The sequence below is a fragment of the Argopecten irradians genome, chromosome 14 (genome assembly GCF_041381155.1).
Source record: "Argopecten irradians isolate NY chromosome 14, Ai_NY, whole genome shotgun sequence".
NCBI classification, from domain to species: domain Eukaryota; kingdom Metazoa; phylum Mollusca; class Bivalvia; order Pectinida; family Pectinidae; genus Argopecten; species Argopecten irradians.
In genome coordinates this window covers 22,588,454-22,712,555 of record NC_091147.1, presented here as the reverse complement: position 1 = coordinate 22,712,555, position 124,102 = coordinate 22,588,454, and the positions used below count along the sequence as shown (strand labels likewise).

The 124,102-nt window shown below is 35.1% G+C and overlaps 5 protein-coding genes, 1 long non-coding RNA gene and 1 pseudogene across 12 annotated transcripts; 4 read left to right on the top strand and 3 right to left on the bottom strand.

Moving 5' to 3' along the window:
* Positions 1-27,737: 27,737 nt before the first annotated feature.
* Positions 27,738-41,000, bottom strand: LOC138306946 (uncharacterized). 5 transcript variants are annotated; one of them, XM_069247535.1, is made up of 10 exons: positions 40,817-41,000; positions 32,510-32,556; positions 31,415-31,486; positions 31,213-31,257; positions 30,508-30,537; positions 30,162-30,194; positions 29,542-29,565; positions 29,157-29,238; positions 28,676-28,970; positions 27,738-28,065 (listed from the first exon to the last, which is right to left on the bottom strand). In XM_069247535.1, exons 2-9 carry the CDS (start codon positions 32,525-32,527, stop codon positions 28,870-28,872), a joined length of 405 nt encoding a protein of 134 aa, XP_069103636.1. In that variant the 5' UTR covers positions 32,528-32,556; positions 40,817-41,000; the 3' UTR covers positions 27,738-28,065; positions 28,676-28,869. The 5 variants fall into 5 exon arrangements, with proteins under 5 accessions (XP_069103636.1, XP_069103632.1, XP_069103631.1 ...); XM_069247531.1 differs by lacking the exon at positions 40,817-41,000 and adding an exon at positions 37,508-37,685 and having other exon boundaries at positions 28,676-28,943; XM_069247530.1 differs by lacking the exon at positions 40,817-41,000 and adding an exon at positions 37,508-37,672.
* Positions 41,001-52,269: 11,269 nt separating this feature from the next.
* On the top strand, positions 52,270-65,260 carry LOC138307334 (uncharacterized). Of its 2 annotated transcripts, XM_069248022.1 has the most exons (9): positions 52,270-52,470; positions 55,967-56,096; positions 57,202-57,374; positions 60,084-60,344; positions 61,029-61,230; positions 61,668-61,804; positions 62,471-62,629; positions 62,994-63,119; positions 63,972-65,260. In XM_069248022.1, the coding sequence occupies exons 3-9, from the start codon at positions 57,224-57,226 to the stop codon at positions 64,649-64,651; spliced, it is 1,716 nt and encodes a 571-aa protein (XP_069104123.1). In that variant the 5' UTR covers positions 52,270-52,470; positions 55,967-56,096; positions 57,202-57,223; the 3' UTR covers positions 64,652-65,260. The 2 variants fall into 2 exon arrangements, with proteins under 2 accessions (XP_069104123.1, XP_069104122.1); XM_069248021.1 differs by lacking the exon at positions 55,967-56,096.
* Positions 65,261-72,694: 7,434 nt separating this feature from the next.
* On the top strand, positions 72,695-83,823 carry LOC138307520 (uncharacterized). Its single transcript, XM_069248311.1, has 4 exons — positions 72,695-73,494; positions 79,716-79,863; positions 81,412-81,632; positions 83,201-83,823. Exons 1-4 carry the CDS (start codon positions 73,176-73,178, stop codon positions 83,224-83,226), a joined length of 714 nt encoding a protein of 237 aa, XP_069104412.1. The 5' UTR covers positions 72,695-73,175; the 3' UTR covers positions 83,227-83,823.
* Positions 83,824-86,842: 3,019 nt separating this feature from the next.
* LOC138308028 (toll-like receptor 4) lies at positions 86,843-90,606 on the top strand (annotated as a pseudogene).
* Positions 90,607-91,450: 844 nt separating this feature from the next.
* On the bottom strand, positions 91,451-92,747 carry LOC138307607 (myosin-4-like). Its single transcript, XM_069248412.1, has one exon. It carries the CDS (start codon positions 92,648-92,650, stop codon positions 91,541-91,543), a length of 1,110 nt encoding a protein of 369 aa, XP_069104513.1. The 5' UTR covers positions 92,651-92,747; the 3' UTR covers positions 91,451-91,540.
* Positions 92,748-96,703: 3,956 nt separating this feature from the next.
* Positions 96,704-112,853, bottom strand: LOC138308262 (neuronal acetylcholine receptor subunit alpha-10-like). Its single transcript, XM_069249258.1, has 8 exons — positions 112,655-112,853; positions 108,751-108,899; positions 103,403-103,447; positions 103,117-103,226; positions 102,203-102,672; positions 100,572-100,658; positions 100,016-100,134; positions 96,704-98,722 (listed from the first exon to the last, which is right to left on the bottom strand). Exons 1-8 carry the CDS (start codon positions 112,725-112,727, stop codon positions 98,384-98,386), a joined length of 1,392 nt encoding a protein of 463 aa, XP_069105359.1. The 5' UTR covers positions 112,728-112,853; the 3' UTR covers positions 96,704-98,383.
* Positions 103,634-105,146, top strand: LOC138308263 (uncharacterized). 2 transcript variants are annotated; one of them, XR_011206096.1, is made up of 2 exons: positions 103,634-104,046; positions 104,902-105,146. It is a non-coding gene; the product is annotated as an uncharacterized lncRNA (long non-coding RNA). The 2 variants fall into 2 exon arrangements; XR_011206097.1 differs by having other exon boundaries at positions 103,634-104,050.
* Positions 112,854-124,102: the final 11,249 nt, after the last annotated feature.

Here is a 124,102-nt window from a genome sequence, read left to right as displayed (position 1 = left end):
TGGTTAATACACAGGTAAAATCACACATATCGTTTGCAATATCAGTTTTACATCTTATTGTTCGTACACATAACCATTTACAGACAGGCTTTGCATACATGTGCATATAAAGTAGAATCAATACAAAACTGTTGACCTGTGACCTAACTTGTAAATAGCGCGAATGCATTCATGCGTGTAAATAGCGCTACTTCATTTCATGATAAAAACGGCGATCGCAACACGCCTCAGGTTGACCGGCAAAAATCTTTCACTCGGGTTGAGATATCCCTGTCCACTTCACAGACCCTATGTAAGATTCTATTAATCTCCGTGAATAATTTTTGTGTCAATTGGATGGACAAAAAATTATAAAAATAATCGGTAAACCTGTATAGACACTGCACAATTACGCCGTTATCAACAGCCATATACTGTATGCGTCATTATAACTTATTAGAGTTTTATCTTATTCACAATCGAACTGCATGGATACATTGTGCTTAAATTTAGGCACCCTCATGTATTGTGAAAAAAAATATCAATCAATGTAATCTAAAACGGGGATATTTTTGTTTTCAGTATGGGAAATACTGAGATATATATATACATGTACCGGTGTAAGAAGTTACTGTTGTATTTAATAGTATGGAGTCTAGATATTTAAGCATTAAAGTCACTATTTTTTTAATTTCATCGGGGTATGAGAGAAATTTTGTTTGCAAACTGTGTGAATCTGCGTAGCGGATTCTCACAAAAGTTTGAAAACAAAATTTATTTTCATGACCCGATGAAATTAAAAAATAGTGACTTCAATGCTTTATAATTAATTTTCCAGGCTACTTTATCAAATGAAATACGTTTACACGTACGATTCCATTGATTTTTTCCAAGGGATTTATTTTTTCCAAATCAATACGCAACGTCGATGTTTCTATTGTGACGTCACGATAACGTCGGGTTTCCGCGCCATTCTCGGATTTGTTTTTTTCATCGTGGAATGAAAAAAATGAATAGGCCAATTAGAAAGCCAGCAACAACGAGAAAATTAATTTATATACATATGGACAGAAGTATACTACAAGGGAGTGCGCTCTCCGCGAAAATGTATCTGGTATTTATTAATCAATTATTGAGAGATGTTAATATTGTGGGAAAGGATCGATATTAAGTGATTTTTTTTTACCAAAGTTATTTGTTTGTTTGTTTGTTTATTTTTTACGTCCTATTAACAGCCAGGGTCATGTAAGGACGTGCCAGGTTTGTTGGTGGAGGAAAGCCGGAGTACCCGGAGAAAAACCACCGGCCAACGGTCAGTACCTGGCAACTGCCCCACATGGGCATTCGAACCCGCTTCCCAGAGGTGGAGGGCTTGTGGTAATATGTCGGGACATCTTAACCACTCGGCCACCGCGGCCCAACCAAAGTTAATATGCCTACCCAAGACGAGGATATATGTCTCATTAGTAATAAACGTAATGATGTACCGTATATGAGTATTATGTGTAACATTATACAGGAATAAATAGAGAATTTTGTTCTCATCTCATAGTGTTTCAGTAAGCACAGTAAAAGTAAATCTCAGACAATGTTTTAACCTATACAATATAGCAATACCGGAAATTGAACATTGTAGTAGATGCAGGTGTTTTGTTAAACTATAAATTTAACTCATACGAGCGCTCTAAGTGGTACAGTGTGTTTCATTTGGGAGCGGTGCACATTCTAGCGCATTAAATCCAGTGTGAAATCTGGATTCTTTGTTAAATCATAAAATTTAAGGTTAGAAAGATCACACAGATTCACTGCTAAAGTTATATACTCAAGATTTCAATAACAGAACTCCTACCGATCTATGTTTAGGTTTAATGAATGGGGCCTTCATAGAGGGAGCTATAAATATAAAGACATTATTGTTCTATGGTAGACTATGTCGCTTAGAAAAAAGATAAGTTAATCATTTAGAATATTTTAAATATAAGTTTTATGCGTATATTTTTAAGTGCAACTGTTGGAAGTAATTGTGGCATTGTAGATGACATTATGGGAGTTACAAATAAATATGAGCTGACTAATGTAATTAGAACATTCATTGTTACAAGTAATTTTCCGTCTAAGTCACAATGGAAAAAAATTACTTCAGAATTCAGTTATGCGGAAAGAACAAAAAGAGTGGAGAAAGAGAATACAGAGCGACGGCCTATTAGAGATTTAAAGTTATTCATGAGCAATTAGAACAACATACACATATGCATACTTCAATGAAATACCAACATAGCAGAAAATTTGTTTTATATGTAATGAATATTATTGTCTCGAATTTGTCCAGTGATTGTACAAAATAATGTCACAAATACGGCAAGTTTTACACCGATATTCTAATTCATATTTTGTTAGATTGTAGCTATAACAGTAATATACGTAATAGATTAAGGGAGTTCCATTCTATGTATAAATGCTGTTGGTATTATGTGAAATTTGTATTTACACTCTCTTCGGAAAAAAAAAAAGATCAATTGAATATTTTAGTTGTTGGTCCGGTTGAATACGATTTAAATGTTAAAGATATGGACAAACTCAGAGATTAAAACATTACTATTGTTTGAAAAAAAATGGTCAAAATCTTAATTCACATATCCAGTGACATGTCTTATATTAAAGGATATGTAATATCCAAAAGAAGAAGTATTTCGATATTTTTTTTGTAAAAATATAGATATATACTAAATGTAAATCTTAATTATCGCTTTTTACATGTAATATATTCAACCGCTATTTGCACGAATATAGCATGCATGTTTAATTTGATTATTTGTGTAATTTATTCTCTTTATGAAATCTTCACAGTTTTCAAATAATCAGTAACCTTAAATATCGCACATTGCACAATACGCTGTTATCAACAACCATATATTGTATGCGTCATTATAACTTATTAGAGTTTATCTTTTGTACAATAGAATTGCATGGATGCATTGTGCTTAAATTTAGACACCACATATATTGTGAAAAAAATTCTCAATCGATGTTATCTTTTTTGTTTCATTGTAAAACAATATTTGGCGTGACTTGAAATTTATGCCATTAAATTCATTTATGTAACTTATATATATTCACATCACTGAAAACTTTTACATATGAAAACAATAATTATAAAAAATGTGTGAAATACAAAACATATATATTATTAATTGCGATATTTGCGATATGACAATAAATACATCGATTAGATAAATAGATTTTTTATCAAACTATTTTTTTTCGAATTTTGTATCAATTTATAAGTGCTGACAAAAAAAAAAAAACCATTAAAATATTTTGAACGATATTATACATAAGGTCTAACTATGAAGCCAAGTTGTAGTCCACACTTTCATTTCACATTTGTGTTATTGTAATGTATAATTATAATTGCAAAATGATTTTTAGCGGATTTTTCCATCATAACTTACATTAAGGCATACAAACAAGAATGTTTAAGTGCATACATTCTGTTTTGTCACCGATGTCCATTATGCATAATACAACTCTTGTCTGTTCATCTGAATGATTTTCAGAGTTTAATTTATCACACTATTTAATGTTTTAAATAGATTATTGAGGAAAAATAACAAGCTTTATTTAATGTATTGGCAATCCACTGACTCAACGTTATGAACTCTTGTAGTTATATGTTGATCTGAAAGAGACATAATGTCACTTTGTTACTCACCATTAACGGACAACACACAGGGACGTCTACTACAGTTCTTGCTCACGGTATTACCACCAGCTAATTAACAATTCTTATTATATTCTACTTACTGGGTAGATCCTGCCAATAATATGATTTTTTTAGATAGTAGATAATTTGGGAATATAATTATGTATTTACACTTGTACCTTGCCCCTGACGACTATTTAGCGTTAGATACCAACCCGGAAGATAGCAGTGGGGTATTGTACATGATTTGCCCTATTGCTATTGTTCGAGGACCGTTTCAATACGCACACTACTGTACATGAGTGTCTATTGTATCACTATATACATCAGAATTCGATATAAACTGATTATCTTTTTTCTTTTCTTTTTCTTTTTTTGGGGGGTTAGGGCATTTCATTCATAATTTTGTTTAATACTGTAGTGAAGTATATTTTCTTTGGTAAAATTGACGACCTATATATATCCATGGCAATTTAAGGAGTTACAAGTTTAAAATGGTAAAGGAAAGGTTTAGTTCTCGGAGAAAAAACCTCTAAACTAGCGGTCAATACCCAGCATCTGCCGCACATGAGATTCGAACTCGCGACTTAGAGATGGAGGGCAATATATCTTGACATTGAAGTCACTCTGCCACCGCGGTCACTAACCATACGTTTTATATTATAATACCTAGCCGGAATAAACAATAAGATCAGCTACATTCTAAATCATACAACACATCCAAATTGTAATGTTACAATTTAAACGTATTGATATTTTTCGAGTTACACTCTTTGCCTAGAGTAAGAAACAACAGGTATTTTATTAAAATGTGGCCTCGGTTCATTCATAAATAAAGCATAAAATTATGACATTTCACGATGTGAAAATGTTGTAATGTAACTTATGTATAAAAGCATTATAGAAGTCATAATATGTGCCTTTGAATGATTTTTTTATTAACTAATTGTCAAACCCGAGATTAACTTTCGCGGATGTAATCACTTGAAATACCTCATTATAATTAAGGTAGATATAATTTTTCCGGAAATAACGTTTCGCAAATTTATTTTGACGGCGACGCTCTCGAAAGCAGATCGCGTTGAAAAGAAATTTGGTTTACAGTGGAGACATTTAGCAATATAACTTGTATACTTACTATATACATGTCTATTTTTTTTACAATTTTCGACAGAAAACCGATGTGAAGCCATAAAACCATACACAAGCCATAAAAACAAGAATGTTACAGCGGATAAATTCTGTGTTGTAATGTTTTTAAGGCATGATATTTAAGTTTGCTTGTCTATCCATTTGCATGATTTTCACAGCTTAATCATGGAACCTTATGGTCTATAATAGATTACTAAAGAAAAAAACAACATGGCTGTCAAATCTTCGGCCAGATTATGGTTATGACGATTGCATATTTTCAAATTACAAAAATCAACCATCATTGTTTTACTTTGTGTTGTTCACGAATAGCGGAATCCATTTTTTCTACTCTACTGCTGTTGGTGCATTTTTTTTCTAATCTTCCGCTATTGGCGCTATTTGCCATAATCAAATTGGAAATATGTGTTAGTTCATAATATTGTTAATCGACTGACTCAGGGCGTTTTAATTTCAATTTCCAAATATTTGATTGACAAAAGAGGTTTTTTTTAATGTTAATATGATCAGATATCAGGAATAGCCTGTCTTAGTCTCTCCCTCAAATTACTCAGAGTTATGAACTCTTGTAGTAATATTATATAGGAGAGAGACATACTGTTATTCAGCGTTAGCGAGACGACAACACTCGTCTATCATTAACCAAGCTTATACACGATATTACCGTCAAAATATTTCAACTTTTGGTTTAAGACTTTATTTCTGTTAAATTACCATATTAACATTCCAATTAATGTTAATTTTTAATTAATAGAAACATTAATTATTAAAACATAAATAAATTGTGGACAGGTGATATAAAATGTATTTAGAACTTATCCCTGGAGACCTGTTGGCGTAAGTAACTACCAACCGGAAGATAACACAATTTGTAATTCATTCGCTATAATTAGAGGGCTGTTTATATGTGCATAATTATTGTACGTATGGATGTGTCTATTGTATCACTGTATATGTCGATGCGATATAACCTTATATTCTGTGTGGTTAGAACCATACATTTTATGCTTGAAGTTTGATATTGTGGTACAGAATTTTTTTTATTATTGTCCTATTAATAACTATAGTGATTTAAAGGCCCATTACCTTTCCGGAGCAAAATATAAAGGTTTCTTAAAAACATTAATAATACCAGAAAATGCATACCAATGATATAAAATGAGGTTACGACACCAAACATATGCAAGATTGCCTGCGTAATATATGAAAAACAGTGGAGAGTCAATTCACTGTTTTGCCGTCTGGCGCAGTGATAGTCAACTACCGCGCGGTATTTAGGACGACGGCGGAAAACATAATACGACCCGCGTTATGAAAAATAAACATTTTATTTATTTTAATCAAATCGTTCAGAAGGTGATGATAAATGTAGTATTAACGGTAAGTTAATAATTTTAAGGACTCTACAAAATTATCGATCTTTTTTTACATTCCCATTTTAAAAATTAAAAGCCGTTTCGGAAAGGTAGTGGGCCTTTAAGGAAGTGACATATTTTTATATACAGGATAGCCGAAATATGTAGAGCAAACATTTGGTTTGATTGGTTTATATTAATCACAAAAAACCCTCATTTAAGAAATACCAGGTTAAGATGGTTAGGAAAGCAGGAAGTCGGAGAGAAAAACCTCCAACCAATGCTGTAATCGTGGCAACTGCCTTACATGGGATTCAACCTGCGACTCAGAGATGGAAGGCATGTGATAATATTTCGGCACATCATAGCCACTTGGCCACCACAGTAACTAACAATACGTTTTATTTTATAAAAACTTATCCGAGATAAAGAAATATTATTATACCACATGCTTATAACAGTGTCTGTGATTAGTTAAAATATATCCCATGGCAGGGAAATAAAAAGTCGTATTTCCCTCGGGGGAAATAAAATACCATATATCCCTTGGGCGTATCCATGTTGACCGTCGATTTCTAAAACGAAGTCATCCTCTTTCCCAAATGTACAACAATGACGGATGAAACGTAAAACGACAATTTTTACTCACCCGCGATTTTAAGTAATTTTCACTCCAGAGTAGCCAATCACAAGTTTTTGGTATAAGAAACAAATTTTGTCCCCGGTGACAGTGTGATATGAAGATGTATTGACTCTCAGATGTAATATTTTCCTCTGGTATACCGTTGGAAAATATCACACCTTCGGGTAAATAAACCTTCATATCACACTGTCACCAGAGCCATAAATGCATGCGATCTGATCTAACTTCCGACCCAATCAAATCATCCAAAATAACCTTGTTTATATTTTTTTTAGTTACACCCTTTGTCTTGACACAAAAACAACAATCATTACCTTGAAATTTAAGATCGGCCCATTCATCAATGGACCTTAATTCACTGATTCACTCGCTGCAAACCGACATCTTTTCGCAGTGAGGTAATTTCGCACTTCACAACATAAACACTTCATTGTACTAGGAATTGTTTTCGCGGCAATTTGATTTTCGCAAATTTTAATAGCTGTAGAAATATTGAAAACAAAGTATATAATTTACACGCAAAAAATGCATTACAGTCTACATGATCATAAAGATGAAATACAAATACAGAAGCAAATATAAGTTACGATTGAAACAAACCGCGCAAAAATAATTTTGCAATTACTTGCATTGTATAACACTGTACAGTACAAATGTGAAATTTTAGAAACGTTGCGTTGAATAGAATGTCCCTTGCATGGGTTTATTAAGCTTATTTAGCTTATCAGGTGACATAATATATTCTTGCCTCTGATTGGCTACTCACATTGGTACTATTTGAAATTATGCGGAAGAGTGGGCACTATTGAGTGAACACACGTGGATCTACTGTGACGTCACCATTACATAATGACAATATAAAGACGTCAAAATAGTATTATACAGGAAAGAAAAAGAATGTTGCGTTTTTACAGAAAACATTTCACTAATTCTGTATTGATTTATCAACAATTTTCATTGAACTGCATCTCGTTAAAAGAAACAAAGATTTCGGTGACGATTCTTATACTTTATTTGTTGTACTTATACAACATAATACATTGTAATTCTTAAATGACTTTTTACGACATTCGAAATATGAAATAAAATCCTATAATGATTCGCTTTGGTATTCATGATAGTAATGTTATGTTTCTAATCAGACATATAATGGAAACGACATGATAGATGGTGGTTGACAATCGAAAAAAATGTCGAACTATGCAATTGCTACTAAAATCAATAAGGTAGATTTCTGTTTATTTCTAACAGTGTGCAAATTGGTTCCAAAGCATTATCAACACCAATATGTATAAATAAGGCCTATAAAACACCAAAGAAGTTCAAAGCAGTTGACAAAAAATACGGAAACAAATTAAATTCCAGAAAACACTTATCACGGAAAGTACAATACAGATCACCAAAAATATCATTTTAATAGATAAATATATGCATATCTTGTATAATTTCAAGATCAATTGTTATACAATATATTTATCACAGTTGAATAGAATCACATTTTATATATACATATAAGCACAAACAGAATATTGGCCCTATTAAGTGTTTAAGTGGATATCAATTTTACAAAAATTTTAAACATATAAATATATATAAATCATTGATTTAACTTATAATGTTTTTATAACTTTACTTCGTTTTTTCCTAAACCCTATCGCACTGATAGCTATGTAGAAACCGCTATCGTTTGACACTGTTTGTCTTTAGTTGTTGTGGGTTGTATGTATTATTTACTTTTTTATGTTCATTACCTTAAAATCTTTATTCATATCTTGCTATTATATGTCTGTATTACATCTGGTAATGGTTGTTAACATACATTACATGTATACAATTATGAGTTGAAAGCTAAATATGTATTATCACACAGAAACATATAGATATACACTATATTTCTCTTTGGTTCGACTGCAGAAAAGTTCTTCTTTGTCGTCAAACCATAGTCGGCATATAAAACAATATGAAAACTGCAACTTTTTGAAAATGAGAAGTTCACCACTCCTGGTCAAGTTACAATGAATATTTGTGTTATAATGTTCCTTTTATTGTCGAATATTTAGATAATTTTGTAAACAAAATGAAAGTACAAAAAAATAATATCCAACGGCACGAACATCATGTTTATTCCAGGTAGACACTGTCGTTATCACCGGTAAATTCACACATATCGTTTTCAATATCAGTTTACACCTTTTACGTTCGTACATATATCCATTTACTGACAGGCTTTCATACGTGTGCATACAAAGTAGAAACATTACAAAACCGTTGCCCTGTGATAACTTTGTATATATAGTGCGAATGCATTCATGCGTATAAATACTGGTTCTTCATCCATGATAAAACGGAGACCGTAACACTCTACTTAAAATAACAATAAATTGAAATATTTTTTAATTACAATTCGGGTAAATATAAATTCACAGAAATAAAGTTTGGCATGAACGTTCTCGAAAGCAAGGTACTCGCGAAAGAAAATCTACGGTAACACGATATCACAAAGTCATCGTATTTTTATAGTGTGAATAAATAGTTTCTGCGATGATCAACAGAATACCATTGTGAAGGTATAAGTCAATGAAAAATCTAAAATCGGTAATAAATTGTTATAATGAACTAAAACACTCTAAATGTGATATTTTACTAGTGCTGTACTACAAGCATGAATTAAGTACTTTTTCTGTGCGGTTCAATTTATAAATCAATACACTAAAAAAGCGATACATACATATGTATTTAGTATTCATGAAGTATTTTTTTACGTTGTACTTACAAAATTAGGAGTATATATATTCTGAAAATCCCGATTTTAACATGTACTAATAACTAGAATGTCACTGGTGCAGCTAATATCTAAAGCTCTTTGATATGACTTTTAATATAACAGAATGGCATGTAACTGCAGATAATAGGTTTCTAATAATGCAATTATGCGCCTTTGTGTGATGTTTTTATATTTGCAATTCTCTAGTCTCAATAGCATGGCATTAAATCGTTCTGCATTGACGAAATATAAAAGAAAGGAATTTCTGGCACAACGAGTATACCGAAAAAAAGGATAGATAGGAAACAAAAAGCCAATTGACGTAATACCAGACCAGGTATCAAATATCCATGATTATAAAAACACTCATAAAAATATAAAACTTTTTTTGGTCGCACTACATTTATATTTGTGTATATGAATACTGTGCACAAACTTATTGTCGCATGAAATAAAACTTCAATTTTCGCGGGTGATCCGAAAACGTGAAATTGAACTGCAGCGAAGAAAATGTTATAGATGTATCGTGTGTGTATAAAATAATATGAGAGTATATATATTTTGCAGGCATAAAAACGTGAAAATGATTCGCCGCGGAAATAATTTCAGTTACAATGTAATCCCCGAAAAATATTTCTGTGTAGTTATTGTTAATTTAATCAGAAACTTTTTTTATCGACGCTGATATCAACACCCAATTTAGGCACTACACGTATCGTGAAAGAAATACCAATCAATGTTATCTGATACAGCGATATCTTGTTTCATTGTAACACAATTATATATGCCATTATACCAATCTATTAATTTAGATGTTGACTTATTTTATTAATATTTCTTAATAAATTGTATGCCATTAAATGTAACATCCGTTTTCAAGCTTTCTGTTTCAAAATATATGTCCATAATTGTGACTTATTCATATTCATATCACAAAAAAGTGAGCATATGAAAAACGTAATCATCATAATGTATAAAATAAAGAAAATTATTATTATGTCAATGATGTTTTGTTGTATAAACCATCTGACATTAATATATTAAATCAATCTATTTTTATAAAGTAATATGTGCCGTAATTTTCATACTTATAAATTAAAAAGGGCTTTCAATATGTTTTTCACCAGCAAAAGTTACCAGCATTTAGAGAATGACAAGACTTATAATATATAGGTTTCAATTTAAAAACTTGGTTGAGTACAAACACTGCCAAAATAAATATATTAACTTCAACGGTGCAGATGAAATAAGAATATATGATGTGATCAATGAGCCAAATTGTGGTCCGCAATTTCATTTCACATTTGTACAGTGTTATACAATGTAAATAATCGCAGAGTGACTTTCGCAGGTATAATTCAATCGTAAATTACATAAGGCTTACTAAACACGAATGTTACACTGAATTTATTCTGAATTGTTCATTAGGCACATTACACTCTGGTCTGTCAATTTGGATGATCTTTACAGTTTAATTTATCACAAATTGCGGTGTTTGTCAAAATTTCGGCCAGTTCAGGCTCATATGTAATTATAGTACTTTTGTTTCAATTCATAAGAAATATGACCTTTTCTTGTTTTACTTAGTGTTGTTTACAAAAATGAAAATGTTTCTACTTAAACACAACCTGTATATAAAGATACTGTAATCCACTGACTCAGCGTTAGGGACCCTTGTTTTGATCTGAAAGAGACATACTGTCAGTTTGCTTCTCACCATTAACGACAACACACAAGGACGCCTACGACGAATAGAGCTTGCAATCGGTATTTCAATTAGCTAATTAAAAAGATTTAATTATATGCTCATTCTGAGTAAATCCGACCCATAATATGAATGTAATTAGATATATAGATAATTTGGTAATATGATTATGTATTTACACCTGTACCTTGCCCCTGACGACCATTTGACGTTAGATACCAACCCGGAAGACAAAAGCGGGGAAATGTAATTGATCTGATGTACTGCTATAGTTAGAGAACTGTTTGAATATGCACACTATTGTGCATATGTGTCTATTGTATACTATATATGTCAATATTCGATATAATCTGATATTCTTTTTCGGTTTTTTGGTACCATATATTTTATAATGTTGCTTGTTAAAGTAGTGTACATGTAGTATATTTGCTTTGGTTAATTTGACGGCCTTTAAACATCGGGGTAATTTAAGGAGGTGCCAGGTGTTCAGATGGTACAACATAGTTGAAGTTCTCGGAGAAAACAACTTCCAAATCGCGGTCAATACCCAGCATCTGCCGCAAATGGAATTCGAACTCTCGAACTAGAAGTTGAGGGCAATATATCGTGATGTGTAGTCACTCGGCTATCGCGGTCACTAAGTGCCATACATGAGATTCGAACACGCAACGTAGAGATGGAGGGACATACATCGTGGCATTGTAGTCATTCGGCTACCGTAAACTGTAACAAAAAATATTTTGCGCCAAGACAAGATCGCATTTTCATGCTAAATGATGTAAAACACCATATAGAACTAGAAGTTTGATCGTTTTCGCTGTGATTTGATTTTCGCGGATTTCAAATGCTGGAGAAGTATCAAAAACTAAATTGCATCCAAAAATGAAATTACTTTATAGTACATGTCCATAAAGATGAAACACAAATACAGAAGCAAATATAAAGAAATATTGCGTTGACTATATTGTCATTTGCATAACGATATCAAGCTTCTTTAGCATATTCTGTACCAGAATACTGGATTCTGATTAGCTACTCACATTGGTACTTTTTTACAATTGTGATCGGAAAAGTGGAAATAAAGTTCATCTAGCGTACGGGAAAGAAAACAAATGTTGCGTTTCAACAGAAGACAGTTCACTTGTTCTATATTGATCTATCAACAAACTTCATGAAACTGAATCTCGTTTTAAAAACATAGATTTATGTGACAATTCATAACTTTTATATGTTGTATTTATGCAAAATGAAAATTTTCAAATAACTAAGAAGACATTCGAAATGTGAAGTTAAATCCCTACCATTCTCATGAATATTCATGATAGTTATGTTGTGTTTTAAATTCAAATATATCATGAAAGCAACTTGATAGGTGATGGATGACAATTGAAAATGAAACTTTTCCAAATTATGGAATAACTACTAAATCATTTAAGTAAGTTGTGTTGTTTATTTCTTTTTACAGTGTGCAAAATGGTTCCGAAGCAATATCAAAAGCAAATATAAAGAAATATTGTATATAAACAAGGCCAATAAAACTACAAAGAAGTTCAAAGCAATTGATAAACAATACCAAACAAATTAAACTGCAGCAAACACGTATATAAGGTCTATCATGGTACAGTACATATATAAAAATATCATTTTGTTTTATAAATGTATGCCTATCTTGCATGATTTCTAGATTAACCATTATACGGTATATCTCATACAGTTAAATAGAAGCATATTTGACATAAAAATGTATTATGAAATACTATTGAAACATAAGCACAAACAGAATATTTAATTTAATTAGTCTTTTAGTGGATATCACCTTTTACAAAAGGTTAAACAAATTCATTTGACTTGTTCTGTTTTTATATAAATATTTTCACAGAAAATTATTTCAATGTTGCATACACCCTATCACATATCTAGCTAGGTGTCGCTATCAGTTGATAACGTTACAACTTTAGTTTAGGTTTTCTGTGGGATGAAGGTATTCTTCAATTTTATTTATGTTGCTACTATACTACTGATATATTTCATCTGATGATTGTTTAAGGATTTACTTGAATAGATTTTTTATGTTACTGAGATATAACACAAAAATCTGAGTGTACTCATAATAAACCGCGAAGCGGTTTACGATGAAATAACTCTCAGATTTTTGTGTTATATCAATAACATAAAAAACCTTCAAATTAATCCTCATAATTCAATTTACTAAAGATAATCTCTTCAATATTCAAAATTCATTTTGGGACTCTTTTGTCTATGAAATCATTACGTCGTCATCGCAGTCAATCAGAAGCAACGTTACAAACGACTACGCCATTTGTTCCTTTATGGGCTGATAAAGTATTTTTTAGCCAATGACAATGCTTGTAAAAACAAAATTGAATCATATTGATATACATCACATGTACACAATTATGAACTGAAAGTTAAATATGTATTACAGTACAGAAACACATGAATTAATATCATTATATGAATATTTAGTCTGACAGCAGATATTTGTTCTTCTTTGTCGACACATCAAACTTTTCAGTTGTCATAGAGATTTATATTATCATGTTTCTTTTATTGGCGAATCCTTTACGTCATTTGTTAACAATATGAAAGTACGAAAAATAATATAATTGTACGAACATCATAATTATTACTGTAATACGAGTAGATACTGGTCACCGGTAAATGCGAAGGTGAATCAAACAAATCGTTTGCACTATGAGTAAACACCTTTTACTGTTCGTATGTGTATCCATTTACCGGGAGGCTTTGCATACGTTGTTAAACAAAAATTTAAAAAGTGCAAACAATAAAAAACCAATGACCTATGACGTTATTTGAAGATGGCGAGGCGCGAATGCATTCATGCATGTAAATACTGCTTCTTCATTCATGATTAAACGGCGACCGTAACACGCCACTTAAAATAACAATAAATTGAAATATCTGTTATTATCATTCGGGTTAATGTAAAGTCACAGGAATATAGATTGGGATAGTTCGCGAAAGCAAAGTACATGCAAAAGAAAAAAAATGGTTAATATACGGTAATGCGATGTTACAAGGTCATTGTAAATACCAATATGAAGGTTAAAAATATTTATATTATTTACAAGTTGTCGATTATGTATTACAAATTGTTATAATGAATACAAGTACAAACACTCAGGGTTGCCACCCTCCAGAGATGTCAAAGTGGGAGATCTCCCACCAAAGCATTGTCCAAAGTGGGAGATTTTGCGCGGCGTCATTTTATCGACATTTACATGTTTGCACAACAATTAAAATGTAACAAAACAACACTTGTTGTCTTCTGCTTATGCTTATTTATCTTCCAAGTTGGTTTTGTAAGTATTTCAGTGCATTGAACAAATTCTTAAAAAAAAAAATAGTATTATGATTTAATTAATTAAACATGTTTCACAATTATGGATAATGAAGCAATGTACTTAATTTTCATAACAACATAAGTACTTATTTCAAAAAAATAGTTTCAGACCTGTTACAGTAATAATAATCAAAATGTAACTTTAAAATCTAATCTGAGAGAAAAAAAGGGTAAAATTTCATTGAAATTTCATTTATTTAAATTTAAAATTTACTATTATTTATTTCATTATTTGATCAATATTTTGTCCAAAATTTAACCAAATTTCTGGTATAATAATCCCCTTCTTATTTTTTATAAACGTGATAATAAGCGAAATCCTGAAAATTTGTACTATTCCGGATCTAGCTATTACAATTACCCAAAATGGCGGCCATTACGATTGCAAAGTTGTTTGCATTGGATAGTAAGCCTAGGCCTATTAAACATTCAAAACGTGAGTAAATCATTCACAGTTATCAGCAGTGTTTGTTTTTGAAGTAATACTCATTATCTATAATACACAACATTCCTTGATAGGCTATATATGCTAGATGATTGTTTTCCAAGCGGCTGGTCGACCTCCTACGTAACACAAGTGAATGTGACACCAAGCCAAGCAGGCTGCTAATTAGGGTCGCTGGGGTGTTAGCCAGGGAGTGTTCACACCTCTTTTGTTTACTTATCTATCAAGCCAGTGCCCCACTGCCTGGTGGTTTGTAGTTATGCCTAGGACTGACGAATTTAAGATTTAATCGTATGAAGAAAAATCAGGACTTGCTGATAGTTTTGGTTGGTGGGAGGAATTATCGTAGGACGTGAGTTGGTGGGAGGAATTATCGTAAAACGTGAGTTTTCGTCTCACGTCGCGTGGGATAAGTCTTCGTGGGAGAAATTGTTCAATATCGTGAGTCTCCCACCGAAAACGTGAGAGGTGGCAACCCTGAACACTGTAAAAACATTTTGTGCTAGTATTGTACGACAAGATCCCTTTCTGAGCGTTTTATTTACAAATCGATCAACTAAAATAATCGATAAATATTTAATATTCATGAACCATTTTGTTTTTCTCAAAAATAGCGGTGTATATATTCTGGATATCCCGAGTATAATACGTACGATAACTAGTATGTGCAGCTATTGAAACGTGTATCTATTATTCATTTGCACGTATACCTTATTAAGCTCTTGAAACAAGAAAATCAATAGCATTTCATAATGTAGTAGTTTACTGCAGATAATAGTTCTCTGGTAATACAATTATTGCAGCGTGTGTTATGTCTATGTATTTGTCACTCACTATTCTCAGTAGGTGCATTGGTGAAACATAAAAGAAATTGATATCTGGCAGAACTAGTATACTTTTTACAATGACAAAAGGACAATTGACGTTATGCCAGACAATTGTCGAACTTCCTCTTTCTTGGAGATAAATAAATCTAATTACGAAACTATTTGGCACAATATACTCATATGCATATCAAAAAAGAAAGAAAAAAACAAGACTTCGTGCAAATGCCGTTCTGTCTTTACAAGCGTCTTCAGGTGAAACCTGTCTAGAGTTTTTTTTTCTTTTTTGATATGTATACCTGTTATCAACACCCATATACTGTATGCGACATTATAACTTATTGGCGTTGATATTATACATTTGTATGAATACATTGTGCTTCAACTTAGATACCACACACATATTGTTAAACAAATATCAATCAATGTAATATAAACAGTGAAATTTTGTTCCATTGTAGCACAACCATATTTACCAATACCAATCTATTTATTTAGATGTACACTGTATTTGAATTTTATGCCATTAAATGCTACGTCTGTTTTTTAATATTTCTCTTTCAAAAATATATCTATTATAATTGTAACACATTTTCTTTCAAATCACTGATAAAATGGTACATTGGAAATCTCTCTCTTTTCTTGTCTTTATTTACTTTTTAAAGATGTTCCACCACTGACAAATGGTATTTTTATCTATCAAAATATTGAGTAGGCGAATTTTAATCAGTGACAAAGATTACATACTTTACAATATTACCATCATTGAAAAGTCTCAGCTCTTTTACTTCAAGATAAAAAAAATAATTGCGTTTTGAAAAAAAACCACGTGGCAATGTGTCCTATATGGAATGAAGTACTGATTGTGTCTGCTTCAAAAGCAAAATATATTATTTCATATAGATTTATATGCTAATTAGACACATAATACACTAGTAAACAACAGTTATTGTTCAAATGATGGGTATTGCTTATGCTGTCGGCGGTGAAGCACCTAAGTATATGTGTTGTTATCATTCAATATGAAAGATTATATTAACTATTTTAAATATACGTGAGCAATTAGAATTTGAATAAATGTTAAATCTGTATGAATGTATGTGTGAATTTTGATGCTATGTCTAAATATCATGAAAGTTTTGAAATTGTTTGAAAGATAAAAAAATAAAAAAAAGTTGTGGTCCACAATTTGAAATCACATTGGTATAGAGCATTGTTAAAAGTAATTGCTAAGTGATTTTTGTGAGTATTTTTCCATCTAAATGTACAAAAAAAGAAAAATGTTACATTGCATAATTCTGTGTTGTGACTAATGTTAATAAGGCATGATACTCTTGTCTGTCCATTTGAATAATTTTCACATTTTGATTCAAAATTTCAAAATGTTCTATCGGTAATGGCACATGATATTAATATGACTAATGTATTTTCATAAAATTGAACGATACTTGTTTCCCTTTGTGGTTTTCACTAAAAATTGAAAATAAAAATAAAAATGTTTCTACACAAACGCTAATTAGAGTTGGTGTTATATGTCATAAGTAAATTGAAAATTAATATTTTTTCAATGACACGGAACACAATATGTAGTTAAAGATACTGTAGTAATGTTTTGATCTGAAAGAGACAAACTGTCAGTTTGTTACACAACATTGACGACAACACAATACACGTCTATCCTACACACAATATTACCGTAAAATAAATAAGAAACCCAAAGATATTCACACAATTTGTACCTAATGGGTAAAATGGCTTATAACATCATTTATAATAAAGATGTATGAAATATATACTGTATGGAGAACTTACCTCCAGAGAGTATTTGTCGTAAACAACTACCAACCCGGAAGATTAGAGAGGCGTATTTAATCGATTCGCTGTACTGCTATAATTAGATGACTTTGAATATGCATACCTATTGTACGGATGTGTCTGTTGTAGCTCTTTATACATCCTAAATGTAATATTTTCTGGGCTTTTTTATGGTTGATACCATACATTTTTACTTTAGGTTTGATATTACAGAGCAGTGATGCTTTGTTTGATAAGATAAGGATCCTGTTAACAACCATGGTTGTTTAAGGATGTGCAAGTTTTTTATGATACAGGAAAGCCGAGATATGAAGAGAGAAATTGGTTTATATTATTGTATCTACTATAAACAAACTAGATTCATTTAAAAAGTGCCAAGTGAAAACGGTTAGCAGTTCCCGGAGAAAAACCTTCAACCAACCTGCCCACATAGCATAAGCACTCGCGACCTAGAGACGGAGGGCTTGTGGTCACTCGGCCACTGCGGTTACTATAACAATACGCTTTATATTATAATAATACTTAGCTGGAATAGAATTCGGCATCAGCCTATTGATGTCAATGGACCAAATATTCAACTACCGTAAACAAACGTATTTTCGCGACGAGGTTATTTCGCATTTTCATGCTCAGTGACATAAAGCACTCTAATGTAATAAAATGTTTTCGAGGCGATTTTTATTTCGCGAATTTTTAATCATCGGTGAAATATTAAAAAATAATGCGGAGGCGAAAAAACAGTCAATATCTACATAAATATGACATACAAATATAGTAAATATTAAAAATCACCTATTATTGGATCATGAATATCAACTTCCACTTTAACGGGATTAAGTACATTAAATGCTAAGTAATTCCAATGGGTTTAAATAAATAATGAAAAAACCGAAATCGCCTGGTTAAGGGGCACTATAGGCTCACAATATTGTCTCAAAACATACAACTTCGCATAATATTTACATTAGCAACAATTGAAACACGAGACGCGATCTGATAATGTTAAAAACAATAGGAATGTAGAATATACCTTCCGGATTTTACGAAGTTGTATTTGAACTGGGGCTTTGACTTCATTTCTTTTTGACTATCTAATTCTTGTTAATAATTAAAAATATCATCTTTGATAGCAAAGCGATGTAATTGTTGATGCAATGATACATGTATGTAAAACACACAATATTGTTACCGATGTTATATGGGAGGGGGAATTGCAAATTAAAAAAAACAAGTAACCGTGACATGGTAACCAAATCAACATTATTGTTGTTAAAATAAGCGTAATGTTACTATTTTATATATAATTACAAATAATGTATGAGTAAAGATGAATAAATACTAATGAATCAGGCATTAAATATTTTGTCAAAACAGTGTTTTAGGCAACCTTCGTATCAAACCTAAGTAACCAGACTTTGTTACGGATGTATGACATATAGCGGCGCTATTTAGTTTTATATGTATTTCATACTAATAAATCGTTATAACTAACCAAAAGATAACATTTATATATACTCGGGTATTTAGTGACATATGATATCACAATAATTTGAACAAAGACATCTGATTCGCTATAGACATGTGCACCGTTTGTGGCCATGGTGGAACCTTGGAAACGATATTAGTTATTCTTCGAACCCCAAAACCTTCAGGTCATGGGTTCAAGTCCCAAGGGAGGCGATGCCAGATAGTGATCACAGATAAATTGTTCCATTCAGGATGATATACCTACAACATCTGACACGCCAACTAGAGACAATGCGTTCTATTGTGGTCAATGCAACCATGAAGATATTTGACGATTTATTTAGACTATAGGACCAAATCGTCGAATTGTGTTCGTAAAATAGCGATTTATATATTAGTACAGATAACATAGAATTCCTACAATTGATATATTAGATAAAAAAAGTCTCTGTTTTACTATTTTAAAATTTTGTAGTACAATGTAATGAACTTTTCCATAGCAGAATAAGCATATTAAACATGGTTTATCAACTAACATCCTATAATTAATCATACGAGGTTCATATCGAAAATCCACCCGAATTAACCATGATAAACCATTGCTTTTGATTCAAATCCAAAATTGCGGCAATTACTGGCTATTTGATACCGATGTAGACTTCAAACTTTTTGACATAAAATATGTTTGTGGTGTCAATCTCAAACACGGTGAAATAGCATGCAGTTTTGTTTACGAAATCATCTTCGAGTGTATAAGACTGTCAACAAGCTATTTCGCTTGCGATTTACTTTCACAAATTTAGCTATCACAGTAATTTCCATATGAACCTCGCTTATATTGACATATTTTTGTATTTAATTTTCAATTTCGCAAGTTAGTGTAACATTTTGAATTTAATGTAATGCTTAATTAAAAAAGATAAATTTAAAGAAATAATTAAAGTATGTAGATTCTGCTTGTTGGCCTACTATTGCTTTATATGATATAATAGAAGCCGATGTTTTAGTTGATGGGAATGCGCAAAAGATCCCGACACCGACATTCGAAGTACAACAGCATTATAATGGCGTCAAAAAAAGTAGTTCGGGTCAAATCAAAAGACTGGAAGAGACCAAAATCCACGAGTGGAATATCATTTAATATGACTGAAGACAAGGCCTTAAAGGGCGCAGCCAGATGTTTCAGTAACCTTTAATTATGCAATGTGAAAAAGTTCAATTTATGGAAATAATGGAGCCGATTTTTCTGTTTATTTTGTTATTCATATATTCTCACTCTATTCTTGTCCCAAAATCCCAATTTGAGAAGAAAATCCACATCAGAGAAAGAAGAAATTTTTATTTCCGTAACAAATATTCCGTTTTGGGTCAGCTGATTATATTTCAAGGTGGTCTATCACTTGAACGCTTGCAAATAAAGAGCAATTGCACTGAGCTTCTGCCGGGTGAAGATTACGTTCGTCGGACCATACAAGCCTTTGAACCGCTTGATTATATATATATTGAGTTGACTTCAAAGCATCGCATTCACGCACATGGAATTGTTACATTGGTACCTTTGCAGTGCTTCGCCCTTCCTATTCCAACACCCATTACATTGATTGATACAATGGTCAGATAGTACTATTTTGTAGATGTAAATTAACATTAACGTTCTGTGGTAGAAAACTAATAATTTTTTCTTCAAAAAATATTTATAACATGTAAATAACAAAATAACAAAATATTCCTTTCGCATAAGGAATGTCACACCATTTCCAAATTTCATTTTTTCATTTAACATTTAAGCTTACATCATTTTCTCTTCATGACAAATCATTAATCCACATCCGTTCAATACTAATAAATCCAATAAATAATCATATAACTAAGTTAATTAAATTGATCTTCAGCATTTTTAAAAGAAAAAAAATAAGAACCAGGTGAGACATTTCTAATCGCCTTCTAGCACACTCATCTGATGAAATGTCACATCGTACACTCACACACTCAATACATAGGTCTCACCGTTCTAAAGATGCTTTTTTAAATGAAATGTATGATGATTAAATGATGTGAGTTCAAATAAAACAACATGTCTCTTTTTATTGTAAACGCCTGTCAAACTTTGATAATCTCCGACGCGCAGACGACGACTTCCTCCCTATTTCACGGTGTGTATCGTGACCCTAGGGAATATTTGGTTTTCGTTCTATTAGTTCAACACTCTATTTAACACCCAAGGTCATTTGAGGACGTATCAGGTTTTTTATTGGAGGTAAGTTGGAGTACCAGAAAAATTAAAACCGTCTACCAGCTAGCACTTTTCAATTGCCCCATATATAAACCGAATGCAAACCAGAGGTCTAGGGCTTGTGGTCATATGTGGGGCATCTTAACCACACAGTCATCACACACCACATATTATATAAGCTCTGAAGATAATATAACATGTAGAAATTATGTTTCGATATTTCAGTTCTTATTAATAATACGTATCGTCGGCTGGTACAGCGGCACTTGGACGTCTGCGGTTTGATTTGCTTCATCAAGTTCATAGGTCACCTTCTTGACTACGTTTGTTTGTTTGAAAATCCCAAGCCCGCTACTGCGCAGGTTAGCAAATAACTTATTTTTACATTTAGATCACCAGCTACTGGACGGACTATGGTCGTTGACAGTTATCTGTAAAACCTTCTGGACAGCACTGACCAACACAGCTTGAAGACTTAACGAATATGAGATTATCTTGGCAGCTTCTAAAAGTTGCAATAACTTTATCACCACAAGCAATCATCTTGTTTGCGTTGTAAGGGTGCTGGTAGTTGCAGCCTTGATTCTTATCCTCGCAAAATGTTTCTGTGACAGGAAATCATATCATGGATTTAGTAAACCGATATCTCTTTATGATTGCTTTTTATAATTATTTATAATATAACGTATATACGTATATAGAGTATATTACATTGCTTCCTTTTGATGTTCTAATTTCAATCAATTACTTCAAATATAATTTTAAAGGTAAAACTCGTTGATTAATAATGTTAAAAAGAATTTTATCACAATTACATTTCATAACGATTATAGCGACCAATTCTGTATAAAGACTACCTGCTTATCAATATCGAGTTCGTGCGGTCTCAAATGCATGTATATAGCAAGCAAATACGACTCACCGAGTACAATACGAATCTTTTGTTTTGCATAGACAGTTCTCCTAATACCTTCGTCATCAATAAAGCTGCTACCAAGTAACAAAGTTGTATCGTGGTCAGCCATGGAAATCTGGGGATAGGAAAACGTTTGGCTGAACATTTTCTCTCCAGTATATACATCCTCTATCAACTTAGCAGGTGATATTTCATGCGTTCCGTTGGTATAGATTGTGTAGTTTTGTGGCCTGCAGCCCAAGTGGATCCGAAGATTGACAACAGCTTCCTTGTTTTCTATGAAATCGCCTCCCGTAGAAGAATTGCAGTATCGACCTTAATAAATTTTGAAAATTAGTATGCCTGTTATTTAGGATTATCATGCAGCAATTTACGATAAATATTTAATTTTATACCTTGCGATTTTGACAGTGAAAATGGAATATCAAAAGAAGTTACCTTTAGGCAAGTTTATGTTTCAAATAGTGTCTTACATATTTTTGAAAAAACGTAATATTTTATTATTTTAATTATTTCTGTAACGATGATACAGAACTGCGCCAATTTATTTTCTACATATATTTTATATTACTTACAAGTGTAGTTAGTAGATTTTATCATGACTGCGTGAATTCATCACTGCTTTAAACTGTTAAAGACCGCGATCGCCTTTGCGTTAAATAAAATTCAATTGTGCAAAAAAAAACCACGAGGACAATGTGCACGTATCGTAGCTTTTACATACCTACTATGCTTGCGATTGACGTAAAATGTTGCAGAGCGGTTCCGGTTTTCGATCCCAAGATCATATTGAATTTCTTCTCGTGGTCATCACACGTGAGTTTTCCCATTGTTAAAGTGACCGACAGTTCGTTAAGATCAGTGGATGCCTGAAAATTAATACCCTTTTGGTCAGGAATGTCAATGACGGCGTCCGTCCGAAGTAAGCCTCTTTTATTGATCCTTCCATAAATATCTACAGAGTAGGTCTCAACTGCATCAGGTATACAACTGATGAACTGCAGTTCCAGTTTCCCATTCTCGTTGTCTTTTAATGGCACTGTTAACTGCTCTGGACAGGCTGTGAAATTTGGTATCCCTAAAACAAGCAAAAGAGAATTGTACTTGTAAAACCAATACATTTTTGGTCCTCGTAAATTTGTTATTTGCTTTTAAGGTATTATTCTTGCGTTAAATAATCAAAATCGAAATACTATATTGCCCTAAAATCCCAAGACAAGCGATGACAGATATTTTGTGCTCGTTTTTTTTTCTTCATTACTTACCATCGACCTGGAATTGTTTATTTAAAGTGTCACCATTTTGAAAATGTAACATCCATTTCCCGTTGTCCACACAACTGGTTGGAGTTAATCTTACTTCACATGTAGCAATATTTTCCACAACACTGACATCAAAGTGGAATCTTCCGTTCGAAGAAGACGGATTTGGACGGAAAATCCCGTTAAGTTCTGTTTGTAGCTGATGTACGTCTAATGGGTCCTTCACATGCACGTTCCATTTTATCGTCTCATTTTTTCCTTTTACCAGACTGAATTTCGATAAGGTTGAATCTGTAAAAAAGGAGATAGAAAGATTAAATGAAAGTAATAAATGTATCCGCATAACGATAACAATTGTTATTTTGCGAGTTCAGGCATTACGTTGTGTTGGTTGTTTTTATAACCAGAATACTTCCGCGTAGGCCGAGTAGTTAAGATGTCTCGACATATCACCACAAGCCCTCCACCTCTGGGTCGCGAGTCCGACTTCCATGTGGGGCAGTTGTAAAATACTGACCACTAGTCGGTTGGTTTCCTCCGGGTACTCCTCCAACAACAAACCTGGTACGTCCTTAAATGACCCTGACTGTTGATAGGGCGATAAACTAATAAAACAAAAACCTTTAGAAAGTCCTCCTTTGAATGATATTTGATTAAATATAGTCATTCTTGTTTTGAAATCTACATAAGTTCAAACATAAATGTATTAATTGATTAATATATGCTGCATGCGATAATGAATTTCTCAGGATAATTCTTGTATCTGTAATCATTTCCAATAGTGGTAAACATTTTTTTAATGAATTGATTTTGTATTTGCCCTGATTATTTAGAATCTGCTAATATATATCCCTGTTGATATACATTAATATATTTTCAATATATAATTTGAATAACCTAGCCGTTGATTTTTTTCTAAAAACTCATAAACAAGGGAAACAACAAACATGTCAACTTAAAATGTTAGCGTCAAATTCGTCACAAAATAAACAAGAGGCCCAGAGGGCCTGTATCGCTCACCTGGTTTGTAATGCCAAGTAATGTTCTGAATACAGGTTCATTGTTTCTTTTCTGAAGGAATTTTAATATTAACATCTAAATACCCTATTGGGCCCCAGCCCTACTGCCCCCAGGGGGTCAGAGCCAAAATTTATACAAGTTCTGTTCCCCTTCCCCCAAGGATGTTTATGGCCAAATTTGGTTACAATCCAAGCAAAACTCTAGGACAAGTAGCGATTTATAGGATTTACCTCTATTTCCCCTATTGGGCCCCACCACTCCTGCCACCGGGGGGCCAGAGCCAAAATTTACACAAGATCTGTTCCCCTTTCAAAAAGGATGTTTCTGGCCAAATTTGGTTACATTCCATGCAGAACTCTATGACTTGTAGTACTTTAAAGGATGTACCTCTATTGGGCCTCATCTCTCCTGCCCCCGGGGTATCAGAGTCAAAAATTTATACAAGTTATGTTTCCCTTCCCCCAAGGATGTTCATGGCCAAATTTGGTTACAATCCATGCAGAACTCTAGGACAAGTAACGATTTATAGGATTTACCTATAATTCCCCTATTAGGCCCCATCCCTCCCACCCCGGGGGGATCAGAGCCAAAAAATTATACAAGTTCTGTTCCCCTTCCCCTCCCGGATGTTTGTGGCCAAATTTTTGTTACAAATTCATGTAGAACTCTATGAGTAGGAGCGATTTAAAGGATTTACCTCTATTTCCCCTATTGGGCCCCGCCCCTTCTGCCCCTTGAGGACCAGAGCCAAAATTTATACAAGTTATGTTCCTCTTTCCCCAAAGATTTTTGTGGCCAAATTTGGTTACATTCCATTCAGAACTCTATGACAAGTAGCAATTTAAAGGATTTACCTCTATTTCCTCTATTGGGCCCCGTCCCTCGTGCCCCCGGGGGACCGAAGCCAAAATTTATACAAGTTCTGTTCCCCTTCCCCCAAGGATGTTTGTGGCCAAATTTGGTTACAATTCATGTAGAACTCAAGGACAAGTAGCGATTTACAGAATTTACCTTTTTTTCCCTATTGGGCCCTGCCCCTCTTGACCCCGGGGGGTCAGAGCCAAAATTTATACAAATTATGTTTCCCTTCCCCCAAGGATGTTTGTGGCCAAATTTGGTTACAATCCATGCAGAACTCTAAGACAAGTAGCGATTTATAGGATTTACCTCTATTTCCCCTATTGGGCCCCGCCCCTCCTGCCCCCGGGGGGTCAGAGCCAAAATTTATACAAGTTATGTTTCCCTTCCCCCAAGGATGTTTGTGGCCAAATTTGGTTACAATCCATGCAGAACTCTATGATAAGTACCGATTTATAGGATTTACCTCTATTTCCCCTATTGGGCCCCACCACTCCTGCCACCGGGGGGCCAGAGCCAAAATTTACACAAGATCTGTTCCCCTTTCAAAAAGGATGTTTCTGGCCAAATTTGGTTACATTCCATGCAGAACTCTATGACTTGTAGTACTTTAAAGGATGTACCTCTATTGGGCCTCATCTCTCCTGCCCCCGGGGTATCAGAGCCAAAATTTATACAAGTTATGTTTCCCTTCCCCCAAGGATGTTCATGGCCAAATTTGGTTACAATCCATGCAGAACTCTAGGACAAGTAACGATTTATAGGATTTACCTATAATTCCCCTATTAGGCCCCATCCCTCCTGCCCCCCGGGGGACCAGAGCCAAAATTTATACAAACTCAGTTCTTATTCTCCCAAAGATGTTTGTGGCCAAATTTGGTTACATTCCATGCAGAACTCTATGACTAGTAGCGATTTAAAGGATTTACCTCTAATTCTCTATTGGGCCCCGCCCCTCCCACCCCGGGGGGTCAGAGCCAAAAATTATACAAGTTCTGTTCCCCTTCCCCCAAGGATGTTTGTGGCCAAATTTGGTTACAATTCATGTAGAACTCTATGAGTAGGAGCGATTTAAAGGATTTACCTCTATTTCCCCTATTGGGCCCCGCCCCTTCTGCCCCTTGAGGACCAGAGCCAAAATTTATACAAGTTATGTTCCTCTTTCCCCAAAGATTTTTGTGGCCAAATTTGGTTACATTCCATTCAGAACTCTATGACAAGTAGCAATTTAAAGGATTTACCTCTATTTCCTCTATTGGGCCCCGTCCCTCGTGCCCCCGGGGGACCGAAGCCAAAATTTATACAAGTTCTGTTCCCCTTCCCCCAAGGATGTTTGTGGCCAAATTTGGTTACAATTCATGTAGAACTCAAGGACAAGTAGCGATTTACAGAATTTACCTTTTTTTCCCTATTGGGCCCTGCCCCTCTTGACCCCGGGGGGTCAGAGCCAAAATTTATACAAATTATGTTTCCCTTCCCCCAAGGATGTTTGTGGCCAAATTTGGTTACAATCCATGCAGAACTCTAAGACAAGTAGCGATTTATAGGATTTACCTCTATTTCCCCTATTGGGCCCCGCCCCTCCTGCCCCCGGGGGGTCAGAGCCAAAATTTATACAAGTTATGTTTCCCTTCCCCCAAGGATGTTTGTGGCCAAATTTGGTTACAATCCATGCAGAACTCTATGATAAGTACCGATTTATAGGATTTACCTATAATTCCCCTATTGGGCCCCGCCCCTCGTGCCCCCGGGAAACAAGAGCCAAAATTTATACAAGTTCTGTTCCCCTTTCCCAAAGGATGTTTGTGGCTAATTTTGGTTATAATCCATGCAGAACTCTAGGACAAGTAGCGATTTAAAGGATTTACCTCTATTTCCCCTATTGGGCCCCGCCCCTCCTACCCCGGGGGTCAGAGCCAAAATTTATACAAGTTCTGTTCCCCCTTCCCTAAGGATGTTTGTGGCCAAATTTGGTTACAATCCATGCAGAACTCTATGACTAGTAGCGATTTAAAGGAAATGTTGACGGACAGACGGACGACGGACGTCGACGGACGGACGACGGACGACGGACGCCGCGCCATGACATAAGCTCACCGGCCCCTTCGGGTCAGGTAAGCTAAAAAGGCAAAACTACTATTTATTATCAAAAATCACCAAAACACACATTGTCTTATACTTAAGATGAAAACTATCTTACTTCTGACATTCACGGACTGTGTCTGAACGGAGTGTGGTGTGGTAGACTTAAGCGAGTCTGCCGTAGGCTTGCATCCTAGTTTGTCTGTTCGTTGAAAAATTTCTACAGTCATGGAATAAGTACAGACGTATCCATAATTGCTCAGTAGCATGCCTTCAGAGTTTGTCCTGGTACAGTTCAGTTGTATATAATAGGTGCCGAAATTTGCTTTGGTTAGTTCCAACTCAATAAGGGCTGTTCCACAACGATGATATCCACTACAGGTAACTTGTACATAGTCTTCCTTGTCTGTGCCGTTGGTATATGGTGTAACTTCGATATTTATTTCGTCGCTATAATCTGTATATAATGTTTAGGGCACACATATTACATAATTAATTGAAGTCAATTGGTCATTTCGTATGCGATTTTATAAAACCAATGTTAAGAAGTTTTCATTTTGGCTCATAGAATATCTCATTAAATTGAAAAATCTGTTTTGTATTTGCAAATTTTCATTATTCACTTACTAACTTGATATTTCACAGAATTATGGAACAAGTTTGTTTTAAGTGTTTTTTTATTATTCAATTATGTTTGTAAAGATCATTTTATTTGTTCCCTTTAACAACCATCTTATTAAAGATGATATTGTCGTTTGTAACGTCGCTTCGGATATATAGACTGACATAGAAAAGAGTGCTTAAATGAATTTTGAATTTGAAGATATTATCTTTTGTAGATTAGATTGTACGGAATAGTTTTAATTATTTTAATCTTTTTTTTTCTGTAAAGACAAAACATATTACTGTACTCTCATTACAGATTGTAAAAGATATTATGTGTTATGTCATATAGCATGTATTGAGCGTTTCTTTTCATAGAAGAAACATTACCTCGTTTTTCGTAATGAAGAGAAAAAAATATTCATGTATACAAAAATCTACTTATTTATTTCTGGTAATTTTACCTTTCACTTTAAGCGACAACCATGTTTCATCCACCTTAGTGTTGTTCTCTTTTGTAAACGTAATTGGTTGATCTTCTTCATCAACACAATCTGAGGGTTCCTTACGGATGATGATGAGGTCGTTCTTCACTTGGATATTGTATCCATCGACTATGGTGTCAGTATCGTGCTTTAAATTAAAGGTAACTGGTCCATCACCGTTTTCGAATTTTTTTTCGCGGACTCCAAATATGAACCCTGGAGTATTCTTCCGTGTAAGGACATACGACTGTGTTGGGAGAAGGCCGGCATATATCTGTCAAGAAAGCAAAGAAATAATCGAAGTGCAAAGTGCATTGTCTTAATTGGAATAATGTCATATCGCTATTAACATCCTTAAACAAATTTTGTGTTAATCCATTACTTTAGTAAACAAATAGACATGAAAGCGCTTATTACAGATATTAAAGTTATATATATGTTGTTATTATGGTTCGATTACCTTCCTCCGTCGATGACGTCACATGGTAGATAACCCCAGCAGCGATGGCTAACACCAGCAGGAAACCAACGACTATCGATATCTAAAAAAAGAAGTTTAGGATAACAGAATTATATGTTGATTTATCTATATATAGCTACCCAAATAAGGCATATCTTTAAGGATGCTTAACCGCCGCCAGAACATAAATAATTTTTGTATAGTAATTTGTGTTTAATCGTGTGTGTATATGTTTCCATTTAAAACAAAAATGCATATAAAATTATGTGTTTTCACTTCTGGTCTGCGCAATCAATATCTAATTCCATATAAGTCATGGTTTTCTTTCCGGGGTGAATTTAATTAGTTTAAATATCTTATCAGGTAACAGTTCCTTTATACTTACCACAATTCTTCTTTTACAGCCGCACTGTTGAATATGAAAACATTAACCCAATTAACCCGCAAGTCATTATATTGACATGACAACAGTGTTAACGGGAAAGCATTGTTATAGATAATTAATCGCTTTGTTTATCAATTATAAAATTTTGTTATTATAATCAGTAATGTACTTTTTTTTTTCTTATTTTCAGGTGACTTAAAAGAAATATACAGTATTGTAACAGAGAATTGTTTATAAATAAAAATTGGCTTTGATTTTGGTTTAATTAGTCCTATTAACTTTTAATTTCGTGGCAGGTATGTTGGTGGAGGAATGTCGAAGAAAAGCCACCGATAAGTAGTGTTAAAACCATTGTAAGTCCGTATTGTTTTCAAAGTGGGTTGTAACAGACCGGTCAGTAACCGGCAACTACCCGACATGGGATTCGAACAAGCAAAGGGGAAATGGAAGGCATGTGGTAATATGATATCTTTTTTTAATCTTTATTACGTAATTTTTCGTCGGGACATATGAATGACTCGGCCCCATTTTACTATGTTTTAGGTTTAGCATTAGATGTTGAATATTAAAAATCACTTGAATAGATTGATAAACATCTATAGATAGTGGGTGATACTTACCGCATATTGCCGTTGCCTAGTGGTCTCTTCCCTCTTAAAATAAATAAATAAAAAAAATGAACAGACAATTTATACAGTTACAAATAGTTTCTGCTCTTTTCTTGTTTTGTAATGTCTGTTGTCAAAGCTAAGCTGGTGTACTTAAGTGATTTGAACCGGATATGGTATATTAACATATTGATTTCTATAAGTATTTATATTATCTGTTACTGTTTTATTACATGTTGTATAAATTGACAAGAAATATGCACTTATGTATGAAATACTATTCATTAATCTTTTAAAAATAATTCACACAAAGAAACAGTGATATCATATACTCATTTAAAACCACATTGAAACTTACTTCACCTAAAGTTTGACCGTCAAAGTGAGCCTAAAATGAATTAATTACTGATCACTTTAATATCAATTACTTATCAAAACATATCAATTACTTATTAAAACATATCAATTACTAATCATTTAATATTATTTAATAATCAATTTATATCAATTAATATCAATTCATAATCAATAAGTGTTCCTTAAAAGTAATTTTAATAATAAATTCATTTCATTAAATAATCAATTACTATCAATTAATAATCAATTTATATAAATTACAAATCGATTAATATCATTTAATATCAATTAATAATCAATTAATATCAATTAATAATCAATTAACATCGATGCATAATCAATTAATAATATAATATACCAATTTACTATCATTCAACACAGTCTATTTTGTAACGTTGTCTGGCTTTTTATAAATCATTATATTTCACTTTTTACAATATATTGTAATACCAGCCGCCTGTAGCAAATTGCAGTTTTAGATAAATTCAAAAATAAATTTAAAAAACACCCCATTGATACACAGTGATACAGTGACTGGTTGAAAACAGGAATTTCCGATTTTATTGCTAAAAATGTCCCTACTGAAATTTAATGTAACGCGTAATTCTGTCAAATGGGATACATTTGTTTTGACAAAAGTTCCTAAACGTTATGTGGGTTAGGTGAATTATGTGCATTTTGAAAAGACTGAAGCAGAAATACATACATATCCCGCGGAGTCATGATCAGTAGTAGGAGAAGGTGGTAATTCCTGCAAAACCAAAATACAAAATAGGATAAAAGCTACCTCAAAATTAGTTAATTACTTAATTAAACACAAAGAAAGAAGCAACAGAAGGAATCGCTACGCATATAACATAATCCCACACTAGGATAGATAAACATATTAATAATGCATCGATACTTACATATGGACCACTTCCATTACTACCATCACTTCCGCCACTACCACCACTTCCGTTAATCGTATTCGACATGGCCTGGCAGAGGAATATTATAAAAACATGTTATTGTTCTTAAAATAAACCGAAACATGTTGATATTTGGAATATGAGCTTTTATTGTTCATTCATTTCAAAATTTATAACTTTATGACTTGCTGTTTTTCAATGCTTGTTTACATGTATGAAGAATTTAAATCACAGTATAAAGGAAAGTCAGAAACTGAGATGTGCAGGATAAAAACTGCTGAAAAGAAAAAAAATAATGATAATCCAAAATAATTGCTAAACAAACTTTCACTCCACATGAGTTTAAAACTTTATGTTGAGTATAAACATATCATATGTGCACACCCTAGAACAAACAGATCTCATTTACATGCAAACACATAAAAATGAGATCGGTAGTGCATTAAGGTGCTTGATTAACATTAACAAGTATCCTTAAATGATCACAATAATACTGAAATTGTCTTGCTAGTTATTTCCAATTTGCAAATATTTAAGAATATTCGTCTTGCTTTTTAATACACTGAATATCTCTAACAATTATTTTCAAGTTCTAAGTTGCCTGTGGATAGTTATCTTTACCAAATTGACACATGTAGTTGATATAATTACAGTAAAACATGTTTATAACGGAGACGTTTACAATGAATTTACATTTAGTTATGTTAATAATGTTCGCTCTCCGTCAAGTATCTTATAACATTACTTCAATTTGTGTATATCGAGCAATGCTTATAACGAAACGCTTACGTTGGTCCCGTGTTTTACTTTATATGGCAACATAATTCAATACAGTGATTATAACACACATTTTCATTTTTAGGTGCTTTTTGGTTTGTTTAGGTTTACGTCTTGGTAAAAACCAGGAGCATGCAAGGACGTGCCATATTTGATTGTGAAGGAAAAACGTATCGACCGGCTGTCAATCAACAGAGACAAAACAGTCTTTATAGCCAAGTTGGTCAAACTGTGGTATATTTTACTGGAACCCCATATAAGGTGATGGTATTGAGGAGGTCTTTATATAGACTACTGCTTTAAAAATCTACTTACGGAGGGACCCAGCTCCATCTCGCAAGTGGATGGAAATGTTGATCGATCTGCAAAAAACAAAACAATACTATTGTATCAAATATAAGCTAGCACATCAACCTGATATTATCTTTTGGTGCTTGATTTGAGACCACAGACACAAGTACTTAGGTTTAAACATATAGTATACATGTATATAACACTAAAGCCTATATAAAAGTAGCGTGTCGATATGGTTTGTACACGGTCTAGATCTCTGTCACTCTACTGACAGCATGCTCCGAATTCTTTGTCTCAGTTACGAGAGCTGTGGACTTTTCATGCTGGAGACCCGGGTTCGATTCCTGGTCGGGGCACTCGACAAGAATGTGTGTTTCCTTTTCTTCTACACTGGTCTGTGTTTCCAAGGCTAGTATATATAGGTGACATGGTAATTGAGAGATAGATGGCTGACTTATGTTCGTGTATAGTTTGTGACTTGGTGCTTAACAAGAAGTGAAGTTTCATGGTTTTGGATTCATTTTTATCATTCACACGTTTGTCTTATTGGAGCTACATAAAATGTTTAAGCATAGATTTAACAATTAATTTTATAACCCTATTAAATATGCATGCTTTTTATGTTTGTTGTTGTGTTTTTTTTTTTATTAATTTTTATTAATCATATAATCATTCTGTTTTTGCAAATTTAGAGGAGTTATCTGCCCTCGTGGAGAGACAAAACATGTTTATTTGGACGGGCGTGACATCATACTTTTAATTTCGCCCAAAACGTATAGGCGTTGCAATGGATAGCCATCCGTATCAAAATAAGCAAATTGGGACAAGATGTGATAGTATTGCTAACAGTATAACAACATTGTCCCTTGGTATATACATTGTATATACACCTGACTAATGAGGGCTGCGTGACTCCTTAAGCTGTTTTGTTAACAGAGTCCTCAATAGATTTACAAAACATATGTATGATAATATCTGGCTTACAAAAAAGGGCTTGTCCTGTCGGACGAGTCGTTTGAAGGTTCTAATACAACACTACTTCCTCATTCCTCCTATCACTATTACAATGCATGTGTATGACTCCGTGCAATAAGTGTCAACAAGCGTTGTCGACTGTATGTATTACGTGGAATCTATTAACAGGCTGTATAGTACTTCATATATGTATACGTTGTTTAGAAGTAATAGAAAAACGTTTTCGTTTGTTTGGATAATACAAGCTGTTTGACTCATAATGAAAATGCATGATTCGTAAATAACTTTCAAGTATCTATATACAGATATGTAATAGAACAAAACGCCACTTTCTCTCAATGAATTCAAACCATTAATAATTAAAATCCTAGATATTTTCTTTGGGAATCGACAAAATTCATTTTCGTACTGTTTACCGTCAAACTTGACATCAGAGGACCCAGAAACATTTTTTTCTTTTGAAATCAAATGGCCTTTTTACACGAGAGGCAGGGTACGGTAAAAAAACAAAACAAAAAAGGTTTACCAGGAAAGAGTGATATACCGTATTCAGAGTGGCTCAGGATATTAAAACTCCCTTCAGTAGCATACAGACGGATTCGCAGAGATATGATTGAACTTTACAAGTGGCATACAAGTGATAAAGACTCCTGCAGTTATATATGTTATATCAGCACTTTAAAAACGGATTTGATGAAACATGGAAAAACTTAGACATTTTGTACAATTATAAGGCAACCATAACTGGAAATAAACTTAAAATTCAATATAGATTATTAAAACGAGTCCCGTGTAGAGGAACTTTTTCTATGCACGTCCTGGAAAACAATTATAACATAGTGAAAATGTGGTCTTTACAGGTGGTCGATATATAGGGATGGCTATTAAAGCAGGTTTGAATGTAAATAGAAATGTTCAAACAATGTCTGGCGGAGAAAAAACGACACCACATTTGAATGAGGTAAACTGTACAATAAAATAAATAATGGTTCTAATATACAGCAAGTACAAACTCTGGATCAGTTGGTGCAGTTGCAAGTCCTTTATTTGAATTATACTATCAATACGAGTGACTTATTGTATGGTTTTGAATTTTTATGATATTTGATACAGAATATGATATACAAATACGAAACGTTTGGGTTGAAAAGAGACTGAAGTAAATATTTGTAACCATATATATGTGTTATTATCATAAAATTATATTTTATCAATAATGAATCAATAATCACGACAAAAACACGAGGCAAAAATCAATATTTAAATCGGTATTATCTAAAATATCCCTAATGATAGTATTACGGGAAATATTGTTTTACATTACCCTGGAAAGATGTAAATTACTTAAAGTGAATAGCGGGCAAAGAAAACCATTGGCCTTCAAAATGTCCATACATACAAAAACGAATTGCATGTGTGTTGTCCAGTTTTGACTACTGAAATTATGGGAAAGCCCGTGTTAATTTAACACATTTCTAAAAATTAATTCGTTAAAATCTTTGAAAGCGAGGCTGCGTGGAAATGTCAACATGAACACAGCCAGCCGGGAGGACGTTTTAGGATTCCTATAAAAGTCAAATTTTTGAGCTCCCAAAATGTTATAGATGAGCTTTACTGTTATCAAAGAGCACATGTTGATTTATAAAACATTTCTTTTTAATGGTTTACTTAATGAAAATTTCATTTTCAAGAAAATGCCCAAGAAATTACTAAGATCACCGACGATCTATGTCTAATATACAATGAGAAAATTATAAATACACTTAGGACCTCAAAAGTTTTTAAACACATTCTGTATAGCAATAGCTAAAATGAACATAACTAAACAAATGAACAAATGGGAACACTACTTTAATAACGAGGATATGAATTGGGAACTAATTTGGCAAACAATCAAATATTCAATAGCAGATAAAAAATGTAAGGATTTTCAATGGAAACTTATACAAAGAATAGTAAGCACAGAACATAAACTTAAACTAATGAAGAAATCAAACGGCCTATGTACATTCTGTAAAATTAATGAAGAAACCTTAACTCATTTATTTTATTCATGCCTAAAAAATGAATTACTATGGCAAAAAATTTAAAATGTCATTATAAGGCTATTTAACTTACCCCCAAATTATATTATGGAAGAAAAACACATTATGTTAGGACTGAATACTTATTTCAACAAGGAACAGCAAATCATTACCAGTTTTATCATAATGACAATAAAATGGTGGATTTGGAAAACAAAAACATATTATTAAATATCAAAAACACTGATCATGACGAAAATTTTATATTCAGACACACTAAAAATAATTTTATCAGAACAGCAAACATTTTTGGATTGGATGGGACATTGGAAAAATTGACTACGATACTAGAAAATGAAGTGTGATTGTAATAGAATGAGAGAACGTAGAATGAGTCAATGAGAGGGATGTAAAAAAAATATACAACCTAACAAGCATTAAGGAAATATTAGATATTATATTGAATGAAATAGGAGTAAGTAAGAGAACGATAGTATTAGAGAGAATGAGATATATTTGTACAACGAAAGGAAATAATAGTGCGATAATATGCTGAAGTTAAGATAATCATATAACAAAATGCTTCAAAAATGAGAGATGAGAAAGTTAGTGAATGATGACTATGTACAAGTTGTTTATATGTAAAATGTTTTTATGCAATAAAATATAAAAAAATGAAAATTTCATAAAGAATAAAAATAGAATAAATATGTATGCTGCAATACGGTATATGAACATTTTTTTATAATGTTGAGCAAGTTTTATTCATGATATTGTTGCCTTATTATATGTGCCGTATTTGTCATACTCACGAATCATGATCAGCTTTTAATATAGTCATCGCCAAAATTTACCATTATTTTGAGATTTGCAGTACTTTAAATGCATTGGTTTTAATTTTACAAGTGCAAATAAGAGCTGAAAATGATTTTTGGCAGTACCGCCAGATATCATTATACTTAAATTTATCGTGAAGTGAAATGGGTACCTATGGTCAAACTATGAAGCCAAACTGTATGCTACAATTTCATTTCACATTTTGACAGTGTTATTAGCAATCATAAAGTGATTTCGACAGGAATGTTTCTATCTAAACATACATAAGGCATAAAACATTTAGTACATAATTAATGTGTTGGAACTAACCTTTATAAGACATATGAAACCATGTGAATGATCAAAACCTTATGGTTTTCGATAGATTAAATGAGAAAACATAGCATGTCGAAATTTTAGCCCAGTTACTGCACATGTAACTTTAATGAATACAAAGAGAAAGAAGGCAATATATAGTTTTGAACGGGCAACTACTTGAACATTTACAGATCCATCTTATCTCCTGCCAGTAGAGGCAAGTATATGTACATATGTGGTGTCGAACATAAGCTTAAACCCAATATTAGTCAAGAAGTAATGAAACATACGTTACAAAAATCAATATATAAAGGTATCCCATGTTTTCTCATTTACAGTATTGCAGTAGGTTTTTTTTACAATATTGCAGTAGCCTATTGTATTCTTCCAACTGTATTTGCTGTAAAGCAGCAGGTGAGAAAAGGGAAGATGAATCTCTCATTGAAAAGCTTTTTATCTTTCTTGATGGTTTTATATAATCAAATAATTACATAGATTGTATTTCGGTTTAATATTCATATTTTGCAGTGAACCTAGTGTAAAATTAAATTATATTAAAAAAGTGAATAAATCATTCATATAAAAGTTAAAATTGCTTTAGTTGACATAATCACATGCAATGATATCAATGAGTCGTTAAAAAAATAACAGTATTGATTTGACACACTGTAGTGCATAAGCGGCTTTGTTACGATCACCATTGGTTACCGGGCAATGCATAGGAATCTCTCTCGTAATCAGATATATATCACATGGTAAATATGTTGAATCTATTGCTCAAGATGAAGTTTTGTTTGACCTCAAAACCTTAAATACATTGTACCTAAGATGTTACAAATTATCTAGAAAACAAAAGAAAATTGATTCATTCAAGTTCCAAACTTACCCGTGTGTCTAGACTCCAAAAGGATTTCACAACCAGGAAGTTCCCAGCATAACAATGGATTTGCGATATCGACGAACTTATGTATGATTATACGAATTTGTTCATGCACACACTGCATACATTAGGTAATTATATCTATTACGTATGAATAATTAATAATGTCCATGGGGTACTTCTAAAGACTATACTTAACTTTTTGAATGGTGTGTTTTGTTGTATTTGTTCTTGTTGTTACTGCTGCAATAGCTACCACTGGAATAAGAAAATAAAAATATAGATAGGATCCTGCCACATTTATCAATTAAACGGATATATACAGAGAGAGAGGGGGTGTTAATAGAATATTTCCTTACCTTTAGGATAAGACAGAAAAAATCTGTAACCGAGGAGGATCACGATTATCTAACTCGAGGCTTGCCGATGGTTAGACTGCCGTGAATCTCCTCCAAGGATACAGTCTCCTCTGCCCTACAGTCTAGGTAGGGAATAATCTACTTTTTCTGTCCCAAGTCATTTTCAAGAGTTCAAAACTGCCTTAAACAAAGTTTAACAATTTTCTTTTAGAATTAAAAAAACCTCCAATTTGATACAGTATATTATCCACATATATGATTTCGCTTTGTCTGGAATCGCGTACTTGCTCCTTCTCTGGTAGAGATTGTTCTGTCGTAACCTCAAGGTAGTGAAAGAGCATATTAATGTAATGTTCCCGTGACTTTTAGGTTTAAGACCCTGCTTTAATAACTATTTAACAGGGCCTTAACCTTAATTGGTGATTTTGGAACACATATGATTTAATGTACACAATGAGCTGCATACAGAATATAGGGTTTACAATTATTGAACAAATAGAAAACACATCGCTTTAAAAAGATTATTCGCTGAAGATCAATTATACTTTTAATATTTTCATCTGTATTCAGTTAACAGCAAAATTGTTATTTCAAAATTAGTCCTATCTAGTAATAGATTTGATAATCTTGCATATTTAAGTTGATAAGGCCTAGTTCTTGAGTAACATGCCACAATTTTTGTATATAATGGATTGCCTCAATAAATAAAATCCCTATAATACCGCAAAAATACCGCCAAACCCTGCATTCTGTCATCCGCTAACTTCTTTTAAGTACAAAGTTCCTAGTCCCCCGAACCTAACACCACATGGATCACATTTATTGACTGGGGTATTATTAATATTTATATCACTCTGCTAGGCCTTCAGACATGCGTGAATAAACACTAGACAATATACTATAATTACCTATATGCAATGTATACACTATTCGTCCGTCGAAGTGTCATTTGTTTTTCAGTAGTGTGTGGGTTTGCGACTTTGATATTAAGTTCAATACACATGGCGTCTGTTTGCGAAGACAGAGAACGTCTCTCCCTGCATATTGCGTAGGTAAATGTAGAACTATATTGTGTTCTATTTTAAGGCATACAGAAAATTCCACTTGGGAATTACCCGATTGTCTTTCATACGAGAAAAAAAAATCTATATTTATGTAACAGGGCGAGAGTAGTATGCCACCAGCCAGACTCGAACCCGCGACCCTGGTCTTAATGGTCCCCCGATTTACCAAGAGACATTCCATCTAGCGCGAAGCTAGAAGGTGACCGTATCACTATTACGGTTTAAATTTAAATTAAAATTGAATTAAAACCCACTACACTTATGGCATAGATAATAGCTGTTGACATGTTTGTTATTACAAATCTAAGAGGATATGATAACTATTTCAGTTGCATTTTTTAAAATATAGGACATTTATGCGCATGTATCTATATTGTAAATTGTTAAGCTACTAAATTGATACAAGCGCATGTATCATATGTCAGTCACGTTCTAGTCCTATATTATATTATTAGTTGTTTATCTATAGTATTAGTTGTTTTTTTTTTTCTTTCATTTTGTCTAATATATAATTTTAGGCAAAAATTAACAATAGAAATGAAATAAAAAGCCTCATAGTATAGGTAGGTTTAGCAGACCAGTTGCGTTCGATCGTGATGAGGATCTGCGTAATGTAAACGCCGCTGTGCCGCCACTCCCGTTATAACGCCAAAATCGGCACTGGACAAAGATGGCGGCATAAGGGGGAACTACTGTATAGGCATAAAGAGTAGAACAATATCTATATGACCACTACTTCTGGCATTCCCTATCGGACTAACATATATTAAAACTCAATCACTTTGAAAAACAAATGATACAATCTCAACGACTTTGAATTTACGTTTTTATTCAAAGTCGGCTGAAAGATGTACCTTGAAAAAACCTTAAGTTTTGCACCATATTTAGTAATTAAATTTTTTTTTTTTGCTTTCTTTATTTTCAAAGTGTGTTATTTTGTCGATTTTAACTAGGTATTGTAAAAGCTAGAATGCATGTACACAAAAGCAACAAATACAACATGAAATATAGACAAATCCCACGTCATTAAGTATTTTAAAGATGATCCACCGCTGACAAATGGTATTTTTTCACTATCAAAAACAGGAGTAGACGATTTAGCATTTTTCTTCAGTTACAAAAATTAACTTACTTTACACCATTACCGCCGTTGAAAAGGTTGAGCTTCTAATTTTACTTCAAGTTAAAAAATATGAAAAATAATTAATTGCATCCGAAAAAAATCCGTGGTTATATATCCTATATGGAATGATTGCGCCAAAGGAAAATAAATCCTTTTTTTTTATTATTTTTGTGTTAATTAGACATATATATATACGCTAAAACACCACTTATTGTTCAAAATGATGAATATCATTTATACTCTGTCGGCGGTGGAGCATATTTAAATGATAGCGTTGAAATTCGAAATAGTAAAAAGCATTACGGTTAAGAATGTATAATATATACGCCGGTACCAGTAACCGAAGCCAATGTCACGTACGTTAAACAAATGAAACACAGAACCACTGCGGATTTTGTGAAATTATTTTTTGGCAGGACAATTTACCTTATAATGTAAAAACACTACTGTAAGAGCGATTTGAGTAGTTCTTGACAGAAGCAATTCCACGAGCAACGGCCAGGGTTTGGCATACAAGATGACCGACTACAATGTGTAAACGGCGGACAGCGAGCGAGTTTGAACATTTCTCACACAATTCACCATAATTGGCTTTCCTGGCATAATACAGTAAAAGTGTTCATGTAATTCGCAATAGAGTTTGTCACCGATATTGAATGGTCCCTTTAAAATATATCAATGACATAAATTATGGATTGCAAATAAAGACAAATAAAAATGAGACACATATTATGTATAAATCATGAAATCTGAATATTCAACCACTAACCTTTGTTTTTGGTAAATGTATCCGTTTGTAGCTTAGGGACAATGTAGTTTAATTATCCTACACATGACTACCAAGATTCCTCTAGCACTAGGGTAGGCGGTTTGGGGCCCAATATGAACCTTATATTCTATATCCTATGTTGTTGCCGTGTGGTTGAGTTCAACCAGGAAGGCTTTCCTTAGGCACAGATAATTGGAATACAAAAGATATCCGCAGTATTCATATATTTGAAAATAGTTACTTGCATAATATAGGTAACACAATACACGGTTCATTTAAAAGCCTACTACCCATCCAAAACGAATTTTAATTTTTTAAAGGGGAGTATTAAGCGAGATTGGTGATTTTTGTAAAGCCGCAAAAGTTATCAACTTACCGCTAATACTACACTTATCACCTTGTAAACTATTTGCTTAAAGTAAATAAAATATTAGTTTTCATAATACGGGTCGTCCTCACTACATGAGTTAGCTGACCATCGCTGCGCTATTGACATAACAGTGAAATGAATCTTCTGTGAACATAAGTTGCGCAAAAAGTTTTACATTTATTTGGTGCCAAAACCTCATTTTTGGGCTTGAATATCAATTTCATTGTTATTTTTGTTATTGTTCAGAGACTTTTCATTTTTTTATTTGGAAATGTATTGGGCCTTTAAAGAACGGAATCCAGTAATAGTTAATCATGTCTGATGCAATTTTCATCTCAGTATTTGCATTTATAAATAATCATTATAGTTGGCTTAACATTTTATGACACTATACAAAATAACTCCAGAATAGTTTTACGGTGAAAACATTTGGTCGCTTAACGTTCCAAATGTATGAAGAAATATTTAAAGCGATTAAGATTTTGATGCCAATCTATCCCGTGGATTATCAACACCCTTTAGATTTGCAATGGCCTGTTAGTCAGGTATACTTGTTAAGGGAAAAAGACTTGACTATTTTATTAGTCCCCAATATAGGTGTGGATAGTTTGATATTTGATTTTCCGAGTACAAGAGGCCCAGCGGCCTGGTATTCACCTGAATGCCTAGTAATGTTCTGAATACAGGTTCATTGATTTTTTCTGAAGGAATTGAGAATATATCCCTCTAATTCCCCTATTGGGTCCCCGACACTGTTCTCCAGGGGTCCAAAGCCAAAATTTAACACAAATTCAAGGATTTTTTCTGGGCCAAATTGGTTAAAATCCAAGCAGAAACTATATGACTAGTAGCGATTTTAGGATTTACCCGCTATTTCCCATATTGGGCCTTGCCCTCCTCTCCCCCGGTGTCAGAGCCAAAATTTATACAAGGTTTTATCTGTTCCCCATTCCTCCAAGGATGTTTTCTGGCCAAATTTGGTTACAATCCATGCAGAACTCTGGACAAGTAGCGATTTAGGATTTAACCGCTATTTCCCATATTGGGCCCAGCTCCTCCTGCCCCCGGGGGGTCAGAGCCAAAATTTATACCAAGTTCTGTTTCCCTTCCCCCCACGATGTTTGTGGCCAAAATTGGTTACAATCCATGCAGAACTCTAGGACAAGTAGCGAATTTATAGGATTTACCTCTATTTCCCTTATTGGGGGCCCTGCCCCTCCTGCCCCCGGGGGGTCAGAGCCAAAATTTATACAAGTTCTTTCCCCCTTCCCCCAAGGGTGTTTGTGGCCAAATTTGGTTACAATCCATGCAGAAACTCTGGGACAAGTAGCGATTTATAGGATTTACCTCTAATTTCCCCTATTGGGCCCCGCACCTCCTGCCCCCGGGGGGTCAGAGCCAAAATTTATACAAGTTCTGTTCCCCTTCCCCCAAGGCTGTTTGTGCCAAATTTGTTTACAATCCATGCAGAACTCTAGGACAAGTAGCGATTTATAGGATTTACCTCTATTTCCACCTATTGGGCCCCCGCCCCTCCTGCCCCCGGGGGGGTGTCAGAGCTAAAATTTTATACAAGTTCTGTTCCCCATTTCCCCGAGGATTGTTTGTGCCAAATTTGGTTACAATCCATGCAGAACTCTAGGGACAAGTAGCGATTATAGGATTTACCTCTATTTCCCCTATTGGGCCCCGCCCTCCCTGCCCCCGGGGGGTCAGAGCCAAAATTTATACAAGTTCTTTCCCCCTTCCCCCAAGGATGTTATGTGGCCAAATATGGTTACAATCCATGCAGAACTCTAGGACAAGTAGCGTTTTATAGGATTTACCTCTATTTCCCCTATTGGGCCCCGCCCCTCCTGCCCCCAGGGGGTCAGAGCCAAAATTTGTACAAGTTCTTTCCCCTTTCCCCAAGGATGTTTGTGTGGCCAAATTTGTTACAAATCCATGCAGAACTCTGGGACAAGTAGCGATTTATAGGATTTACCTCTATTTCCCCTATTGGGCCCTGCCCCCTCCTGCCCCCGGGGGGGTCAGAGCCAAAATTTATACAAGTTCTGTTCCCTCTTCCCCCAATGATGTTTGTGGCCAAATTTGGTTACAATCCCCATGCAGAAACTCTATGACTGAAGTAGCGATTTAAATGAAATGTTGACGACGGACGACGGACGGACGCCGCGCCCATGACATAAGCTCACCGGCCCTTCGGGCCAGGTGAGCTAAAAACCTTGTTTTGCACCATATTTACAATTAAATTATTTTTTTGCTTTCTGTATTTTCAAAGTGATGTTTTATTTTGTCGATTTTGGGTTGTAACTAGAATGCTTTATATCAAAAGCAATCGAACTAGGCAGTGCAGTCGCTATTGATATGACATAACCTTATGTTAGTTCTAAAAGGGACAGTTCAGTCAGGCGTATTCTGATACAAAAAAAGGAAAAATATTACATATTATATGTATTGTTTTTCAATCCTGATGAAACAAATAAACATGAAATATTGACAAATTCCACGTCAATGTTAAGCATTTTAAATGATAAGCGTTGAAATTTCGAAATAGTACAGCATTACGATTAAAAATGTATAATATACACGCGGTACCAAGTACCCGAGCCAATGTCACGTACGTTTAAACAAATGAAACATAGTAAAGACACTACTGTAAGAGCGATTTGAGTAGTTTTTTGACAGAAGCAATTCCAACGACCAACGGTCAGGATTTGGCATACAAGATGTTCGACTACAATGAGTAACTGGCGGACAGCGAGCGAGTATGACCATTTCTCACACAATTCACCATAATTGGCTTTCCTGGCATAATACAGTAAAAGTGTTAATGTAATTTGTGCAATAGAGTTTTGTCACCGATATTGAATTGTCCCTTTAAAAATATATCACGGACATAAATTACGGATTGCAAATAAAAGACAAATAAAAATGAGATACCTATATGTGTAAATCATGAATTCTGAATATGCACAACCCGCCACTAACCTATAATATTGGTGAATGTATCCGTTTTGCGGCTTAGGGACAATGTAGTTTAATTATCCTACACATGACTACCAAGATTCCTCTAGCACTGGGGTAGGCGGTTTTGGGGCCCAATATGAACCTTATATTCTATATCATATGTTGTTGCCGTGTGGTTGAGTTCAACCAGGAAGGCTTTCCTTAGGCACATGATAACTGGAATACAAAAGATATCCGCAGTATTATATATTGAAAATAGTTACTTGCATAATATAGGGGTAACACAATACATGGCTCATTTAAAAGCCTACTACCTATCCAAAACGAATTTTAATTTTTTCAAAGGGGAGTATAAAGGGAGATTGGTGATATTTGTTAATGCCGCAAATGTTATCAACTTACCGCTAATACTACACTTATCACATCGTAAACTATTTGCTTAAAGTAAATAAAATATTAATTTTCATAATGCGGGTCGTCCTCACTACTTTGAGTTAGCTGACTATCACATGCGCTATTCACATAAACAGTGAATGAATCTTCTGTGAACATAAGTTGCGCAAAAAGTTTTTACATTTATTTGGTGCAAAAACCTCATTTTAGGGACTTATATATCAATTTCATTATGTTCTTTTATTATTGTTATAAGAGACTTTCAAATTTTTATTTGGCAAGGTGTTTGGCCTTTAAAAGAACGGAATCCATTAATAGTTGATCATGTCTGATGCAATATATCATCTCAGATAATTTGCATTTAAAAATAATCATTATTAATTCTAGTTTAACATTGTTATGACACTATACAAAATAACTCCATAATAGGTTGTAACGGTGAAAACCATATTGGTCCCGCTTAAACGTTTGCCAAATGTAGTGAAGAAATAATTTAAAGCGATTAAGACGATTTGATGCCCAATCTATCCCGTGGATCGACACCCTTAGATTTTTGCAATGACCTGTTAGTCAGGTATACTTTGTTAGGGAAAAAGACTTGACTATTTTTATTAGTCACCCAATATTAAGGTGTTGGGATAGTTTTGATATATTTGACAACATTCCGAGTAGAACAAGGAGGCCCAGAGGGCCTTGTATCGCTCACACCTGGTTTGTAATGCCTTAGTAATGTTTCTGAATACCAGGTTCATTGATTCTTTTCTGAAGGGAATTTTTAATATAATACCTCTAATTCATCCCCTATTGGGCCCCACTCTGCTCCAGGGGGTCAAAGCCAAAATTTACACAAATTTCAAGGATGTTTCTGGGCCAAATTTGGTTAAAAATCCAATGCAGAACTATATGACTAGTAGCGATTTAGGATTTACCGCTATTTCCCATATTGGGCCTTGCCCCTCCTCCCCCCCGGTGTCAGGAGCCAAAATTTAAACAAGTTCTGTTCCCCTTCCTACCCAAGGATGTTTCTTCTTCTTCCTCTGGCCAAATTTGGTTACAATCCATGCAGAACTCTTGGACAAGTGTAGCGATTTAGGATTTACCGCTATTTCCCATATTGGGCCCAGCTCCTCCTGCCCCCGGGGGGTCAGAGAGCCAAAATTTATACAAGTTCTGTTCCCCTTCCCCCAACGATGTTTGTGGCCAAATTTGGTTACAATCCATGCAGAACTCTAGGACAAGTAATTATTTAGCGATTTATAGGATTTACCTCTATTTCCTTATTATTGGGCCCTGCCCCCTCCTGCCCCCGGGGGGGTCATAGAGCCAAAATTTATACAAGTTCTTTCCCCCCCTTCCCCCAAGGGTGTTTTTTTGTGGCCAAATTTGGGTTACAATCCATGCAGAACTCTGGGACAAGTAGCGATTTATAGGATTTACCTCTATTTCCCCTAATTGGGCCCCGCCCCTCCTGCCCCCGGGGGGTCAGAGCCAAAAATTTATACAAGTTCTGTTTTACCCTTCCCCCCCAAGGCTGTTTGTGGCCAAATTTGGTTACAATCCATGCAGAACTCTAGGACAAGTAGCGATTTATAGGATTTACCTCTATTTCCCCTATTGGGCCCCGCCCCTCCCTGCCCCCGGGGGGGTCAGAGCTAAAATTTATACAAGTTCTGTTCCCCTTTCCCCGAGGATGTTTGTGGCCCCCCCAAATTTGGTTATCAATCCATGCAGAACTCTAGGACAAGTAGCGATTTATAGGATTTACCTCTATTTCCCCTATTGGGCCCCGCCCCTCCTGCCCCGGGGGTCAGAGCCAAAATTTATACAAAGTTCTTTCTTCCCCCTGTCCCCCAAGGATGTTTGTGGCCAAATATGGTTACAATCCATGCAGAACTCTAAGGACAAGTAGCGTTTTTATAGGATTTACCTCTATTTCCCCCTATTGGGCCCCGCCCCTCCTGCCCCCAGGGGGTCAGAGCCAAAATTTGTACAAGTTCTTTCCCCCTTCCCCAAGGATGTTTGTGGCCAAATTTGGTTACAATCCATGCAGAACTCTGGGACAAGTAGCGATTTATAGGATTTACCTCTATTTCCCCTATTGGGCCCTCCCCCGCCCCTCCTGCCCCCGGGGGGTCAGAGCCAAAATTTATACAAGTTCTGTTCCCCTTCCCCCAATGATGTTTGTGGCCAAATTTGGTTACAATCCATGCAGAACTCTATGACTAGTAGCGATTTAAATGAAATGTTGACGGACGGAACGACGTACGGCACGCCGCGCGCCCTTACATACGCACACCGGCCCGCTTCGGGCCAAGGTGAGCTAACAACCTTAGTTTTGCAGCACCAAATTAAGTCAAATTTAAAATTATATTTTATTAGCTTGTCCTGTATTTTCCAGAAAGTGTGTTATATTTGGTCCGATTTGTGTTTTGTCTAACTATTATGCATTTATCAAAAAAGCAATCGAACTAGGCCGTGGCAGATCGCTATTTGATACGACATAGAAAAAAAACCTTATGTTAGTTCTTAAAAGGGACAGTTCAGTCCAGGCGTATTCTGATACAAAAAAAGGAAAATATTACCATATTATATGTATTGTTTTTTACATTCCTGTATGAAACAAATAACCCCATGAAATATTGGACAAATTTCACGACCCGCCCCTCAATGTTAAAAGCATTTTAAAATGATAGCGTTGAAATCTCGAAATAGTACAAGCATTACGATTAAAAATGTATAATATACACGCGGTACCAGTACCCGAGCCAATGTCACGTACGTTAAACAAATGAAACATAGTAAAACACTACTGTAAGAGCGATTTGAGTAGTTTTTGACAGAAGCAATTCCACGACCAACGGTCAGGATTTGGCATACAAGATGTCCGACTACAATGAGTAATGGCGGACAGCGAGCGAGTATGAACATTTCTCACACAATTCACCATAATTGGCTTTCCTGGCATAATACAGTAAAAGTGTTAATGTAATTTGCAATAGAGTTTGTCACCGATATTGAATTGTCCCTTTAAAAATATATCACGGACATAAATTACGGATTGCAAATAAAGACAAATAAAAATGAGATACCTATATGTGTAAATCATGAATTCTGAATATGCACACACTAACCTATGTTATTGGTGAATGTATCCGTTTGCGGCTTAGGGACAATGTAGTTTAATTATCCTACACATGACTACCAAGATTCCTCTAGCACTGGGTAGGTGGTTTGGGGCCCAATATGAACCTTATATTCTATATCATATGTTGTTGCCGTGTGGTTGTGTTCAACCAGGAAGGCTTTCCTTAGGCACAGATAATTGGAATACAAAAGATACCCGCAGTATTATATATTTAAAAATAGTTACTTGCATAATATAGGTAACACAATACATGGCTCATTTAAAAGCCTACTACCTATCCGAAACGAATTTTAATTTTTTCAAAGGGGAGTATAAAGCGAGATTGGTGATATTTGTAATGCCGCAAATGTTATCAACTTACCGCTAATACTACACTTATCACATCGTAAACTATTTGCTTAAAGTAAATAAAATATTAATTTTCATAATGCGGGTCGTCCTCACTACTTTGAGTTAGCTGACTATCACTGCGCTATTCACATAACAGTGAAATGAATCTTCTGTGAACATAAGTTGCGCAAAAAGTTTTACATTTATTTGGTGCAAAAACCTCATTTTAGGACTTATATATCAATTTCATTATGTTCTTTTATTATTGTTAAGAGACTTTTCAATTTTTATTTGGCAAGGTGTTGGGCCTTTAAAGAACGGAATCCATTAATAGTTGATCATGTCTGATGCAATTTTCATCTCAGTAATTGCATTTAAAAATAATCATTATAATTAGTTTAACATTTTATGACACTATACAAAATAACTCCATAATAGTTGTAACGTGAAAACATTTGGTCGCTTAACGTTCCAAATGTATGAAGAAATATTTAAAGCGATTAAGATTTTGATGCCAATCTATCCCGTGGATCGACACCCTTAGATTTGCAATGACCTGTTAGTCAGGTATACTTGTTAAGGGAAAAGACTTGACTATTTTATTAGTCCCCAATATAAGGTGTGGATAGTTTGATATATTTGACAACATTCCGAGTAGAAAAAGAGGCCCAGAGGGCCTGTATCGCTCACCTGGTTTGTAATGTCCTAGTAATGTTCTGAATACAGGTTCATTTGATTCTTTTCTGAAGGAATTTGAATATATACCTCTAATTCCCCTATTGGGCCCCACTCTGCTCCAGGGGGTCAAAGCCAAAATTTACACAAATTTCAAGGATGTTTCTGGGCCAAATTTGGTTAAAATCCAAGCAGAACTATATGACTAGTAGCGATTTAGGATTTACCGCTAATTTCCCCATATTGGGCCTTGCCCCTCCTCCCCCCGGGTGTCAGAGCCAAAATTTATACAAGTTCTGTTCCCCTTCCTCCAAGGATGTTTCTGGCCAAATTTGGTTACAATCCATGCAGAACTCTTGGACAAGTAGCGATTTAGGATTTACCGCTATTTCCCATATTGGGCCCAGCTCCTCCTGCCCCCGGGGGGTCAGAGCCAAAATTTATACAAGTTCTGTTCCCCTTCCCCCAACGATGTTTGTGGCCAAATTTGGTTACAATTCCATGCAGAACTCTAGGACAAAGTAGCGATTTATAGGATTTACCTCTATTTTCCCCTATTGGGCCCAGCCCCTCCTGCCCCCGGGGGGTCAGAGCCAAAATTTATACAAGTTCTTTCCCCCTTCCCCCAAGGATGTTTCTGGCCTAATTGGTTACAAATCCATGCAGAACTCTAGGACAAGTTAGCGATTTATAGGATAAACCTCTATTTCCCCTATTGGGCCCCGCCCCTCCTGCCCCCGGGGGGTCAGAGCCAAAATTATATAAAGAGGTTCTGTTCCCCTCCCCCAAGGATGTTTGTGGCCAAATTTGGTTACAATTCCATGCAGAACTCTAGGACAAGTAGCGATTTATAGGATAAACCTCTATTTCCCCTATTGGGGCCCCCAACCCCTCCTGCCCCCGGGGGTCAGAGCCAAAATTAAACACAGTTCTCTTTCCCATTCCCAACAAGATGTTATTGTGGCCAAATTTGGTTACCAATCTCATGCAGAACTCCTATGACTATTAGCGATTTTAAAGGATATATTGAACGGACGGACGAAACGGACCGCCGCGCCATGTGCAATATGCTAAAAAATTGCAGGTACTCTAATTTCGTCATGAACCGCGGAAATTACTAAATTAAATCCTTCGTCTGTGTTTTTCTGGGCCACGCTTTCTGACTGAATACATTTGCGTGTCATCTATCTACCTCCCATACTTTATTTTAAGCATTAGTTAAAAATGAAAAGAAAAAAAGTTCTGCTACTTATCGTCGCAGCACCGCGGCTGGTCCACACTATACTTCGCATACAATTATACGTGTTAGTGTAGTGCGAATCGGTCGTGGGTCCCTGACGATCTAGCTACAATTGTATGAATGATTCTAAAAAAAGTAGCAAAAAACAAAAAAAATAATTTTTAAAATCATGAAACATAAGATATGTTTTTTTTGTGTACAAATACTTTGTGTTTTTATGGTTATTTTTTTCAAAGTAATATGCTACATCAGTGTACTATTGTTGAACTGATGATAATTGATATTTATTTACAAGATATATATTTGATAATTCCCCTGTGTAAACTATTGATAACTGCATAACTATTTAACGCGCTTTATCAACTGTGCTGTTTTTTTTGTTTGTTCAACACTATTCCTGGTTTAATTGTGACCAGTCATATCCTTGTCGTGTCACCCTCTCTGCCACAGTATTTTGTTCTAAGCTTAAGCATCTAGAAGTATAATTTTCAAAATATCATTCGCCTTAAAGTTGTATGTGCTATAACTGGCCGACCATTTTTAAGATCTTTGTTCTTCAGTGATCTATTGAATGTGATTAAGCTGTGAAATCATTCAAATGAACAGAACATAAATGATTCCTTATATATAACGTTAATTACAATTAAGAATTTATGCATTGTAAAATTCGTGTTTTAATGGTTTGTTTGTTTAGATGGGAGCAAACCTGCAGCAATCACTTTACAATCATTAACAACGAAACAACGAAATGGTATACCACACTTTGGCTTCGTGGTCATGCCTAATGTGCTCATTTCACCGCACTATATATGAAAGTATAATGTTTGTTTGTTTAACAAAGCTTTACAGCACATATTTGAACGGGTAACATTAAAACTTATGGATTGCACGTAGTGTAATACTAAAAATGTTTGGAAATTTTTGGCGTTCAATATCATATTCAAAGCTTTCCTTGATTCGTGCGTATAAAAAAACACTTTACAGCAGTCATATTTGAAACGGGTAAAATTAAAACTTATGGATTGCACGTATTGTAATACTAAAACTGTCCTGTGTGGAAAAACTTTTGGTGTTGAATATCATATTCAAATCTTTCCTTGATTCGTTGCGTATAAAAAAACCACTTTACACAGCACATATTTTGAACGGGTAAAATTAAAACTTATGGATTGCCACGTATTTTAATAACTAAAAATTGATGGTGGAAACTTTTGGTGTTCAATATCATATTCAAAGCTTTCCTTGATTCGTGCGTATAAAAAATAAGGCACATATAACTTTAAACAAACTTACTTGTTCGTGCAATGAACACAGAGAAAAGGGTTTCAAACGATAGTGAATGCAAAGAATCCTGTAAGCATTTAGTTAATCTAAATCTTGGCTATGAATAGCCGCATAAAAGCATAAAAAAATAATTTCAGCATTTTTTTTTCATTTCGTCTGAAATCGTTTGTACACATCTAGGACAAACTGTTTCTTCTCAGTGTTGGATCATACTGGTACAACAGTACATAAAGCAGTGGCAATAAATATTCATAAACAAATTAATTGTGAAATCATCAAGACAGACAAGCGGAGGAACGAAAAGAAACGAGAAAGGAACAGAACTATGTCTGACGGTGATTTACCATTCAGTGTACAGGTTATTTAAGGATTTTCAAACAGTTTTATTTTTATTGAACTCAAAATATTGTTATTTTTCGACTCAGATTAACTACTTCTGAGCTGTTATTTGTTTAACTCGGATCTAAAATTCGATCAGAAATTAAAGAGCAGTATTTATACTTTTAACTTATAATATAAAGCTATAAATTTTCTTATAATTCGATCAGTTCATGTTCAACTTCTGAAGTATTTCTTTTTTATAAATCGGTGGTAACACTAATCTATATTTTAAATTTGATAATTTTTCTTTCTGACTTAATCAGTTAATCACTTAATCAGTTGGTTTTTAACCTTTGCCGAGAGTTGTTAATTTTGCTTTATAAATCGATTACTTGTTGTAATTGTAATCTACAAATTTTTGTGTTTTTTTTACATTGTGACTCGATTTATAATTAAGTGTTGTTTTACCTTCTAGAGTAACGTGGTTGGTATTTCTTTATAACTTGATCAGTCGTTGTGTAACCACTGAAATTATTTACTTACAATACGATCACTTATTGTTTATTGTTTATCCTCTGAAATACAGCTTGTTTTTTTTTGTTTGTTTGTTTTTTTTTTTTTTATTTTGGGGGGGGGGGGGGTGTTCCTAAGTAATGTTAATTTTCTTATAAATCGATCAGTTCATCATTGTTTATCCTCTGAAATACAGTTGTTATTATTTATTTTCTTGTATCTCGCTCAGTTCATATATCTCGATTAACATCTTCGTTAGCTAAGGCTTCAGATTCGACATGCTTAATGTTTCAGTTGGATAGTACATATATAACGCCAACTTGGGTCTAAGGGAGACAACTCCTTTTTATCAACAGGAAGTTAACAATACAGGACATGAAAGGCGTATGTAAACTTTTACACAGAGAAAAGAGGTAAGACGTTTTTATTATTGCTGTCACATCAGCTTGGGATTTAGGCTACTTAGAACAATATTACATGTACTGGCGTTTACTGTGGCTGTATTATATGTGTAAAGTACATTATGAAGGAATCGTATTCGTAGGAAACGATCGACGTCATATACAACCACTCCTTAAGAGTGAATTAATAACAGTGATATTAAAGGGGAAGTCAAGTTGAATGAAAGTGTAACTTAGTACAAAGTGCCTTATATCCTTCAAATACTTAATATCACTCTTGTTATAAATTATTATTGATATCCAAAGGGTTACCATCACTCTCGTTATAAATTATCATTGATATCCAAAGGGTTACCATCACTCTCGTTATAAATTATCATTGATATCCAAAGGGTTACCATCACTCTCGTTATAAATTATCATTGATATCCAAAGGGTTACCATCACTCTCGTTATAAATTATCATTGGTTCCAAGGGTATCACAAAGGGTTACATACTCTCGTATAAAATACTACTTCGTTATAAATTATCATTGATATCCAAAGGGTTTCCATCACTCTCGTTATAAATTATCATTGATATCCAAAGGGGTTTATCACTCTCGTTATAAATTATCATTAATATCCAAAGGGCTACCATCAATCACGTTATGAATTATCATTGATATCCAAAGGGTTACCGTCACTCTCGTTATACATTATCATTGATATCCAAGGGTTTACCATCACGTTATAATTATCATTAATATCCAAAGGGTTTCCATCACTCTCGTTATAAATTATCATTGATATCCAAAGGGGTTCTATCACTCTCGTTATAAATTATCATTAATATCCAAAGGGCTACCATCAATCACGTAATGAATTTCATTGATATCCAAAGGTTACCGTCATTCGTTATAAATATCAATGATATCCAAAGGGTTACCATCACTCTCGTTATAAATTATCATTGATATCCAAAGGGTTACCATCACTCTCGTTATAAATTATCATTGATATCCAAAGGGTTACCATCACTCTCGTTATAAATTATCATTGATATCCAAAGGGTTACCATCACTCTCGTTATAAATTATCATTGATATCCAAAGGGTTACCGTCACTCATCGTTATAAATTATCTTTGATACATGTATGTAAAGGGTTACCATCACTCTCTTTATAAAAATATCATTGATATCCGAAGGGTTACCGTCACTCTCGTTATCATTGATATCCAAAGGGTTACCGTCAATCTCGTTATAAATCATCAATGATATCCAAAGGGTTACCATCACTTCGTTATACATTATCATTTATATCAAAAGGGTTACCGTCACTCTCGTTATAAATTATCATTGATATCCAAAACGTAACCATCACTTCGTTATAAATTATCATTTATATCCAAAGGGTTACCATCACTCGTTATAAATTATCATTGATAGCCAAAGGGTTACCATCACTCACGTTATAAATTATCAATGATAGCCAAAGGGTTACCATCACTCTCGTTATAAATTATCATTGATATTCAACGGGTAAATCACTCTCGTTATCGTTGATATACAAGGGGTTAATATATACTATCACTCTCGTTATAAATCATCATTGATATTCAAGAATTAATATATATCACTCTCGTTATAAACATAATTGATATTCAAGGAATTAATATATACTATCACTCTCGTTATAAATCATCATTGATATTCAAGGAATTAATATATATCACTCTCGTTATAAACATCATTGATATTCAAGGAATTAATATATACTATCACTCTCGTTATAAATCAGCATTGATTTCAAGGAATTAATATACATGTATATCACTCTCGTTATAAACATCATTGATATTCAAGGAATAAATATATACTGTCACTCTCATTATAAATCATCATTGATATTCAAGAAATTTATATATATCACTCTCGTTATAAACATCATTGATATTCAAGAAATTAATATATATCACTCGCGTTTTAAATCATTATTGATATTCAAGGAATAAATATATACTGTCACTCTCGTTATAAATCATCATTAATATTCAAGGAATTAATATATACTGTCACTCTCGTTATAAATCATCATTGATATTCAAGGAATTAATATATATCACTCTCGTTATAAATCATCATTGATATTCAAGGAATTAATATATACTATCACTCTCGTTATAAATCATCATTGATATTCAAGGAATTAATATATACTATCACTCTCGTTATAAATCATCATTGATATTCAAGGAATTAATATATACTCACTCTCGTTATAAATCATCATTGATATTCAAGGAATTAATATATACTATCATAACTCATCATTGATATTCAAAAAAAATATATACTATCACTCTCGTTATAAATCATCATTGATATTCAAGGAATTAATATATATCACTCTCGTTATAAATCATCATTGATATTCAAGGAATTAATATATACATCACTCTCGTTATAAATCATCATTGATATTCAAGGAATTAATATATATCACTCTCGTTATAAATCATCATTGATATTCAAGAAATTAATATATATCACTCTCGTTATAAATCATCATTGATATTCAAGGAATTAATATATATATCACTCTCGTTATAAACATCATTGATATTCAAGGAATTAATATATACTATCACTCTCGTTATAAATCATCATTGATATTCAAGGAATTAATATATATCACTCTCGTTATAAACATCATTGATATTCAAGGAATAAATATATACTGTCACTCTCGTTATAAATCATCATTGATATTCAAGGAATTAATATATACTGTCACTCTCGTTATAAATCATCATTGATATTCAAGGAATTAATATATACTATCACTCTCGTTATAAATCATCATTGATATTCAAGGAATTAATATATATCACTCTCGTTATAAATCATCATTGATATTCAAGGAATTAATATATATATCACTCTCGTTATAAATCATCATTGATATTCAAGGAATTAATAATATATATCACTCTCGTTATAAATCATCATTGATATTCAAAAAAATAATATATATCACTCTCGTTATAAATCATCATTGATATTCAAGGAATTAATATATACATCACTCTCGTTATAAATCACCATTGTTATTCAAGGAATTAACATATATCACTCTCGTTATGTCAATGATACTTTGTATCATGCAAACCCTAGTGGTCGAAAAACTTAGGGGGGCTTAATCGAATTAAATGAAGATAAGCCGTTCATACAATTTTTGCACAAAGTAAGCCAGTAATCAATTTGAAAAAAAACCATAAAATAAAAATACCTTCACTGTTTATACATTTTTAATCTACATTTAATTCGAGGTAATGGATTTTAAGCCTCAAACAGGGAGAGAGGTACTTATCGGGGCGAATACGGTCCATGGCATAGATATGTATCCATTACATTTAAAAAAGGATACTATTATTAGATGGTTTGCTAGCTGACTACCGTATCAGAAACAGAAGTGGTTTAACATCCAACAATCATTTATACAACAACTGATTTTATGTTAACTAGGTCATTGCTACACTTGTAATGATAATAATCACGGTAGATTTCTGGGGATATTCTGTTCTCGCCAATAGAGGCAGAGGAGGTTCGAAAAAGACCGTCGTGGGATGATTAATCGTTTGGAATGACGTTTTTGGTGAGTAGTTTCCACAGTTGCTGGCCTAAAACTTTATTTTAGTTAGTCTAGTGTTCTGATCTATGATGTTCAGGGGATTATAGACTACAGAGAGTTATCAAAATACTTGATTTCAAGCAATGAATCTATTTCATCATTAAATAAAATTTCATTAAAGTAATAGTTTCATCAAAGGTAAGGTATACCAAGCTAATTATGACCTACATTCACACTACAGATAAAGATGAATATGTAATTACATAAAATAAGTGTGGATTGAAATGTCCATTCTAAACGTTTATAAGGTTACACTGTCCCAAGGTAAGAAAATGATTGATTTTAAAAGATTGTCATAAAAAGGGATTTTAAAAGGCCCACAAGTATCCCTCGACGTGCAACATCATAGAAAACGTCGCTGAATAAGTCATTCCAATACTATAGCTAGTAATGCCAAATCTATGTTTTGTTATTCATAGGGCGTATACATGTACTTCATGTATATGAAAGATATTAGACAAATGATGCATACTTTTGGATACTTTTAGGAGCAATATGCATGTTAAATTTAATATACGTTTACGTTAAATGTGCCGTAATTCTCATGCTCACAGATAAAGAAAAACTTTTAATTTAACTCAACACCAACAATTACCAACATTTTGAGAATTGCAATACTTACAGTGCATAAGTACAAATAAGGGCTGAAAATTATTTTGGCAGACTTGTGGACATAAATTTTATTTGACATGTTCACCGTCTAATTAGTAATTGTAGAGTGATTTCTACAAGTATGTTCCCATCTAAACATACACAAGATATTAAAACAAAAAATGAAAAAAAATTATAGTGCATAAATTTTGGGTTGAAACTAATGTCTATAAGGTATCATATATATACATATATATGATTTCACGTCTTAATTCATCAAACTTGAAAGTTTGTAAATAGATAACTGAAGAAAAAAAAGTAACATGTGAAATTTAAAGAAAATGGGGAATGCTAAACATTATTTTAAAGGGCCACTACCTTTAAAAATAAAAAATAAAAAAAAATAAAGAACAACACAAGTCCACACATGGGAAACAAATTGGTCAAATTTTGTCAAATTGTTTTATACTTATTCTAGGGAAATGGATGGACTCCTTTAAATGCCGTGTATGATGAGTTCCTGGTTGGCTAGAATTATGTGCAGTGGCATTGCACTATGTTGTATCATACCTTCAACTCAGCCAATGTGCGCTCCGGACGACAGCTGTGTAAGCTTTCCAGGGAGGGAGTACTGTGAAGCAGGTATTGACGGTAAGTTGGTTTACTGCTTAGTATATAAGCATAATTATGTATATTTGCAGGATAGGGATTTCTCTCATATCACTCCGTGTTTGATAGAGTTTGCCAATGTAAGATAGCTATGCAAGATAAATCTATCTTACATAGGATTTTATGCGCGCGGAGTAATTTGTGATACAAGGGGGACAACCCCTATATAACCATCTGCTCCTGTTAATCTGTCATCATGTCAACAAATAACAATCAGAAGACCAGATTTATGAAAATGGATGTGAGCTCGTTCATAGAAGAACAAGAAAACGAAAACACTGCTAGGAAAACGGTATCACATCTGAAACCTTTTTAAGGGATTTCTCGGTGAAAGGTATCCCGATGAAAGTCGTACGATAAACTGTATTGTCCCGTCAGAACTTGATATGAGTTTATAGTTTGTGTTCGCAAACCTGACGGTGAGGAGTACGAACCATCGTCAGTTCGGGGGATGATTGCAAGCTTTAATAGACATTTACGGAAAAGAAATTACGGAACAAGCATCATTGGGGGTTCCGAATTTAGTAAAACTAAGGATGCGCTTAAAGCCAAACAACGCGACAATGTCCCGTAGCATTGTACTGTTTTTATGAAGCAAAAAGTCCAAGTGACTTTTGGTGCACTAATGATCCGTTTTATTTAGCAACAGTTACCAATACCAAAACGCCCGATGTAAAAAAAAAGTGGTTTTTACGTGCCCCTGTTGGAAAATGTAAAGTAGACAACATTATGAGAACCATGGCTAAACAAACAAACCTACCTGGATGTGAACGCCTTACTAAGACCACGTTCCCGACAGTCTCCAAGTCTACGTTACAAGTCATAAAAACACTCAATCGCTCAACAACTACATAACTTTAAATGACAGGTACAAATTGATGATTTCAAATATGTTATCCAACACAAAAAGCACAGATTTGGTCCATTTCTCTGTTTCAAGATAAGCACCTCTCCCCTCTGGCCAGGCCCCCGAAACCATTTCTTCATCTCACTCTCAGCAAGAAAACACAGTTAATACTGTATCACAGAAAAGATCTGACACCCGTATAGAATCCTTATTCGCGGGATCACATATGAATAACTGCCAAATCACTGAGAAAATTACAACACATGCTCCTCAACAAAAACGTCGTCGTATTATGATGATCGACAGCGACTCTGAATAGTCTTGACCGATTTCGTGAATGGGATTCTGATGACACCCGTGACGTCACGTAGTGTTTTGAGTGTAGTGACTTGTAGATAAGCGATATTTACTTCGTTTTCTTCAAAATGTCACAAATATTAAATTTTAAATACAAATGCGTGTAGCATAATAAATATTAATAATTAATTTGCTAAATGAATATGATTTTGTTTATTTTCTATCTTCCCCAGTGGTACTTTATATAGCGGATGCACGCTTATCTCTCGCTGTGCGATCAGGTCTACGTCAAAAGTCGGTCATGCCATAGATTATTTTTATTCAAATTTATGTATTCGCCAAGCAAAAAGCATACCCTATGTTTTATTTTTACTGCGAACTTCGTTTGCCAAAAACGGGTATGCTCTTTCCGTATATCTAATTATTAAAGTAAAAACTTGAAATAAAAGATTTAAATATATAAGAAAATGGAGGCCCTCGGGGGCATTTTTGACATAAATTTGTTAATTATATGAGAGAAAAAGACTCTTTCATAATGTATGCATGTAGGATAGGGGTATTCCTCGGGGTTTACCACATTTTCTGACCCCTCGGGTGGAATACCCCTATTCTACATGGATATATATGAAACAGTCTTATGATCCTACATGAGGGTCACAAAATATTGTACAACCCGAGGCTTGCCGAGGTTTAACAACTTCTTGTTATTCCGAGGTTAGAAAATTCATATCATCCATATCCAGATATGAGAGAGTATTTTTCTTTCATAACTGGATGTTTTAAATACCATTTTACAATTACGGCATCCTGCTAATTTGAAATCAGTTCGAAGAAAACCTTGACTGTAAGTCAATCCCGTTATTGGCATTCTTTATGTTTGTTTGTTTGTTTGTTTGATTAATTAACGTCCTTTTAAACAGCTATTCTTTAAATTATGTACAATGCAACACCGGTCTGATTTGTGAAAATACTGTAGTAATTTTGTTGACGCCGTGACGTCAGGAGGTTATAAGGCAGGCATGGATAACTATTCATGTAATACATCCTCATGAATGCGACGTAAGATTTTACTCATATGAACAGAGTGTCCCAAAAACATGTCCCGAGTTTTTCTTCATAATAACTGTTTCAATAGACGGACAAATTTGATGTTGATACCATCAGAAATGTACTGATGTGCTGTGGCAAACTATCTTTTTCTTAATAATTGTATTGAAATTCACGAGAAAGTCACATTTCGCTAATTTTGCGATTTGATCAGAAAATGACCATTCAAAGAATGTGTTTGAGGTATCCATTCCTCTTTTCAATGTCATTCTCAATTCTATCCCTGAAATTCCAATTTTGATACTATTCTTTAAATTTGCTTCCTGTGGATGGAAAGATGCATACTGGGTGCATTTTTATAAGATTATATTCACTAAAGTATTGCTAAAGTCAAAGATCACCCTTTATCAGAGAATGGTTTATATTAGCTAAATGTATAAAACGCTTCCAGAACAATCACTTTTTGTATGATATGGAACTGATTTATGAACTCCTTTCAGCTGGTTCGTACAAGCCTCCCTGCCCTGTGATGGAAGTAGAGATTGGTGAACCTAGGTTTATATGGGTCTATATACCTTGCTGTAACAGTCATTACAATGTTACAAGTCGGAGGTGGTATTTCTCCCAGAACGCCAGGACATGGGAACAGCTCTCGCTCGTCAATGAGACGTTGTTATTTTATAAAATACGAAAATATCAGTTAGGCTACTACCGATGTGTTACATCCAACGGCAATCAAACCACACAACTAATAGAAAAAGGTTTGTATGTTACTTTTTATATCCCAAAATATTTTTGAGAGTTTTACTGTAAAATGCTTTTAATAATTCGCTATATCCGTTTTTAATTTGTTTCAAAGCGTGAATTCAAACCCCCAGATAACAATTATACTGTATAGTGAGCGAAATAAACAATGGTATAGTGGACTAATTTTAGATCCCGCTAATTTGTTTCCGAAACGGAATTACGAAATGTAGACGACGCGCAAATGAAGCATTTGAAAGTTGAATCTTAATGGTACATGTGATTGTTGATATTGGAAACATTTTGACTCAAATTAGTCAATGTTTTGAGTTGTATTGATATTTCACTATTTATTTTCGTCATCACTGAAACAATTTCACCGCTAAAATATGAACACGTGCTGTATTCGTTAAGGTTTTATATGACTGTGGTACAGTGGTATACAATGCAGCGTAGTATTTGGTGTATATCATTTGTTTTGACAGCATTACAAGGTAAATATTCAGATAAGCGCTAATATAAGTTTTGGTTTTCGGAGTTTTTACATAGAAGGCGATATATACACATTCAAGAGTGGACAATTTGAAAATATTTTCTTAAAGGATTGGTCGCTCAAGATTAATCAAGATTTATAATTGTAATGTGTCAAGTTGTCAGTGTGCCGTTTTTTTGTAACCCCTGGTTCTGACCTATTGTTTCAGAGTGCATTGATAACTGTGACAGGCCTGAGGTGAAGGTTTCTGAGGATACACGTTACGTGACGCCTCGTCAACATACTGTCATGTTTATGTATCACATCAACTTTGGATGTCAAGCTATATCCAGACACATAAGCATAACGTATCGCAGCCTACACCGTGGAACTACTATAGTTCCACATGTAGTCGAACAGGGGTGTGAAAGGTAATGTGTAATTCAAGAGGGAATAACTGTCGATACGTTAGACAGGTTAATAGTCGTGAATTAAAATACCTGCGAACAAAATCGAATGAAAGGTTACAAGAATAAACTTACTGTCTTATTACTGCTACAAATTGATAATGTGCTAATAACATAATAATTATCCTATTAAAATAGTGTATAAGAGAGAAATCCTCGAAAAGTTGAACAACTATATGAATACCTTTTTTACAAGAAACAATTTCTCATACATCAAATTCTTGTTTACAAATACAATGCTTTTTACAATTTACCACATATCAAAACTTTATCGATACCCTTAGGAGCCATGTAGATTTCTTCCTTGCGAAAATAACCGCTAGACAATGTGTTAACTTTAAACATAATTTTGCCATACAAGGGAGAAACCTCTGACTAGCTTATACTATTCTTACTCGCAGGCCTCTCATGTGGAGCTGTGGAGGAAATATTACCCTCTCTGTGAACTCGTCGACCGAACTTGAGATCACCATCACAGCAACAGCATGCTATGGCGGGAAGGAGCAGACGGTCTCCAGATCTGTAAAAATTCTAAATGGTATGTATATAAACTCTGATCTATACCATTAATATTCAGAGGTGTTCATCTTTTTACTAACAGTAATTTAATATACATTTACCGATACAGTGTACATATATATTATATAATTATAGCATTTTGATGAGGTCGATGCATGTTTTATTGAGAAAAAAAAATCATTAAAAACATGCATCGACCGAATTCAAAATGCTACAATTGTTTTATCATTTGAATTGGATTTTCTTTACAAGCAATAAATAAGAATTAGACATACAACAATCCAGTGTATAGATCTGCATTTGTATTTCGAGTTATATTACCAGAAATTGAACGAGTAAATATCAAAATGATTATTCCAATGATACGAGGATTAAGATACAGTTTTTCTATGAATCCTGCTTTTCAGATAACGTTAAATGTACAGTAGAAGATGGAGAATGCATCATCATACTGCATTTTTCATAGTTATCTTTGTTCGATAATTTTGTTTGTTTGTTTATTTGTTTGATTATTTTAACGTACTATTAACACCAGGGTCATATAGTCTATCTAGAAAAATCACGGATGTCCCTTTCTTAGTAAACATAAACATTTCTTCCCAAATCATAATGTGATTATCAGTACCCACATAAAAACCTTGCTGTTTTGCATTAATTACTTCCTTAATTCTTTTTTATCGCATAGGTGTGCAGTACATCAAAAACTGTGACAACCTTTTGGTGACAGTAGTCCCACCTCTGATAGCCGTGGTCGCTATAATTTTGTTGGCGACGTCGATTATAGTATATTGGAAACTACACGTGGTACTTTGGTCGCGGATGACATGTTTGCTGTCGAAAACTGGTAACTGTTGTTAATAAACGTTTTGACATTGGTGGAATGAACTCTCACTATACCGAAACACACATCTGAATCCCTTATACTTTTCAAGAATTGCACTACATAAATATATTTTTTTCTTATATATGTTCGAATATTGTGTTTATAATTTGGATTGATTTAAAGTACTTTCTAACGCAGATATGTTTTTCATGTGTCACCAAATGCAACCCTTTCTTACAAAATAAAATCAAATAGTTATGACATGTCAACCATACGTTTTGTTGCCAATATGCCTTAAAATTTAGGGGAAGGACTTAAAAATGAACATAAGAAAATAATAAATATAATATAAATAAAAATATATTGCTTCATAATCTTTTTTCAGACACTAGAACAGTTTTCATATGTCACTGTGATGAAGATGAACCGACAGCCAGAAGTTTAAAAAGGTGGATGACAGACACATACGGGTCACTTCGTGTTGTCTGTTCATACAAATTAACAGGAAAAGGTAAACAATTATCTAACTGACCTTAATTAGCATATGTTAGAGATGTTAGGCATCTTTTTTAAACGCCATCAGATTCAAATACAAGCGACGTCACAATTGATTGAAGGCGTTATAGGAAATATGTCATCTTTTAATATGCGTACTTGATAAAATACTTATGTATAAGCAATTACGCCTGGTTATTTTATTGATAACAAGTTAGAGATATAAACAAAGTTTAGGATCGTGTAAATGTTTCTATTAAAAAAAAGGAATATCAAAGTGATATGCGCCATGCATCAATGATAAAAAAGCAAAAATAAAGAAAGATTTTGCTATCTTAAAACAACAAAACTATTGAAATGTGATCAAAATTCAATCTGATTAAAATACAGATCCTTATAACCACTCCATTCAATATAAGATCTGACAATATCCCATATGGGGTCACGTTCGGATGACCTTTTACCACGTGTACTCCAGATCAAATACATTTTCTACACATTTCTACGTCAATTGATAACGCTATTTCGTCCCAGTAAGTATATACATTTAGCATTGTTATGCACTTTTGGCGAGATGACTACGTGCACGAAAATAATTCGGACGGCTTTTTTTAACTAGTTCGTCCCCAGTCAAGATTCTGGCAGTGCCAATTTGATTGGCCATTTCCAAGGGTCATCCTGACGTGACCCCTAATGGGATGTTGTCAGATCCTCATATCAAACGTAGTGATAATAAGGATCTGTATTTTAATCAGATTGATCAAAATTATATATCACTATAATAGGTGAGTATTTTCAATTCATATCGTTATTTTAATAGATGTTTGATGGAGGAGCAACTAGGATTACCATCTCTGGTTATTTTCAGGTATTCTCACCGGTGAAATTGACAACATCAAGGAAAGTGACATTGTGATTTTCATTCCAAATTATTTAACACCAGAAAAGGTGAACGACAATTTATTTAATAGTATTGTAGAACACAAACAATACTACAGAATTACTATTCTGGACACAGGTGTAACTCATAATACGCCATGTTCACTGACGAAAAACAAACTTTTCAGGAGACTAAAACATATCGACATGAGCCGAGAAAACTTCCGGTGTGAGTTACAAAGGAGACTACCCCCGTGCATTCAAATGTGTGATAATGATGACAGTTCCTTGGGATCATATTTCGAACCTCACGGGACAGTCTATAAACACGATGACTATCAGTCGGGGTATCACACACATTGTAAAAATACATTTGGATTTTTATATCGGCATTTTCAAACGTGTAATAGATATCAAAGCGAAGGGGAATTACATTGTGAAGATCGTTATAATATTAAATCGAAAACAAGTTGGAAAAGAGGAAGTGACGTTGAGACTGAGACGAATCTTCAGCAATCAAACAATCATCTCCTAAATAATCTGAAACTTATTGTACCTATCAGAACGCAAAGTTCAGTGGAAACGAAGGCACCGAGTTCTGAGAGCCCCGATACAGCCATGACTTGTGTTAGTCCAGATGTTCAAGAAATTCCAAATTTCAGCTTATAATACAAAGCAAGCAAACGTCATTCATACATTCGTAGGTATAATGGTCTGGCCATAGACACTTCTCATTTTAATTCTTATAATCAGAACTTATCGTGTTGAATATGTTGATCAGGACCTGTTCCAAGTCGTGTTCAATATGGTAATCTGAACTTCTCTTAAATCGCGTTGAATTAATTAATCAAAACCTCTCGTGAATCCTGTGAAATATGGTGATCAATAGCTCTTGCGAATCACATTAAATACACTGATGGAGAACTCTGCTTAACTGCGTCGATTATAATAAAGATATCTAGCGGATTTTGTTCCATACATTGGCGATAACAGTAAATACATTCAGTGTCATTCGCTAGTAGTATATAAAGCCGACGAGCACAAGTAACATAAAAAAAAAATTTGTTTGCAAACTTGTGTGAGAATCCGCTACGCGGATAGCGGATTCACACAGTTTGCAAACAAAATTTCTTTACTACCCCGATAAAATAAAAAAAAAAAATAGTGACTTCAATGCTTAAATGAAAACTATGACAATGCTGATTAGTGTTACAATACCTTAATAATCTTATTAAACTGATTAAGGTGAATCACTTCAATAAATATCATGATGCAATATCATCGTTGTTCCTCTTTTAAATCTGATAGAGAGTATATAAAGGTACATCTGTTGTTTCGTTTAGTTGGTACACCTATGGAAGAGCTACACAGGAGTTTTATAGTGTTCTTAAAGATGACAGCGATGAATAAATGACATGCAAGCATAAAGAACAGATCATTATTGTGAAAAAACCAAGACATACTCTCAGGAGCACACACAATAAACATAAGCATGGACGAATACAGATGGTCCACCTTTCAAGCAAAATATAACATAGGCAAACGGTCTAAAATATCATAAGTGCGTCGGGAGCTGTCTTTGAATACTTGCCCTACAAATTCAAAGTTTAACAAAAACTATAGTTAACATTTGGCCAGCAAATTATTCAACAGGTGATTCGGCTCATCTACATATCAAAACAATTTCAATATCGCAGTTCATTATATGTAAATGTCAAGTAACTTCATACACGCAACACACCGCATGCATGAGAGGCCGCCCTTTCATTATCCTAGCTGTTAATAGGACGTGAATTTAATCAATCAAACACGTGTTAAAAGTATGAACGGTTTCATTGGCTATATATTGGAATAAGAATATATTGAATATTGAATGATGGATATTTGGAACACTTTTTTAATTCTTTAAATGTACACTGTATGTTGTTGTGTTATAGTGTTCAGTTATCAAGAAATAAGGAAATATTGTAACCTTTCGCACTGTGTAGCATTTACCTGTAGGTAAAATGGATGGCGACATATCATATGCTAGCTGTATAGTAATCAACCCTATAGGACGTGAACTTGAACTCGGACATTATTACCAAATATACCCATGTTTACATTTCCGCTGAATTGTGCGTCATTATTGCAAACATTTAAATAATCGGAGTGTGGGTGTAGGAAAAAATCTCTCAGCATTTCATCAACACGTCGCATAGTGAAACCAACGAACGCAGTACGTTTTACTGTTATACGACAAAATAAGTGATATAACCACTGAATGGTTATGCTGTCATATATATTATACAATGACAGAACATTTTTAGGCAATTGGAATGTCCGAAAATCCATATTTGTCAATATCTATGAATGTTTTTGTAAATGGTGGCTATATATACGAAAACTCATATAGTTATAAGCTAAATGTATATATATGTAATGATTTAGATAGCATGCAATTTATTTAGCCACCGGATATTTACGTGATAATTAATTGTGCAGATGTATCTCTCTGAGAGTGACCGATTATAGCAGGATGATGCAACTACGCGTCACACTCTATGCACTCCATGGTTCATTTATACACCAATTGTGTGCAAAATGTATATTTTTCGGATGCATGTATACGTGTGTGACTGTCTTCTATACGCAAGGTATTATGGACAAGATGCTGCCAGTGTGAGACCTCATGGGTTCTGTCCCCAGGCCACGACACACCCAAAGTCTATAATAGTGGTAGTTTCTGTTCCTGCTTAGCGCTCAGCAGCAGACAGTGCACATATCACTGAAGCATGCCGCCGCAGATTCAAGCAACACACCGTTCAACAGTTCCACTTTACAACAAGACACAACCATGGTATAATACTGCAGTCTCCAAAAAACACGCACACCTCGCACTTCACACATCACATACAAAGGGGGAGGAGCCCGTTCCTTACATGACCATAGCTGTTAATAGGACGTTAAAAAATCAACAAACAAAGAATACTGAAGATGACAACATTCTGTAGCATTGAACGTCCTTGCTGTTGATATGATGCTAAAACACTATTTAGGCATTTTGTTCTATTGAGACGTTTCTATTGGCTTGTCAAATTTGTCGGTGTATGGAGTAAGTTTCATAATGATGCAATCCAAATCAACTTGTGTACGATATAAACTTAAAATATATATGTCTGCTCAGACACATGATAAAATTATCGAAAACAGGTTTCCATTCAATAATTCACATCGTTGGAAGTGAATATTATTACATGTAAAGATGAAATGATGATTTCCATAATTAATATTGTAGATAAGCGCGTACTATGGGGACTGGTTTCCTGTTGCTCTGAATAATTATGTACATATGTACACGAGAAACATTGTAAATGTTCATCAAGCATAAAGATAAAGTTAGTAATTTTACATAATTAATACACACGTACATTTTTACTGATTTCCCTCTGAACGCATTGTAACCTATTTTATTGAATATCCGTATCACTAATATATCTGTGATGACAGTTGCGAATTCATGTTTGAATTTCACTGGAAAGTGACGCCATGCTTTGTTCAGATTTAATTTAATCACAATTCTTTTAATGAAAAAGTGACCAGTTTTTTGTAATCTATGTTTAAAAAAACCCAGTTTTCTTGAGTGCCCTCTTGTTGTCCTTCAACCGATCTCCTGGAAGAGTTTATCAAATTCCAATACATCCAGCGCGTTCAGTACTTTACGTATTTATGTATAAATGGTGTATCTACAGTGAACCTTCGATAATCCAGATACCTTCGTTCCAAGCCAACACCCCTAGTATTATTACGAATTTTCTTGTCTTCCGAATTCCGTGATCTCCCTAATTTCATTTTATCTATACGAGTTTCTCCCTTTGTCTTTGTAAGCGTTCAAATACAGGAACACACAACACGAATATACTTCAATCTCCCAAAAACAGTCATACAGGCAACACACTTCATTAACATTGGAGGCCGTCCTTTCATAACCCTGGCTGTTTATAGGACGCAAACAACCATTAATATATATTTTGTGGCATGTCACTAGTCTGCTCGGGCACATTGAACAATATATCGTTTATTTTTAGTTGTCTATCCTCCAATTTTTGTAACTAGAAGCAACAAAGCTACCTGCGTTCCAGGTACAAAGATAGAAAGCAATGGCTTGCATGACGCTAAAAGGCATTGCGTTAGAATTGTACCTGCTGCCCCTACTGCAAAAAGGCGACAGAATTTCTGATGTTATACAAAGGCGACTAAATTTAGGAAGTTATGCAAATTGCAAGGATGAGAGGTTAGGAAAAGGGTGGAGAGTGCACTTTCCTAAATCAGTATGGAAAATCCACCAACCTCCAATAACAACCATCCTGGCAGACACCAAATGCTTCCAATGTGGACGCACATTCTAACAGATCAGAAGTGTTTATCGCTACATAAGGATTTGTTTGTTTGTTTGTTTGATTTATTAACATCCTATTAACAGCTATGATCATGTAAGGACGGCCTCCCATGTATGCGGTGTGTTGCGTGTATGTTGGGCGAGGTGAGGTGTTATGTTGGTGCGAGGTGAGTGTTTGTTTGTTTGTTTGATTTATTAACGTCCTATTAACAGCTATGGTCATGTAAGGACGGCCTCCCATGTATGCGGTGTGTTGCGTGTATGTTGGGCGAGGTGAGTGTACTGGGAGACTGCGGTATGTTCGTGTTGTGTCTTCTTGTATAGTGGAACTGTTGCCCTTTTTATAGCGCTATATCACTGAAGCATGCCGCCGAAGACACCAAGCAACACGCCCCACCCGGTCACATTATACTGACAACGGGCGAACCAGTCGTCCCACTCCCTGTGTGCTGAACGCTAAGCAGGAGCAGAAACTACCACTTTTATAGACTTTGGTGTGTCTCGGCTACATAAGAACCTAACGCAGGATGTAATGCCGTCGGGCCTACAAATGCCACTAACTGCATGCCCAACAGCAGTCCAACTAATCATATTTGCCATGCAGGAAGGGAATTAGAAGTGTATCTGCAAAGATATCAAACAACACGCCCCACCCGGTTACATTTTACTGACAACGGGCAAACCAGTCGTCCCACTCTCTGTTTCCTGAATGCTAAACAGGAGCAGAAACTACCACTTTTATAGACTAGGTGTGTCTCGCCCAGGGGACAGAACCCAGAGCCTTCCTCACAGGGGCGAGCACTCAACATAAGGCCAAAAATGAAGCGATGTCAAGGGAGACGCTAGCAACACACTGCATACATGGGAGGCCGTCCTTACATGACCATAGCTGTTGATAGGACGTTAATTAATCAAACAATCAAGGAAGAATAAAGTCGGTTAGGAAGAAGAGACAAGATAAGATGCTAAATTAAGTCGCCTTTTACGATCATGCAATAGGGGCAGCAGGTACAATTCTAGCGTTCTACCTGCAGGGCGCGACCATATTACTAAGTACAATTAAAAACTGCAACATTACTATGTTTTATTATTTTCCGTTTGAATTTTATTATTATATCCGTTGAATTGTATTATTATTTCCTCCCTATATAATGTTCTGATCCCCTTTTCACACATCATGTCAGCCTATCCATTTCATTTCTAAAGTTGTTTGTTTGTTGTTAACGTCCTATGAACAGCTATGGTCATGCAAAGGAGTTTGACATTCTGTCAATAATAAATAGTATATATGGACTCGGGGGGAAAAAACCAAAGTGGTCGCGAAATCTGCAAACTTTCAAAATGACATGGGATTAAACTTATTATGATTGGTGTTGTGAACAGGTTAGTGTTGATATATGTGAAGAATAACATCTTATTGTATTATCGGCGCAGTGACACATGCAGACATTGCCCAGAACAAATTTTACACAACTTTTACCGAAGGTGGTGGAAATTTTTGCCAGTGATGCATTTCATTCCTGGTTTTTTATATAGTATATAGGGGTATATTTTATATATGTATACTATACTATGTATATTGACAGAACGTCAAGCTCCTGATGGTCATGTAAGGACGGCCTCCCATGTATGCAGTGTTTTGCGTGTATTTATAGTATATTGTGCGAGGTGCGTGTTTTGGGAAGCTGCGGTATACTCAAAAGTTGACTATCTCTCCATTCACATCTGATTTCAGATGGTCATTTTTTAAGTGTGTTACGTTGTCTATTTTACCATGTAACGTTTTGTTTTTTACCCACATCGTTTTTTTTATTTCGTTCAAGACTCCATACGCTCATTAGTGAAAGATAATGCATGTTAGTCATACTATCTGTGAGACAGATCATCTTTGTACTATGAGAAATGTCTGCCGAGTAACTTTACGCGGACTGTTTACATTTCCACTTTGATTTTAGTTTTTTTTCCGTACATCTATTATAAACACTTTGGTTTATTTATTTTTCCGTCCTATTAACAGCCAGGGTCATGTAAGGACGGGCCAGGTTTGTTGGTGGAGGAAAGCCGGAGTACCCGGAGAAAAACCACCGACCAGCGGTCAGTACCTGGCAACTGCCCCACATGGGATTCGAACCCGCATCCCAGAGGTGGAGGGCTTGTGGTAATATGTCGGGACATCATTATAAACACAGATAGATACGACAAAGTAATTATGGTCAGTGTGAATAACAAGTCGTAACAAGTGAGAACAGTGTCGGTGCCAAATTGAGGATGGATGTAATCTTTGTCAAACGGGGACGGTGTGATAGCAAATTATACCCCTTCACATATATATATAAGTATAATATATAATCGGATCAAATATGAATTTAGACACAGTAAAACATGGAATGTTCCTTGTGTAGAAACTCGTTGTTTTCATAGTGTCAGTATAATGTGACCGGGTTGGGTGTGTTGCTTGGTGTCTTCGGCGGCAGTCTCCAATGATATAGCACTATAAAAAGGGCAACAGTTCCACTATACAAGAAGACACAACAACACGAACATACCGCAGTCTGCCAAAACACGCACCTCACACTTCATATATGCTACATCGCACACATGAGACACGCACATAATCGAATTTTGTTTATTATTTTACCTATTGTTCTATCAATATCCAAGAATATTTCTATCCACGAAATTCCACGTGCATTCTTAGGGAGACGGAATATTCATATCTAAACCTCGAAAGAACACGAATATTTCATGTTATACAGTAGATAACCGTAAATGACAATTAATTCATTGAATTGTATATACAATTTTTTTTTTTATCAAACGGAGAATGGCTTTTATTTTATCCAAAATGAACAATGAATAATCCTAAATACTTCGGTGCAACCTTTACCATGGTTGCATGACCTTTATAACTAATTAACGTATAAATTATTCACTCCGTATCACATAAAATGGTTTATATATAATTGTTCATTTATCTATTTTGTACTAGCTACACTTTAGTTAACATTCCTCAGGGTATTTCCAGTTTTATCAGTGACTGCTATCATAACTGCTCATTACCAATTCCATATGATGATACCCTTACACAATTCTGTTCTTATTATCCGAGTTACATTAACCATTCAAGCATGATTGGTATAATTGTAGTCAACCGATGAAATTTTTATACGTAAGATAAATACCAGAAATCTTAATTGGTACCTATCTTATGTATACATATTGTATTTGGTATTTACAACATCAATGAAAACACAAACAAACATCAATGAACGAAGTCCCTGGCAGAATTATGCGTGGCCGTCGACTTAAGGACTCATAAAAAATACCACAAATTGGGTTAATTTGACGTTTCTCTGTGCTATATATTTTTAGCCCACCATCATCAGATGGTGGGCTATTCAAATTGCCCTGCGTCCGTGGTCCGTCCTTAAACAATGCTTGTTATCACTATTTCTTAAAAACTACTGCAGGGATTTTGTTCAAACTTCACATGGAGGGTTCCCTTGGTCCATGTTTGTGCCCAGATTTTTAGGCTGATCGGAAAAACAAGATGGCCGCCAGGCAGCCATCTTTGATTTTGGCAGTTGAAGTTTGTTATCGATATTTCTTGAGAACTACTGAAGGGATTTTGTTCAAACTTCATATGGTGGTTACCCTTGGTCCCTAGTTGTGTCATACAGATTTTGAGGCTGATCGGAAAAACAAGATGGCCGCCAGGCGGCCATCTTGGATTTTGATAGTTAAGGTTTAATATCCCTATTTCTCAAAAAGTGCTGAAGGGATCTTTCTCAAAATTAATATGCAGGTTCCCCTCGGGCCCTAGTTGTGCATATTGCATTTTGGGACCGATCGGTTAACAAGATGGCTGCCAGGCAGCCATCTTGGATTTTGTGATACAAAGTTTGTTATCGCTATTTCTCAGAAAGTACTGAGGGGATCTGTCTCAAAATTCATATGTAGGTTCCCCTAGGGCCCTAGTTGTGCATATTGTGATTTGGGACCGATCGGTCAACAAGATTGCTGCCAGGTAGCCATCTTTGATTTTAATATTCAAAGTTTGTTATCGCTATTTCTCAGAAAGTATCGAATTGATCTTTCTCAAATTTCACATGTAGGTTCCCCTAGGGCCCTGGTTGTGCATATTGTGATTTGGGACGAATTGATCAACAAGATGGCAGCATAGGAGTCATCTTGGATTTCGATAGTTTGTTACCGCTATTTCTCAAAAGGTACTGAAGCGATCTGTCTCAAAATTTATATGTAGTTTGTTTAAAAAAGTTTTAAAAGTAGAGAAAATATCCATCTTTCCTTTATCAGATATAGATCATTCTTTGGTGGGCGCCAAGATCCCTCTGGGATCTCTTGTTTAATTATGAAGATGTGCTTGCATTTCGTAAATACCTCAATTATGAAAAATACTTACATGATGGGATTTAAGGCCATGTCGATACTAAGACATAGTTTTGCATTATTGTCTTCCATAGAAGAAAATTGTTTTTATTTCTTATTTTTGTGTAGTATTATTTACTAGTGAATGGAAAGACTTCAGGCTATCCGGGTCGATACTTGACATGCCAAAAGCTAATATTGTTTCGCCTCAATGTATTACACAGAGATCACAGCAATAGATTTTTGGATAGACATTGAAGGGCAACAGACTCGTTCGCGCAGACATACCATACACGCAGATTGTGTAGAATTAACTGGAATGTTCAATTGCCATTAAGACATGTATAACTGATCAGTGGTTATGATTTAAAGTGTTACTGGATTTCAAATTATTTGCCGTGATCTATACTTCAAAACGTGAATACAATGTTTGAAATTACTGTGATCTCGGTTTTGATGATGTGCCTTGGAACTACAGCTTATGCAACAATAACTTCATCATCTTTCAAAGTTGTGTCTGATGTTCGCCTCTCTGATTACACAAACAATGTTTTAAATGTTGTTAAGAACGTATACAGCCATATTACGTGTTCATCTCAATGTGAAACGGATTGCTATTCATTTTCGTACAACAAAAAGACGAAGGAATGCAAGACATATAACAGAGAACTATGTACCGGCGACAGTGATCAACAGTCCTCAAACACTCTAGTGTTCGTCAAGACGCGCTCAAACGATGTCAGTGGTACGTATGACAATATCATATACTTGTCCAGAAATACAAAGATAACTTCTGTGATGGTATACTACAATTTCTCTCATAATACCCTGCAGGTAGGGCGTTAGATTTATACCTGCTGTCCCTATTGCATGTTCGTAAAATGCGACTAAATTTTAAGGATACTGTCTTCTCTCTTCGTCCATACTGACTTTATCTTTCCTTCATTCTAAGTGCGAATATGAGATGTAATCTGAAAGCTGTGGAAAATGTATATGTAACTTCTCGATATATACTTTTGTAATAGCTACCCATATTGCACTTAGTATCAACTGCTGAGGCGTGTTCAGGCGCTCGTTTCTGAACGGAAAATGAACGGTAGCATGTTTAGGGGATTTGTTAAATACATATTTTTTTTTCCTGATAGTACATCTAGTTCCCAAAAATTATGTTGCGAGATCACCATATCGAGAGGAGTGCGACCCGTACAACCCACTTCCGTTTAGGGAAAATTTTGTCGCGCGAGCGCTCGCCGTCCTGAAACATGCCACTCAGATAAAAACTTAATTTGCTATCAGTTTTGTTTGGTTGATTATTTTAAATGTCATTTTAACAACCAGGCGTCATGTAAGGAAGGCCCTCCCCTGTATGCAGTGTGGAGTGCGAGGTGCGTGCTTTGGGAGACTTAAGACGCTGTCATTTTTTAAAATGTACACTACTTCATGTCTCAAAAGTCTTGTGTCAAAACGTAAACATTTACATTCGCCTTGACATTGTATGCTTCAGTGCCTTTTTACCGTTTTGAATCCTGCTGTTCAACCCTTTCATCACATCACTGCACTTGAAAAATGATTCATGTATGGTAAACTTTTTAAAGTAAGTACTTTGCCTCGGTGGCCGAGTGGTTAAGATGTACCGACATATTACCACATGCCCTCCGCACCTCTGGGTCGCGAGTTTGAATCCCATGTGGGGCAGTTGCCAGGTACTGACCGGTGGTCGGTGTTTTTCTCCGTTAACCCGGCTTTTCCTCCAACCAACAAACCTTGCACGTCCTTAAATGACCCTAGGCTGTTTAATAGGACGTTAGAACTAATCAAAAACCAATGTCCTTTGTTTGTAAAAGCTCAAAAAATAGGACAGTCCCTAACGCCTTACAGTGTTCATATGATGACTGTCTCACAAAGGCTAGCAGATGACTTAATCCCTTTTGGGGGTTAAAATCAGGCCTTCTTCAAAGACACCATAGCATTCCTGAAAATATCACATAGGTGATTTTATGCAAATGCTAACCTCATTTAAATACCTTGCAGGTTAGCATATCGTATTCAATGTATTCAGCAATACATACATATATATATACCAATCTGATTAAAATACAGATCCTTATTATCACTACGTTTGATATGAGGATCTGACAACATCCCATTAGGGGTCACGTCAGGATGACCTTGACTGGAACTAGTTTGAAAAAGCTGTCCGAATTATTTTCGTGCACGTAGTCATCTCGCCCAAAGTGCATAACAATGCTAAATGTAAATGCTTACTAGGACGAAATAGCGTTGACGTAGAAATGCGTAAAAAATGTGTTTGATCTGGAGTACACGTGGTAAAAGGTCATCCGAACGTGACCCCATATGGGATATTGTCAGATCATATATTGAACGGAGTGGTTATAAGGGTCAGTATTTTAATCGGATTGTATGTTTGCAATCCACTCCTTGTTATTAGTATGATTTTGTTCACTATCTGAATGGTTAAAAAATGTATGAAGAAACAGAATTTGCCAATCAGAAAGTCAAATTTAGTATGAAAAAAACCAACATTATTATGTGAAATTGGTAAAATGCATATGTTATACTCGCATAGCAAGGAGGGCAACCATTTTCACATATTTGCTCTCAACCTCAGCAAATAACACATTGTATCTGAAAAGGAATCGTTTATTAAATAAATATACTTAATATTGATAAAAAAAAGCTTGCCCAATAAGCATATCTAGATTTTAACCTGGTATCAGTGATATTGCAAAAGAGGACACAATGAAGTTTGTTTAAATGAATTAAATCATTAACAAATTCAATGAATCAAGTTCTATAGTTGATTTATCTAGATATAATATTCATCTGTTATTGGGCATTAACAAATTCTTTGTATTTAAGAAGTTGTAGGAAGAAGTTAGTTTTTGCCAATTCACAAGAAGTGTGCTGTTAGGCAAGCACACTGTATTTTTATCACTGCTTTGACTATACCAAGTGATATCAAATACAACAAGTCAAAAAACGGTTATGTCCCTGAAAGTTAAAAAAAATATACATTGCTATGTTATTCATAAATGGATGCTTAATTTCATTCCCGAAAAAAACCGACAATGCACTTTTAAATTCTCATAGATTAATTAGGTCATATTGTTATTGGTCTGTGCGCCGTCCCGCCGTCCGCGTTGCGCCGTGCTGTACTTATTCACATTCTCATTCTGTCCGGTGAAGTGCTTTGTCCTTCCAAGGTCAGCAGGGGTCGTAAAAAATTTAAACTACTATCCAGGGATATTTTTGTTCCGAAAGAAGTTCAAATAGTAGAAGAGGCCCCAGAGACCTGAGTTGGCCTTTTTGCAGGTACATTCCAATAAGTGTGCTGTTATGAAGCTTTTCAAAATAATGACCTACCTTCAATCAACGGTCTGGCTAAAATCCTTTAAATAACTTCTTGTCTGAGCACCTGTGGGCTGCTGATTAAAAAGTTTGTTAAAAATTATTCATTTTTACTAAATCCAGGGCCGTGACTGCTTGGATGAAGGAGCTTTTGTTCAAATGAATGACTTGACTTAATCAAGGTCACAGGGGTCAAAAAGGCTAAAAAAAAAAAAAAAAATCTTTAAACATATTCTCTCTCAAGTACTGATATTTGCCCTTGTAGGATGTGGTATCAAATACAACAATCAAATAACCGGAATATGTATAGAGACCCTCCTTTAAGGAAACTTAACAGATATGGTGTAATGAACTTGACAAGTTCATAATGTGTGTATTCAAGATGACGGCTGTGGTGTAAATTGTAAGATTATGAAAAGTCTTATTACTTATGTGAGTTTATGTGTTCCCAGAAATCATTCTCGTGCTCTTTTACGCCTTTCTTCTTCCTCAACATTTTCTTGTTTTTCTTTAATCAAATTAATCGTATCCACTATTCTAATGGTATCATCTGGTGTCCGTTGTATTCCATTTGCTATGAAATGATCTGTATTTGTATGCATTATAAAAATTATCAGTATTATGTACTTATATCAACATCCTGTAAAATTTAGAGCTTAGAAAATTAAAAGTTAACGAACAGTGATTGCCTTGTCATTTCTCAGAAAGGTACAAATATTCAAAATTGATTTGTAAGTTGCCATTGGTAAATTGAAGTGCATTGATCAATTTTGTCTATAAAATGTTTATTGGTGGTTACACAATTTTTAATGTAGCTTGGAGTTTTTTTAGCCCACCATCATCTATTCAAATAGCTTTTCGTCGTCCGTCCGTTAACAACTCTTGTTACCGCTATTTCTCAGAAAGGACTGAAGGGATCTTTCTCAAATTTCATATGTAGGTTTCCCTAGGGCTCTAGTTGTGCAAATTTCATTTTGGGATCAATCGGCCGCCATCTTGGATTTTGACAATTGAAGTTTGTTACCATTATTTTTTTTCAAAAAGTACTGAAGTGGTCTGTCTCAAATTTCATGTGCATGGTCCCCTAGGTCTCTGGTTATGCATATTGCATTTTAGTACTAATCGGTGAACAAGATAGCCGACAGGACGCCATCTTGGATTTTGACAATTGAATTTTGTTACCGCTATTTCTCAGAAAGAACTGAAGGGATCTGTGTCAAATTGCATGTGCAGGTTCCCCTAGGGCCCTAGTTGTGCATATCGCATTTTTGGACCGAAAAATGAACAAGATGGCCGACAGGCCGCCATCTTTGATTTTGATAGTTGAAGCTTAATTTAAAATTGTTACCATTTTTTCTCAGAAAAGTACTGAACTGATCTTTCTAAAATTTTATATGCAAGTTCCCCTAGGACCTTAGTTGTGCAGATTGCATATTCAGATCAAAAATATGGCTGACAGGTAGCCATCTTGTTTTTTAATAATTGAAGTTTGTCACTATTATATATCTCAGAAAGTACTCAAAGGAGCATTCTCAAATTTCATATGTAGTAATATGTAGTACAAGTTTGAAAAGCTAAGAAAAGATCCCTCTTTCCTTTTTCAGACATAGATCATTCTTTGGTGGGCGCCAAGATCCCTCTTGGATCTCTTGTTTCACTTTGAAACTACATTTTAGGATCCATCAGTTAAAATCGATATGACCGTTTTTCGCTTTCTTGAATTTTTACAAGTCGAAGATTCCTCGTTTTGTCTCAGTGGCCATCTAGAGGATCTTATTCAAATGCTGAATTGGATTTCCCTCGATCATCAGGAGACTTACTTCAAAGCACAAAATACCTCTCGTCAGTTTTTACATTGTTGATTTATTTTATTTAAAAATGCTACACCGCTGACGCTTTAAAAGTCATAAACCAACTGTTTCAAAACTGAGGAGATATATTGTATGGTGGAGCGTGTTGCCTGGTGTCTTTGGTGGCATGCTTCATTGATATAGTCCTATGAAAAGGGCTAGAGTTCCACTATACAAGAAGACACAACAGGAATATACCGCAGTCTCCCAAAACGCATACACGAAACACACCGCATACATGGAAGGCCGTCCTTACATGACCCTGGCTGTTGATAGGACGTCAATTTGATCTGATTAAAATACAGATCCTTATAATCACTCCGTTTAAATTGTAGTGATAATAAGGATATTTGATTTAATAAAAAAAATCTATAAAACATGGTGAAACGAATAAGCATTTCTCATGAGTTACAAAAGTTTCTTATTTTGATTCAAGATACAAATATTAAAAATATTAAATTGCGTCTCAAAAAGAGTCCTATACGGAATAAAATACCAATTCGTTTCCATTGGCTTTAATATATTATTTCGTGTTAATTATATTCACTTGAATAAACACCAATCATTGTTCAAATCACCGGAATCGCTTATGCTCTGTCGCTATTTGAGTAAAACCAGAGAAAACACATATCATTTAGTGATTAACTTCTTATCAATGTTGGGTGTCTGTACTCATAAAATCCGTTTTACGGATTAAGCGAAAACGAAAAATTTTGGAACACCAGAAATGAAGTTTTTGTAGTAGATCATCTACGATAAAAACAATACTGTGTTGCTTTATTTAATGTCAACATAGCCAATAACTCTGCACAAGTCTTATAAATTCTGTACATTTTAATATAATGTTTTATTAGAAAGAATTGTTTTCCTATTTAGCCTGTATGATAATAAAGGGCCGTGGTGGCCGAGTGGTTAAGATGTCCCGACATATTACCACAAGCCTCCACCTCTGGGATGCGGGTTCGAATCCCATGCAGGGCAGTTGCCAGGTACTGACCGCTGGTTGGTGGTTTTTCTCCGGAAACTCCGGCTTTCCTCCACCAACAAACCTGGCACGTCCTAAAATGACAATGGCTGTTAATAGGACTTTAAACTATTAAACTAAACTGATAATGCCCAAATGACAGGTTTAAATATATATTTATTAATTGAATACATGGATCATAGATGGATCAAAGAAGTAATAAGAGCGGTATGATCCGGGTAATACTTCAAAATTGTCTAGAATATAAATTACTCCAAGTCGTAAATGTGCGGAAAGAAACACCATGCAGAAAAATAAAGATTGTCCAATTTCCAAGGCAGTCTGTCCCTTTATCAAGATGTATGCGAAACAAATACATGCACCAGGTATAGACTTAATAGAAAATACAAGATATAAAAGAAATCAAATACTATATCAAATAATACATTGATGTTCATGGAAATAAAAACAATATAAATACATATATGTATATACATTTTTTACATATACATATATGTATATTTGATGTGTCAGCAAGGTAAAGTGCGAAATCGGGAATCGTTGTAAGGCATATTAAAACACATTAATATTGAACAATATTCAACCTCTTACTCCAAACGCGACGAACAATATACGATATAGTTTACATAATTATTATACATGTAGTGATATACGTTTTCATAAAAAAATATTTATAAAATTTGTATCCTATATGATTGGTACACCAAAATATATTTAAAAGAAACAAGTGGCAGTAGCATTCAAGCTAAACTTTTATTTCAGTGGTGACTTACTTCACGAGTTCTACTGGCATGACACGGGGAAAGGCTAAGCAGTACTGTGACGACCATGGCGGACATCTGTTAGTGTTGGACAGTAATGCCAAGTGGAAACACTTCTCCTCTCATCAGGCTTACCAGGATCTAACATTGTAAGTCATTTGTTGTGTTAGATGGTTGATTAGGGCGTGCTGTTCAGTGTCTATGGCGGTATGATACACTTAGATAGCACGCTGAAAAAGGGCAAGATTTCCACTATTTCAAAGAGTTGCAACACAAACATACACATCACACTGCCCTGCTCTAGGTTCTGTCCCCTGAACGAGACATGTCTATAAAAGTGGTAGGGTACCGCTCAGCATTAAGGGAGTGGGACGATAAAAAGTGCTAGTTTCACTATACAAGAAGACGTAACACGAACATATCACAGTCTCCCAAAATACGCACTTTACACGATACAGACCGATTACATGGAAGCCGTCCTTACATGACCTTGCTGTTAATAGAACGTTAATTATTCAAACTAATAAACACATCATATCACATGCTATTGCAATCTGATTAAAATACAGATCCTTATAACCACTCCGTTCAATATAGGATCTGACAATATCCCATATAATAAGGATCTGTATTTTAATCAGATTGATGCTATTGCAGTGTTATATCACTGAAGCATGCCGTCGATGACACCTAACAAGCGACACTATACTGACAGCGAGCAAACTAGTCTTACATTCCCTTTATGCTGAACGTTAAGCATGATACTGGAAAGATTAGAATGTATACTACTGTTGCATTTTAACTTTGGGTTGAAATTGCCCATAGGTCAGCGTCAAGTCTAAACAGAATATCATCAGTATTTTGGTAAAAGTAGTGTGATACCTTTGACTATGTTCTATATTAGAGTAACGACGTACCTTGTCATTAATTTCTTACACAGAACCCCGGAAAAAACCAATATAATCTCTTTTACATAACACCGGAATAAAACAAGGAGCGAACAAAGTTCCTAGACAAACGTGTTCACGTTATCTTTATGATATTACCCCACCTAGCATTCGCCCCTGTGACTTTGGTGTGTCTCGGCCAGGGGACAGAACCTAGAGCACAGGGGCGAACGCTTAACTCGAGGCCAAAAGTGAGGCGGGGCAAAGGGAGGCATTAGGAAACAAAGTCAGTTAGGAAGAAGAGAAAAGATAAGATTCTAAATTCAGTCGCCTTTAACGACCATGCAATAGGGGCAGCAGGTACAATTCTAACGCCCTACCTGCAGGGAAGTATAAAAGTGGTAGTTTCTGCTCCTGCTTAGCGCTCAGCATAACGGGAGTTGGACGACTGGTTCGCCCGTTCTCAGTATAATGTGACGGGGTGGGGAGTGTTGCTTGGTGTCTCCCAAAACACGCAATCTTTTGCTTTTAATAGGACGTGAAAATAATCAAACAAACAAACCTATCGCGTTGATGTGCCGTCCCCCGATACAGGAAAACATTAGGTATGCTTTCATTTCTAAGACGCTCTGTAACCTCTTACATTCTTTCAAGGCTCTGTAACCTCTTACATTTTTTTCAAGCTTATTATAATGACCCTGGGGAACATAATGATTTTGTTTTAAATTTTATAAGCAGATTCTTTTATTTCTCCTTTCATTTAGGTTTCTTTTAGTATGCATATCTGAACTGTTTCTCATGGTTATTAAGGTCCGTAGGAGAGTACTGGATTTCCATGACGTTTGATGACAGTGTTGTGGAGTGTGATGCCAAAGCTAAAGACGAGCCCTGGAGGTATACTGGATGGGGTCGATGGGCTAGTGAGAATAGGGAACCAAACAGATGTAGCTATCAATACTGCGTTAAACTGAGCAACTCCCGGATGCGTTCTACCGAGTGTATATCTATACTTAAAGCAATTTGTAAATCAGGTATTTTGTTTTTGTATTGATGTGTTTAAAAGAAGATAGCTTATCCTATATCGTTTTGTCCATCAATCTGATTAAAATACAGATCCTTATAACCACTCCGTTCAATATAGGATCTGACAATATCCCATATGGGGTCGCGTTCGGATGACCTTTTACCACGTGTACTCTAGATCAAATACATTTTCTACACGTTTCTACGTCAATTGATAACGGTATTTCGTCCCAGTAAGCATATAAATTTAGCATTGTTATGCACTTTTGGCGAGATGACTACGTGCACGAAAATAATTCGGGCAGCTTTTTCAAACTAGTTCGTCCCCAGTCAAGATTCTGGCAGTGCCAATTTAATTGGTCATTTCCAAAGGTCATCCTGACGTGACCCCTAATAGGATGTTGTCAGATCCTCATATCAAACGTAGTGATAATAAGGATCTGTATTTTAATCAGATTGTTATGTCCATCAATCAACGATCTTCATCATAACCGCTTAGTACTGTAGGATTAACATTTATATTAGGTGACCTCCGACGATAATTAGGTGGAGGCTCAAAATTAACCCAAATTTTAGTGGACGCCGTATAGGCGGGAGCAATTTTGATGGATTTATATGAAGCACACCCCCTCTCTTATCGAAATCGCACACTAAGCACAACACATATGGTATGAATATTAAAACTCGCAGAAATGGTTTGGCTGCCCCCTTTTGGCTTGAGGGATACGACAAAATTAAGAGTTAGGTTTATTATATATTCAATGTACGTAATTGTCACGATTCAAGAAGACCTGTAAATATGTCATTCACTACCTAAAATTAAAAACACTTTCAATGCAGACCATGAAACCAATTTGTGGTCTACAATTTCATTTCATATCTGTACAGTGTTATTAGTAACTGTGAAGTGAATTATGTTGGACTGTTTCCGTCTAAACATACATAAGACATAAAAGACCTGAACAGGCTGTCGCAAACACTCATTCTTTTCCCGTACTATCCAAGACTGGAATGCACTTCCTCCAGATCTCGCATTATCAAACTTTCTTGACTGTTTTAAATCACACCTTATATATCCATTAAATTTTTGTCTTTTCCCCGTTATAAGCACACTTATCCAATTATATATCGAAATGATCTTCAATACGATGAAGTAAGCCGAAATACTAGGTAGATGTATATGTAATCCATCAAACTTTTTTGGCTTCAATAGTTTACTGAAGAGAAAATGATATGTCAACATTTTCGCCTAGTTATGGAACCTACAACTTCACAATTGGCCTCCTTTGCGTGTGTGAAGTGCAAGGTTCAGGTTTTGGGACACTTGTATAATTCGGCTATTTCATTACGCTTTTAAAAGAAACAAAACAGCAGTAAATCGATTTTTCTGAAACTCTTTAATAAATAGAATATAATTTATTGTTGTTTGGAATTTTCGTTTATACATTTTTCTTCAAAATTTTATTCAACCACATGTAAAATGTACATTAATGAAATAATTATTGTAAAAATTTTATGTACATTGAAAGATTCAATTTAACAAAATGTTAAGTATGTTTTTTGTTTTGTTTCACAGGATGCATTGACTCAACGATCAACTAAGTAGGTTTTGGCCAAAGAAACCAGATGTGTTGGAAATATCTCTGCAACTGATGTTTATTGCAAGTGGGGCATAATCACAATTTTTCTTTGTCGCATTTCAATATTACGGAATTTAATGTATGGGAGGTAACACTTGTTTTCATATAGAAAGTTATCATACTGTGTCAAGTAGATCGGATGGTGTCTTCAGTGGTGTAGTAATAACGTATTTATGTACATTTTTGTATAGTATATATTCCAAAAAGAGCTCATATATACGACTGATCGGCTGGTTTTATTCTATGTTGTAGACGTTAGAACAACGATATAGCACGTAATAGTGAAAGTCCGTCGAATATCTTTCGATTTAAAAGATAACGTTGCAACATTCAAGCATAGATCGGTAGAACAGAGGGGTTAATGAAAGTGCTGTATTTATAATCTACAGTTATAACAAGTATTTGGCAGGGATCGATTTGTTAACAGAGAACAGAAATTTATTTTTACACAATCTGAATATAATTATCACGGTATGTGCTTTGATTCCGAAACTTCAATTCTCATTTATGTATATTTATCTGCATTTAATCGCACAGCTCAAAATTCTTTAAGGATGTCATCTGATGTGATACTGGCAATAACCGACCAAGGTTTTTTTTTTCTTCGGTTGGTCTGAAACCAAAAATGACCGCCATCTTTAAATCACATTTTTAACTTTTCTCATATTTAAGATTGGCGCCAAAACAACATATTATTTTGGCAGAAGTAGTGCCAATGTCTGAATACATCCATCACATATATTACAGTATTCAGCATGTGACCGGGTGGGATGTGTTGCTTGATGTCTTCGGCGGCATGCTTCAGTGATATTGCACTATAAAAAGGGCAACAGTTCCACTATACAATAAGACAAAACACAAACATACCGCAGTCTCCCAAAACACGCACCTCGCACTTCACACACGCTACACACTGCATTCATCGGAGGCCGGCCTTATATGACCCTGGTTGCTAATAGGACGTTAAAATAATTAAACAAACAATTCAGCATTGACGGAAAACTCTTGTATATTTAAACTTGTGCCTTTTCGACAGACTGTTTTTAGGCAAAATTTGTATGCAAGATAAAACAATATCGAGACTAAATTTAGGATCTTGTCTTTTCTCTTCTTCCTAACTGACATTATCTTTTCTAATGCCTCACTTGGCATCGCCTCACTTTAGGCCTTGAGTTGAGCGTTCGCCCATGTGAGGAAGGCTCTGGGTTCTTTCCCCTGGCCGAGACACACCAAAGTCTATAAAAGTGGTAGTTTCTTATCCTGCTTAGCGCTCAGCATACAGGGAGTGGGACGACTGGTTCGCCCGTTGTCAGTATAATGTGACCGGGTGGGGTGTGTTGCTTGGTGTCTTCGGCGGCATGCTTCAGTGATATAGCACTATAAAAAGGGCAACAGTTCCACTATACAAGAAGACAACAACATGAATATACCGCAGTCTCCCAAAACACGCACCTCGCACAACATACACGCAACACACTGCATACATGGGAGGCCGTCCTTACATGACCATAGCTGTTAATAGGACGTTAATTAATCAAATAAACAAACATGTTGTAGCTTAGTGTTTCCTGGATATTTGCCCGACTTAAATTTTTAATTGAAAGCCTGATTAGGCATTGTATTTTTATTGACTGATACAATCATTAGCAAGCAAAATTGGTGGTATGTTTAACAATGAAAAATATATAGCAGGGTTTTTAACTGAGGTGCCAGGTGTTTACTTATTTCTTTAGCTTACTGAATATATCACAGAATGTTACACAAACAATCCTTATATGAAAAAATGCATGGACATCCTCAACGGTCCATGATTATTGGAGAGTGAAAAAAATTCACTAAGCATGCACAAACAGTAAATAATTGTTCTGCAATGATCCTCAACGGTCCTTGATTATGTTCTCATTGCATGCGACTGATTTTGTTCCAAAACTGCCCCGGATGGTAGCCTGCATAACATTTTCAGATCTGTGTACATTAAGTTTATCCAGCTTGTAATTCCATGCAGGTAGGGCGTTAGAATTATGCATGCTGCCCCTATTGCATGATCGTTAAAGGCGACTAAATTTAGGATCTTATCTTTTCTCTTCTTCCTAACTGACTTTATGTTTCCTAATGCCTCCCTTGGCACCGCCTCACTTTTGGCCTTGAGTTCAGCGTTCGCCCCTTTGAGGAAGGCTCTGGGTTCTGTCCCCTTGCCGAGACACACCAGAGTCTATAAATGTGGTAGTTTTTTTCTGCTTAGCGCTCAGCATACAGGCAATCTGATTAAAATACATATCCTTATTATCACTACGTTTGATATTTAACGGAGTGGTTATAAGGATCTGTATTTTAATCAGATTGGCATACAGGGAGTGGGACGACTGGTTCGCACGTTGTCAGTATAATGTGACCGGGTGGGGTGTGTAGCTTGGTGTCTTCGGCGGCATGCTTCAGTGATATAGCACTATAAAATGAGCAAAAGTTCAACTATACAAGAAGACACAACATGAATATACCGCAGTCTCCCAAAAAACGCACCTCGCACAAAGATACACACAACACATCGCATACATGGGAGGCCGTCCTTACATGACCATAGCCGTTAAAAGGACGTTAATTAATCAAACATCGCATACATGGGAGGCCGTCCTTACATGACCATAGCCGTTAAAAGGACGTTAATTAATCAAACAAACAAAAATCCAGCTGGTAAAAATTGATGATGCAGATATGTCCTCGGTAAGCAAACCAACCTTTAGCCTTATCATTGTAAGGAAAAATTCTTCGAGAGAGAGAGTTTTCGGTATGGCCCTGGCTTTTTTGTGCACTATTTTGAATAATGTTCACTTAAAACGGTTGCTTGACCTTTTTAATATTTTATGGTACGTGCCCTTGGTTCCAGAAAGGGAAAAAAACTGCCAAAAAGTTGCATTACTTGGAAATCCAGTCCAGAATTGTATGTCCTTGCAGAATATTTTAATTGTTTAATGTCTAGAATTTGCGTTTTCATTGCGTCATATTTTATTGTCATTTCATTTAACTCCCTTATTGTGTGGTAAATACTGCTTCATACTATTGTCAGTTTCCATTTCTTTAGTTACGACGTAATCATAACCTTCAGGCTGATCAAGATACAAAATGTAGTGGTCATTCCGTGTTGTGGTTACTGATTTAACTTTCTTCGCACGTAGTGTTTTTTGTTGCTGATCACATGGAACAAGTGGACGACTTTATGTAGCACTTTTTCTTCTTTAAAGCGATAATAGTTGGAATATATCCTGGTTTAGATGAGTCTGAATCTTACTACCTATAAAACACAATAGATAATTTTGATATAAAAACTATATACATTCATATTTTTATTTTATCACATAATCCGCCTGATATCTAAAAATGATTTCGCTCGTGTAATATTTTTGCATATGTCACTAGTGTTATATGACCGATGAGGAGTGTGATGAGGTCACTCGGTAAAGACACGAGGGATGCAGCCTATACACTGGGCAAAGTAGTGTAACTGGTGTTTACTGTTTGAAATTAAAAACACAGTTGTTGAAGGCTGAATTGGACATAAACCCGATGTGGAATATGCAGACATGAACGGTTGTGACCGAGTCATTTTTCGTAAGGAAATTAAGTTTGATGCAGAAGTCGGTGGAGTGATAGAAGCGCTGGATATGGCGACTGTTGATGTCTTGATCGCGGGGGTCGGTGCGACGGACATCACATTATCGTCGTAATTTCCGTCAACAACATGTGAAAGGATTTCGCTAATAGCCCGTTTTTTGACAGTGGAGCAGTTACGACTGTAACTTTTCAGTGAAACCTCATTACGATGATCACTCATGTACATAATATCCCTATTCCGAAACCCTGTGATTCCATAGACATTGTGAAAGTACTGTAGAGGAGAATCGCCTTATCAAAAATTTCTTTAGGTGGAACTATTTTGCCGCCTAAGTGTTTGTGCTATTTAAAGCAGTTTTTTGATTGGCTAAAGGACGGGAGGCCAAAGCTTTCTGTCGGTTAATAATAATTAACTTTATTGTTTTTATTCTACTCTAGCTGGCATTCGTAATTGATAGTCAAAATCGTGACCGTGACGATCACTGCGTGCTTTTATATAATCCTTTCCCTTTCAATATGCAAGATATTAAATAAAATAAGTAACATATCACAGTAAAATTCCAGAAAATTAACAACATTTGTTTCGGAATCTATATTCATTATTACGTCGTGATTCACATGTGAAAATCAAGTGTTTTATTCATATTCAAGTTTAACACATGCATGTAGGTGTAAAAGTGTCTACAGTCAGCGAAAAAAGATGTTATGAACGACTGCTTCATTGCACACGTGTGACACATATGTCGATCAAAAGGTAATTTCCCAGGATTCTATCAAAGAATTTCGCCGTGTTTTCTATGAAACAATCAGAAATGAAGTTTGTATGAGTACATTTGATTTATATATACATATAATAATTGATACAAGATCGGTGTTATAAGCATCAAAGAGTCGTAAAACATCGCCTTAAAGATCTCTGTAGAGATATACATTTGCTCAATACAATCGAACTAATTTTTGGCAGGTTTGATTGTATATATTACATTTCTTATTTATACGAAATCATGTGGGATTTGGTTTGAAATAAGTACAAAATAATCTTATTATTAGCCGTTACATTTCGTGTATACTCTGCCGGTTCGATCAATACATGTATACAATGTATATACGGTCGAATTTGTTTGTATGGAACTTATCGTTGGTTTGCCTTTACAAATTTACATTATTAGTTATATAGTCAGTTACTGACCCCCTATAAAGGCATAGAGGGTCAGTAAGGCCCGAGCCTCCTATACTTCTTACTGACCCTCTATGCCTTTATAGGGGGTCAGTAATTGACTATATAACGAATTTATCGCATCGAGGACCACTTATTTGTTTCATTATATCTTTGTTTCCTATTTGTTTTCTCAAGAATCCGATATCAAACCTGAACCATGCTGGCGAAGTATACAACAATCGCCGCATTTTTAAATATTTGGCCTACAGTAGGCCTACGTATTTATTTACATGTATGTATTTTTTTCCAGAATCTGCAAATAACTGTATAAGGAACCTGAAGAACAATACTGAGTAATTCATAAATCAACAATAATTTGACATTCCTAGTGCACAATAGGCCTACCTCAATGCGACATCAGAATGGTTGTATATTGAAAGCATCACAAACAAAAGTGACACAAACATCCATCCAACATTTATAGCGCAGACTCATGATCATCTCTGCATTCTCGCTGAGTTAATCACTTAAAAGTAATGCAGATAAATTAGGTGTAGAGTGAGGGTTGATAGATCTAAAGATACGAACCCCTCCATTTGTTTATGGTCGCAGTCAAGAAAACGCTTGAATTCTTACGTTTGACTTTCACCGCGTCATCAACTTTCAAACTGGCGTAGGGGAAGCAACTCGTATTTAAAAAATGCGTTTCATTTAACTTGAAGTATTAAAACGATTTTAAATGAATTTTACATAAAAAATAATAAGTAAAATATATTTTTACGATAAAGAAATGGTATATTTAGTTGAAGAGAATGTGTTAAAATTTTGAAGCGAGGGCGACAGCCGCCATATTGCACCATAATAAAATTTACTGACCCCCTATAAAGTATTAGGGGGTCACCACGTGACGGCTCTCCGCCAATCATTTGGGGACATTTCTGTCCGAGGTGCGATAAATACATATAAAACTGTTAACAAAGGAAAAATGGTAATCTAAACGACAAAACAGATTAACCGCGGAAATTTTGTAACATCGTTTTTCAGTTCAATTAAAAAGTTTCGACTGTATGTACATTGTACATGCATACATGTAGGATTTTATCTTCCAGTAAATCATAACACAAACAATGGTATGCCGTATCTATATTTTAATACGCTAAGACATATATATTTTTCTCAATATTTTTTACCTAAATAAATTATCATTCACTATGATAAACACCTGTATTAGTCTATATATTCAAGAATTTGAACATTAGATAATTTTGAAATTACTTTTTGCATATATGACAAGTATTTATCAATTATCATAATATGTTTATAGTATTGAATAAATACTCTTTTATTGTTATATAAATCTTGTTACACACATACATGTAAACCTAAAAGGATGTGTGTATTTTTCTGAGCATAAAATCATCACTATATACATGTAGGTATTATACAGTACGTAAGTCTATTGTTCATAAAGCGCACTTCACATTTATTTTCATTGATAGATGTTTTGAATGTAAATGTTCATATTATCAGTACAAACTGTTACTGGTCAATGTCCATAAAGTCAATGAATTCACGAGTCACTGTGTGCTGACGGGTTCTGTGGTCGAATCCTGCTTGGCCTTCGCAAACACTCATTAATTTTCGGAACCACTCTGTCTTTCCACAAAAGATTGTCTTTAAGTTCTGGATGGAGATACAGCACATATTGACAACCGGTTAACCAGTCTCCCTGATATCAAATATCTCTCTAATATAACAGAACTTGACCTAACATCGAATGTGATGAAAACAGTAGGTCAACGCGAACGTTTAATGTTAGAAAATCATCCCTTGAGAGTGCCTTTTTTTCGTCTTTCACTTAAGGGAAACCCGTTTGAATGTAATTGTCAAACGTCACCCTTTATTAAGTGGGATATACACCACCAGGCTTATTTTGAATGACCCGGAAATTTACACTTGTGCTGACATGACTGATACAAAAGTGAATGTTCTATCTTTTTATACCAATCTAGATTCGTATAAGGCGTCTTGTATTGACAGGACATGGCTAATCCTCTTGATATGTACGTCGTTGTTTTTTATCCTCACATTGGTTTCCATCATGGTTGGATACCGATACCGGGTTTCTCTTCAATACTTCTGTTTGGTAATTCAGAGACGATATTGAGGTTATAAAAACATACAAGGGGACACAACTCAATATAAATACGACGCTTTTATAGCTTATAACTACGAGGATTACAGATTTGTTTGCAACGATCTTCTGGACAATATCGAAAAAGAAATGAATTTCAAATTGTGTTTACATCTCCGTGACTTTCAGGCAGCTTTTGACATCACTAACAATATTATGGACGCTATCAGTGAAAGTAAATGGATCATCATCGTCATTACAAAGAGTTATTTGTCATGCACGTTGGAACAGTTTGAATTGGAAATGTCTAGCAGACATATGTTTCAGAGGAACAGTTCTGATATGATATTAATCTTTCTGGAAGACATAGACAAAGTGACCATGCCGAAATCTTATACCGAATATATAACCAGATCACCTGTTTAGAAATCCTGCCATAAAGACATTCCTACACTAATAGATACTGGTTATACAGTGCACGATTTGCAGCCGTTTTGGACATATTTACAAAACACTTTAATAGCGCTCATTTCAGACTCCTGCCTGATAAGTGCTCATTTTAGACTCCTTAGTATTGTTTTGTGTTAAAGATAATCAATGAATGGAAATGAATAATTTACAACAAAATGTTTAAATATTTTACAGGTTCTGCATTAACGGATGGGTGATACTAAATTTTATTTATTTTAAATCTTATAAAATGTAGATCCCGTATTAACTGTGACATGTCTTTTCCCTTCCTCAATGCATATTTATATATGATAGTCATCATCATTTACGTACAAAAGGACAGGTTAGCAGTATATAAAAACACATTTACACATGCACCTCAGTGTACACAGGGGATGGTTTTCTAAAGCTCCTAATGTTAATAGGACTAGGCCTGATCACCGGATCAACCGTGTCCCGTAATTTAACTAGATTATGTTTTCAATAGAGTATATGTGCCGTATGCTTACGAATCAAGATTTTCATTTATTATGAAACATTACCAATATTTTGAGAATTACAATGTTTCAATATTTCAAGTACAAATAAGAGCTGAAAAAATCATTATTAAAGTAAATAATTAATTAAAGTTTATAAGGCATCATACATGTTTGTCTGTCTATTTGTATGATTTTGTCAGCTTTATTCTTCAACCCTGATAGTTTTCAATAGATTACCAAATAAACTTTAAAGATCATATAATCTTCAAATAATAGATTTACGAAAGTGTCTATTATTTAAACATTTTGTTATTGAAAAGATTGCATGAACTACTTAAACATAATGACAAATTAATAAAACATTGTGATTTTATTTCCTTTTGATTTTTTTCCAATTAAAAAAAAATAATAAAACAAAATGATTTTGAGTTTTTGTCGAGAATTGTTACTTGAGGAGAAACCCCGAAAAGGTTGTTGTACCTCTTGTGCCTATCAATGCGGTTCCTGATGGATGTTCTCCTACTCGGACAAAAACAGTATCCCCCTGAAGAAGCTGTATCACCACAGTGTTTCCTCCAGACTCGCTATTCTGGGAATTTCCAGAGAAGGCATACCCGACAACAGCGCCATTTTTCACCAGTTCTGTGTAGGCATAACAAGTAGTAACATGAACTGTCCACGAGAACACATACACACCAGCACGTGTACAAGTAAATGTACCCGTGTGTGCGCTATAGGAACCTCCAATGTTAGTGGTCACTTTGTCGAAATGAATTTCCATCAAATCCAACATTTGGTTATACCAGTGTGATAAAACAACATGAAATGCAACCGTTCCTTCATTGCCCGATTCCTGCTGTTGTCGCTGATTAATCAATTTATTTCTACGTTCAGGGTTTCTGTCTTCTGTTCTTTTCGTGGTTGCTGCGCGAACGCTAGCAGTGCTCGATATATTATTAGAAACTGAATGCAGATTTTTAGTATGTTGATATATTCCGATCATTAGAGAATGCTGACTATAATTGGTAGCATCACTAGCATCAGACAATAGGCGCTGTCTACTTTGTCTTTTTATCTTGGGGTCAAAAACTTTGATAAGGTCAGATGTTCGGTGCTGTTCACTTTGCTGTTGCTTTTCAAGGTCTGGTATGCGCTGACTACTTTGTAGTTGCATTTCAAGGTCAGATATACGGCGTTGATCATATGTTCGTTGTTTCTCAAGGTTTAATATACGGTCCTGGTCCATTTTTCGCTGAATCTTAAGGAGAAATATACGGCGCTGATTCGTTTGTTGTCGCTTCTCCAAGTCATAGATACGACGGCTTTCGATTTGTTGCTGTCTCTGTAGCGTAACTATATGGCTCTGGGCAGTTTGTTGTTGTTTCTCGAGTTCGTTAACGCGCTGTACGCCTTCATTGTGACGACGTTCTAGAGACGATAACCTGACGTGTAAGCTCGATTTAATATCCATGTTTGAGTTTACGTTGTCATCCGGTGTTTGTCCGTAAGTGAAGGAAATTAGACAAATTATTACAATCCCTAAACCACAAACCATTTTGTAGTAAACGACAATATTCCTTTGTGTCAAATGTGAAGAGTATCATAGCAGGTCAACATTGATAACATTAATTTCGAAAGTCCCTGTAATAGAACACTACCTTCTTATCACAACAGATAAGATACACTGTCTTGAATAATTTTCATACGTAAAGTGTGTCGGACTTTGCGGAGCATTTATTCAGTTTCAGTTTAATATTATTTCATGAAATAGACCCCAATTTAAGATACAAGTGTGGTATTATCACATAAATACAACAACGTTCATTGCGAAGAATATCGGCGTCAAAAAGTGATGAAAACATCCAGCAGCGTTGCCAGTTTGCAAAGACGTCATTGAATTCTTACGTCTATTGATATCAATTCATGAGGTCAAATTGAATTCCCAGCCATTGAAAAAAAAAGAGAAATTACTCAGGTTATATTATACAAGTCACCCGTCAAAAAGTAAAATTAAGTTAGTTCCTCTGAAAGAATAAAAACTTATTTTTTTAGCTTTTTTTGTCACGTAACCTTTGACACCTCACCTGAACCTCTACACATGAAAAAAATGATGGTGTCAGTTTTTCGTAAGAGGATGACCTACTGAACATTTTTATACATGGTGTCAATCTTCATCACGAAAAGCTCAGGAAATGACATAAGCCAAAATTGTCAAAAGTGTTCTTGGTTTCTGCATTTTTGTCACTATTGACACTAATGGGGTGAGAGGGCGTATACTGGAACAAGCTTGTCTATCTGTCTCTCTGTCATATAGGTTTCCCCTACAATTTTCCCTGTCAATAATTCGGAGACATTGCTGTCCGATGAGTGATAAATAACAGATAACAAGAAACTTCTTAACGGAGTGAATTTATTTGAATGTATACAAATGAATACTACTGTAAGAATTTTACAAATTGATACACAGAAGAAACCCTGAAAAGGTTGAAGTACCTTGGCTGCCAAATAGTACAGTTCCGGGACTATGCGGCTCTACTCGTAAAAACACAGTGTCTCCCTTGCGAAGCTCTAAAACTACCGTATTTCCTCCGTATCCGCTATATGAGGAATCTCCGGAAAACCCCTTCCCGACCACGACTAAATTTTTAACCAGTTCCGTGTTGGAAAAACGCGGATTTACATGCGCTGTCTATGTGAAGACATACACACCATCACGTGTACAAGTAAAAGCTCCTGTTTGCGTACTGTAGGAACCTCCAATGTTAGTGGTCACTTTGTCGTAGTGGATTTCCATCGAGCTTGCCAGTTGGTTGTACGGATGTGATAGCACAGCATACAATGCAACCATTCCTCCTCTGTCCGAAACACGTTGATGACGATGAATTTTAGACTTAATTGACAGTCCTAACTTACGGTCTCCTATCGCTTCCATCGAAGACGTTCTTCTCCTTGTCACGTTTGATGAGTTAAAAATGGGCTCAATTGTTCATGGAGGATGTGATTTGCAGGGCATGTGATTACCGCACTGCGGTATATTCTTGTTGTGTTTTCTTTTATAGTTTAACTGTTATTTTTATAGTGCTATATCACTGAAGCATGCCGCTGAAGACACCAAACAACACCCCACCCGGTCACATTATACTGACAACGCTCTTGTTCTGTTTGGAGGACTCATTCAATGCCGCCTTCACTGTCAGATATATCTTGTCATAAATAAATGGACTTCGTGTTTAGTTCAGAGAGTTTTTGTTAATAATCCTAATTTAATGTTTTGGTGCAAGTGTTGTAATACTGTTATCTGTCACAACTGGCATTGATTTCTACTATGATTTTGAATTAGAATTCTTGTAATTGGTATGGACAATCATTGAAAGGAACAAAATGCTGCATTGTGGTAATTTCAAGAGGCCCAAAGAGCTATATAATGACATTGCTATATTTTATAAGACTGGTTCATTACCAGGAACAATCAACAACAAGAGGCCCAAAGGGCCTTAACGGTCATCTGACTACCTTGGCCATAGTAAAATTAATTATATATGGTGTCCCTTTGTCAGGACCATGTCAGGATCATTTTCAATTTCTTTCAACAAATTTTATTTCAAACAAGAGGCCCAAGGGCCTTAACATATAGGAAATTAATTAGATATATAAAGTGTCATGGTAGTCATCTTCGATTTGGGATCAACCAGATCTAGATGTAACAATACTTTGTCTGGACCATATCAGGATCATTTCATGCAAGTTTCAGCCAAATCGCACCGGCAGAACTTGAGAAGAAGTTCAAAATGTGTTTTCAAGATGGCGGCTGTGGCGGCCATCTTGGATTTTGGATCAACCCGAAAAATAACAACACTTTGTCGGGACCATGTCAGGATCATTTCATGCAAGTTTCAGCCAAATCGCACCGGTAGAACTTGAGAAGAAGTTCAAAATGTGTTTTCAAGATGGCGGTTGTGGTGGCCATCTTGGATTTCGGATCGACCCGAAAAATAACAACACTTTGTCGGGACCATGTCAGGATCATTTCATGCAAGTTTCAGCCAAATCGCACCGGTAGAACTTGAGAAGAAGTTCAAAATGTGTTTTCAAGATGGCGGCTGTGGCGGCCATCTTGGATTTCGGATCGACCCGAAAAATAACAACACTTTGTTGGGACCATGTCAGGATCATTTCATGCAAGTTTCAGCCAAATCGCACTGGTAGAACTTGAGAAGAAGTTCAAAATGTGTTTTCAAGATGGCGGCTGTGGCGGCCATCTTGGATTTTGGATCAACCCGAAAAATAACAACACTTTGTCGGGACCATGTCAGGATCATTTCACTCAAGTTTCAGCCAAATCGCACCGGTAGAACTCGAGAAGAAGTTCAAAATGTGTTTTCAAGATGGCGGCTGTGGCGGCCATCTTGGATTTCGGATCGACCCGAAAAATAACAACACTTTGTCGGGACCATGTCAGGATCATTTCACGCAAGTTTCAGCCAAATCGCACCGGTAAAACTTGAGAAGAAGTTCAAAATGTGTTTTCAAGATGGCGGCTGTGGCGGCCATCTTGGATTTCGGATCGACCCGAAAAAATAACAACACTTTGTCGGGACCATGTCAGGATCATTTCATGCAAGTTTCAGCCAAATCGCACCGGTAGAACTTGAGAAGAAGTTCAAAATGTGTTTTCAAGATGGCGGCTGTGGCGGCCATCTTGGATTTCGGATCGACCCGAAAAATAACAACACTTTGTCGGGACCATGTCAGGATCATTTCACGCAAGTTTCAGCCAAATCGCACCAGTAGAACTTGAGAAGAAGTTCAAAATGTGTTTTCAAGATGGCGGCTGTGGCGGCCATCTAGGATTTCGGATCGACCCGAAAAATAACAACACTTTGTCGGGACCATGTCAGGATCATTTCATGCAAGTTTCAGCCAAATCGCACCGGTAGAACTTGAGAAGAAGTTCAAAATGTGTTTTCAAGATGGCGGCTGTGGCGGCCATCTTGGATTTCGGATCGACCCGAAAAATAACAACACTTTGTCGGGACCATGTCAGGATCATTTCACGCAAGTTTCAGCCTAATCGCACTGGTAGAACTTGAGAAGAAGTTCAAAATGTGAAAAGTTAACGCACGGCGCACGGCGGACGGCGCACGGCGCACGACGGACGGCGCACGGCGCACGGCGCACGGCGGACGACGACGGACGAAACATGATGACTATAGGTCATCCTGACCCTTCGGGTCAGATGACCTAAAAATTCCAGAGACGAGCTTTGATGTTCCCAAATAACTCTTATTAAGCCAATGAAATGCTTGTTACAGGAAGATTGAATTATTAGATATAAGTAAGAAAATCACAAAGCGATAAATGCTGAAACTTTGATTTCAATCATTCTCTTTATCAAAGATACATAAATCAATTTTAATACTTTGAACTATGTCAGTGACACTAACAAATGGAAACATGGCAGGCAAGTTTCACGAAATCACGGGCACCTAACACACATACACACATGGTTTTACCAATAAGACAATTAGCAAGGTCTTGACTTGTATCATCTTTGACTCGATTCAGTTCGTTGTCTTGAGGGAAAATACTGGTAAAATACGAAAGGAAATATTTGTTTGAAAAAATATTTTATTGAGATGTGTTATAACAATTAAGCAATTAATGATATAATGGTGAACAAAAGTAATGAATGACTACAATGTTTAAATGCATATTAAGACATTTAATTATTATTTCAATCTGATTAAAATTCAATTCGTGACCTTTATACCACCTGTACATCAGGTGAAACACATTTTGTACACCAAATTAGCTTTGTTGTGATTTATGGGCTAAATGACTACACGAAATTCTGACAACTTTTTCAAAATATTTTGTCCCAAGACAAGATTCTGGCAGCTGCAATTTGTTTGGTCATTTCCAAGTTTAATCCTATTGTTATTATAGGATTTCTTCATGAAAGCACATTCTGATCATTCCATATGTCATTCTATGTTTAAGTAGATGCGAAATAAATGTGTCGGGAGTATTTAACACATAAGTCAAAGCAAGTAATATCCCATGAGTATCAAAGATACTAGTTGCGTAGTAGTCCGAGCTATTTGCAATACCGTATATATATAATGATATAAAGGAATACATCTAAAGGCGTATGGCCATATACAGAATGTATATCATTTACATACAACAATAAAAATATTATAAAAAAAATCCATCATCAAACCCTTGAACGTATTTTTTGTGCAGGTCTTTTGTATTCAAGATATACAATGCATGGAACGCAAGGGTATAATTGTGTACATATAATATTGAAATCCGTCAAAGGGATACAGGTTGACTACAGATTACTGAATACAATATTGATACAATATCCAATATTGAATACATATTATCTCCCGCATGCCGTCGAAGACACCCAACAAGCACACATCACCTCGTCACATTAGCACTTTTATAGACTATGGGATTTTCTCGACTAGGGACCAAGAGCTAGAGATTTCCTCCCAGGGGCGAGAACTCTAATCAAGGCAAAACGCGATGTAAAGAGCTACAGTCGGATAGAGGGATTATTTCTAATTAGTGTGTGACAGAATCTATTACCACGTCTTTTCTCTGGAGGATCATTAATACCCTCTACTTGTGGATTCTAATGGCACTGTATTAAGCTGCGTACATCTGACGGATTTCAAAATATTTCCTACCACCAATATGCGATCGAACGATCATTCCAATGCATAATTCCAAGTCAGAAGACAGTCCTCGAGAGTTCACTCAAGTCAGAAGACAGTCCTCGAGAGTTCACTATCAATGTAAGTGTACTTATTTTGACGCATTCGAATTTGAACACAAACTTGATTTTGAATGAGTTAGCGCAGTGAGATAATCGCGAATTTACAATAATGTATACACGAACTACATACAGAGCATGCAGTTAGAGTAATCGCATTTTGTCCCTAAAATGCTGGGATGTTATTACCGCTAAATATGTATGTTTACGATATAGGTTTGCACATGTACAGTGTAAAATACACCAAGAAACAATTGTTTGCGCTAGTTAGAATTACTGAAACATTGAAATGCATCAATGGTTCGATTACAATATTGTGTCACATTATGAAGAGAAATCTCTACAAAGAACTTTTTCTCTTTCTATGCTTTTTAAACATACGTTATACGAAATATGTACATAGCATACACAATAATATGTTAATTTGTGTTAAATTAACACAATAAAAACAGCAGGCCTCTTGGAACGTTTTTGGATGTCAAACTTTGAAGATTCACACCTCTACAATACTGTACTGAGGCTTACAATGAAAATCAGTAAGACAAACAATACAAAGAAGATTCGGTCAAGGCATCGACTGATTTCCTGCCAATCACGAGCCAGTTTTTCGTACGTGCTCTCCCGGGTGATCTTCCCCGCCATAATTTTTGTATGATTGGCAACGTCCCGGAAATGGTCGTCACTCGAAGCGATATCAACGTGATCGAGCCCAGTATCGTGGGTTATATCCTGGGTCTCTTCCAGCAGCCGGATGTCCATGGCAGTGTCGGGCTCCTGGAATAATGGGAAGTTGCTGTCCAGGCAAAGGCATCGTCGTATCCCACGACTATGTAAACAAAGCTGTGCAAGGAAAAATAGTTTAGTTACACAGTTACGTGTTTTTAGTATGTCAGAAAATTTAATATGATTGGAAAAGTAGTACAAAAATAGGTAATTTGATACACAGAATTTGTATTATTAAACTATATATATTATTCATATTTAATAGAATGTACATGAGTTACAAAAGAAGCCTTTTCATTACATTTTACTAATTTAAAAAATTGTATTATGTAATGTGGGAAATGAACATAAACTATATATTTCGTGATGATAAAAACGAAAAAATAGTTTCCACTATTAAAAGCATTGTTCACGGTGGTACGTTTTAAAGGTACGTTATTCTAACTAATTATAACCATACAAGTTTTTTTTTGTTCTCTTTATCTACGATGAGGTGTATTGTTGGTGTAGAGTAAAGTTGAGTCAAACGCAGCAATGTAGTTTCAGTACTTTATTCCGCATGGCAAAGTATGGCCCAGTACTCATGGTCAAGTACTGGGGGAAGTTGACAATCTATGCATGGGTTGGTGGCCTTAAATAGCCCTACATGTTTGTGTTGAGTAATATCTATAAATCAATGTTAAGCACAGAGTCATTCTGAGTTACATCGAAATGCTGACCATTAGCAGACATGATAAATCATAGTCATGTATAACTGTTTTCCGCATGGCAAAGTATGGCCCAGCACCCATGGTCGAGTACTGGGGGAAGTTGACAATCTATGCATGGGTTGGTGGCCTTAAATAGCCCTACATGTTTGTGTTGAGTAATATCTATAAATCAATGTTAAGCACAGAGTCATTCTGAGTTACATCGAAATGCTGACCATTAGCAGACATGATAAATCATAGTCATGTATAACTGTTTGGTTAAATAGCTTTCATCAATGTCTCGACAACATGTTACGCTACACGACGACAGGTCCCTAAGGCTAGACCACATTTACAGACATGGACTGTGACTACATATATGTACTGTTAAAACATATATGTATTTCAATGGTACAACTAATATAATTTAAATTTAACTTTTCCATTATTATATTACACTTCCTGTATAGTGCAACTCTTGCCAATCTGATTAAAATACAGATCCTTATTATCACTACGTGCCTCTATTGAACGGAGTGGTTATAAGGATCTGTGTTTTAATCAGATTGCAACTCTTACACTCTTTATAGTGCTATATCACTGAAGCAGTAGCCAAAGACACCAAGCAACACACCTAAGTTTAGTTTGTAATGAATGATACAGTTTCAGTGTAAAGATATCCCAAACTCTATTGGTGAAATACTGAACCGGAGCTACGTACGGAAGCAAGCCAGGCAGGTATTGGTTTCCTCCTTGTTCCTCTATCACGAAGGTTACCAGTAAAGGTACAACACAGGATACTGAAGAATTGCAATATAAACATGGCCAGGTAGTACACACCTGAAACAAAAATACAATAACATAACTAGTGTTCCCTTTTTCAGAGCTCTATGAAAAACAGCGTTAGCATGACGTTAAAATAGAGACATTTACGTTTCATATTATTTTAAGAAATAATCCATTGATGAATCAATGGAACATTAAATCATAGGAGATTTGGTCAAGTAGTTTGAAAACTGGTTATAAGCATTGGCGTCACTTTTGGTAATTTCATCGGATTTATGAAAAAAAATGTTTGCAAAATTTGCTGACAATGTGGATCCACAAAGTTTAAAAAAAAACCAATGACATTCACAAATAGTGATATAAATTCTAATATACAAACTACTTAACGCTATTTCCGTAATAACGTATCGAATTCTAACTTCGGTCCCATATATGGACAGAAACTAAACTCCGGCACGGTAAAATAAGACACATAATTATGGTGTTCATACCTAGAACAGGAACGGTGGCATGATCGAAAGGAACAGCCTCTTGGAAGATCATCATCATCACGGCCATAGTGAGCATAAGTAGCATACCTGGGTAATATACAGACAGATATGTATCCCTGGGTAATATACAGACAGACATGTATCCCTGGGTAATATACAGACAGACATGTATCCTTGGGTAATATACAGACAGACATGTATCCTTGGGTAATATACAGACAGACATGTATCCTTGGGTAATATACAGACAGACATGTATCCCTGGGTAATATACAGACAGACATGTATCCCTGGGTAATATACAGACAGACATGTATCCCTGGGTAATATACAGACAGACATGTATCCCTGGGTAATATACAGACAGACATGTATCCTTGGGTAATATACAGACAGACATGTATCCTTGGGTAATATACAGACAGACATGTATCCCTGGGTAATATACAGACAGACATGTATCCTTGGGTAATATACAGACAGACATGTATCCTTGGGTAATATACAGACAGACATGTATCCTTGGGTAATATACAGACATGTATCCCTGGGTAACATACAGACATGTATTCCTGGGTAATATACAGACAGACATGTATCCCTGGGTAATATACAGACAGACATGTATCCCTTGGTCATATACAGACAGACATGTATTCCTGGGTAATATACAGACAGACATGTATTCCTGGGTAATATACAGACAGTCATGTATTCCTGGGTAATATACAGAAGACATTATGTATGTATCCCTGGGTAATATACAGACAGATATGTATCCCTGGGTAATATACAGACAGACATGTATCCCTGGGTAATATACAGAGACATGTATCCCTGGGTAATATACAGACAGACATGTATCCCTGGGTAATATACAGAGACATGTATCCCTGGGTAACATACAGACAGACATGTATCCCTGGGTAATATACAGACAGACATGTATCCCTGGGTAATATACAGACAGACATGTATTCCTGAGTTATATACAGACAGACATGTATTCCTGGGTAATATACAGACATTTATCCCAGAGTAATATACAGGCACATATGTATCGCTGGGTAATATACAGACAGATATGTATCCCTGGGTAATCTACAGAGAGACATGTATCCCTGGGTAATATACAGACAGACATTTATCTCTGGGTAATATACAGACAGACATGTATCTCTGGGTAATATACAGACAGACATGTATGGGTAATATACAGACAGACATGTATTTCTGGGTAATATAGACAGAAATATGTATCCCTGCGAGTGTTGACACACATTCCAAACAAAACAATTAACATAAGCTACCTATTTCATTTCTTAATGCTGTTACAGTTTTAAAATCAATATACAAATTTACAATAAATACGACTGTTTGGGATTTTGTTTCGGTCTCGTTTGTTTAACTATGTTTGTGACAACGAAATTGAATACTAGATTGCGATACAGTTAAACCTTGTCAATGGGGATACAACAATAACTTCAGATTACAAATTTTGGACTTACTAAACGGAATACCACGGCAAAAATAGTCATGGAATATAATTTTGTTCAAAACGCATATACTTCACAAAAGGTATATATGTGATATTTAGTAAATGGCATTGTTATTAAAACTAAAAAAAATACCAAAATTGGTCCGTGACACCTGGTCTGGTGGAAGCAGGAAGGTGAGCGGGATGAGTATAGCCAGGAAAATTGATGGACCAACCAGGGCAAGTCGGTAGTAAGACGCTACTCTTGTTACAGTAATGTCTATCAGCAGATTCACATATGTCTCCGGACAACATGCGTATTTTTTTAACTCTATAGATGCAAAAATGTTTTTGATGTTCCATTGTGGGTGGCCATACATCCAGTCATTATCAGATGTAGATACTTCTTGCGTTTTTGTTGAGCCTTGGTAGGTCAAGTTCTGCTCTGCACTGCTGTATGTCCACGGCCCCATTTTCAGTGGGCATTTCTGTGTGTCGTACGGAAACTTTGACAGGTCCAGCGAGCAGTAAAATGATATAGTTTTGGACGGAATATACATGACCATTCCAGAGGAACTGATAATCACGCTTGCAGACATCGTGCTACTTGGATGGAACGGCGAGCTGGTACAAAATAAAATGCATATTATTAACTTACTACTAAAACAATAACACAATGATAAAAGTGGTGGTTTAGTTGTAATTTATAAAATCAATTTTCATATGAATGTCAAAGTCTAACAAGAAAATACGCCATGTGTAAGCAACGGATTGGTTTAAATCTGAAAAGTATCACTTCCAAAGAGATCAAGAACTCTTACAGAAACATGTTTTATATTAAAGAAGTGATATGTGTGACCTATGTACATAAATATAATTTATCTTAGAAATCTAAATATTACAAATTTAAAGATGTATAAATAGGTGTTTTAAAATCTTCATAGTCATCTTATTGCTTATGAGCTATGTAGTGTAGACAATCTGAATACAGGGGTGTTCTCTGTATGTTTATACTATGTTTATTCGATAAGGCAGGACATGATACATCGAAACCATGAATAATCTTACACATTGTAAACTTCCATTTCAGGAATCCAGATGGAATCTGCAGGAACACGGATAGATTTCAAATTTCCATATTCAGATTCGTTCCACTGCAATCTTTCATCTTTCCAATTCTGCAATTACATGTTGAGATAGATCGTCATTTCTATGTAATGATCATGTGAATGCAAGTAGAATGTTGAATTCTGTCAACTATATAAGTGTCATTATTGGAAATGTTGACTTTGGATCATTATTGTGAATGCGAGAGGCGTCTTTGTGTAGCGATAATCCTCGCTCGAGTACTTACCATATACAGATAAAATGAAAGAGTCATGGTATCAGTAGCTGTTTCCTGGAAGAAAGAAAGGCATTGTGTTAAGTTGTTAACAATAAACAATGAAGTTGATTTTCAATATTATCGCATCTGCTTCTTATGATTAGACATACAGATAATTTTGCACATGAATTGTTTAAATTTGCATTTAAAGCGAATAGTCGGGCAAAGAAGGGCTAAAATCGGTAATATGGTGTTAATATATCCAGTATAATTTCTTATGAAATAGAAAAATAAAATCTCCCATCAAAATCGCTCTGTATGCGAAGAAATTAATATTTATTATGGGAATCCTAATGCGTCCTCCCGACCGGCTATCAGTGCAGTTCAATCTTAACGCATGCGCAACATCCACCACTCTCCGTAGTAAACAAAACATGGCTACCGTAGTTTTGAACCAAAAGGTTTCCGCCAAAACAACTGACTCACCTAAATTGCGAAAGGAAAGGCAATGGAGCAGCGACAATCCCAACAAATGACTCGGTAAACATTACGATGCACGGAGAGTGTTAATACAACTTGTTATAGTGAAGAGAACAGTTCAAACGAGCACGCGGCTCCGGACCGCTACTGTACGTACCTAGGCCTACTACCCGGTACTCCCTGCTCAGCTGATTGTGAGTGAGTCTTCGTATTTTGATCATTATGTAAATAGTCCCTAGCAGTATTTTTTCATGAATGAGTGGTCACATATGGTCACATGTTTCATACCTGTTCCCAAATCGCGTAAAACGTAACCCTGGGGTAAATAGCGGTTCTTTCGTGGGGCCTCTTTAGGGGTAATGAATGCCCTGTATATTTATAAAATGTACCGTTGTAATGCATGTACAGTTAGAATGTAACCGCTAGTGCATTATCAAGCTAAGATTTGTTTCAATTAATCTATAATATTATGCTACCGGTCAATTCATATAGTTCTGATGTATATATTTATAGATTTTTAATTTGTAAATTATTGTTCTGTACATGTTCTGGTAGTGTTATACACATACATTGTATGTAGGATTTACATTGTAGGTTAATTGGTAAAATTGTATTGTATATGTTCTGATATACACATACATATGTACATGTAGGTTTTAGAGTGTTCTTTAGATATATTTGGAGGACACATACAGTATTATTTCTGGTCATAATAATAAATAGTGTTTGTATATTTATTATAACTGTACCTGGTTCATGTGTATATGACAAACTTTACAGAGTTGAAATGTACTGCAGCCATGTATCATTTATAATTATTCTGAATTTTTGTTGGAACTATAGATAATGAATTTTGTATCTTTTTTGAAACAATATTTGATTCTATCAAATGCATCAGTGACACATTCACAACTTATAAAATGTTTTCTCTAAAATAAAAAAAAAACCTGTAGAATGAACCTACATTTATTCATTTATATATATTTGAAATTGATCATTTCAATTTTTGTCATATTCAACAGATATAAAAATTTTGGTTTTTTTTTCAGGCACCATGCATGCATAGTGACATGAATACAGAAAGTTCATCCCTTGGACCTATATACAAGTGTATGTATACATATACATACAATTAGCATCATATGAAGACTGAAGAATGTTGATTTGAGTGCTCTTGAAAGTAAACTTTACCAATATGGACCTAGAAGATCATGAACAGAACATTTAAACAGTATTAATTTATTAAATGTTCCTTTCAACTGTAATCATTAAATAAAATTATGATGCAATACTTTTTCATTGTTTAACTTTGTAGAAATATTTGTTTATATTAGTCCTCTAGATCCAGTGATTATAATTCTTGCATCCAAATGCCTGCCCATTTGTTTGTCAGGGCTTGTGAGATAGCTTTTCAATTACTTTTAAAATATAAAGATTTTTTTTTTTACATATAGCAATATAGATACCATTGTCTTAGGATTTCTAAATTCTACTTTACAAGAGAGTAGACTCAACATGTAAATAAAACCATAAAACTAGCAAGTTATCTGAAAAGTTACAAATCTTTTTGTCTGAACCAAATTTCACATTTATTGTCTATGTGTAACTTGTACATAGACCATTTATGTATTAATACTGTAGTAACAGTGATTACAAACACATAGACTAAAATGTAGTATGTAGTACTATGTACATCTGTCTTTGATTTGAGTTCTAAACAGTGGTACCTATTGGGAAGTTGTGACTTGGGCGGGGGGTGAAATACAGAAGATATAGCTACACATGTAAAAAAGAAAGATATACAGTACCATATGGATTCAAAGTTGCTCCAAAATCAATGAGACTAAATAACCAAAATAAAGCCATGTAAACCCCAAATATGCAATGACCAGATCAATGATAAAGCACCCTTCCACTTCCAGTTATCTGTAGCTATTCTATATTTCAACCCCCCACTCAAGTTACAACTTCCCAACCTCATGATTCTTCTGTCTTTTAGCCACCACCCCCACCCACCCCGCAACACACACATACCTGATTGATTGTCATGTTATTTCAGGTTCCTATTCAGGTATTATTCCTTATAACCAAAATGGGTATACACACTGTGTACTCTCAAAGGAGGGGAACCACTTCATTCAAAAATGGAATTTACAATTTCATCTTAATTTTGAAATTTTCAATTTAATTATTAATTACTGGACTATTAAAACAGTATAGAATCCCTCGGCTACAGACAAAGTACTGTGGTACACATTTCTCTTAATTAATTACTTTTCTTCCACCTCAATCATCTTTTTCTCCAGAGCACAAAAAAGAACAGGAAACAACAGAAAAGGAAAGTAACATACATGTAGGCCTATATGTTTTCTGGAAATATATATGATGTGTTAATTCTTACAGCATAGGCCTACATGAATGTGAAGAATTAAATATTAATCAATGTTTGAGAGAATTTCCTAGTTGTAATTCTATAGCAGCTATATGGAATGTACGTTTACATATATACATTGTACACTACATATACATCATAAAATTTTCTTTCCTTCCAGCTGGACATTCATGTCATCTCTCTCCAGAACTCAAATATTGTTTACAAAAAAAACCCAGAGACATAGATAATTTAATTAAATCTGCAAAAAAAATACACGAATAATTGAACACATATATTGTACTTGTAAAATATCTATGTATGAGCTAATTTATTTTCACATCTTTGACAGCTACATGCATGGACGTTGTATGGAACGTTTTCGTGTTGTTTTAAATGCGAAATTATGTTACGATTATTTGTATTTAACCTTCATGATTCGGTTGATGTAAAATACGACGAATGCGATGCTGCAATAATTGCCCCTTGCCGGGGCCCCATCTCTGCATCGGCCGAATATTTGTGTCGATTTCCATGTATAAAGATGCTTTTATCGAAAAATGATTACAAAGCATTGTCATTAATGTAAGAATACTTCATTTGCATCAAATGTATCATCTCAAAACAACAATTTACATACCGCATTAGTGGTTTATCACACGAAACGAAACCGACACGACTGAGAAACACATGTCCATGTTGACATTTCCACGCAGCCTCGTTTTCAAAGAGTTTGGCGAATTTATATTTAGAACTGTGCTAAATTTACATGGGGCTTCCCCCAAATTTCAATGGTCAAAACTGGACACCTTAAGCAGAACTTGACCATCATTATGGTATACAATGACTTTTGGAAGGCCAAAGAACGCATTTAGACTGGTTTCCTTTGCCCGACTATTCACTTTAAATCACCCAAATAAATCGATTTAAATTAAGTTTAACTTAAAGATTAATTTAGAAAAACAAAAATACATTAAATAACATATGTATGTTTTAACTAATATTCAGTTTCGAATGTCATGTATGCTAGAATATATATAAATATTAAGCTTATGAAAAACTAAACTACAAAGGATTAGTGAAAGTACATAATTTCATATTTTCATGACATTATTAAGCAAAATTGTTTCTTATGAAAAACTTAACTACAAAGGATTAGTGAAAGTACATAATTTCATGACAATATTAAACAAAATTATTTCTTAAGAAAAACATAACTACAAATAGTATTTGTAAAAGTAAATAATATGACAATTTTATGCAAAACTGATTCTTGCGAAAAACAATCTGCACAGGATTAATGAAAGTACATAATTTCATGACAATATTAGGCAAAATTGTTTCTTATGAAAAACTTAACTACAAAGGATGTGTAAAGGTAAATATAATGACAATGTTAGACAAAACTGTTTCTTGTGAATAAACAATCTACAAAGGATTAGTGAAAGTTAATATTTTCATGATAATTTTAAGCAAAAGTGGTTTTTTTTTCACGAAAAATAAATTGCAAAAGATTTGATAAATGTATTTCCATTTTGTATTTTTGTAAGACTCAGGATAGCCTTATTCTCACGGACACCAGAATCACGGTCAGGTATTACTAACTACATGGAGTAACGTATTATATTTGTATTACATCCTTTACAGCATACCTTATAACAGACCGAGTGCATTTATTCGATATTACTTGAAGTTAAGATCTCTAGAAATTGAATTAAATAATATTATGATTACAAAAATGCACTACGTCACTCGTCACGTGGTATCTAATTATGGAATTAATAAACCCATAATATATCGTATGACTTCCTTGCTTTCACATTTAATAAAGCCATTTAATAAATGTTGTTTATTACACACGTTTAATATAACCTATTTACATTGTGACTGGGTGATTCAGAGTGAATGGTATTATTACGCGTGTGAAACCTTTTGACCATAGCTGTTAATAGGACGTAAATTAAAGATGCTCCACCGCTGACAAGTATCATTTTTCCACTATCAAAAACAGGAGCAGATGATTTAGTATTTTTCTTCAGTTTCAAAAGTTACTTCATTACCACCATTGAAAGGTTTGAGCTTCTAATTTTACTTCGAGTTAAAGATATGAAAAATAATTAATTGCATCCCGAAAAAATCCCGTGGCACTATATCCTATATGGAATGAAGTACTAATTCCGCATGCACCAAAGGCGAATTTAATTTTATATAATTTTTGTGTTAATTAGGCATATATATACACGATTAAACACCAATTATTGTTCAATGGACAAATATCATTTATGCTATGTCGGCGGTGGAGCATCTTTAATCAAACAAACTAAAGTACGAAACAAAAAAATTTTAGACCGAAAATTGAACAATGAAAATTGATTTTCAAACCAATGCCATAATAAAACTTGTGTTACAGAAATTCGGACAATAGTTGCTTCAAGTATATTATAAACACAACTTCACATTTCATCTTACTTTAAGCATGAACTTTTTTAATATCAAATGATACTCATGCCTTCTTTTCTGGACTCACCAGTGCCTCGAGTCTTGGATTAGTGATGCCGACGTCCACATTAAATCCAGTTGAAGTGCTCACTAAGACAGGACGAGAGGTTCTCAAGTAGTATTGCATCATGTCCTTATAAAGGCGGTCCTCGTCATTCTCCTTGAAGACATACTGACCTAATATATAATGATTGATTAAACATTGGCATTTTCTTTGAACTTTGACTCAAAATGTCTATGAAATTATATATGATCTAGAGTACGTAAACAATAGCATTTGGACACTTCATATTTTGACATATATTTCAATCAACATGTATTTTTTCTATTTTTTTTGTTTGGATTTTTCTTATTTCTTTTATTGGATGTCAACCAAATTTGTCATACGTATAGAGAATTCACATTCAGATCAGAATATCATTTTAAGGACAATGAGGGAAAGGACGCCAAAACTTTAAAGCGGTGAAAAACCCAAGTGATAATTTGAAAATGAAGCGTCGGAAAATTATGAAATATAAAGAGCTGGAAGTGTACATAAAATATGCCAAACGTAATTAAAATACGTCAATATATGAGATCTGGAAAACACAGCGAAAAAAAAAGTAAAAATAAATCAAAATATAGTAAAACGGGTGTGAGTAGGTGCCAATTCTTTTGTCCACGTACTGTATATCAGAAGGAAATATTTCAACTTTGTCGTGAAGTATATTTTCGAATTATCATCGGTATGTAATTTCTATAACAAAAAATAAAGAATATGACCGAAATATGTGTATAAGAAATCATAAACTTCACTATGGTCTGCATTAGACTTGCTTAAGCTTTAAGTTCCTATTTTATCTACTTGCAGTCCATAAATTATTTCTAAAGCCGTTTGAGGTTTATACTCCCATAAACATATGGCTACCCTTGCAATAAAGCCTCGTGACGTCACAGCGTCAACAAAATACTTTTTTCTAGGCACAAGTATAAAATTCCTTTTTGAAATAAAGCTGGATTTACTTGAAAAGATACAAACAACGGGACCTGCGTTGAAAATATCACGCATTTTTTTATGTATGGAGTTTTGACTTGCAGTCGCGGTTTTTTTTCCGGATTTATTTCGAAATGGCGGAAATTAATAGAAGTAAAATTGGAAGAAAACGTCGAGGTATGAGAGAAAAATACTCTTTTATACGTAGATATGAAGGATAGGGATATCCCTATCCTTCATATCCACGTATGAAAGAGTCTTATGATATTCAATTGTTAAGTATTCTCCAATAAAGAATATTATTTAAGTAAGAGTGTGTTCATTGTCTCTTACTCCATGCGTTCTATTTGCGGGTTTGTACCAGTTATACCGGCACGAATCTGCTGTATATGTACCGGAACGTGATGTGCCAGTCGAACCGAACTAGCATAAGTGGTTATTGTTAACGTAATAGATTTATAGTGATTGTTACTTATTTTATTATGTGCCTTTTGAAACTGTTTAGGTATTACTTTTATGTTCTAAATTTTAGAAAATAGACAGATAAAACATTTTAGTTCGTAAATTCGAAGCGTGTTTCATATTGGTGTAACCTTTGTCACGATCCGACTCTATTTCATTACATGAAAGATAAGTAAATTGATTAAGTATGTATAAGGTACGACGGGTAATGATGTGCATTTACGCTATACGGACTATACGGCTGGATCGTTTGGGCTGCCGTTATCCACCAGGCTTGAACATAGCAATTAAAGGCTTAATGCTTATGCCTATATTCTCACAGGAAGCGTGAAAATACAGTCACGCTTCGCGTATAAGGACACGTTGTCCAGGACGGAATAGTACGGGGAAGCTGTTAGAGGCCAGATAGGTCGAATATATGATATAGACTATATATACTAGTTCACTATGTAAGCAGAGTACCACGATCGCATTGTACAGTTTACTTGATTGTAGGTAAAGAGGAGGGCACGAAGGAGTGTGTGCTCTGTTGTAAGCTTTACGGCTAGTACAACCTGAGAGATGTTATTACTTATACATGTATAAGGCCTTTAATTTTAACTGAAACCGGCAGCGTCGACGACGACAGCCTGGACATAGAGGTTCCTCGCTACAGCTCGTGTCTTTTCAAAATTTGAAAATTAACTAACTCGAGTTTAGATAAATATGATAAACAACGTTAACAGTCATTCGTTAAGGAACTTATTTATCCTATAATTTTAACTCTATATTTATACCGTGGTGACCATTTTCACGTCTTCATTCAGGGAAACCACCATACAATGCGTAGTGATAACTTCCCGCCATAAAATATAGTGCATAAATATACAGCCAATATTCTATTGTTTAACACTTTGAATAAGCAGCTACCTGTTAAACAGTAAATTCAAGGATATTTGTATGAAAAAGCGCTGTGAAAAGTAGTCCGAAGTTGAGAGCCAATCGGAATCAAGAGATCTTGGAGTTGACCAATCAGATGCGCCGTAGGTGTTGACACACTGGGGTGTGTAAACATAAACGATAACTAACTGCTATGGGATTTATCATATAGGTTTTCCATTGTGAAACATGCATAGTTATGGGATAAAGACAGTTCTCAAGGAGACATTCATTCATCAGGATCACAGAGACATTAATCAATTGAACTCGGATATCTGTGATATTTGTGTTGCTACAAAGACTGTAGGGTTATTAGGTTGGTTTTAGTAGTTGTACACACGTATTTAAATAATACATGTAATGTAATAATAAAAGTGTGTAAGTTTGCACAAGAGGACACGAATTTTTTGGACGTGAATGAAATAGTGAAAGGAATCTTGAAAAGTAACGTTTATCTTATTGTTTATTGCTTGTATTCATAGTGTATAATAATAATTTTAAATATTTATTTGCTGAATTTCAATACTAGCTGCAATATATCGGTCGATCGTCTAGACAGGACTTCTCTTCAGCTCGATCAGTTGAGCGTCCGACTAGTCTAGGGACGGTTTCGATTATAATGTATAACGTGTTGCACCAAGTTATTCGTTTTTAAATTAAGGCGGATCTGGTGATTTTATATTGTTTTCACAAAGCCCCTACAGGTTTCTATCAAAAACGAGTTGTCCATCAGGACTTATATAATTGAAATAATGACTTAAACAAACGGTCGAACCGGTTGTTCCAAATAAATGAAAACTGCCCAGAGGTCCCAAGTTCGATCCCTGTCAGAGGCAGTGATTAAATTTATTTCAAATCTTGCACTCTGTTACAAGGGTGTCATACCAGAATCGTCGAATGTGAAGTAAAGACGGCGATTAGGTTATAAGGTTTTAGTTCAGTCTACTGTTACACGCAGCTGTAGCGTTCCAAATAATGACCCCACCTTCATATCTAACTGGTTTATAAATACAATGTTTAAAATTAAATATTAAAAAAAACTGCAATGTCGGCCAGATAATAAAATGTATAAATTAGTCTGCCTAATGAAATCCAAAGTTGTATAAAATATTCAATTAATTGTTCGGTTTTCTGAACTACCTGTTACTGCCATTTTATACACTTTTGTACTACTATTTAAATGTAAACATCACTGAAAACTGACTAAGCTTTATGTAAACAGTGCATTGTTCGCCTTGTCCATACTTTAGGTTCACAAATCGTGTGTACAATGGCCTCGTAAGAACGTCTGGATTGTGTAACTTAACATTAAAGCTCGCATATAAATAGTCCAGGAAGTTTATCTGCTACAGGTGACATAGTGTATGCAAAACAAGCCAGTGTTGATTACGATATGGTAAGCATCGACACGTAAGCACCGATCGAGCCTAGGCTCGCTAGATATAGGTCGGCTGTCTGCACGTATCACTATCTGTGTTGTGTCAGTATCTTATCTATAGTGCATCCAAACGTTATATCAATTTTACACTATTAGTTTGTACAAATCATTGAAAAAAATAAACAATATGTGTTAACAAACCTGTACACGATGTCAATGTCAACAAAACGCAGATCAAAAGGCAGAATGGCCAGGAAGGAGAGTTGAGCGCCATGGTTCCGACCACTTCCCAGCTGACTAAGGCTGAGCTCAATGACGGTATTTAAATCTACCCAGCTATGACGAGGTATAGGAGCTACTGGGTGTTAAGTATCCGGCAATCCGACCTACCTTTGTCAATTCAGGTAGTCAGAAACGTTTAAATGTTTTGGCGAGACGTGCTGTGAATAATAAGATGGAGCTACATGTATACATAAATCGCTAGGGATGGCTGGTTCGTGTTACCGGATCTTTCTACTCTTTGAATTATAATTATATATTTTAAACAAACACACTTTATGATGCAATGTGAAAATATATCAGCGTTTCCCTACAATAACTGTGTAGTAAACATGAATCTTCGTGTATGGTTTGTCTGGCTTTATTGTAATGGTGCTTTGATGACGTCGCTAGTCCAGTTTATTATGGTCAATATGGTCCACACTACCGTTCTCTGGTAGATGTATAACTCAGAACCGGTTTCTCTGGTGAACGAGTTCGTCCCCAGTGCCTATAGTTTACGAAATGCTAATAACTAGTCTTTCAGGTAATTCATGCTAAATTTCTGTGTAATACGCACATAGTTCAGAATGTCACACAGATACATATATACAATGTACGGAAGCCATCAAATATTTAATTTTGCACATTGATTGAATAAAACTAGGTTTTAATACCCCCTCCCAATATCCGCTGTGCGATATTCCGTCTTTGCATATTACAGAGTATGATCCGTTGCGTGAAGGTATCCATTGTTACGTCATTATTTTGTGGGCGCAATTCACGTCGTTTTCTCCAAAAAGCATGACGTTACGCTCGCAAACACATGACCACACAATTAACACATATCTGCAAAAGCAGATAATTATGTTCCATGCAAATACAGAATTTTTACGATGGTAGGGAATACCCGTTGCCAACGCTACCAGAACAGCGTTATTGCTGCCACAAGTCTAACCTTGTCATAGGTTTACCACAGTTTGTTCCTGTATCTACTTATTAATCATCTATATCGTATACTGTACTTTTGATGAAAGATTCATCGGAGTTTAATTGATTTCTTGCTGAATGAGTAATTTATTTCAAACGTTCAAGGTCAAACATTGTACAGTCTTGTTTTCCGTAGGAAGTATACAAAGAAATATAGCTAATTCCATCTAAAGCCTGCTAGCATATTTCAGTATTCTAAAATGATTATAAGTTAAACCAAACTCGTTTAGAACCGAGTTGGCTAACGTTCTAGCAAAACGTTATTTTCTGCATTCCCTACCATATGTCGCACACATGGATAGCTTTGACAACATATTATTCTACATAGTGTTTATCTGTTTGTTTTAAGCATTCTCTATAGCTCTTTCTGGCCTATATATAACTACTCTCTTTGCAAGACCATTCACACCAAAAACGCTGCCATTGTTGATACCATACAGTGCTTGAATGATAGTCTTTCTCTATTCCTACCTTCGCCATTATTTGTTACTAATTAAATTTGCTGTCTTAAATTATCAGGACCGAAATGAAAGATTTCAGCATATATTTTTATGTGAAGTAGAAATGAATATCGCAATCATATCCGATCTACTTGCTTTCTGTTTTCATGATTGTTAGATGAATCCTTTTAGTGATCAGAAATTAAAACGATGTTTTCGTGATCTATGAAGACGACTGTCCGTATGATTGCATGAAAGAATAGAAATCGGCATTCTGTGAGCTATTTATCAGTGTAAAACGACGTGCAAACCTTGTGTATTACGTCATTAAAAGCGACGTTCAATACATGGACGGTTCATTAACCAGAGGCCCCAGGGCCTTAACGGTTATCTGACTACCTTGGCGATTTATTGAATTTGGTGTCAGCCAGAGGTATACACTTGGTCAAGAGATAACATCAGGATAATTTCATGCAAGTTGTAGCAAAATTGCACTGGTAGAAATTGAATTCAAAAGTTCAAATTGTGTTTTTTGAATATGCCAGATGAGGCGGCTTTCCTCGATTTCGGATCGACTCGAAAAATAAGAACACTTTGTCGAAACCAGCTAAGTCGCACAGGTAGAACCTGAGAAGAAGTTCAAAATGTGATTCAAGATGGCGAATTAGGCGGCCATTTTTTATTCCAGATCGACCCGAAAAATAAGGACACTTTGTTCGGACTAATGTCTGTATCATTTCAGGCAAGTTTCAGCTTAGTCGCACCGCTCAACTTGATAAGTTCAAAATATGAAAAGTTTACGCATGGCGTACGATGACGGACTAAACAAGATGACTATAGGTCAGCCTCACAATTCGGGTCAGGTGACCTAAAAGACACGTAGGTATTTCAAGCTATGGCAGACAATTAAGTAAAGGTTCACTAGGTGTCAATCAAACCATCTGGGTACCGCACGTGACTTTGCATTTTGAATTGTGCGTGCTATGTTTGTTCCGACCTTGACATGTTAAGCTTCGTATCCGACACAATATGAACATACCGCAGTCTCCCAAAAACACATACCTCGCACTGCACACACGCTACACATGGCATACATGGGAGGCCGTCCTTGCATGACCCTGGCTGTTGATAGGACGTTAAAATAATCAAACAAACAAACAAAACAAGATGCATGTATTCACTTCTTGTATAGTGAACCTATTGCCCTTGTTATAGTACAGTATAATGTGACCGGGTGGGGTGTGTTGCTTGGTTTCTTCGGCGGCATGCTTCAGTGATATAGCACTATAACACGGGCAACAGTTCCACTATACAAGAAGATACAACATGAATATACCGCAGTCTCCCAAAATATGCACCTCGCACAACATACACGCAACACACCGCATACATGGGAGGCCGTCCTTACATGACCATAGCTGTTAATAGGACGTTAATTAATCAAACAAACAAACAAATCTCTTTCTATCATTCCAGGCGTACACAAACACGTTTCTACAGTATATATCTTGTGTACTAATGAAGAGCGGGAAAAGACATTTGGATTGTGATTTTCAAAATCTATTTGTATCGATAATGTAGTTCTAGGTGCTCTGGCATGACTGTATTTTCGTAATTTAATAATTCGTTACTTCCATGTATTAATAGCTGTAAACTGAGAGGTATGGAATTGTGTAAAACGCGATGCAAATATATTCGTTGTTACATATAGATACTAGAGTGAAAGAAGTGAGATGTATTTTCAATTTGGTATCCGTATCGACTCCAATCTGATTAAAATACAGATCCTTATTATCACTACGTTTGATATGAAGATCTGACAACATCCCATTAGGGGTCACGTCAGGATGACCTTTGGAAATGACCAATCAAATTGGCACTGCCAGAATATTGACTGGGGACGAACTAGTTTAAAAAAGCTGTCCGAATTATTTTCGTGCGCGTAGTTATCTCGCCCAAAGTGAATAACAATGCTAAATGTATATGCTTACTGGGACGAAATAGCGTTATCAATTGACGTAGAAATGTGTAGAAAATGTATTTGATCTGGAGTACACGTGGTAAAAGGTCATCCGAACGTGACCCCATATGGGATATTGTCAGATCCTATATTGGACGGAGTGGTTATAAGGATCTGTATTTTAATTAGATTGTATCGACTCTGGCGCGATCTGATTTAAATACGGATCCTTATTATCACTACGTTGGATAAGAGGATCTGAGAACATCCCATTAGGGGTCACGTCAAGATGACCTTTTGAAATGGCCAATCAAATTGGCACTGCCAGAATCTTGACTGGGGACGAAATAGTTCGAAAAAGTTGTCTAAATTATTTTCGTGTATGCAGTCATATCGCCCGAAAAGCACAACAAAGCTAATTGTATATGTATACTGGGGCGAAAAGACGTTTTCAATTGATGTTGAAAGGTGTAGAAACTGCATTTGCTCTGAAGTACACGTCCCAGATAGCATCGCAATGTTGGCCCAATGTTGGCCTAATGCTGGCAGTTACATCGGGCCAGTATTGGCAGTTGACATTGGCCCGCTGTTGATTTGCAAATTGTTCCATTGTCGGCACAGTGTGTCGGTTCTATGTCGGCCCAATGTTGGCATGTCGGCTTTTGAATGTCAGGCCAACATTGGGCCGATGTAGAAGTTAGCATTTATATTGGCCCAGCATTGACCCAATTCCGGCTATCTGTTGGCCCAATGCTGGTCTGATGTTGATTTGTCTGATCCATTGGGTCGATTAATTTTAAAGCATTAATTAATTTTAAGCTTGGTAAATACCTCTCTCATTAATGCCATAAAATCGCATGGTTCCTAATTAAACACCAATCCATTCCACATGAGCTGAACAGGTTATTTCAACATTTGATAATACATTGCTTCTATTGATCAAAAAAGACTTTAAAAGTTCATATTCTTCCATATATATATATTTCATAAATGACATTAAAAATATAGATTCCAAAACTTAACCCATATTAATTAAATGATGAAATAACCTGTTATGATATATTTCTAAAATTATCAAAATGTCAGCAAAGAAAAATGCAACTATTAGATATGGAATAACATTGTAGTGTATTTTTCTTACTTCAAAAACAATAAAAGATTTTTTTAAATCATAAAGATTAAAGAGCATGCCAACTGTTTTTAATGGATCAAACCTTTTGTGGTATTTCCCAAATCTATGTTCATTGTTTGTGTATTCATAACAGTTTACTATAATTCCTCTGGACATAAAAAGAAATAACCCCAAATAAGCTTGTATAACTTGCGCTCACTGGTATGTTTTTTTTTAAATGTCAGTTATGGAAAATGTCAATCTCTCCAAAGGAATTTCAGCCAATGGCACAAAGAGAATTATTTTACACGTTTAATCTAATCTGGATCTCCACTTTCTTGGACAGTCTCTACTATTGTATATAGTGGCCAGCTTCTTGTTTTTGTCTTTCTTTGCTTCCTCCCTCTCTGTCTCCAAAAGTGCAAAGCCAGGCTTTTATGATGTTGTGAATTTCAGCATCTGTTGCATTAGATGCCATTCTGGTTTTTTTCTTACAGCCTCTTTAATAAAAAAGTATATACATCTATTGATATGTACTGTACAGAAATATTGTAGGGGTATACCATTAAACACAGGTCTAAATTTCTACATTTTCATGTCTATATCTGAGCTTAATTTTCACTCTCTGCCAACACATTTCTAAGCTTTGCTTCGATTTGTTTGTTTGTTTGTTTGATTATTAACGTCCTATTAACAGCTATGGTCATGTAAGGACTGCCTCCCATGTATGCGGTGTGTTGCGTGTATGTTGTGCGAGGTGCTTCGATAACAAAATGCAGCTAACTTATCGTACAGTTTTAGTACTAAATTTTGATATGTAATAATTACTTTACATTATGATTAAGGCATTTTCTACTTATGGCTTCAATATCAAACTTTGACAGAACAAAGTATAATATGTCTTCCCTTTATGGACATTATACAATGACTAATTTTATACTTACTTGTGATGACTGCACATACATGTAATGAGGCTTGGTGTCCTTTCCTTGCCAATTAAAAAACTCGTTGTTTGAATCCGGCGAGAGCAAGTAGCGATAATTGTTGGCAGGTTGGTAATCTGTGACAATAGAAAAAACAAAACATAACTTCCTGAAACAATCATTCTTGTAAACTAAAACTAATTTATTTATTAGCTTATAAGCCAAATGACTCCCTTGTTGTTTCAATTGTTCTCTCAATTGTTTTGAATACTTATAAATTGGGTGTACTATCTATATCCAAGCAGCAAAATTTGCACATACTTTGGGGATTTCCACCACAATCAGGTGATGCTATAGTTTTGTTATCAATAACCTTCTAACCAAGTGCCTGGAGGGAGACTAGTGGTCAGTGTTTAGGATATGGACGGAAGAGAAATAAGGGATGTGTGATGTTAGTTTCATGTTACAGAGGAATGTTGTGAAGGGAGTGTGATCTATTCTATACATCACAACCATTTCAGCATTGGATTATGTATTCATATGCATGTACATTATGCACATGTTTCATAACATGTTAATTATCTACATCTACATGTACCACTTTCAACCTGATCACAAATGTTGTGAAATATGTTTTTGGCATGTGTAATAATACTGATAAATTGGCAAAGGTTTAGCTTTAGTTTGAAAATGGAAATGGAACTATAAACATACACCAAACAATCTGTACATCGCCACAACGTTGAAACAGATATAATATCATTATTATTGATCATTAACTAGTATATTATAACAAAAGTAACTCTACTTACAATTTTGATGTGGTCTTGAAGTAATTCTTCCTATATGTCAGCAAAACTCAAAATGAATTCATGTGTGCTGGTCAGCTCTTGGTCAACTAGCTATATAGAATGTGGTCCAGATACAAATAGATGGGGATGGTCTTGGCGGGAATAGTCACGTGACTCATAGCAGATGTGGATCATTGATAGTGCCCGCCAGCGGAAATTAGACTTACTTGTAAATCCTTGTACACGTAATGGTATAAATATGACCAGAAGACCGAGTCAAATATGCAAAAATTTTAATTCAAGCAATGAATCTCGCAGATACACACAGACAAAAAATAAAATAGGCCTAGGAAATAAAGAAAAAAAGTGTTTTTTTTTCATTTACATTATTTACGGTACAACCATTTAAATCAACTCACGATCATTAGAGAAATTCTTGTAACTGTGTGTATAAAAGTACATAACATTGTTTCATTATTTTATTGAAAGTTTTTTTTTCTGTCACACGTCGCATTGGCCTAATGAAACTGTATTGGGAATCGGCCAATTTGCCAATAATGGGCCAACATTTTACCAATGTAAGCAGGCCAACCATTGGGCGTACAACATCGGACCAATAATGGGCCAACTTTATCATCCCAACCGTTGGTCGTACTTCATCGGGCCAACATTGGGCCATTGATAGTACACCGACTGCCAGCGGTCACCCGACCGTACGACCATTACCCAACATCGGGCCAATATTGGCATGTTATCTGGGGTGGTATAAAGGTCATCTGGACGTGACCCCTTATGGGATATTGTCAGATCCTATATTGAACGGAGTGGTTATAAGGATCTGTGTTTTAATAAGATTGGACTCTGGCGATAATTAACTGAATTTGATGAAAAAAATTGATAATGTACTTCAAAAGTCTGGCATGTAAAATATTAGAGATTTGATTTCCAAATAAGATAGTACTTTTGAATTAAATGTCTGAGAATGTTAATTGATTTTTGAATACTGAATACGAAAAACTTTGTGGAATCTGTAGATCAAGTTCGTCCCATAGACGAATAGCAGTCGGAGAAAAAAGTGTTTGGGAAGGCTATAACCGAAAATTAAGCAAAAAAATATTTATTTGAGTTGCGTAGATTATGGTCGCAGTAATCGGACAGTAATGGAGCCAATAAATTGGTTAAATAAGCTGTGTTAGGTTTTTACTAGATTTATACAAAAGTTGTAATTTTCTCTTGAAGCGACGAATTTATTCATAAATATTAATTTCTAAATAGATTAACGTGTATAAGTTAATTATTGAAGTATTTCTACAAAGGTGACATGTGACAGAATATATACAAACAAGAGATCCTAGAGGGATCTTGGCGCCCACTAAGAACGATCTTTGTCTGGCAAAGGAAAGAGGGATCTTTTCTCTGCTTTTCAAGCTTTTACTACATATTAATACACATGAAATTTCAGAAAGATCCTTTGACTGCTTTCCGAGATATACAACAGTAACAAACTTCAACTTTCAAAATCCTAGATGGCTACCTGTCGGCCATCTTGTTCACCGATCGGTCCTAAAATGCAATTTGCACAACTAGACCCCTAGAAGAACCTGCACATACAAATTGAGACAGATCCCTTCAATACATCCTTAGACATAGCGGAAAAAAACTTCAATTGTCAAAATCCAAGATGGCGTCCTTTCGGCCATCTTGTTCACCGATCGGTACCAAAATGCAATATGCATAACCAGGGACCTAAGGGAACCTGCACATGAAATTTGAGACAGATCACTTCAGTACTTTCTAAGAAATAGTGGTAACAAGCTTCAACTATCAAAATCCAAGATGGCGGCCTGTCGGCCATCTTGTTCACCGATCGGTCTGAAAATGCAATATGCACAAATAGAGCCCTAGGGGAACCTGCACATGCAATTTTATACAGATCCCTTGAGTACTTTCTGAGAAATAGTGGTAACAAGCTTTAACAATCAAAATCCAAGATGGCGGTCTGTCGGCCACCTTGTTAATCAATCGCTCCAAAAATGCAATATGCACAATTAGGCCCCTAGGGGAGCCTGCACATGCAATTTGATACAGATCCATTTAGTACTTTCTAAGAAATAGCGGTAACAAACTTTAATTGTCAAAATCCAAGATGGCGATCTGTCGGCCATCTTGTGAACCGATTGGTCTCAAAATGCAATATGCACAACTAGGGCCCTAGGAGAACTTACATGTGAAATTTGAGAAAGATCCCTTTAGTACATTCTGAGAAATAGCGGTAACAAACTTTAACTATCAAAATCCAGGATGGCTGTCTTGCGGCCATTTTGTTGACCGATTGGTCTCAAAATACAATATGCACAACTAGGACCCTAGGGGAACCTACATATGAAATAAGAGAAACATCCCTTCAGTACTTTCTGAAAAATAGCAGTAACAAGAATTGTTAACGGACGGAAGGACGGACCGCGGACAAAAAGCGATTTGAATAGCCCACCATCTGTTGATGGTGGGCTAAAAATCGAATAGATTAATTTAATCAATTGGTACAATAACTATGCTTATGTAAGGAGGTAATACAACATATCTGATTAAGAATTTATTATGCATATGCACTATGCAGGCCAATCTGATTAAAATATTGATCCTTATTATCACTACGTTTGATAAGAGGGGTCCTTTATATAACGGAGTGGGTATAAGGATTTGCATTTTAATCAGATTGTATGCAGACACATAGTTGTTAAAATGGAGCCCGGCGATTAACCGAAGTCTAAGTTCAGCCCTTCATCAGTGGGTCAGTCAGCGCGTGATTGGTTTTGTCGAACCAATCAGCGTCATTTGCATCCATAGAGGACTAATCAGGTGAACGCGAACTACTCGGGCCGGAGTCTGTCCGCTTCCCCTTCATTACTTTATAGCGTCTCTTTTACCTCAGTGAAATTTTGTTTGACCGACTCCAAGTTTTTCAACCCTGATTTGCTCCAGTTTTGTCTATCTAATTCTCAAAGAAACCTACCCATCTTCACCCGTTTTATACGTATATATTTACGACGTTCGTTAGCTATGTGATTATATTTCTTTTTACAGTTAATTACTATTTGTTTGTGCAAATTTTTGTATCCCATCTTTGTTCAAACAATATCATTAGAAGTCATCGTACTTCATAGTTATGTGTTCACTTTTTACAGTGTCACAATTTTATGTATGTCATTAATAAAATTACCATAAAGCTGACTAGCAAGTTAAAAAGAATACATTTGATTCAATATTTTTTTTCCTAATTCGTTTCCGAGACAACCTCTTGCGTTTCTAAGAACAGGCAGTCGCCATTTTGTTTAAACTCGGCTTCCACACAATACCGACCCCTATATAAAGCGCGTGAACCACATACCAGTACAATCAGTCGAACACTCGCTGTTCAAGGTGTAACAACTAACACCTTACCAACTCTAGATCTACTTTCCTATCAGGTCGGGCACATGTAATAAAATTGCTAATATAGCGATTTGTTGCTATAATAGCATCATATCACTATCGATTACCAATAATAACACCGGAATTTCCGGTTAACACATATTCCCGCTTAAAAGCGACATCAATGGTACGTGCTGTGTTTTGTGGAAGGTAATGCAAGGACAAGACAAACTAATTGTATGTGGTGAGGGTTGTGCATTTTTGTAGGAAAACGCTATATTTGAATCCCAAAACACGATGCTTTGTAATTAAACTTCTATTTCTAACATACACAAGCCCATTCATCTCGTACTTCCAGCACGTCGTGCATGCTACCCGTCCACACCACCCGCAGCCATTTGTAACGGAAGTTGTCGCTTACAGCATCACTAAAACGCTTTTATCACCAATACGGATGCTATCTACGGTGGCCCATCCACAGCGGTAAATTGCTAATATCTTTCAACACGATATACGCCATTAACCACCAATAAAATATAGTTGTTGTTGCTTTATGTATCCCTCTTACCTATTTTCTGTTCCAATTTCGGTTTATATTTACATGTATGTTGTTAAGGTAGTCACATCGTTTCCAAATTTTCTTCATCATCCGATATTAAAATAAGATGTACTTATATATAAGATTGTGTGGAAAATATCTTTATGTCATATATAATTATACAACACACATATATAATACACGTAGATATAACAAAAATAACAAAATCGACAAAATTTATTTTGTGGTATGTTTCAGTTCTTTAAATTGTCAATATGTTTCCACATACAACAACATATTTAACGCTGAAAGACATATTTCTTATATGAAATTATTACTAATTAACCCTATTACAATATCTGTAGTATCCAAGGTACAAAGAACAAAACAAGGGACATAACCCCGGAAAAATGTCAAAGGGCAGAAAGCTAGGACCAGGATCCCAAGAGGAAAGGTCAATGGAAATTATGGAACTGATGCAAAAAGGAGGGCACAAATTTTATATACACTACAAGAAAGGGTATTTTTAAAAAAGGTAAGCTTTCAAATAATTATGTACCATCATCAACAGATGTGGTAGCATCTTCCAATGCACACACCGTCTCCTTATAAAAAGATAGATTAGCTGTCTAAGACCTTCTCGGTCCCACGTGTCTGTAGGAGATTGGCAGCCACATCTCCCCTAGGTGACGGATATCTTGCAGACATTTTTTAATCATGCTCTCAATTTCTCCTTTAGTTTTCCTTTCACAAAATTTTAAGTGAAGACAAATTACTGCAAACTCTTGTGAAAATCTGTTTGTTAAAACAAATTAACTTTCATAGTTTATTTTACCTTGCAATGTCGTGATGTTTTATTCTGTCCTTTTCCATAACGAACACAGGTTCAAGTTTTTGGCGTTTTCCTTTGAACAGATACATGTGCACATATGTAAATTCCATCTTTGTCTATTACATGTATATTTTATGTATTGTCAGTATGTATACTAAACTACCTTCCAGATAGCTATCCATTGTGACGTCATCATTTTGTGACTGAAACTCACGTCACAATCAATGCCTATCCACAAGGGCAGATAACTCTGTAATAACCAATTACTTTCTCAATATTATAATATATATTTCAATATGCTATGTCTACATACACTATAATATATGTAAAAACATCAGTAATCATGTTTATTACCAATCTGATAAAAATGCAGATCATTATACCCACTCCGCCTC

What these genes read in the sequence shown, in the direction of transcription:
- LOC138307520 (XM_069248311.1), top strand. Translation starts at nt 73,176, where the DNA reads ATGTTTGAAATTACTGTGATCTCGGTTTTGATGATGTGCCTTGGAACT. An exon ending in GCGCTCAAACGATGTCAGTG is followed by an intron (nt 73,495 to 79,715) that starts GTACGTATGACA and finishes CTTTTATTTCAG; the next exon opens with TGGTGACTTACTTCACGAGT. An exon ending in GCTTACCAGGATCTAACATT is followed by an intron (nt 79,864 to 81,411) that starts GTAAGTCATTTG and finishes ATGGTTATTAAG; the next exon opens with GTCCGTAGGAGAGTACTGGA.
- LOC138307607 (XM_069248412.1), bottom strand. Translation starts at nt 92,650, where the DNA reads ATGGTTTGTGGTTTAGGGATTGTAATAATTTGTCTAATTTCCTTCACT.
- LOC138308262 (XM_069249258.1), bottom strand. Translation starts at nt 112,727, where the DNA reads ATGGCGCTCAACTCTCCTTCCTGGCCATTCTGCCTTTTGATCTGCGTT. An exon ending in GACATTGACATCGTGTACAG is followed by an intron (nt 108,900 to 112,654) that starts GTTTGTTAACAC and finishes ATTATATATTAG; the next exon opens with GTCAGTATGTCTTCAAGGAG. An exon ending in GGTGTCACGGACCAATTTTG is followed by an intron (nt 100,659 to 102,202) that starts GTATTTTTTTTA and finishes TATATTACCCAG; the next exon opens with GTATGCTACTTATGCTCACT.
- LOC138306946 (XM_069247530.1), bottom strand. Translation starts at nt 37,625, where the DNA reads ATGCAGTGTGTGCATGAACAAATTCGTATAATCATACATAAGTTCGTC. An exon ending in ATCATGACTCCGCGGGATAT is followed by an intron (nt 30,538 to 31,212) that starts GTATGTATTTCT and finishes AATTCATTTTAG; the next exon opens with GCTCACTTTGACGGTCAAAC. An exon ending in GACGTCATCGACGGAGGAAG is followed by an intron (nt 28,971 to 29,156) that starts GTAATCGAACCA and finishes CTTTCTTGACAG; the next exon opens with ATATATGCCGGCCTTCTCCC.
- LOC138307334 (XM_069248021.1), top strand. Translation starts at nt 57,224, where the DNA reads ATGCCGTGTATGATGAGTTCCTGGTTGGCTAGAATTATGTGCAGTGGC. An exon ending in ATCTGTAAAAATTCTAAATG is followed by an intron (nt 61,805 to 62,470) that starts GTATGTATATAA and finishes TTTATCGCATAG; the next exon opens with GTGTGCAGTACATCAAAAAC. An exon ending in ATACAAATTAACAGGAAAAG is followed by an intron (nt 63,120 to 63,971) that starts GTAAACAATTAT and finishes GGTTATTTTCAG; the next exon opens with GTATTCTCACCGGTGAAATT.